A 128,311-nucleotide genomic window follows, 5' to 3' on the forward strand; every position below is an offset into this window, starting at 1 on the left:
TCAATGTTTTGCAAGAACACCTTCATTCAATCTCTTATAGCGTAACATGAAAAAGGAAGGAAAGAAGGAAAGCAGGAAAAGAGTGAAGGAGGAAAGAAGGAAGGAAGGAAGGAAGGAAGGAAGGAAGGAAGGAAGGAAGGAAGGAAGGAAGGAAGGAAGGAAGGAAGGAAGGAAGGAAGGAAGGGAGGGAGGGAGGGAGGGAGGGAGGGAGGGAGGGAGGGAGGGAGGGAGGGAGGGAGGGAGGGAGGGAGGAAGGGAGGGAGGGAGAGAAAGAGAGAAAGAAAGAAAGAGAGAGAAAGAGAGAAAGAAAGAGAGAGAGAGAAAGAGAAAAAGACCTTTCTCTCTGTTTCATATTTTGTTTCCTTGGATAACTTACTGAGGATACCTCCAGGATGTGTATGCAAAACGTATCTACCCGCAACAGATCAATGATCATGTATTTTTAAAATCAATTTTATGCATGTGCCTTTGTCTAAAGACTCCTTCTCCATGTTCTTTCCTCAGGCCCCTCTGACAGAACTAAAACTAGGGCAAAGCCTTAGTTAAACCCCATGAACTCATCATACACGGACACACAAGCTGAACACTTGACCTTAGAACATCCCGACTCTTTGTTAGCTGACTTCCTGGCAGATTTGACCTGTGCCAACTAGCACAGTTCAGGGATAGTGCATACCACGCACTGCTCCCAGTGGGCTCTGTGGTGAGCACTGCTCCAGTTCTGCTCCCTAAAGTCTACCTCAGCACTGTCTCAGAAGGCTTTGCACCTTCAAATACTACATACTTTCAGTAACTTGCCTTAATTTTATTTTTCTTGAAAAGCTGCAGAGAAGAAATCCCGTGTTGTGTTTTCATCATGTGTAGATGAAACTTTGAAACAAAAGCTAATAAACAGCCACATTCAAACACAATGAACTGAAAAGAAAAAAGAAAAAAACACTCAGACATAAGTAAGTGTTATATCTGAAGGCCACGGGATGTTTAACAACACAGAGCAGCTCCACAGCCAAGAGCTACGCAACATCAATTTGTCAGTCCGATCTGAAAGGAAATACAGCCTTAAATAATGTGGACATGAGCTAGGCTATGCCAGGAGGCTTCAGGGCCAAAGTGTGTGTCCTGGCCACCTACCAGTTAGTACAGGCATAGCCAAATGTGCTTCTGATTTTTGTGTGAAGGAGAATCAGAATCAGCTGTATTGAAGTGATACCGCCTGTCTCTTATCACTAAAGTAACCAGGTAACTCCAAAGATGGCAAAAGTGGTTCTGTTGATGGAAAACATGATATTTTGATAGAGTACATTTTAAAATATCATCTCATTTTAATATTAGTTTGCAAGGATGATGCTTTGAAGCTGTTTAGAAAGTGCCAAAATTCTTCTGATACCCTTCCAAGACAATTCAAGTCCAAGTTAGCACTGAACTATTAGACTCTCCATGAAGTCCCACCTTCTAATCAAAAACTGCTTTAGGAGCTAACTGCAACCACAGCAAATAATGCTTTATTTGAAATATGGAGAAACCTCCACCCTGCTGGGAATTCCCAGTTCCCAGAATGTCCCACGTGTGTTGCTATTTTATTTATTGTTACAGGCAAAGTTTAAATGATGGGAAATGGACAATATAAATTCTCACATCGCATTATAACCACGTCTGCTTTATTGAAACCTTTGTTTGACAGGATGAGCACACTTAGCCAGATCATATATGTGTGTTAATTATAGTAAGGAAGACAACAAAATGACAATAGTTACAGCAAATCCTACCAAGAGGAAATGGTTATCCAGCTGAGATACAATGTTTATCAGGAAACTTTGCTACACTATCCAAAACATTTCCTGTCTGTGACATTTTTTTTGTGGGAAAAAGAAAGTTGGTGGTGCTAGAAATAGAATTTTTGCAAGGAATTAAATAACAGTGCTATAGAAAATCATAGCAGTCACACTTCTGTTTTGCGTCCTGTTTTCTTCTTTGTATAAACTATGATGTAACATACAAAGAAACCCACCTTCAGAATTAACATGGGCATTCATTAAACATGAACAAGTTGATAGCCATGAACTTCAAACATCAAAAAATCATTTAAAGCAATTTTACCTATGTAATATCTAAGCATGGTAATCATGCAGGTAGCAAAGCCCTGTCCTTTCTCTCATTGACGCTGATGGTAATGTGTTATTTATGTTGGTATATTTGGAAAGGATGAAGTAAACTGAAAAACAGCACTGATGAAGATGCCAACAGAGCTATACTCAAAGTAAAGAGGAACCAGGGATTAAGTATTGAAATGTTTATTCAAAATGAAAATAATGAAGAATTATATTTCCCTAATCGTGATTTTTTTTTTTTTCCAAAACAAGGAAAACCTGATTTGTTTAAAACATAATAATCAACTGACTTTTCGACATGAGCAAAGATTTGCCAGGACAAACCTAGTAAGACATCACTGAACATGGAACTTCATGGAACTTCTTTCTAGACTTGTTGCTCTATCAGCTGTTGGAAGATTCACTGATAGTTTGTCATTCCATTTTTAAAAGATCCCAACCCCCCAAAAAAAGAATAGTGGATGGCAATGGATTTTTAAAGGGAATTCAGCTACCAAAAGTACTCAAGTATTGTGAATAATTGGGTTACTGTGAAGTAATCTTTTTATTACCTATATGAAAGAGATTTTGCTTTAATTAAAACCAGCTATTTGTTCGTATTTTAAATACAGGTTGTTTTCCAGTAAATGGAACTAATGACGGAGTCCTAGAAATGGAACAAAACTCAAAAGGTCATCTGTTTGACTATCAGTTTGACATCTGTTTGATTATCATCAGCTGAACTAGGATCAACAGAAATTATTTTATTCTGATATACAATCTCTAATGATAGAAACTGTACAACTTCACCAGGCAATCTATACCCAACTTCCTTATTAGTACTCAGAGTATTTTTCCCTACTGCCAAAGCAAAATCATCTCCTTTATTTCAAATTTTCTCCTGATCACACAGAACAAACAAATAAATCCCCTTCCTCTTTACAATAAAATTTCATTCTTAAAACTGTTACTTCATTTTCCCTCAGTCCTTCCTTCTTCAGTTTAAAAAGCCCTATTCATTCAGTTCTTCCCCAAGCCTGTTTTAAATGTTCACTGAGTTTAACTTGCATTGAACTAGTTAGTTGTTTCACAAATTTCTTGAAAAACAGCTTTCTGCAACTGTTCCACAACTTTCCTGAGCTCCCATAACAAGGAGCTGATAACAATTTTACTTTGAATCTTTCTCAATACCAAGAAAAGGGCAAGGTTTCTTTTCCGACAAAAACAAACAACAACAAAAGCAAACAAACAACAAAAAAGGCTAGCACTACTAATTTTTTACTATTAACATATTTGCTATTTTTATTTTAGTTTATGGCAGTAGAGTATTCAAAAAAACTACAGGGCAAGTAGCAGTGAACAAAGCAGGGCAGGACTCAGATAATGCAATTAGAGTTTTAAGGATTGCTAGGATCTTGGTCAATTTGAGAAGAGAAACATTAAAAAGCAAAACAGTCAAGATAAAGCTACTTAACCACAGTAAACCATTTTGTTACAGCAAAACGACTTGCTGTATTGATCTTCTGTGACTATAAGTAGTCTTTGGTCATTGGTGTCAACTTCTCCAATTAAAGGTATTATTGAGGCATAGGACAAATTCAGGCATAGGATAAATTTATTAGTCCAGAAACAGACAGAAACTAAATTGTCTTCTTCAAGATGTGAAATCCAAATCCGATCAATATCTCTGCTTCAAATAAACTGTTTGAGTTGCTCAAGTGGCCACATGTCTATATCCTGTGGGAGGAGTTCTGGAATGGCTTAAAGTATTTGCAAGTCCATAAAAAATCACGACAGGAGACTGATTGATTTTCTACTGTTACTGTAAAGTTATCTCCAGAAAACAGAATGAAAAAATCTGTTTTCCATCTACCTGCTGTCAGAAGCAAGAAAATTGACAGTGAGAACCAGCCTAACTACCAGACAGACAGTTAAGGGGAAATTGGCATTACATTTGAAGTGGATTTGATGACCTAACTTCTTGGTAATTAAGTGAAATTCCTAATACCTTTAGATAATACGAACATAAGAATATAGGGTTAGTATCTAATGTTTATTTGAAAATGAGCGAAATTTGGAGGAAAATTAACACAGCATTTTGCTACTGACTCCACCGACGCCAAGATTTCTTTCTACAATGATAAAAGAGTCGTTTAGGAGATGTCTGTCAGAGATAGCTGAGTCCAGTGGCTCAGCAAATGTGAGGGCACTGCAGCTCCATGCCCCGAGGTTCAGGCAGTAGCAAGGCTGAGTACGTGCTTACAAGGCACACCAAAACACACAACACACACACAGGGCCGACCACACAGATGAACAGAGAGCAGTGCCTTACCAGCTCCAGCACTCACACAAACGTGAATGGTATAAATTGCTCCATCCTGTTCCTCTCCTCTCTCAGATCAAGGTTGAAGACTGTGCAGATGTATACACACAGGTCTACATGGACATTCAGCCCATCCGTAGCTGGTTCCAGATCTGTTCTCCTCGGTTGCTGGTACCTGGGCATACAAGTCCCCAAGGTTCATGGTCTGCTGGTATTTAGATCTGTTCTTGCTGGTGGTTGGCTCAGACCAATGGGCCCTCAGTGAGGCAACTTGGGGATCTCCCATCCCTACATGGAGCCCTCAGACCTATGGTCCCTACGATAGGTAGCTCCCAGATCTCTTATCCTACTTGCAGGCTACTTGGGCTTGAAGAACTCTACCAAATTACACAGTCATGCACACACACAAAGGATTGAAGCTCCCTAGGGAAATGTAGCACAGTCCCAGTCTCTCCAATTGCTGACCCACGGACCTATGGTTTATGCAATATATATGGTTTATATGATAAATATGATTTATCACTTTCAACAAGTTTGCCTAACTTTTCTTGCAAGGGCCCCTTACCTTCCTGCCCTGATGCTCCTTACCACAGCAATGCCTTCTCCTTGCTTATGCGAGACCATGATGCCGACTTCTTGTGACTCTTGAGGAACACTGAGTTTGGCTGCTGCTACCATCATCCCTAAACTCTTCAGGTAGGATGATCTCAGTGACAGACAGGATGATGCAAGGTCTTTACCAAGATAGCAGCTACTCCTTTGCAGAAGTCCAGACAAAACAGGACGCTTTTGGGACACTTACCTCTTTTTTAACTTGCTGTGTCTTCAGGTCTAACAAGTTTATATGAAAGCAGTCATAAAAATCGTAAACGTCCTCTAATCTTGCATCTGCTGACAGAATTTACCGGCCTATGGTTGCCTTGTACTCACTTGATTTTGCTTCCACAAAGGCTGACGCAGGCCTCTTGTGGAAATAACTGAGGACACCAGTAGCTTCCCCAATGTATGCGACTGAAAAGTCATCCCCAAAACCACAAGGCAGGTAATGGGAACCCTGTCACTGAGGTGGGAAGCGGGTTTTATTTTGACCTGAAAAGACTCCTAGTTTTCTCACTTCCTGCTGACAGGCTGTCGAAGAAGAAATACAACAAAAGTTTTACTAAACTATTTTATTTGGCGACTGTTCAGCAAAACAAGTCTCTACTACTGCCACTCCTGCCCAGTAATGCAGTAATGAACTTGCATCCTGAACATCAACTGGTGTACCGAACTGGTGCTTAAATATTGAAAAAATAAACAACTTCAGGCAGAAAACATAGTACTGAAGAAAAGTAACTGAAGTCCTGTGGGTTTGGAGTATGTTGGTGCTGGGACCAGTAAGGCTGTTCACTGACTTACAGGTGTTTACAATCTCTGCTACATTCTCATTTAATGTCTAATTATACTTTTACACTGTGCAAAATAATACCATCAAATTAAAAGTAGAATAAATGCCAGTTAATCAGAAAAGAAAACCAGGTCATCTTCCAAGAAGTATTATTCCAAAGACCAAATGGAAATGCAGAAATTCAGCTGGAAAACACATTAAGAAAGACAGATATGCAAAGCTTAAATTGCAGTGGACAATACTTTGCTATTTGGTAAATAGAAAATACAGTCCTGGTACATATAAAAAGAGTGTCTGTAAGATGAAACAGGGATGTAATTCCTTCCATTCAGCACTGTTGAGTTCTAAATCTGGCACTACACTTCGCAAATAAGAAAACCAAATTGGAAATGGCCCAAATGAAAGAAAGAAATTGAGACAGGTGTAGAACAACTGGCTTGTAAAGAAAGGCAGAAGTGACTTGATCAGGTTTTGATCTGAAGTAATCAATAAATGCAGACCACTTTCAGCATCAGACCTTTGTCCTCCATTTCTGATTTAAATTACTGCGGCTCTAATTTCTCCCCGTTGCTTTTTGTTATGTCTTCTTCCATTAAATTAAAACACCACTCAATACTTAATGTTTTCTCATTATAAGGAACCTATAAACTGCAATACAAATAATAAACTGGTTTTCATCTTTTAAGGCATCTTTTCATCACCTTTTAAGGCATCTCCCATTTTCAAACCATTGATCATCTCCATGCAACCTATCCCATTTTCAACTTCTCTGTCAAAATTTATAGTAGCTTTATGTGCAGTTTCCCACTAGGTGGTTTCTAATAATTACTGGAGGCAAATTTCCTTTTAACTTCTGTTTGCTCCACTTCGTATACATTCAGAAATGACGTTAGCATTTCTTACTTTCACACTTTCGGTTATTGTACACTGACCTCAATCTGTTAGCAAAATGTTTCAAATGCAGACTCTTTGTTTGCAGATTTGCTTCCAGATTTAAGGGCTTCACTGTATTAAACCCAATTTTGTTTGAATGGGTCAAGCACACCATCTGTTCCGGTAAGCGTGACAATTGCTTCTCCTAAAAATGTTTGTCTTTCTGCCAATCTGAAAATGATTAGCTTGTTACCATTGTCTGTTAGACTGACGTTATCAGGTATATTTTTACATTTACACACGCATCTGAGATCCGGCAACCTTTTTCCCCTGAAATGGCTTCAAGAAAACAGGAAACTGAGAAATGAACTTGGCAACAGACAATAAATTGTAATGTGTTTTACTGTGATCATTGCATTTTGCATAAAAAGATTATGAATTGTGATTGTGGTTGTCGTGATTCCCTCAAAAAAAAAAAAAAAAAAAAAAAAAAGAAAAAAAGATGCCCTGAGACGCTCCCCAGGTGATAAAGGAGTTTCATTTTTGTCAGAGCGCTAGCTCCTAAGCCACAGGGCTTTCTTCTTCTGAATAAGGTTCCCACAAGTGGAACCTAAGAATATTGTTGAATAAAACAGCAAAGGTCTCTGAACACACAACATAGCGAGGAAGCAGGGTATATCAAACTGAAGGTAGGAGATATGACCAATAAAAACAGGCATGCTACCTTCAGAAAACATTTAGGCTATCCTGCTGAGGGGGAGCTAAACTTTAAAGACATATGGGAAGAGAGATGTAGAGCTTAGGGATATGGTTTAGTGGGGACTGTTAGTGTTAGGTCAGAGGTTGGACTCGATGATCTTGAGGTCTCTTTCAACCTAGAAATTCTGTGATTCTGGGATTCTGTGATTTCTCTTGGAAAAACAATTCAAAAATTTATTGCGCATACAAATAGTATACCACGATGCTTGGTGTTCCCATAGTAGTCATGGTTTTGAACACGTCTCTCACTATGTGGCGTTGTCACACCTATTTAAGCCCAGACAACAGCCACATCGAGCACCCAGCTCTTCCCCAAAACCCTTAGGGAAGAGCCGGGCTGCGTTTCCTCAGCTCGGCGGCAGCCGCACTCCCAGCCCCGAGGGGCCGCTCCGGCTGCGGGAGGAGGATCCCGGGGAGGCGCTACCTCCCTTCCCTCCCCCTCCTGCCGGCTGAGGAGGCGCCTGAGAGCGGCTGCACCCTCCCCGGCCCCTCTGCAGGGAGGAGGAGGAGGAGGAAGAGGAGGAGGAGCCGCTGCCTGCGGGGAAGGTAAGCTATACGCAGCGAGCAGCCCGCCGCCCTTCCCTCTCCTCCCCATCCCGTCCCGGCCCCCGGGCAGAGCCGCCCCGCTGAGGCGAGCGGCGGTTGGGACCGGTACGCGGCGCCCCAACGGCCGCCCAACCCCGCCCCGCCTCAGCCGCCGCCGGGCATGGCGGGCGGGCGAGGGTGGGACGGGAAGGGCGGGCGCTGCGCCTCCCGCCCCGCGCCGGCATCTTGGGGCTGCCCGCTGAGGGCTTTTCCCTGCGAAATTCCACCGTGTTTCCTTCCACAGATGGATTTTTTCCCGTTGTTGAATTGTATTGTGGTTGAGAACTGAATAAAGGATGTTTACGGGAGATGTTGTGCGTCCTTGTGAGCTGGGGGGGTGAGCTGGTGGCTGGGTTTGGGGTGAAGGAATGGTGGAGGGTGTGAAAGGAGGTACAGGTAAAGGAAAAAATGAGAAATAATGATCCTGCTGCATGTGGGGTAAGGGAGAAATAGACGTGACAGAAAGATATTTGGTGGTAATGATGCGATGGGAAGTAAAGCAACAGGAAAGGGATAAAAAAGAATCAAGCTTATCATTGCTTTGATGGGAAAACATTATAGGAGCTTTTGCTGGTGTGTGCTATAGACCAGAAGAGCTGGGTTTTGATGAGGGTAGTGCTTACTGAGAGACAATATTAGGAATTTCATCATAGGTGGGCTTTTTTGTTAACATCATTTGTTAACATCATCTTCTTACACAGAACTGCTCTAAACTTGCTGAACAGGCACTGAATTGCCCATTTCTCCGTGTAAAAATTTCTGAGAAGTGCTTTCAATCCAGGATCCCATTTGTAGTTTGTTTAGCTATGTACTGTATGTCAATAATCAAAGGTTGAAATTCATGATCTCAGGAGGGCCAACCTTGAAAAATCAAGAGGGTTAGTTCGTGATGTCAGTTGCACTGAGTCCTGAGTGCCCTGAAAATAAAGAAGGAATTAAATTGTTTTATGCCAAAGATAAAGTTTATTTGGAATTAATATCCAAAAAAAAAAAAAAGGAAAAAAAAAGGTCTGCCAAACTGTTACTTATCTCAAAAAGAATGTTGTGGAATAAAGAATAGGAAAAGGTTGGATAAACAAAGCTGTAGGAAAAAGTGTGGTGATGAAGTGAAAATTGTGCAATGTAAGTTTGAGTTAGTTATAGGCAAGTGCTTTTAAAGGTTCTTTAATCATCTAAGTAAAAACAAAAACAGAAGTAAAACTTCTAGGTGATAAAGTTGAGGTAAAATAACCTCGGCCTCCCATTGCATGTGATGTCTTGCAATTTGGAGACTATTGCTGCAAGTAGATTTAATATTAGATGCTTAAGCTTACACTTTAAGGAATAACATTCTGTTTCTGACTTAGTCTTTAAGAGCTGAGAAACGTCCATCTGCTACGTCTAATCCCATGCTCTTGCCATTTTTGTTGGTCACTTACAGTTTCAGAAGACTTAAAGAAATACCCAAATGGACAGTTAGAGTCATTTACTCACCAAGAAATACCACTAATTTTTTTTTTCATATGCACATTTTATTTACTATCGTATGTCTCCAAACTGCAAATTATATCTTTTTATGCAGACAGCTATAATTATCAAAGTTTAAACAACCTGAATTCTTAGATCCAGGTATAGAATATCAATTATTTGTATCTATATTTAGATGATACTTTTATATTTACATGCTAGATGCATATACCTAGGCAAATTCTGACTTTGTATCAGGGAAGGATTTGGGTCTGCACCATCCTTCAGCCCTGCCTGGCCTTCTGTGCTGGGTTCATGGGAAACACTCTTGCAAGTACCCAGTGTTACAGGGAGGTCTAAGTACAGCCACCAGTTCATGCTGTGGTCGTGTTAGACATAGTCTTGAAAAAAAATCCACTCTTGGTGACCCAATGTGCAGAAAGACTGTGCTAAATCTAAGTGATGAGTGTAGAAGAGACCCAGATGTGGTTTAATAATGCTTATGGGCTTGTTTATTTATTTTGTTGTTGTTTTAATTAAGGCATAGAATGTTTTTAGAAGGTAGCTTTTATAAATTACAGCTTTTAGCTTAAATGGGGCTAGAAGGCATAAAAGGCCCTTCCTTGGACACATAAGGAACTGGTTATAGGTTAGAACTATAGCAGCTTTCCTCTTCAACAGATTGAGCAGGATACATATTTACTGCATTATTTTGCATTAATTTGCTATGCTACGTGGTTGATATCTTTATTAAAGTTATTTTAAAACCAAATCTTCAGAATACTTTCATTTCCCTAAAGCTGGTTTCCTTTAACTCTCAAGAAGGAATGTCAAAATGAAAAATCAATATAGGTTTCAATTCTACCAAAACGGTTATATGGTAAATTAAATGCAGTGTTTTAAATGGACAAGACCTAATAATTGCATCCGTTGTTGATATTTTATTAGGTTTGTCTCTGTATGGATTACAGGAACTGAAGAGTGTTCAGAGTTTGTCTAGAAATTTGGCAAAGAGAAAGAGCTTTTCATGTTAGTTTTCTGAAAATCTGGAATAATTCACATTAAAAAAGCGAATATTTTTCTTTGACATCTCGGGTTAGATTTAGCTTATATTAGATTTAGATACAGGGATAACATCCTGTTCCCAAGAAACTGTGTAACAAATTGTTTGATTATTTTAATATACTTAAAAGATTTGGAGATAATGCTCATTATATATATTTTTTTCTTTTAATGCAGAAGTAAACCACTAATTACATGAAAATGGCTCCAGCATCCTCCTATAATGGTTTTCAGCATTAAAGGTAGTTTGTGCATTCATTTTCCATTATCTGAAACATTTGATTGCCTTCAAAAGGTATTTTTGCTCTTGTATAAAAGAGTGAAAGTACTTTAATTCAAAAATATTTTGTGATCAACACCTTTTAATCAGTTTTTTTTAGCTGCCGACCTTGAGATTTCAACATAGATTTGCTGAAGACTATTTTCTATTCTTTGTACTTCTTTTTGTTGGTTTGTTGTATATTTTCTGTTCCTTAATAGGTTTTAGTTGTTTCATTCAAATCTTTATTTTTTTTTCCAGTCAAGTAGATGGATACCCAAAGCTTTCAAATTATTTTTTTTTTCAGGGTGACTGCAGGGTTTGTGGCATGGAGAAAAGAATTTGAGATTTGTTTCTTCTGCTTTAAGCGTTTTCCCTCTGGTAGATGACGATGCATTTTTCCAGTCAGCTCCACTCTTGCTGCTCCCTGGTAAACAATACACCATTCTACAGCAATGACGATGAGGGACAACAGTTCTGAGGGGGGGGGAAAAACAGAATAGGGATGGGAGAAATAAAGATGCTTAATATGGGCAGTGTGTCTTACCATCTGTTTTTTATAGGACTTACAAAAGTCCTATTGAATTTATAAAAATCAAATTAATCGCATTTTCTTCCTAACCAAAAGTTCCAAGGTTTGGTGTTTTTTTTTTTTTTTTTTTTTTTTTTTTTTTTTTTTTTTATGGAGGTGAGGGGAAGGTGTCCCAGGAATCCTCATATGATTTTTCAGAGCAATTTTGTCACTTAGGGCAGAAATTTCGCACCAGATCCTGACACTTATTTTTAAACCATCGAAGAGTTGAAAGGTCATGTCGTTTGTTTTCTTTCCTACCTTCTCACTTGTTTCAAAACATTTTTCCCTGATCTATTTGTTCTTTACCACCATGGTAGTAAAGCTGAATTGATGGGTTATAAAATGGTATTCACAGTAACTTCTTTTGGTGTGTCCATGTTCCCTTGTTTTATGTTGTTTATATCTTATCCTACACTGCCTTCATTTATCTCAATTAATTTATTTTGGGGGATGATGAAATTACTGGGGGGGGGAGAAAAAAAGGCCTTTGCATACAGATTTCAACCATCTAGCTCCAGTACTCCAGTAAATCTTTCAGAATGTAAATGGGGCACCCAGCATAAGAAGGACATGGATCTATTTGAGTGAGTCCAGAGGAGGGCCACGAGGGTGATCAGAGGGCTGGAGCACCTCTCCTACAAAAACAGGCTGAGGGAGTTGGGGTTGTTCAGCCTGGAGAAGAGAAGGCTTCGGGAGACCTTACAGCAGCCTTCCAGTGCCTAAAGGGGCCTACAGGAAAGCTGGGGAGGGACTCTGTCAGGGGGTGTAGGGATAGGACAAGGGGGGAATGGCTTTAAACTAAAAGAGGGGAAGATTTAGATTAGATATTTAGAAGAAATCCTTTACTATGAGGGTGGTGAGGCCCTGGCACAGGCTGCCCAGAGAAGCTGTGGCTGCCCCATCCCTGGAGGTGCTCAAGGCCAGGCTGGATGGGGCTTTGGGCAACCTGGGCTGGTGGGAGGTGTCCCTGCCCATGGCAGGGGGCTGGGACTGGGTGGGCTTTGAGGTCCCTTCCAACCCAAACTATTCTGTCAGTCTCTGCTAATTTCAGTGGGGTCATGCTGGATCCAACAGGTAGAACTGATTATCATTCTAAAAGAGAGGTGGCATCTGACAAGATGGTTTTAGCTGAAGCTTTGGTTCTGCAGAGTGAGACAATAAGGCTGTCTTATTTTAATTAGATTTCTGTAGCAGTTTATTTTAATTAGAAATTTCTGAAGTAGTTACCTACTTCACAAGGTCAAGGATGTCAGTCTTTCCCGCTCTACTCTGCGCTGGTGCGGCCCTACCTCGAGTACTGTGTGCAGTTCTGGGCACCACAGTATAAAAAGGACATGAAACTGTTGGAGAGTGTCCAGAGGAGGGCTACGAAGATGGTGAAAGGCCTGGAGGGGAAGACGTACGAGGAACGGCTGAGGGCACTGGGCCTGTTCAGCCTGGAGAAGAGGAGGCTGAGGGGAGACCTCATCGCAGTCTACAACTTCCTCGTAAGGGGGTGTCGAGAGGCAGGAGACCTTTTCTCCATTAACACCAGTGACAGGACCCACGGGAACGGGGTTAAGCTGAGGCAGGGGAAGTTTAGGCTTGACGTCAGGAGGGAGTTCTTCACAGAGAGGGTGGTTGCACACTGGAACAGGCTCCCCAGGGAAGTGGTCACTGCACCGAGCCTGACTGAATTTAAGAAGAGATTGGACTGTGCACTTAGTCACATGGTCTGAACTTTTGGGTAGACCTGTGCGGTGTCAAGAGTTGGACTTGATGATCCTTAAGGGTCCCTTCCAACTCAGGATATTCTATGATTCTATGATGTCAGTCTTTCAGACTGTCAAGACTGCAGTCGTTCGGAGGTTCTTGGATTCAGCCTCTAAATTGCATGTACTTTACTCTTGAAATTAGTAGGCAGCCAGTGAAGCTTGCATCAGAAGCCAAGAAGTCACAGGATGGTGTCAAGAAGCAAGTAGGGAATGAGAAAAGAGCGTGCTTTCGTTGGAGATAGCAGCTCTTCAAACAACCACTTACTGTTTTCCAGGGTCTGCAGTTCTTTGGTAATGGAAAACGCTGCATCAGTGGAGGAGTAAATGAAGGTCTGAGTTCTGTCAGTTTATGGTCAGCACCAGACAGGGTAGTGACATTTCAGTGTTTGTACGTGAAGAAGGATGATAATTTTGAAAATAGTCTCACGTCTTCCTGGAAAGGGAATGTAACCTCTTCAGTGGCAATAGCTGTCAATAATATTACTGTTCTGTCCTCTTCTGCAAGATCACTCGAACAATTTAGCATCATTTCATGCCTTTTCCTGCATGTGGCTGCTGAGAAATCAACACGATCAGGCAAGGTTAGGTCCTTTTCCTAAAGGAAAGCAAGTCCTTTTTTTCTGTGACTTTTTCCTTCTACTCTTTCCAAGGCCTTTGGTTAGAGTTATTGAGGTAAGAAGCTCTAGACAGACCTTTGATTCAGCAGATGAGATTCAGAAATACTGAAGTTAAGAGTGAGGAAATGCGAAGTGGAGTTCTGGCAAGGAAAAAAAAAATGTTTGCTTGCCAAGTTCCTAGAGAGAGAATCTACAAGAATATTTACATTCAAATGAGTTAGGGAACCTGTATAAATATTTAGGATTAAATGGTCTGGTTAGACTCTTAATAGAGCTTAGCTAATAGAACCAGCATTTGTGTTCCTTAACTTCATCTTATCTATACCACAGAGGCATACGTAGTCTGCCCACATACCATGGCTGGAGTAAATCCAGAGTCAGAACTTACAAATTGCACAAGTTGACTCAGGCTGCCAGAGTACGCTGTCCAGATTCTCAAATTGGACTTGGATTCCAGATAAGAGATTTATCAAAGTTCAATGTGAATACTTTTAAAACACCGTGTACTTCCTCAGAAAATGGACACTTACTATGAGGTTTCTTCTTTAAGATTTTCGTGTTAGATTTTTTTTTTGAAAAAACAGTGAATATATATATATAAAGTTTTAATGCATGAGAAATAGTTCTTGCTTACCTGTTTACTTTTGAAAGTAACTTGCTTTTTTTTTAGTTAGTAATGACTAACTATTCTAAGATAAGGTTTTTCAGCAATTATATGCATATTTCAAGATTTTGTAGATTAACAGCCCTGAAAACTTGTCTCAAATAGCTCTGACTGTATTTTTCTTCTGTAAAGTGCATAAATATGAAGGTTTTGTTCTTCAAACATTTGATGCAAATACTTGTTTTCCTTTGCTTCACAGTACATCCAATGGTAATTTTTCTGAAGGAAAAATTCCTAAGAGTAAGCAAACATGAATCATTGCTAGTATGTTAGAGGTACTCAGATAAGAATGATTGTTATGTATGCATAACGATTTAATATATTTTCTTTGTCTTTCTTTGTTTTCAGGATCTAATAGTTAATATATACTCTTAAATGAATTACAGGTGTTTACAAAGAACACCTTTGCAGATGCAAACATTTGACAATCAATATGTACTTGTATTACAACAAATGAATTTGAATAAAAAAATAAATGGGTATCATCTGAAGCATCCTATGTACTGATACCCTATGTAGGACAGATCAGAAATAAAGTGCCTATGCTTGCAGAATGGTTTGAAGAATGGAGTTGCAGGGTAGTTTTCTCATGTTTAAGATAAAACATCACTTTTGAATTGTGAGGACGTGTAAGCGACCTCTATTCTTGCAAAAAGTTAGTTCAAAACTCTTGGTATGTTTCTGAGACTCTGACAAAGTAGCGGGCTGGAGATCCTTTCGTTAGGTTACTGAATGGTCCGTACTGATGTATCTTTGTTTATACTAGCAGGTAACCTGCTTTTAACATCAACCTATGTGCTTTTGCCTAAACAGAAGAAATGGAAGTAAAATATTAGAACTTGAAGAATGATGAGTATCAGTTGTGTATCAGATGGCTTGCAGAAGAGAGACAGAATCCTGCGTTCACTTACATTCAAAAATTCATAGTTAATAGTTAAGCTCTTGGAAAACCTGTCAGCCATGTAGGCTAAGGGTGGCGAAGAAGTGGATTACACATATCAGCGTTGACAGGCAGTGTTGAAAATTGAAGCTGCAAAATTTTGCATGGCCTTGATAGTCAGTTCCACTCTTAACACTGCTGCCGTGGTTGACATTAAGCATTTCAGAACTGCCGTTTGGGAACACAACCCTGCTCTGGTCATGCAAAAGGCCTTAATTCGGCAGGTTGTTTCTAGTTTCAGTAGAGATTTTTTCTTTATTCAGTGAATTAAATCATATTTGTTAAATCCTTAAAACCGATAATATTTAAATCCTATGAATTTCATATATTCTACATCTTTGGGCTTGGTCTTACAGCGTGAAGGCTTCCACAAGAGACATGTTTAGCAGTACATTACATAGTTTTATAAAGCTACATTTGGTACTTCTTTTAAAGTGCAGAAGTCTTCTGAAAAATAGCTAAATAAAGTGGTGGATTCTTGTTTATTGCGTGTTATTGTGTTTCTAATCAGAATTTTCCAGACATTTTGTTTTCAGTGAAATGTAAACAGATTTTTTAGCATTGGCTGAATCGCTGCCCCTCCGAGAAAATGACATTTACCACTTTCCAACTTGCTGAGCAAAAGAAGCCTGCACAGCTTCAAAGCTGCTTCGTGATTTGTGCAGTTTTACTGGAAATGGAGCTGCATGGCTTTATGTTAGGGAATTATTTAGGGATAGCAGGGGCATGCATATTCATGTGGGAAGAAACATCTGATCTGGAAATTGTTTCTACTGATGATGCACACCACAGAAAGCATGCAGCTCTTTTACAGAGCTGGCAGTATTTTCTGAAACAAAGTGGATATTCTAACAATGCTCAGTAAAACCTGAAAAGCCCCAAATGTTTATTTCTAACACTGCTTTTCAAAATGGGACTGGAATAAGAACATTTGAAGGCTTATGCCAGAAATGGAAAGCTTTGTCCAGTGTGCTTTTTCTATTTTTTTTTTTTTTGAAAGAAATGTCTTGAAAAATTACATCAGCAAGGTTCTAAATCTATTTTTACTACAATAAAAAAAATTTATTGTATTGTATATTGAGTATTGTGTTTATTAAAACCTTTTCCTTTCTCATAACTGACTAATTGTACTACTTATTTAAAAAAAAAAAAAAGTCCAAAAATTCCTATTTAGGTAAGAATACAAAATAATGTAGAAGAGTAGAGTCCATTTCACTGATCACTGTGCGGTTAAATATAAAAACAAAATTGTCTGAGCTTCATGATTTTTGTTTTCTCACCCAATACAGGCAAATAGTTCTGGCTTAATATGAAGTGTGTATAGTTCTATAAAGTATTTTTGCAGCAATGTGATATCCTGATTTTAACCACTATTCTCTCTCTGCAGGTGGACACAGGTGCAAATCCGTATGGAGGATGAAACTCCTCCTTCTCAAGAAGTCAGTGTCAAGGTCAGAGTGTGACTTTGTGTTACGAATTTCATACTGCTCTGCTCAAGAGGATTAAGCTGGCTTCATTTAGCACTAACTTAGTACATGCTGGTAGTTTTCAAGATAAACATAAAACCAAAACTCCAGGTATAAAATGATAGTTGGAAAAGAAACGCTACTTATGTGATCCACAAATTGTTAGAAGCACAATGTATTCATTTGATGTGGGTTGAATTGCTCCATTGTCTTGCAGCATTGGTATAATTTAGAATTAAGTTCTAAAGTTACTCATTTCAGCTTAATTTTTCAACAAGATGTACTCGTAAGAATTAACTTTTGTAGCATAATATGATGAAAAAACTCCATCCCGTTTTCCTCTTTCTTTTCCTTTGAAAACCCTGCATGTAAAATTTCATGAAACATATCATTTAGGTTTTGAGCTTAATGATAGCGCCTTGTTAAGGTGATCTGCATGACAGAACTGAATACCCAGCTTTTAGACTGATTGCTGAGGTCAAATGAAGTTTTAGGAGTCCTTGAGATATAGCTGATACACCTTTGTGATAGGTACCTGTGTAATATGAAATCTCAAATTCTTGTCTAGCTCTGTCTGTCATGAACCTGTGCAATATAATGAGGGAGCTAATCACTGATGGGACACAAATACTGCAGGCTGGTACTTCAAGGTGTCTTTTTTGGGGGGAAAAAAAATATGATGGAAAGTGAGGGAGGGGGGAAAATGTTAAAAAGTGAAAGAATGTCTCTTAGTAAATTGGATGAGATTAGTGATTTGAGAGACAGGATTTAGATTATGTTTTAGTCTGACAAAGTCTGTTAATAATTCTTCTGTTTAAGAAAAAAAAAAAAAGTACTGTAAGTATTTTTCCTGGGTGCTTTTTATAGTACGTTTTTCAGAGTATGATTTTAATGCTAAGAAATGCTACTTTTTTGTTTGTTTGTTTGTTTTGTGTTTTTTTTCGTTTGTTTTTGTAACCCATTAATTATGAGAGTAGGACAGGAGTTCTTTGTAGAAAGAGATTACACAAAAAAACTTTATAAGATGAATGGGTGCTCATTCATCTGCTGTGTGCTTGGAATTGATAGCCAACATTTTAAAGAAACCAGTATCTTATTTTGGTGGAGCATTGGTAAGGGCATCTACAATTGAAGGGCACCTTGAGCAAAAGTGGGATGCAGTTTTGTTAATGCAATTGACAGACTAGTCTGTGATGCTTTTGCTTCTCATCATCATACTTAATAAGTCCCTAAAATCTTCCATAAAATTCATGCTAACCTCTTGACATGAAACAAACTGTTCTGTGAAAAGCAGATTTATGAGTCCTGATTTTAGATGGATACATACCCTTCATCTCTTACAATTTTGCTACGTGTCATGGAAGACAGCGTTTCCTAAACTGGCTTGGCCCTACTTACTTGCTGACTTACTTCATCATGTACGGGTGTGATTCTCCAGTTGCCTACTGCCAAATGGATTGTGTAACAGCTGAATCTTACTTCCCTTTCACTTGCAAATTTGGCTGAAAATGGTCACTGAATCTAGTTATTTGGTGTGAGGGAATGGGGAAATAGCTACTGTCATCAAGACCACAGCTTTTTTTAATGGAACGTGACCAACCCTCCTCGTTCCTCAGAAGTATATTTGTTTAGAGATTGAAATTCACAATTTATTTAGGGATTTATCTCTAGTTTCAAGCGTTTTATCTGTGCTTCTGTGAACATTTTTTCATAGTAAGTGATATTAGTCAAAAAAGCAATATCCCTAAGACTGACATAGGTGACTCTAAACTGGAATTTATTCACATTGCTGCTTCAGTCAGAGGTTTAAAAAAAAAAAAAAAAGTATTCTGTGACAGTTCATTTTGTGGGTCTGCTGCTTCCTAGGTGTAAGCAAATCATGCAGTCGTTGCTGTTATGTGGTGAACTACATAATGCCATGATAGGCAAAATCTGTTCTTACTTAGCTTCAGAGCTGGCAATTAATAATGCTTTTCTTCACACCCAGAACTTATTCTAATTTTAGTAAAGAAACTTTGATGAGTGTTCTGTGCAAAAGTTGCAGCTAAATTTCGATCCTGTAACATTTTTTTGATTTATGCTATACTAAAGCAGGAGAAATGTAGAGTGAGACTCAGACATTAACTTGACTAATTTTAATGTCTGGAGAGAGCTTTTTTTTTTTCTTTTCCTTTGACAAGAAACTTGTTACTTCTCCTTGACCGTGCTAGGGAATGTTCAATTATCTTTTTTCTTTTATTATGCATTTACTTACAAATAAAAATATTCTTAGAAAGTTCCCAAAGATTCAATAATTGTTGAAAGAAGACTGTTTCAGAAGTGAAAAATAAAGGAAAGAGTTTCTCAAGTTTTCTCAGGTTTCCATTTTTAATACATGAAAATAAATGTGTATATTTATTAAATATAAGTATATTCTTGGGCAGTTCTTACATGTCTTTTTCTTTTTTCCTCTTAACAATAATTATAGCATCAGAGGAAAAAACACATTATTTTCAATTTTTGGATGTAAACTTCACACCTTGAAATTAAAATCCTGTATATTGAATCCTGTAACCTAGCAGTTATGTTGTATAAATACAATGAAAATGTGACTGCAGCATTTAACTTTTTATTTTGTACTTTTCTTCATGTGTATTGTTCCTTTCTTTCTGGATCATGATATCGTTTATTTGTTTATTTTAATGGCTTTGCTCCAATTACTGTTCTAGAATTAAAATATTTTGTGGTTGTGAAAGTTTGTAGTGGTGTATCTCTGAATTTATCCTTTTTACTATGCAAAGGCATATACATTTCTCTCTGTCTAGGTATTTGATGTCTTTTTTCTTTAACATCAGGTCTTGGAGGCAACATTGTTGTCAGCTCTAAAGATGCTGGATATTGGGAAATGGCCCATTTTTTCTCTTTGTTCACAAGAAGAGCTCAAGTTAATTCGTCAAGCCTGTGTGTTTGGTAACGCTGGTAATGAAGTGCTGTATGCGACTGAAAATGATGAGGTAATTGTTCAAGTGCATGAACATGACATACTTGGTCATTCATGTGTCAAGTTATTCAGAAATCTAGTACTGTGATTGTATACCTAGGACCAGTTGCATGCTGAATACCTGATCGTTTTGATTACTGCTAAGACATTTGCAATGCGAATTACTGGATTCCTACCATGATCAGAGAATAAAGAGAAGATGGGGCTAGACATTTCTTGGAGATGCATGGACACAAGTTGGAGCATGGGAAATTCCAATTAAATATTAGGGAAAAAAATACCATGAGACTTGTTAAATTCTAGAGAGCTTGTGAGATCTCTTCCTTGGTGTTGTTCAGGACTCACTGGGACATGGCCTTGAGTAAACTGATATATTCAGACTTCTGTTGAGAAGAGGTTTGGACTAGTTGACCTCTGGTGGTCTGTTCCAACTCAAATTATGATTCTGTGATTCTTTTATAACAGGTTTTTGTGCTTGGCATGAACTGCAGTGGGTGCTTGGGAACAGGAGACATCCAAAGCACTATTGAACCAAAGAGATTAGATTCTCTGTGTGGCAAAAAAATAGCCTGTCTGAGTTATGGAAGTGGTCCTCACGTTGTTCTTGCTACGGAAGGTAAAGTATGACACAAATACTGCTTTTTTGGATAGTTCTGCTTTAATTAGTCAAGCAGGAATGAAAGGTCTGTTTGGGGAGGATAAGAGAGAAAATTGGGATACACAGTCTGGGCTATCAAGTCTAACATGCTTTCATTAGCCAACATGATGTGCTACTTCTGTTCATAGCTAGTTCTTTTTTGTAAGTTTCTCAAGCTCTGCTTTGATCTTGTTACTACTTCTGTAAGATTTTTTAGTACACAAGTTAAATTTGGAACTTCTGGTTGGATTTAAAATGTGTTAGTGGCTACATAATGCTCCTGTTCTTGTGCCAACATTGTCCTTCAGCTAAAATGCATCTTTTCCCTCAAGTACTTACTTCCAGATGTGCTTTAGAACTTTTATGTTGCCTTGCAGCTTTTTGTTTTCTGTTGTCTCATTGGCACTCTCTTGAAACATATACCATGCTAGCAGCCCTTTTGCAGATCTGTTCGCTATTAAGTACATTATTTTTGAAGACAAATGACTAATGTTGTGTTCTCAGTGAGATTCTTTTAGAGCCTGCCTGATAATATTAGTATTTGTCTCTCTTCATTAATGAGAAGAAATCTTGTTGACTAGTTTAGATTAGATGACTAAAGGTAGGTGACCTGAATTATGTTCTCTGCGTGTAACTATTCTTTATATACCATTACATCCCATGATTTTCTTCAGGGCCACCCATTCTGGAAACTTTTTACATATGCACCCGCATTTTCTTTTGAGCTTTGTTGCTGGCAGATTTACTCATGCCCCATCATACTCCTTATCCAGATCATAAAGTGAAATATTACACGAGAACAGGTCCAGAACTGATCCTCGATGACTTTTACTCGTAACTTCATTCATGTGACTGCCTGCCATTCATCATAGTTTCTTTTAACCTGCCTGTCAGAAAGCCCTTAGGCATTAATGCAAGAGTTGTGAAATACATATCATTCTTTTAGTAATGAAATGGGGAGAAGGTTGTTTGTATTTGACAACGTAAAACCAGTAGATGCAACCTGTTATTATAGAGAAATATTGGTTTAGTGTAGCACATCTTCTCTGGTTAGTTTTGGGGAAACCAAAACTAACTTTATGTGAAAACATAAGGAGTCCTGGTGATCTCTTTAGAGATCTGAAGGAGTTCGATGTCAAATCTAGCTCTCCTGGACTAACAGTATAATTTAGATGTAGAAGATCGTGACAATGGTAGACGAGATGAAATTAGAATAACTATTCACTAAGTCTGGCACTATTGAAACAAGAGGATACCTGATACATGAAAAATGTGAGTACAAAAAGGTGTTAGCTTCATGAAAAACAGGCCAATACACATACTTGAAAGTAAATTGGAAGGGTTGTGCCTCATAATAGCTGTAATCTAGTGGTTCTAAATGAAGTATGAGGGGAGTGGGCTGCAGGTTCATTTTCCCCCTAAACAGTATCTTTTTTTTATTGCTAGTCAGAAACAGAATTCTGCACTAGATAGACTAGATGCCTAACCCAGTCAGACATTTCTTGCATTCTTAATTTTACTAGCATGTTTCTTAAAATACAAGACATGAATGGCATGTTTAAATAATAAATAGCAGCATTGCCTAATTGTTTTTCCTACAAGCCTCCTCATATATATTGCAGTGGGATGAAAAGCTTATTATTTGAACTTTTCAAAAGTGGGAAACACAGGGCCAGAACACAGAAATTTTGGCTGGCTCTCAGTGACAAAGACATAACCTGAAATGGGGACTCCTGTCATTTCATCCTTCTCTCTTCTATATCGCTTTGTCTCCTTTCTTTTAGCTATCTGATTTCTTTTATGAAGATTATGGTGATACTACCCTTTAGGATTTGTGGTAAACACTATGAGAAGATGGGATAGTCCATGGGATTAGGTGCCAAAAAGGGCACATGTATACTTAAATGTGTATAATATATTATTGAATTTGGCTTTTCAGTTTGTAATTTTATGTTATGTAGCCATTGGAAAAATAGATTTTGAAACTGCTTTTTACATTTTTATTGTAGAAGGAGAAGTGTATACATGGGGTCATAATGCTTATAGCCAGTTGGGCAATGGTACAACAAATCATGGTTTGGTTCCCTGTCAAGTCTCCACTAACTTGGTGAACAAGAAAGTCGTTGAAGTTGCTTGTGGCTCTCATCATTCTATGGTGTTAACATCTGATGGAGAGGTGAGAAAAGCTAGAATAAATCTCTTTTCTCCTAATGAAATTTTTGTACATGAGAAACTGGAAAACATACTGCACCTAGAGCATTGGTTGTGCTTTCTGTCCTCGGGGTGCTGATGCAACAAAAATGTTTATAAAAAATGGAAAATCTGTTAGTCTATCTACTTTGAAGTGCATGCAGGACATGGATCTCAGTGCCACATCTCCTTGTAATAAGAATATATCATTTCTTCCTATTCTATGCCTTACCATAGATGCTTAAAAGTATTAAAACTGACATCAATTTAAATTGTGTTCATGTCAGGAGTTTTACCCAGTGAAGTAAACAGTTTTATCATCATTTACTCTGAGATGCCATTTGTGTGCAGTTAGTCATTCTGCTCTGGGCTCTGGAAATCTAACAAATCTTCTGTACGATTGCAGCTGTCATGTTGCCTCGTAACTTTGGTTGGTGGAACATTAAAGAATGGAATATATAAATACTGTGAGTGGCATAGTTTTGATAGAAACAATTATATTGTAAACCTATGTATCTTCCTAAATCTTAAAAGAAAACGTGAACACAAACTCAAAACATATTTTTAATGCATGTAACTTCTTTCTTGAATGCATACTTAGAACTGCATGTTATAAAATCTTCTTTGATGACAATCCTTTTCTGACAGGTATACACATGGGGTTATAACAACTCAGGCCAGGTTGGGTCTGGCTCAACAGCTAATCAACCGATTCCTCGAAGAGTTACCAGCTGCCTACAAAATAAAATAGTAGTTAACATAGCCTGTGGACAGATGTGTTCCATGGCTGTGGTGGAAAATGGAGAGGTAGGAAATTTTAATTGAAATTTATGACTGAACTTTATTGTATGTAGTACCATAGGATTTGGGTCATTTTAAACCTTTCAGTAATGTACTATCACTGGGAAAAGCAGTATTTATTTCCAGAACCCCTCAAATCCACCTGCTTATACTGTTTGTAAAAATCTTTGTCATAAATTGTGTTGCGTATTCTCATATACTTAAGCACAATTTCCTATTCATGCTGGTTGTAGCTTCTTTTTTAGAAAGAAGTTGAACAGAAATTTGTTCACTAATATTTGGCTTCTTGGTTTATGAGGTTACTCATAACACTTATCAACTATTACTTTGTATCAACTACTGAAGTTGGCTTTCCTGAAGGAATTCAGGCATTAAATTTCAAATTTACTTGAAAATACAGTTCTGAGGAAAAAACAAAAATAAAAATTAGAAGGCCAGATTTTTACAAATGTAGTGATTAAATCATAAAAACTTTGTATATGTATTTAACATCTCATGTTAATGTTAACATTTCTTGTTAACTGATTTACTGATTTTTAGAGTGGTACTATATTCTAACAAAAAAAGAAAGTACTGATTAATGTTATCCCACTGCTGTCTTTATAGCAAAACAAAATATTTTGTCTAAACTAGAATCTTATATACCAAGAAGGTGAGAATAATCAGTCGATACTTTCTTAGTTTTCAGTGCCCATGTATACACATTATCTCAAGAAAAAAAGAAAAACAGAGAAAATAAAAGTATATTGCATATGTTTTTCCACCTCAATACACCTTGAATCCCTCTAATACTTTTTAATCTCCGTTGTGAGGATATCAAGGGGATATAGTGTTCTTTCTGCTGTAGTTCATTTGAGCTGAAGACTTAGGGCAGCCTAGTTCCTCTCCAGATTCATCACTTCAAGCATTTCAGTTTAGACCTTGGTAGCTACTGACTGCATTAGAGTAGTGTAATATGTCACTGAAATTACCAGTACTCAGTGTTTTCCTTCTTATATTCGTTGCAAAACCATTAATAGTCTACTCAAACTGCTGTGATATTTTCCAGTTTATACTTGTTTTAATACGTTTTCTTCTGTGTTAGAAGATTTTTGAATGAGAAATTAGCTCTTTTAAAAAGGGAAGTATTCATGCTGAATTTGCTCTGTGCTGGGGAATGGTCCTATGAATCACTTATTTTCCACTTTTATAACTTCTAAAAAAGATGAGTATGAAGGGTTAGAATTTTAGATGAGCATACACTTGGAAGTTTTAACTGATGAAGCATCCAAAATATGTTTTTCTGTACCAGAAATGACAAATACATGAAAGAAGTATGTAGTTATCTGTATATTTATGTAGGGTTCATGTATATATGTGTGTGTATGTGTATATATACACACATACTTACGTGTCTACATATACAGTGCAGATCCTAAGGTGTGGGAACTTGAAATATTGAAAGAAATTATGGGAACAATGAAGTAGTTGTATTGTTTTCAGAAGAATAACGTATAAGCAAACAACTGAAATCCCTGTTTTTGTTTTTAAGGTCTATGTCTGGGGTTACAATGGTAATGGGCAGCTTGGACTGGGCAGCAGTGGTAATCAGCCAACGCCATGCCGAATTGCAGCCTTGCAGGGCATTCGTGTACAGAGGGTAGGTGTGTGATGCTCCATGTCAAACCCTTTATGAACAACTGAGAAAATGCTAATATTCTGCATGTGAAGAATGTAGTCCTGGATCTTTTGTTTAAAGTGCATTTTATCAGAATGAAGACTTATATCTTAAAATGAACCTCTGAGAAACTGTGACCCTGTGGAGTTCAGTGGGAATTTCGCCATCGTTTTCAGTGAGGTCAGGATTTTACTTAAAGAGGACTAGGAATTTAGAAACATTTGGTCCTTTCTAATAAATATTTTTTCCCGACATTTGTAATAAATGCTATTTTTAATAAGATCTTCTTAGGCTATCCCGTTCTTCATTAGACTGTATTTCACTCTGGGAAAATGCTTCAGTTTAGTATTTTGTCCTTCTGGCAGACTTAATATCATTTTTATTAACTATAGTGAAGTACAATCAATAACATCAATGTATAACATAACACACATCTGTCTATGTTAACTTACTATTACATACAAACGAGATTTTTCATTTTATTATTTCTTACAGGTTGCCTGTGGCTGTGCACATACGTTAGTGCTAACGGATGAAGGTCACGTTTATGCCTGGGGAGCCAATTCATATGGCCAGTTAGGTACTGGGAATAAAAGTAACCAGTCTTACCCTACGACAGTTGTTGTGGATAAGGACAGGTAATACTTACATTCTATCAGTCAGACATCAGTTGGCATACGTTCAGAAGAGCTACGGAAAGTTATGTCGTTTTTAAACTTATTTTTTTAAGAAACAGACTATCATTTTTTACAATAGCTCTTTTGCTGAATGTGAACGGATTGGAAGCTTGTCTGACATACAAATTCAATGCATTGAAGTTTGATTTTCATAGAATGGCTTGGGTTGGAAGGGACCTTAAAGCCCACCCAGTTCCACCCCCCTGCCATGGCAGGGGCACCTCCCACCAGCCCAGGTTGCCCAAAGCCCCATCCAGCCTGGCCTTGAGCACCTCCAGGGATGGGGCAGCCACAGCTTCTCTGGGCAGCCTGTGCCAGGGCCTCACCACTCTCTGAGGGAAGAATTTCCTCCTAACATCTAGATTAAATCCCTCTTTTAATTTAAAACTGTTCTCCCTTGCCCTTTCACTACCTAACCACCTAAAAAGTTGCTCTCCATCTTCCTTATAAGCCCCCTTTAACTACTGAAAGACTGCAATGAGGTCTCCCAGAGCCTTCTCTTCCCCAGGCTGCACACCCCCAGCCCCCTCAGCCTTCCCAGGAGAGGTGCTCCAGCCCCTGCCCACCCTCATGGCCCTCCTCTGGCCCCGCTCTCCCAGCCCCACACCCTCCCTGGACGCAGCACTCCAGGTGGGGCCTCACGAGGGCAGAGCAGAGGGGCACAATCCCCTCCCTGCCCTGCTGCCCACCCCTCTGGGGGTGCAGCCCAGGACGCAGTTGGCCTGCTGGGCTGCAGGCACACACTGCTGGCTGCTGTCCAGCTTTTGGGCCACCACAGCCCCAAATCCCTCTCCTCAGGGCTGCTCCCTGTGAGCTCTTCTCCCAGGCTGTGCTCATGGCTGGGACTGCCCCAACCCAGGTGCAGCACCTGCACTTGGCCTTGTTGAGCCTCGTTGGGTTCATGTGGGGCCACTTCCCCAGCCTGCCCCTGTTCTGTGATCTTCCCAGGCGCAGAGGTGAGGCTCACTGCTCTGTATTTCCCTGCATCTTCCTTTCCAACCTTTTTAAAACTGAGAGTGATGTTTCCCTTTTTCCAGTCACCTGACTGCCAGAACTTTTCAAATAGGATGGAGAGAGGCTTGGCAGCTCCATCAGCCCGTTCCCTCAGGACCCTGGGATGCACAGCATCAGGCCCTACAGACTTGTACCTGTTCATTTCCATCAGGTGGTCTCAAACCTGCCCTTTGCTTGCACTTTGTTGCCCCAGCAAAACCTCACCCAGAGGTTCAGGGACTCGAGAGACATGGGAAGCCTGACAGCAAAGACTGAGGCCGAGAAGTTGCTGAGTACCTCAGCCTTCTCCATGTCTGCTGTAACCAGTTCTCCCCTGTCATTTATCAGAGGGGACACAACTCTCCTTGGCCTTTTTTTTCTGGACAGTGGACCAAGAGAATCCCTTGTCGTTCTTTGAATCCCTCACCAAGCTCAGTTCCAGCTGTGCCTTGGCTTTCCTGCCCCCATCCCTGCACACCCGGACACCATCCCTGTGCTCTTCCCAGGCCACGTGTCCCTGCTTCCCCTGCCTGTGCATCTCCCTCTTGCACCTCAGTCTGACCAGCAGGGCCTTGCTCAACCATAGTTTTCCTGCCTTCCCTGCTTGATTTCTTACATGGGGGATGAAGAGTTCTTGTCCTGTAAGAAGAGCATCCTTGAAGAGTTGACATCTCTGGTCAGTTCCTCTGTCCCTAAGGGCAGTGTTCCAGGGGATCCCATCCCTTAGGTCTTTAAAGAGCTGGAATTCTGCTCTTTGGAAGTTCGGGGTCCTGACTTTGCTCTTCACCAGGCCCAGGTTCCTCGAGATCACAAACTCAGCCAGGGCATGGTTACTGCAGCCCAGGCTGCCTCCGATCTCACCCTCTTTAATGATACATTTTCACTGAAATGCAGAAATCATCTGCATTTTCACTGAAAGTACATGAATCCACCCCATAACCACCCTTGAGAAAGAAACTGAATGTTCTGAGCTGGAATGTGCCATTTTCTGCTTCAGCTCGCACTGCACTTCGTAGGTCTTAATTGCAGTTTCTCTTTGCTGGTGTAGTTCCATTGTTTGAAGCCAACAATAAAAGCTTTAACGCCTCGGAATATAAATTGTGTTTTACCATGCTACATTTGACAAGGAATACACACAGAAAAGGTGAAGAGTGGACATCTGCAATTCGTGTTATAGCTGCTAATAAATCCAGCTCATCACCCAGGGGAGAGAGAAAGGGCTGTGTTCTTTCTCGGTATCATTGCCTGAAAATTAACCTTAGATTTTTACAAATTGAATACATCCCTGTAGTCCTTGATGGGTAGCGGTGCAGTTATTTCTAGTGCTAATTCAGAGCTGTGTATTTGTGTGGGCTGAGAGATGAATCTATTCCATGCTACTGAGTGGTGATTGTGGTCTCCTGTTGTGAATAATAAGAAAATCATCACATCTCTTCCTCCACGTGCCTGTGTCTGTTACTGCAAGGAAGATGGAACTCCTCCCTGGTGCTGAGACACAGCCTGCTTTTGAACATTGCTATTTCTTTGCATTTGTGTTAAAAAGTAACTTGATTTTTTTTTCCAGACACTTTGATTGCAGCTGAAATGTTAGCACATTTTAATACTGTGCGTTGCCTTTTCCCCTTTTGTTGGCCAGAATGTGCATTCCTGGTGTCAGTGAGAGTATTACCTCACTAAAGCCTGCAAGATTTGTACATGCAGCTTTAAACAAGTTGTTTCCCAGCTATTTTCCCCAGGCAGCTGGGAAAACAAGTAAATAAGCTGTAGTTCACGCTGCAAAACAGCAGATTGTGTAATGCTGTACACAGTGGGAGTGAGGAAATCCTAAATCAACTTTAGGATCACTGAGATAGCCTACCATAACTAGAACACATTTAGAAACAGCTTTTAGTGTGCTGTTTGGTTTGAATTTGTCATTTTCAGAATGAAAGTCTGTTATGTGTGAGTAATAATAATCGTATGAGTAATGACACTACAGTATTTTAATTAAAATAAATCTGTTTAGATTGTCAGCTTATGACCATTACCTATAAACAAGCAGAAAAGATTTGCAAGATTTGCTCTCATTAACTTGTTATGATGACTCAAAGTACAAAAATCTTACCTAGACCTACCTTTTTTTTTTTCCTTATTGGCAACACCTCATTTTCTCCTTCATCTTCTCCAGTACCTTATCTCCACAGCTTAATGCAGCAGCTCACCCCACTGTGCAGCACCACCGAAGGCACGCAGAGGCTGGGAACTCCTCATGGCTTTGTTTGAGGGAGCAGAGTGCGTGCTGCAGCCTGGTGCTCTGCCGTAACACCAGCTCTTTACACCCACGAGGCATTTTCACCAGGAAACTTTGAGTGCACACTATTTGAAGGAACATTGAGGGCTGTTTTAATTTTGCCACGTATGTTAGGAAAACGTTCTTGCAACCTGGAGTGCATGTGTGCTTGCAGAGAGGGTTTGTGCCAGGGCCATGCAGGAGGTGGGGAGCTTTTTCACTGCATTTTCTTCTTGTGACGGTGACTTTGCTTTTGTTCTTTTTCTGCCTGTGAATTCAGAATTATAGAGATCGCAGCCTGCCACTCTGCTCACACTTCGGCTGCCAAGACCCAGAGTGGCCAGGTGTACATGTGGGGCCAGTGCCGCGGCCAGTCTGTGGTCCTTCCCCACCTCACGCACTTTGCCTGCACTGACGATGTGTTTGCTTGCTTTGCTACCCCTGCCGTTATGTGGCGTCTCCTGTCAGTAGGTGAGCTTCAATATTTTTGTTTCAACGTTTTCTAAATAAAATCTTTCCTCCATAAAACAGGCTTGCACGTATTTGAAGCCTAAGCTTAGTTTATTGCAAAAAAATATACTGGGAATTACAAATTGATGGAATTATAAAAATGGGTAAAGCTTGATGGTAGTGCTAAATGATTGTCTGTTTTATCAATGTGATTTATTTCTATGGGAAATGCAATGTTTTTGTGTATTTTGTGTGCATTTGTTGTTGGGATGGCCGTCTGAATAGCTGGTACATGCTGAATTTCTTGTGCAACTATTCAGTGTTACTGTGCAATGGCCATGGGTGGAGAAGCTGAGTTTGAATTTGAAGAAATGAGGGAGCCATGCAGTCATTAGGAGCCATGAAACTTTCTTTGGTGTCTTTTAAGTAGACCACTAAGAAGGGGGGAGTCAAATTCCCACATTCAGAATTGGTCCCAGGCACTTAGAAACCCAGACACATCACAAGTGATCATTACCTGAGCTTCTGAAGAGGCAAGTTACTAGATCTCAGATATTTGATTAACTTGAAGATCACAGAATCATAGAATGGACATTCATCTTGGAAAGGACCTTAAAGACCACCTAGTTCCAAGCCCCTTTCCGTAGGCAGGGACACCTCCCACCAGCCCAGGTTGCCCAAAGCCCCATCCAGCCTGGCCTTGAGCACCTCCAGGGATGGGGCATCCACAGCTTCTCTGGGCAGCCTGTGCCAGGGCCTCACCACCCTCTGAGTGAAGAATTTCTTCATGAAAATTCTTCAAGTTCATTCTTCAGCTACAAATTCAATTCCAACGTTGGAGGAAACGTTGATACTAGCAGTCACGTTTCATCTTTGACAGACTAGGGGATTCAGTGGAGAATCCTGCCCTGAGGAGATGTCTTCCCCCAAATTCATGTTTTGGTGCATAGTCCAAAGACTATTTGCTCTAGGTTGAAGCAGTTGGGCTTGGGTGGCTTGATCAGAACTGTAATAAATATGCCCAATTCCTGTGGATATTATAAATATTCTTAGTATTGGTCTAATACTAATTAGATGTAAATCGTGTTACTGCACTAAAATCCCAGGTAATGAGGTGGCTGATTCATGTAAAGATGTTTATCAGTTTTAAGCTCTAAATAAAAGGATCTCTGGTGCATTTGGATTTGAAAATTGGCTTCACGTCTGCACACTGCAGAATCCTTCAAACTGTTACCGCAGAACTTCAGCTTTGCCTTGGTTGTTAAAATCCCTGTACTTGGTAGCAGAGGTCTGAAACCACGTCACACAAAAGAAGTCCTTTCATCTGTAATCCAAAGCACTTTTGTATTCGTTGTCCTTCCTGTGGAGACAGTTTTCAAGGCTGCCTGTTAACTTTATAATGCAAGTGTCATATGCACAGTGGGATGTACGTACACATGAGGCACACAGGAATATAGAGATAGGGATACAAAGAATGTTTCCTAATACCATAACTCAAGGGAGAACACTGAATAGGCTGGTAACTGCTGGTATTTACCTTTAAGGGTATTGTACTGGACAGTTTCATATCTGGTTCTCTTCTGCTTTTAGATAATGTCTCCTCATGTGACTATTTCAGATAATCTTACTCTGAGCTTTATTGACTTTTGGGGCATTTTATAATAAGCAGCACCCTTTATTTGGAATAATTTAGCCAGTAACAACTGATAGCATTTGCTATCAGACACAGTGTTAAACTTCTAAGACTATTAAATTATTTTTTTCTGGCCTTGTACAGATGAGGTTGAGGAGTGGGATGTCCTTTTTGTGTCTGAAGCATATTTGTTTGGAACAGGAAACCAGTAAGGACTGAAAGCTGCCCCTTATTTGCTTTCCTAGATGTTTATACTGAGCATGTTTTTATGTTTGGTTAGTTTTTACTAGCCTCACAGAAAAGTTGTATTAAGAATGTTAATTGCTGACAGATCCACAGGATGTTATCATGAGTGATATCAGTATTACCAGTCACTATCAATTACCCTTTTTATCATAGAGCCTGACGACCATCTAACGGTAGCCCAGTCACTGAAGAAGGAATTTGACAACCCTGAAACTGCAGACCTGAAGTTTCTAGTGGATGGAAAATACATCCATGTCCATAAAGTTCTTCTCAAAATTAGGTAAGGCACAAACTGTATACTTTACCACAAACTAAACAATGTAGTTACGTCCACTGTGCTGAGTAATTACTGCTTGAAAATCTTGACTTTGTACAAACTCCCTTTTGCTTTAAAAGAAAAGCATATTCTGATGTGTAACATTTGGAAATAAAGTGGCATATGGGATGAAAGAGTCATATCTAAAGTACTGACAACTTCTTTTCCCTCCTCACTAGATCATGTTGGAGAAGGCAGGTTGAAATGTGAGAATTGTCTAATGTAATTTAAACTTTACCTGTTACAAGCCAGGTAATCAAATTAATAGTTCATATACAACTTTTTAAAGAAAAGGACCTCAGAAACACATGGAACATCCCTAAAGATATTATAAGTAGAAAGGGAGCCTGCTATAAAATAACAACAACAAATAAAAAAAAATCCTGAATTATGTAGAAAGCTGTAAATAAATTAACATATTCAAACCAAGAAATGTAGCTAAAGTTTATGGTTGTGTACTTGGTCTGTTTTGACTGCTTTTTGTTTGTTTGTTTGTTTACCAACATTTTACTGCCATTCATCTTTCATGCTTAACTCTTTACAGTAACAATTGTTGTTCTTGTTTTGTAGGTGTGAACATTTTCGATCCATGCTGAATAATGATGATGAAATTATAGAAATGAGTGAATTTTCTTATCCCGTTTACCGAGCCTTCCTGGAATACCTGTATACAGACAGTATTAGGCTCCCTCCTGAAGATGCAATAGGTATTGGCCATAAATGGAACTCAGGGTTACTGTTTCTGAGAAGTTAATTTGTGCCTCCTAACAGGATGAGGAAAGCAGGGCTTGTTAATTTTTGTTTTTCTAGCATTTCCATCTTCAGTTAGACAAGTGACAGGAAGGAGCAGCTGGAGACATGCCCAAGGAGAATGAGTGGGGGGAAGGAATAAGATCCAAAGCTAACATTCAGAAAGAATTCATTGCTTCTGATCTGAAAAACTGTCTTGTTCTTACAAGTGTCCCTTTTAGATATGTCATTCAAAGACCTTTAAAAAGGCACATGATCACCAGGGGGGAAAATAGAGTAAGTCTGATCAATTGAGCTTAAAACTATGAAGTAATTGATTAATTTGAATAGAAATGTATATTTTTTGCACCATGATAGCTAAAGATGTATGACTTTTCACAGGACTGCTAGATTTGGCAACACTCTATAGAGAAAACCGATTGAAAAAGCTCTGCCAGCAAACAATCAAACAAGGCATTTGCGAAGAGAACGCGATTGCTCTTCTGTCTGCCGCTGTCAAGTATGAAGCTCAGGTAGGGGGAACTTCTCTTCAGGCAAACAGTTCCTTTCTCAGAAATGAAACTGTTACATTAAATGTAGTTAGGTTTATATTGTATGAGTCACGATTACTTGCAATTGCCCGTTCTGACTTCCCAGACATGTTTTGCTTTATTTAACCTATAAAAACTGCAGCTACCAGTGATACCTTCCTGACCTGTTGACTTGCACCTGTGAGTCAGGATCCTTAACCTGCTTGCTGCCTGGTCGTGCAGCACTGCATGGCGAGCACATTTTTCACTTCTCCACCTTTGCGTTCTCCACCTGCTCGTTTTGTCTGTTTGTAGCTGGTACAGTCATCCTGGCACCACCCTGTACAAACAGTGGGACAATTTACCTGTGAAGTCCTTCCCTATTTATGCTTGTGCTTGTATCAAAAACCCATTTTTCACTGCTTTACTTACAGAGAATTGTGCTGTCATGCCACAAATTACCCACTGTTAACTCCTCTCTCCGTATCCTGTCCTCTGGTCTGCCCTTGGCTCTGGAATGTTTCACTGGCACTCAACCTGTCATCAGCAGTACTGCCAGCACTTTATTTCCAAACAGACAAATATTTTGAAAGATGTTTTGCTTTTCTCAGCTTCTTAATGCTATGCTGACCGTGGGAATGATGATGTGGTGGGTTTTGTTAGTCAAGAAATCCACGTATCTATTTTAGACTTAAAGCAATTGTTAATACCTGAGCAGTTTAGTTGGCTATGGAGAAGTCCTGATCTTTCTGTTCAAGGTTTCTTCTGCTGTACAACAATAAACTAAGATAGCCAAACAGAGAATTTGACCTTTCAGAAGAGCCAAAATACATAGTTGGTAACATTTTTTTAATTATACATTTTCCTTTTGCTTTTACCTGGTTGTGAGATGCAGATGCTAAAAATAAGATGCATTGAGAGATGGTTCCAGGCATAGGAAGCAAGTAGAGAGAAGGAACTGAAACAAAAACTGAGTTAGAAATGTTGCAGTAACCTGTGCTGTATGGCATTAGTAAATGAGATAAATCCATGTCGGGCTTGCAAAGAGGAGGCTGGAAGTTTACAGTGAGTTTTGTAAACGAAGAGGGGATAACATCAGGTTAGTGGATGATGAGATTAACAGCTGCTGGTAGAGAGATGAAGTCAGACTTAACCAAAGCATCAAGACTAATAATCAGTACTGGAAGGCATGAACAACTGAGGCAAAAAGAGAGGAATTGTGGTTTCGACGTGTTGTGGAGGTAGAAGCCCTGAGTAACGGGAGAAGCTGGACAGGAGAGGAGGACTGAGTGATTTGATTCTCCTAAGAGCAGAAATTTTCAGTACAAGTTTATTCTGGAGTTTCTCTTCCTAGAATCTTCTCACCAGTTTAGAACATCTCAAAAATCGAAGCAGCTTTACTTGACCTGTGTCAGGTAGAGTAATTGCAAATGTATTTAGGTTTACTGGGAAGTAGTGAAACTAGCCTGGATAAAGTACTAGAGTTTTGTCAGAAAAACAATAAAAGATATTGGCTAGATGACTATCTATATGCTATCCTCCTCTTCCTCCTGTGATTCAGTGTTTTATTCTGCATACTGAATTGTTTTAAAACGTGTGTGATATTTTAACACAGTCATCAGCCAGTGAATTGGTTTACCCGCCCCTCGCGCAGCAGGTACAGGAGTAGGTGGCTGTCCTCCTCCCTACATCCACATCTCAGAAAGGGATAGAGAAGAACTGCTTTAGAAAAGTGCTGTAAAGACTTTTTTATAGGGGATAACCTCTCTCTAGGGTGTTGTGAAGTAAGTCAGGGGACTTATATAGTCAACATGGGTTTGAGAACTGTCTGCAGTGTGTTGGCACTTCAGTCACAAACTGTCCAAAGAAGGATTATGGAAAAGGGCCTGATAGCTTGGATGTTTGGAAAGGGAGAATTAGTCCTTTTTGTGGGCTTGGGGTTTTTGATTTTGGGTGTGGTTTTTTTTTTGGTCATCAATGTGAACACTGCAAGTGACAGATTACAGTGCTGTGCTTATCTGCCGTCAGCAAGAACATTAACTGAAGACTTGTTTGGCTATTGTACGCGTCTGGTAGGATTAAAAATTCTTGATAATATTTTATTCTATCCTCAGGAAGTACAAAGGTCATCTGCTACAAAATATTTTAGGTTTATTTCTGATGCACAATGTGGAAAATTTTAGGTTGATCATCTTCGATATAACAGAATTAGTTAGAAAGATAGCGTTTCTTGAAATTGAGAAATAATTCACTAGAATTCTCCGATATTGTGGTCACCTTCTTCAACCAGTACCAGAAATGCAGCTGCTGTTCACTTTATTTTAATGTGGAAGTTTGCACACTGACTGTAAAGCAACAGCTGATTACCCAGATAATGGCAGCAGCACTCCAGAGGTGTACTGAATTCGGAGCTGTTGGTGACTTTGGTCTTCGTTCTACACTTTTTCTTCTTTTCTCACTCTTTTTCTTGCTGTGTCCTCTGTCAAAGCTTTAGTTACGTCTTGGAAAAGGCCCAGACTTGAAGTTTCAGTCTAAGGAAAAGGTTTCCAAGGGAAATGCACCAGTGCTCTGCTACATTTCTTTGTACAAGCTGCAAAGTTTGTGTAGATTACATAGAATAAAATTGGCGTGGATTAAAAGCCCTCTTTTTGCTCTTAACTTCCACGAGTTTATAGCTCATGGATTATACTACCATTTAGGTTTGCCTTGCGGCTGTTCCCAGCTGTGCTTGCTGCAGGTGATTCATTTTCCTTCAGCAGCAAGTTGTTACCAGCTGACGTTTCCTCAGGTAACCAACTGCCCCAGTAGGTGGAGAGAAGGATTGCCGCTGTTGTGAGCAGTCTGAGTGGACAAAATTTGCTGAGTAAAACCACAGTCGTATGGCTTAATGGCTCGTACCCATCATGTCCTGAATATCTGAACGTCTTTCTACAGCAGGACCGTGGTAAGACAGAACATTTCTGCTGTCTGGGAATCCCAGTACCTGGAGAGGGACATAAAACTCCAAAGCTGACCACAAAAGACACACAGATCCTAACATTGTTTGTGTTCAGTGAGCAACAGCTAGCTAGGGATCTCAATTCCTAAACGCTTTCTCTGTTATATCACTTTTTTGCTTTTATTTTCAGAAAGACTAGAGTATCTGTTGGTTTTCACAGGACCACCACTGAATTCAGTGCAGGAAGGAGTCATTGATGCTCTAGTAGGTGTATGCAGGGAAAGCTGATGGTGTCAGTTACTAATAACCTTTTCTAATGAGCTCAGTAAATATGACGGAGTCCAAGAGTCAATTTAGGTGGCTGCTCTTGGTTTTTGTGTTTATTTTTTTCAGAGGGGGTTATTGAATAGTTTATATTGACAAATTTCATCCTATCGTTTATGACCTAATGAAGCTGATCAACAAAAGGGATCGGTAATGTGAGAAACCTGGTACATTGTCTGCTAATTAAATGATGGATTTGAAACAGGAAAATAATGATGATAATGTTGCTGTCGGTTGTTCAAATTACAAATGAACTCTATCTGTTCCTAGGACTTGGAAGAATTTTGCTTCAGATTTTGCATAAATCATTTGACTGTTGTTACACAAACGCAAGGCTTTGCAGAAATGGACCATGATCTCCTGAAGAACTTCATTAGCAAAGCAAGCAGAGTGGGAGCATTCCGAAACTGAGACCCGAGCACCACCGAGCTGAAGAGCACATCCTCTTCCCTCCTGGAAACACTTCTCCTTGGAGAACTTACCCATGGTCAGAACATGCAGAGGTGTGGAAACAAAGACTTGGTGTCCACCAGCTTTGGAAATGTCTCAAAGTCTGCTAACGTACAGCTTGTGGAAAGCTGCCTTCCAGCAGATACGTATGGGGAGAGTTCACTGGCAACAGCCAGAATTCGACAGCAAAATCTAATACAGTAACTTCCTTTGCCCACGTAAGCAAACTAAGCTGTCATTATCTCGCCTATTTTGATTATTTGCCTTTTGTTTTTTGTATCTGGATTTTAAGGGGCAGTGACATGTTTGCTGCTAAAACTTCTCTAGTGTACTTCTATCACCAAACTAAGTTATTATGCCATAGTGGGCTTCTTTGTGCCTGGTTTATCATCCAGTGAAGATACAAACTTGTTTTTCCAAATACGTGACAAAGTAACATGCATTTTGTTGAGAGGAGAGGCTTTAGAGTGGTAGGAGGCTTTGTCTTGTTACACATTCATTTAGAGTGTAAATACTTAAACCATGAAGAGCTTCAGCTGGATGTCACAGGACATAGTTCCTGGTAGTTATGCCCATTGTTCTAGACAATGACAAAACCCTTCCTCTCCTTTACACCAAGCACGTTCCCTGGCAGCCCAGTGGGGTAGTGAACATTCAGTAGTATCAGTCTGGACACAAATTATTGATTTCGGAGTGTTTCTGAGCACTCTGAAAAACATCTGCTTGCTCGTTACTAAGAAAAAGAAACCCGAATGAAATCTCCAGGAAAGGGAAGTTCCACTTGAGGTTTGTTTGTTTATTCTTGTCTTAGTGCCTGTCTCCAGACAGATCATTTTATGAAAAGTGGAGAAAGAAACAAGATTAATTTTAAAGTGAAAAAAAAAATCGGTCTTACGATGAAATCACGGAAGTGAGACTCAGGCTATTTTCTGTCTGGGACACTTTGTTCAAATACATTGTCGTAGGTTCTCCACTGGTCCCTCGGGGTGACCACGCTGCTGCATTACATGGTGTTTTAGGTGAGAGGAGTTGCCCTCTGGACGTACCTCTCGTATCACTGACCTGTGAGGGTGACGGGATGGCTCACATGGAGCAGGTACCTGATTCCTCGCTGCCTGCAGTGAGCAAAGATAAAATCTTGCTTTGTGTTACGCAGAGGGGGGCTGCCCCTTTACAGAAGATGCTGAGCTCATGAAGCAGTTACAATTGTTTAACAGGCAACTGTAAATTAACTCTTGAGAAATTATTTCTCTTAAAAGACCGCGTGAAGTGGCTTTAAGGGTCTTTTGTGGCATCTTACAAATGCAGCAGGCCAGAAGCTGGCTGTCTAGGCTCAGTGCACTGATAGATGTTGTGCAACCTTCACTCAGACCTTGCTCTCACACAGAAGCCTTTGCTGACTTACTCTTATCCTCATGTGTGGTTTCCAAGAACCACATTTAATTCCCTTAACTGAGCTCAGCTTCATTTCATCATTTCTGCTGTCCTTCATTATGTCAGGTTATTATTTCTCAAGCAATTGTATTCCTGGAGGAGGAGGAAGAGGAGCAGCAAGTCTGGAGAGAAGAGGCAGAGGAGCGAGTAGTTCCCCTTTTCACATCAGGCTCTGGGGATGTGATTGGACGTGTGAGGTGTGCAGTCAGCAAAATTTACATAGGAAGAGGGCTGTAAGCAAATTAATTTGGAAAAATGCTCTGGTTAACAAACAAAAACCACTTCCGTTTTCAAACCGTCACTAGAAAGATACTGGATTATCTACTGCTACCACTCTTTTTTTCCCTGTCCCTTGATCATACTGCTTTGTCCAGCAGCGTAACTGCATCCTTCAGCAGCTCTGTCACTATTTCATATTCAAACAGAACTGGGCAAAACTTTGCAGTACATAATGCAGTTTCATCAAAACCACAGCTTCCCTCTGGGGGGGGGGTAAGATCTGTTTCGATAATTGTGTGTTGAAGGGCACTTGATGCAGGCACACAGATAAAAGAACAGTCAGATCGGGGCACAAGTTTACTGCAAACCTCGTGGGTTTTGGTTAAAACATCTTTGCCCAGCATTAATGATATCAAGAGCACAGATGCAAGGCAATGCCACATGAGCTGAGGCTGGGGAATTCCAAACATTTTGGCTGAGTCAGGAATGGACGGGGTGAAGCCTTTGTCCCCCCTCACCCCAGGGCCCGAGACCCGCCTGGGTAGTTACGAAATGATGAGTTCAAAAAATGTATGATAAAAGTCTCTCCAAATAGTCCCGTTGTTTTACTTCATGAGCCCAAACGGGCAAAATGAACTCTCCATTTTATTTATTTATTATTCAACACCTGATCAAAGCCATTCTCTGCCCAATGAAGAGCCTGGATCCCTGGGGATCCCACTCCCCAGAGTTAATACCACCACTCTCAGGCTCATAACGCAGTGGTTCAACATCCTGAGAGCCCCAGACAGAAACTACTACAGTCAAAGTGGTGTTTCCTCAGCAATGCATTTTTTTAGCTTAATCGGACCAATCGTGCCTTTGGTTGTTCTCATGCATTGTGATTTTTTATCCCAATTCATTTTCCTCCTGCTCATCATTTCCCACCTCCCGTACACATTAAAGCTTAGCTGTACTTTCAGAACAGCTGCCAAAGCCTGTAATTTTGAGAGGAAGCATCTCCGGACTGAGAGAAGGTGATCCTAAAGATCTCCTATGTCCGTGTTGGCCTTTATTCAGGCAGTGTGTATCATTTGACCTGGATGTGACAGTACTTTATTCATAGAGACGTTTATTTATTTATTTGTTAACCCTCATTTGCATGCACTTTCCTTGGCACTTACAGGTCAGTGTTTAAAGAAACAAACTGGCTTAAGTGGTTAAATTTGGACGCTTGTGCATAAATGTGCTTGAAAGCCAATCATGGGATGCTTTAGAAGAAATTAAAGATGCATTTTACCATTGTACGATTGTCTGCAAAAGACATACATTGTGGATCTTGGAGGTTAAGTACTTAATAAAGGGGTGGGTCTAGGTCTTTTTATGGGACACCACAAACAAAAAAAGGTATTTGTTATGTGAAAATGTGGTCCTGCATAAAACGTGCCTGGGGTTGAAACTAAGAGAGATCTTCAACTGCTCAGAAAGGGAAACGCAGGTGGATCACTTTCTGAATCAAGTGGAATTGGGAAGAGAAGATAGGACAGGAATAGGATCGCTTAAAAGTTACATTACTGAAATTAAAGAGTTAGCACTGCGATGCCATTTAGTAGTTTTGTTATACCTGGTAACTCTGTAAAGTGCTGTTTTTATGTTATCTGAGTAATTTCCATGTGCTTTCCTTGTAAAACAAAGCATTTAATTACTCCGTAGAGACAGGACTCGCTGGGTACCACCTAATGATGTAGAAAGTTCACAGCCTGAACGTAAAAGTGATTTGATTACTTGTTTCTTAATAAACTTGCCTGGTTTTAACAGACCATTAATAAAAATGTCATAGTATTTAAAAAGTGCGAGTGGGATTTTTTTCTTTCTTTTCATCAGAAAAGAAAGTCTGACATAACGTTTGCTCAGATTTATAAGCTGAGGTGGCTACGTAGTTAGTAACATGGGAAAAGAAGAAATAAAACAAAGATGCTATTTCAGAGGGAGATTAAATTAGAAAACAATTCATGTTTTTAAGGAAAATAACTGCCACCAGATAAAGCATAGGCAAGCAGAATGCAAACTGAGCCTGCAGAGCAAGAGGGCTGGAGAATTTGCAGCAGTTTCCACCTTTCAAATTAATGCCCTAATGATTAAATGATTAATAAAACTGCTTCAGACCACCAAGAATTGCTTCTGAAGCAGATTTCAAAATCTGCTAAGAAGCTGCTAGTTGCAATATGCCTTTCTGCGTGTGTATCTGCACAAGAAGATGTTTTTAGAGACTGGCAAGTTTGCAAGTGCTCTCGGCATTATGTCATGCGTGTCAGTTCTGTAAATAGCCCCCCAGAGCTCTGACTCACCGGCACCCATCCACTCTGGTAAGGCAAAGACAGGAAGCGTGCACGGCTGAAGTGCCTGCAGCTGGACACCTGGCTGAGGAAGCGATGACAGCTCACGCTCCTGTTTTGACATCCTGGGCTATTTTCAGCAGTTCTGAGAAGAGAATCGGTGGTGAAAAGCAGGGCGGTGCAGCGGCGCGAAGGCTTCTCAGTGCAGACAGGAACTGCTCCAAGGACTGCCTCAGGCACCCCTGCAAGGGCTGTGCCATGCAAAGCCCTCTCCTCGTCTAATAAAATTACCAACTATACGTCTTTGAAAAGCTATTTTATTTATCTTGAAAGGAGAGAAACTGATTAGTTGTATAAAATATTATCATACATTTGATGTAAAGCCTTCAGTCTGTTTGAGCAAAAAAAATACATTGTCACAGTAAAGAAATACGAGATCTGTTTGGTACTGGGCTCTGTAATGTTACCCCGGGGGATTCGCCAAAGGAGCACCGAGGAGCTTCGACTGCTGTAACAGAGCTGAGGGATAGCGGCCCCAAAACAACACACGTTCTGCTTGCAAAACTGCAAAAAGTGGAAAAATAAACGTAGGGTACTCTTAACGCTTCTGTACATCTTTCAGGAAGAAAGTCGAAGCCGTATTGAGACTAAAAAAATAACTCCATTTTATTTCAAAATTCAGTGACAAATCAAGGGTGCTGTTTGCAGCATTTTTAGTAGCTCTAGGGTTAGCTTCTGATCAACACCAGAACTGATCTTTAAAATGTACTACTGTAAGGACTCTAGGTTCAGCTATGCAATCTCTAAATAAGCTACCCAGAGATGTTTTAAGTTATTACTGTGTAAGGAACAGCTTTTCTACTATAACTGTATTAGTTTAAGTAGCTGCAAAGGCTACATTTCATTAAAAAATGGGTAATTTAAAAGTGGGATCTCATTTACTTCTGTAAAAGTACCATTTCATATTTCTTCTTATTTCTACTAGGAAATGAAAGAGGCTTTCATTAACTGGCTATTTTGCAATCCCTTTATCATTGCAAGAAAAAATCCAGTATCCAAATCAGTAATTTACAAATACATTGTAAAAAACAATTTTCTTTTGGCTACTTGTAACTGTTCACAAGTTGCCTATTAAATTCTGCCTTTTTGAGGTCATGAAATCTGGGTTGGTGCAGATGCTGCCAACGGGAGACACGCTGCACTTTTAGCTAGCAGGTTATCTACTCTTACCGGGAACCCAACTTCTGACACAGCTTTCAGCTGTGGGAAATAGCTTTTGAGCCTGTTTTTCAACTTACTGGGTTTGGCTACAGTTAGACGAAAATCTGAAATCACTCCAAGAAAATCCCACATCACTGATAACTTAGGTGTACCAGGCGCGACGTAGGCCTGTAGTGCTTTTTGTTTTAATTGAGATTTTCCAAGATATGAAAGAGCAAATCAAGTACTTTGCATCTGGGAATAAGTCTTGGTTTCTGGGACTCATTTAATGTGAAATTCACATTCAGTAAAATTCAAACTGGACAGATGGGCAGTGCCCTCTGAAGGAGCGGAGCGAGGGCTGGGACAGGAAAAATGCAAAACATTCTGGATCTGAGGTATGGGTTACTGGTTTCAGTAGTACAGCTACATAATGAGTTCACTTTGCTTTCTGGTTCTACTTCTGCAGTGAGATCCTGACCCTGCAAGACTGCTGTGCAGCTTAAGTTAATGGGAATTTGATCTACTAATTATATACAGAGTCAAATCTTTGCAGTGTCTGGCCCCTAATTTTCAAAATTTGCAAATAATGCTTCGAGTTCCAATAATAAAAAGAAATCTAAGTAACAAAAATTAGTGCACTTCAAAACATTCTAGCTAACATTTCGCCTTTAGACAGAAAAATTCAATCCAAGGAGACTGAACTGGCTTAAATCAGTAATGTCGCAATAGGAAACTAAGACATTTTCCAAGTCTGTTTTTAAAATCCTCAAAAAAATATATATAAATTAAATTCAGTGGCTTACATCGGATACATGCTACATCATAAGGCAAAAGTATCATGAAAAATATTTAAAAAATAAAAAAGTCCAAATGTTTTCAACTAGCCATTTGGAATAAAAAGCGACTAAAAAAGCAACTCAATTAATGAAGGCTGTAAAACAGAAACAATCTAAGAGGGCCTGCAGCGCAGACCCTGGTCCTGAGAAGAATCTCACTTTTCTTCACTGGCTGAGGTATCGTTTCCATCGTTGAGTTTCTGCTTCTGCATTCTTGTTCGAGTGGATGCTACAAAAGAAGAAAGAATGAAATTGGCTCCTTCCTTCAGAATTATTTTGGATGGGATTATTTATTGTAAAAACTGGTAATGATGCAAGGAATAGAAGCACACTAAGTAACAAAACCCGCACTTTAAAAGAAATGCAAAATGTTATTTCAGCAATTCTTGCTCAGTTTATTTCACCGCCTTACAGAATTCCACCCTTTCAGGGAAGTTTTCATGGCTGTTGTATCCTCACTTTTGTCAGTCTTCATCCTTAGGACGAGGAAATGGACTGCTCCATGTAGGGCTCTGCCTTGTCACCAGACAGACGGAATGGGTTACACAACCCCCACATCCCAGCCCATGTAGCAAATTCCCTTTTCCCCCAGTGACATATGGACACAGCTGGCCATGGAACAGAGCACCCCCTCTTAACCTCTGCCACAGGTAAATACTGAAGCATTTCCCCTACCCTAAAATAAACGAGAGGTGCCTGGTTCTGCAGTCACCCCTGTCCTGAGGAGCAATACCACCTAGAGAAGAATTTTTAACAGGCAAATCCGCTCAGCTACTGAGCTCGGGGATTCTACCAGAGAGTCAGTGTCTGGCCAAACCAAGAGCGCTCCTTCTCAGGAGTGGAAAATACAAACTCAGGTGTGGAAATGGAGCTGCTTTGTATTTCATAAGCTAGATTTTGAATTTTATTTGAAAAACATTTAAAAAATTGAAAGAAAGGTTGATCTGCAGCAGAAGAAAAGCAGTCTTGGGCATTCAAGTATAAAAGCAAAACACAAAATTACGTACAATTTTCCTCGACTATACTGCAATGGCCTAAAAAGGTGTTCTGGTCAACTAATGCAGTTGCAATTACTACTGATTTCTACCTGCACGCTCTCAGTAAAGGATCTGTCATTATAACAAACAGGAAAGCCTTGGCAAACATTTAATTCCACTTCAAAAATTCTAATATTTAGGAAGACCAAGTCATGCTCCTTTTCTCATTCACATGCAATAGCATTTGATGATATTAAATAGCATAGTGCCATAGAAAAGAGCCTTTTTTCATTTAATCATCTCCATTTTTTAAGATTAGGTTTAGCAAATATAAAAAGAGCAAGCACAGAAATGCTATCAGTGTTGAACAATGTTTTTATCTGAGTTGACACAAACTATTTTATGCAAGGTAGTCACTGCTGACAAGTTACTGAAAAAATAATACTCACTCATTTCTGCAAGCTTTTGTTGGAACTTGGACTCCTGGGGTAGGTGTTTACTGCAGACAGAAAGCATTTGAGTAAAGAGACGTTAAAAATATATATATATATTTTATCCTGATAAACCTAACTGTAAATCAGTATTAATTAATTTCAGTGCTATTGCCTTATTTTACAAAGATATGCTATTTTTTCTTCCAAAATAAACTCAAGAGGTGATTGATTTCAACACTGAGGACAACAGCATGATTTAGATTTAGGACTCAGCAGAAATACCAGGATGCTGAACGTACAGGCACTGAATAAATCCTTGCTTTTGCCATGATGACACCAAGTGTCCTATTAAGTATTATGCTTCCAGCTCTCACTTAAAATTTTTGAACTTCCACAACTATATATAGACTTTGGGCTGCATTCTGAAGGTCCTGAGAACCAAACATCAATTGTTTCAGTTTACCAGAAGTCCAAGAACAATCTTACCTCCCATCTGCTTCATCTTGCCCTTCTATATCAAAGCGCAGCCTCTTTAGTGGCTTAGGAGCATCGCTCACTTCGGCACCGCGCTTCAGCTGTCTCTCACTGTTGCACACCATCTGGTTTATTTTCTGAAACTTTTCAGAAGTCTGAAATGACACAAAAATAGGGAAAGAATCACCAATAAATCCTGGAACTACTCAAACTTCCCTGATTATCCACTACAATATTACAAGTTCTAAAGCTGCAGCCTAAGAACTCTGCTTTTAAAATGTTTTGCATTTGATTTTAGTCATTGTGAAAGAAGGTAAAGTCTGAATATTTGAGAAAAGGTTAATAGTACACCCCGTGTAATCCTTGTGCTTACAAATTCCATGAATTACTACATTAAATTAGAAACACTGGCTGGTTCTACAGCTGTCAGGAGGCTCTTTCATTCCTCCCAAAGTTACACGCATTCCAGATCAGACAAAAATTGTAAAACTCACCCCAAACGACTCTCCGATGGACACCAGAATTCTGCCAAATGAAGAAAACAAGTGTTTCAGATTAAGTGACATTCCAGAATGAGACACAAAAAGAACCATTAATTTAAACAGCTTCGCATAAGACACTAACGAGCTCTCTTCCTCCCTGTGCCAAAAGTGCAAACCCATCCCGCGCTTTGCCGTGTTCAGATCATTCATGTTTCCATTAGGGCCAGTGAAAACTCAATCGCCAAACCAACCGTCCCATACAGATAATCAACTAGAAACTGTGGCCTGAAAGAATCTAAGGCCCAGCAGTCCATCCCCTAGGATGGACTACAGGAGGACACTTCAGTGCTGAGTACCTGATGATCATCCCTTAATTAGATAACCTTTAGATGTTTTCTAATCAAATTATCTTGATAAACTACACCGTGCAGTTCTCTGGAGTCCCAACAACTCCACTTGGCTCAAAGAAATAGTTGCAACCAACATACCGAGACCTCGGAGTCATCTTTGTGGGAGACTGAAACCCATCAGAGAATTTGTATGGGCTCTTCAAGGGCGAGATGTAGATGTTATTGCCAGCAGGGACACGCCGAGGAGAAGTGGAAAACTGGTAAGGGCTGCGAGGAGCGTGTGGGATAGGTGACAGAGTAGGAGGCTAAAAAATAATAAAATAATTATGTTTTAGTGTCTATATATGCCTATTCTGTTAAATAAGCAATACTGAACACAGCTAACGGCCTTACCCTGTTGGAGGCATACTGCAAAATGTTCGTTTTCAGCTTCTGCATAAACACCAAGTTGTAGAAGACTATAATGGAGTCGTACTGTTCTTCCCTGATAAGAACACGTTTGAAGGTCTGCGTAGGGTGAGAAAGCCATACATGACAAAAAGAAAAAAGGAAAAAAAATTACATTTGACAAACTTGTAACGCCATTCATAAACTTTGTGGCATGGGTCAGGCACCAGCCTTTGTAACTACTTTTTCGAACTGTTTTTTTCCAAATACAGATGAACATCAGTAGAGGTTCCTCCTTAATTAAGCAGCACATCCCTTTCTTTACTGTGAACATTGTTATAGTACTGATTAACTATGTTTTCCAAATTTAAGCTCCATTTACTTTCACACATCCATTGTCATTAAAAAACAAGGCTTTGCTACTTTTGCTACTAGGATCAAGGCTGAAAAACTCTTCATTTCTCACCTGACACGGATAAAACAGTTCTTCAGGTTTGGAGATAGAGCTCAGGGATTTAGCCAAGACACATTGAGAAATTCTGCTACTAATAGGATGCTTACAGTTCAAATAACTGTTTTTTTCCTACTGAAGCAACTTTTTACGTTAGAATTGAGCCTGTAACTTTAATGGGCCTCCCTACACTTACCTATTTGAAATATAACCACATTTTTATTGGATATATCTACAGAAAGTAATCTATCTCCCCTCAACAGTCAATGGAAGTTAGGTAAATCTAAAGCAACTTGGGTTGTTTTTGAAAAATCCTGTTAGTACTGCATCTGAATCTTCCATCTAGTCTCCAAATACAACCATAAACTGTTATTTAGTATCTTGAATTGAAAAGGCAGAATGAAGTTTGCCTTCTGAGGCAAACTAACCTATCTGTGCAAGATGTTTAAAGAAACATTTAGTATTAGAGCTAGTTTTCTCATCCCCCAAATTAAGACAAAATTAAGCATTTGGAGAGTTTGTACTGAACATGAACATTTGTATGCCTGGTTTTTCATTTTAGACAGAGAAAAACAAGTGAAAAATTTGTTTATCATATTGTATATCATATTAAAGAATTTCCATACCTCTTGGTTTGTATTGGGAAGCTCCTTGTATGCTGAAACTATTATCTTAAATCTAAGATCCACATTTTTTACTTTGCATATGCCATACATGGAACACATCATGATCTATTAAAGAAAAAAGAAAAAAAAAAACAACAACTCAAAATGCAGCATATTAATTTGGGCTTTTCATTTCAACTTTTTAAATCCTAATTTTTCTGTGATACTCTTCTGTGCTTTCATGTTTTTAAAACAGAAAGCAATTCTGGCTTCAGCAAGAGCCAAAGAAGCTTTGCTACTGAGTTTGAAACTTTCCTAATGGCTGTTCTCTAAATAAACAAAAGCAAAAGCTCAGTTTAGAAGCCTTCTGTTACTGACTGTGCTCTGAAAGTCACCGTGCTATTCACCTTCATAAGAACTTTCAGAAAACATCAACTACTGTTCCCTCCATTTCTGTAGGACAATTAACTAATTGCAGCTGGCAATACCTTTTCAAACCCATTTCACAGACTGGAATTTTAGGGTCCAATAGCAAAACAAGGATTAGTCAAATATTTTGTCTTCCCAAAGAAAACCAGTATTTTCTTACACAAATTAATAGTAAATTTGCTCTCTGTTCCTTATTTTGAAAATAGCCATAAATGGTATTTTAAGCATATCACAGTACTTAGAAACAAACATGAGAAGATCAAAAATAGACTTCACTAAGTGGGTAATTTCTGCTGTGAGTGATCAATAAGGAAATAAAAGCTCAGATCATAATTTTTAGCAGTTAAAGAATGCATAAGGAACATTTTATGCAGGAAAGCCTTTTGAAACTATTTTTTTTTTTAGTGTTACCTGGTCCAAGTGTCTGTCTCTCATAAGCTCATATTCATTTTGCAGCGTGTGCTGGAAGAGGGTCCAGATCAAGGGTTCCAGGTCAGGATGTTCAGAGAGAAGCCGAAAGAACAGGGTATGTAATCGATTATAGGCCAGTAGATACACTTGAGGGATAGAAAAGAAAAATAAACTGAAATGGTAATAATAGGGGTATACAAAATAAGAGGAACATGATGGAGGATGGACAGCAACTAAGTGTTTACCATCTCCCACTGTAAGAACTATGAGCTATCAAACCAACTAGTTCGGTTCAGAAGAAATGGAAGCGGACACATGGAAGTCCACACTGTACAATACTGCACATATGTCTGTGTCAATTCAAAAGGTCTGGACAAGCATTTGGAAAATGAATCTACTGAGAGCTATTAAGCAGATATATCACAGAAAGCTCAGGAAAACCCCCAAGCTGGAAAAAGTCAAAGCTCAGAAAAGCATTCAGGGGAAGCATCACATAAGCTTGCCCATTTCTTAAGCTTTCTGTGACACTTATTTATGGTCACTGCTGGAAGAGGGATATTATGATAGACAAACCCTTCATTGAAGACAATGTGGTCATTCTTACAAACAGTAGATAAGCTTTCAGCTGAAACTTAGTCTGTAGAGTGCACTCGTTAACCCGCTGGCACCATTTTTCTATTTCTTTCAATAGCAGTTCCGTTAAGGGTTTGTATGGCCTTTTGCTACATATTTCTATCATTACCTCTTAAGAATGTTGAGCTCCAAAACCAGAAAAGGATAAATGACCAGAGGTAACTTTGTAACTTCGGTAAGTACAGAAGCGACAAACCTTTTTTGTAGAACAGAGAGAGGGAGGTAGATTTTTGTGGTTTCTGTGATTGAGAGCTTGCAGCTGGCTGAGCATCTGGATTGGAAGTAGCACTGTGAGGGTGTCCAGATGCTTTCTTCTTAGGAGATCTCACAGGAGAAAGATACCTGGAGATTTAACTTCTATTAAGCACTTAACATCACATGATAAAGGAATAATTTAAAATGAATAATACTTGTACAGACTTTTCCCTCTCCCCCCATGAGACTAAATGAATTGGTACTATAACCAGTTATTCCCATATGAGAAATAAAAATTGAAATTATTGATTAAATACTGATCTGTATTCCTTCTTACTACAGCTCCAAGGAGCAAGAGAAATGTGTTAGTGATAGCACAAAGGACCTGCATCATCTTTCTCTCCTCCTTCCCCTCCTCTTACCAAACTTGTACTCATCCACTCACTCTGCTAACTAACCTCAAGCCAAAACCCAACTAACCTCAAGTCAAAACCATTTTACTGATAAGGGGACTTGTTTATTCCTAGACAAGTAAGGTAACAGTTTGCAATTACAAGTTCGATGGGGCTTGGATTTAAATATTAAGGGAGATATTAGCTGTACATTTCACTAGGCACCAAGCGTGCACGTCACTTACAGGTCTGCTGCAGTGTGGTTATGTTGGAGAGGCACGTTTAGAGTGGAGGCGGGCTCAGGCTGATCAGTCTGACCTTCTCGCTCTTTCGACTGCTTGATAAGATCAAACAGAGGTGAATCCTAGAAAAATCACAGTAGCAATACATTACACTGAGAAGAGTCATTGCATAGATTGTATTCCTTCCTAAAATGACCCCCAAAATATGCTCCTTTAATTAATGCTTTCAAATCCTTCAGAACACTCATGCTTTGTCCGCTAATACCAACCAATTTTAGCTATTAAAATACATCAAACATTTTGTTCTGTCCAATAGATACAAGTCAATTGCAGAGTTCAGACACTGCTGCTGTATTCTGAAGTCTCTTATTGATCCCTATTAAAAAGCCGTTCCTGAAGAGAAAAGTAAATGGCACATCAAGTATGAAGACAAAAGGTTGCGTTGTCAAAAAACACACGGGTGACTAGAAGATAACTGATGAAAGAAAGGGACTACTGCTGCTACAATGTCTGCCTAATATTTTACACATGATAGATAACATACAAAACACAGTCAGAACTCATCTCATTGCACCAGGGACTATGCAGATCTCTGCAATACCATTTTTGGATGTGATTTTCCTAGGGCGACTTTTGGCAAGGGCTGTATCACTCTGCAAGCATTAAATCTCTGCCCTTACACCCAGCTGGGATCTTAAAGGCAAGTACAGTGACCTGATCCTGCTTTGGTAGCTTATCTCCAACGTTACCCAGCTTTCAATAGGTAACCATGCTGATGGAGAGAAACTCCAAAACATCAATTTGACATTAAAGGACATATTTAACTTGAGGGAAAAAAAAAAAGAAAAAAAAAAAAAAGAAGTCCACACATTTGGATTTTAGGTCAGTTATCTGGACTTTAGGCAAGGCAGCTGGAATAAGCTCGAACCTACTAAGACCTTGAATTAAGGAAGCAATGAAGAGAGGATGTAAGTGAAATGTAGATGGTTCTGGTCAAAGTGACATTAGTACTACTGCTGACAACAGTAACAAACAGCACTCGTGCAGAAACAGAATCTCAGGCTTTTGCCATTTGCGTGTCATGTACAGGGCAGAATTCTGCTGATACAGCAAGTCTTCACGGGAAAATAATTTGGCATTGAATTTAAACCTAATTTTGAAAACACAAGGTTGCTGGCTTCTGTTTTTTACACTTTCTTTAAACAGGACTCTCATCCTTGAGCTCAACGTTGCCTGCCAAGAAAGTAGCATCTAAAGTCCACAAGCAACTGAACAACATCTTACAGAAAACCAGCTGCCTACTTAGAGCTGAAAGCAGTGTTAGTAAAGACAGGGTAGAAACAGAAACTCATTTTTTTCCTCCAAATGGTCTCCTAAAAGCCACAAAATCAGTCAGGTCAACACTTGGTACATAAAACATCATCTGATTGTCCAAGGTCTGTTTGATCCTACAAATGCATGTATTACTAACAAAATATCATGACAATGACAAACCTGTACAATAACAAATAGGAACACAGCATGCTGTTAAGCAAGCTGAAGGTGATTCTTATCGGTTTTAATAGTATTAAAACCAGCATTAAGACCTCCTTTTAGTCTTATTTCTAAAAGAGCACTTTCCTTCTGAAGTGTGACAACTACGAACTCAGAGCAACAAGATGAGAGAGGCTTGAGATTTACAATTCTTCGCATTGTGTAATTCTTAAATTAGGATTTTGGCAATACTGAAGCAGTTCCATCCATAACAGAAAAACATCAGTTACTGACTCATAACCACACAGTTATTTCTCCATCATTTCTCAACCAGATCTTGGACTGGCTTGCATCACCCTTCCTTGTATTTAGGAATGCACGTGCTTTCTCACTTGTCTCTTTTGGTGCTTCCCTTGATGAAAATGCAGACGTGACCTCCATTTCTTATTCTTCTGGCCACTTGGCCCTGCTCTTTTTTATTATTCCCAACAGCATCTCACTACGCTCTGAAGAATCCAGGTTTCTTTCCTAGAGCAATCACTAATTCATTCTGAAAACATTTCTCGATTCCTTGACTAAGAGTTAATCCCACTTCATTTGTTTAATGTTTTAACTACAATGACTGGAAAGCATTTTTTTAAATAAACATAAGTAGAAGAAAAGGGAATTGATATAGGGTGGGGAAAGAGGTCAAGAAATGGAAACAGAAGTCACAGTTTTTGAAGTTAGCACTTGAGACCAGAATTTCCGGGTCCTCTTCTCAACCCTGCTCCAGTTTTCACTAAACAGTGTGGTTTTATTAATCACATCATTTAATTGCAGAATCATAGAATATCCTGAGTTGGAAGGGACCCACAAGGGTCGTCAAGTCCAATCCTTGGCTCCACAAAGGAACACCCAAAAATCAGACCATGTGCCTGAGAGCACTGTCCAAACACTTCTGGAACTCTGGCAGGCTCGGTGCCATGACGACCACTGCCCTGGGGAGCCTGTCCCAGTGCCTGACCCCTCTCTGGGTGCAGTCCCTTTCCCTAACCCCCAGCCTGACCCTCCCCTGTCCCAGCTCCATGCCGTGCCCTCGGGTCCTGTCGCTGTCCCCAGAGAGCAGAGCTCAGCGCCTGCCCCTCCGCTCCCCTCGTGAGGGAGCTGCAGGCCGCCATGAGGCCTCCCCTCAGCCTGCTCTGCTCGGGGCTGAGCAAACCCAGGGACCTCAGCCGCTCCTTTGGGCACTGACAGCTTTGTGCCCTCCTTACCCTGTGGCACCCAGGGCTGTCCCATCCCAGCTGCAGAACCCAGTGCTTGTTAACCTTCATGTGGCTGGTGATTGCCAGCCCGCTGATTTGCCAAGATCTCTGCAAGGCCTCTCTACCCTCCACAGAGTCAGCAGCTCCTCCTAATTTAGTATCATCTGCAAACTTGCTTGCTATGCATTCCAGTCCTGCACCCGGGTCATTTATAAAAACACTGAAGAGAACTGGCCCCAGAATGAGCTCGGGAACCCAACCAGGGACTGGCTGCTGGCCTGGTGTAACCGCATATAGTACAACCCTTTGGGCCAGATCTGTCAGAGAACTGCTCCCCCATCGCATCACACACTTCTCTGGCTATGTGCTGGACATTTTGTGCAGAAGGATACTGCAAAAGACAGTATCAAAAGTTTTGCTGAAATCCACGAGGATTACATCTACTGGCTTCCCTTGGTCAAGTAGGTGGTCTAAAAGGACCATAAAAGGTCATCTTTGTTATAGAAGGAAATTAAGTTTGTTAAGCAGGACTTTCCCCTCATGAACCTGTGTTGGATGTGACCAGTGACTGCACTGTCTTCCAAGAGTTTTTCAGTAACTCCCAGAATAACCTTCTGCATAATCTCACCAGACACCGAAGTGAAATCGACAGGCCTGTAATTACCAGGGTCTTCCTTCTTACTCTTCTTGAAAACTGGGATGACATTTGGCAGCTTCAAGCCAACTGGGACCTCTCAACATTCCCAAGACTGCTGACACTAATTGAGAGAGGTCTCTTAGTGAGATCAGCCAGCTCTGAATACCCTGGGATAAATCCCATTGGGCCCCATAGACTTATATGCAGCAAATACCATAGAAATTCAGAGCTGGCTGAGTTTATCATTCCTACAGTCACAATCTTCCAACTCAGGGTATCCCAGGGCCAATCACCAGCGTTAGAGGTGAAGAAGTCATTAAACACCTCTGATAATGACAGAATGAGAGGAGACATGGCAGCTTGCTACCTATGAAAGAGATCTGCCAACTTTTAAATCATTTTCCCTCTCACTTTACTCCTATTTACTAGCATTAACATTCATTCAATCTCAATGCAAGTCAATCTGATGCACTAAAATAGCAGAAATTTAACATAAAGAAAAAAAAAATGGTTTGAGTTGAATCAGCTCAGAATCGAGCAAACAAAGCTAGAGCAAGAATTAAAAATAGTCAAGGCAGCAACTAAGGTTAGGAACAAAGTAGGAAAGAGCAGAAAACAGGGAGTACAAGATCTCCCACATTTACTGGAAACAACCTGTTGAATCAGCTGATTTGCACATGAAACTTTACCCCATGGGAATTTATATGAAAAGTGCTGCTTTCCATCAGGTAGATGAAGTTCAGTAAGCAAGAAGATATTCATTGCATTGAAACATCTACTTATAGAGACAGAGTAGTAGGATACAGCAAACCCAGTACATCTCCTGGCTTCCCAAAATTCTCATTGACCCAGTGGTAATAAATAAATAAAATGTGTGACCAGAAATGAGTGGTTGTCACATCCCAGCTGGCTTCCAGCAGCAGAGGCTGGCTGGCATGAGCAACGGTGGGATGTGTTAAAGCATTGACTCAATGGTTACCTTGGGCAAAGCACAGTCACCCGTGACCTGACTGCAGAAACTTGGTTAGTAATGGGGCTGCAGGAGGCAGGCCAAGGTTATTTGTTTTTTAGACCTGGTGAAAAGGAAGGTGAGCATCCCGATAGCTGTAATTTCCACTTTGTGGCTGAAAGCGCTTTAGGTTAAGCCATCTGTGCTCTTCTCCCAGGGCCATCTACCACTATTACCCGTGGCTTTCCACATGCACAGCCACACATGACAAATGAAAAGTAGGTACCAACTGCACCAACAAAACCAGTGCCTCACAAAAAACAGGGACAATGTTGAAATACACCGAGGTGAGTTTCTGCAAATGCATCTATCCTCCACCCTACAAAATAAATTGGCTATTAAGGGCTTAATTATAACCCAGCCTCTTTTATATATACATAAACATGAAAAATACTTGTATTTAGTGAATCTTGAGTGCATTCTGCAGCTTGCAGTCATTTTCCAAGGCCAGAAATTACCCAGAGCTTATCAGTGCTAACTCTGTTCAGCTTCAGCCACACTATTTGGTATTCAACAATCTACCTCTCACTTGAATGAACAAAATATGATGTCAATAACCAGACCATTACCAGTCCCCTAAGTAAGAGTCAAAAAAAAGAACTTTAACCCCCAGGTCCAGCTTTATCTAGCAGGACCGTTAATCAGTAACTCGTTTCTGAAGTGACATTATTCACACTATCTTTTACAAATTTTATATTGCTTTTCTAAGCTTTTAAGCAGCACTTCAGGTCAACAGGTCACCTCCAATGCATTCCTTTCACGTGAAAGGAGCTTTGCGCAATTTTTACCTTAATGCTAAATGCAGCCATGGAATAAATTTTACTAATAAAAATAACGGGATGCTACTTTTCCTTTGGGACTTCCATGCAGTAGCTAGCCAAGTCCTATTTTAGTGGTGCGAAAAGGGAGAAATCAAGTAAGAAGTCAGTCGTTTGACTCAGCTTCTCAGGGTCAAACGGCCATTGGCAGCAGAGCCAAGAACAAGACAGAAATTTGACTCAGTCCCCTCTCACATCAACTGTAACTGCAAAACCAAACTGCAATTAGGTGGGGGTTAGTTCAGGAAACCTCTGCAGGATGTTTCCCTGCAACAATACCTGCACTGCAAGCACTTACAGTCATTTTTCTCAAGTCTGCAAGCTCCTTTTCTGAACAAAGTAGGCTGAATCTCTTGCTGGCTAATCTTTATTTGGCTATGATGAAATACAGGACACAAGGGTGCTTCCCAGCTTCCTGGTCTTTATATCAGCTCTGTCCCAGCTCCATGTTTAACGGGACTTTGGTTTCCATGAGAAGATTAAATGAACGACTTAAAGCCTTAAATACAGACAATAGCTACCCTGGGGTTTGGGTGTAGCCCACTGATTATAAAGGAAGTCCCTGAGCAGCTTTCCTCTCAGGCAGTGTTAATTAGCACTTTACAGTATTTTAAGATCTGCTTTTCTCTTTATTTTCCACCGCTTCATGCTTCCTTTCTTTACAGTAATTTTCTAATTGGTTTTTAGTTATTTGCTGCCCATTATATATTTTAATACAACGTTTATCACTAAATTGTGCATCTCAATGCCTAGCAACATTGTGGAGTTGCTCTTTTTTTTTTGATAATTAACACCACCACAAATTACTGACTCAACCGATATGACACACAACATTAATAAATGTTTTTCTTCATAATATGCTAAAAGGTAGATGTGATTTTTGCACGGCAAAATAAAGCTAATTTAGAATTGACAACCTTGGAATGAAAGGACAAGGACCAGATGGGAGCTATCGACTTCCATGCCTCCTGTCCGGGACTGAATTACATGCTTAGAAAGCTGACTTTGGTTTGCAATTGTATGTTCAGAAACATTGCACAACAACTGGTATTCAGAATTTTGGAGTAATTTAGATCTGCCAAACCAAAATGTACTTCAGTCTACATTTCAAGAGTATTGCCATGGAAAAAATGCAAGATTAAGAACTGTTTTAATATCATTTATATGTACACATCTCCTACTACATAAGCTGTTTATATAAATTATGATCCTATTAGGGCTTGTTATTACAAAATTTATTAAGATAACATTAACAACTGCAGTGTTAATGGTGTAATTCATCTAAGAATATTGTCAGATCTGCTTTTAACTCCTTAGAACAGCTATGTTTAATACAACTCCTCCTTCTAACTTACGGCTAGTATAACACTGGCTTACAGAACAGAATGTTGTCATCAAGCTTTGTGATAATCTCCTTTTATCTAAATGCGACAGAGGAAAAAAGAGAGAAAAAACAATGTTAATTAGCCCTGGTCATTTGAGAGCTCTATTTTATCAGGCTTTTCCTCCTCACACAAAAGACTTGGAAAGTCATAAACTACAAAGAAGGTGACAAGCACACGCTGATAGCATTTGCAAATCAGCCAAACTCCAATTATTTGAAGTCCTTGACAGAAAGCACATGAACAGCTGATCTGAATGGGGGTGTCCTAGCCCAAACCCTACTAGGAACTTTCAAGTCCATTTCTCTCATGTTCCAGATTCTTACTAAATAAATAAATTAGGTACTGCACCACAGAAAGAGCAACTATTCTCTGGTCTGATACTTTGAACCGCTCATGGAAACATGGATCCTGCTGTAGATAGTCTCTAGTATACCTATATACGTATTAATATGAAATCAAGCATCTCTGAAGGGAGAAACTGTTATTTCATATAAAGAGCTAGTTGAAGGCCCAATGAAAAATAAGCTGAGATATCTTCAGTTAGGGAAGGAAAGCCAGGTCACCACAAGCCAGGATATGCGTCTTAAATTAGTGTTGCTTTAAATAAGGCAGTAAACCCATTATCTTTATAGTTCCTCTCCACTTTCAAAACTGTTCTTCATAAGATGGCTCTGTACGAACCAATTCTCTATGTATCACAAAGCTGATCTGTAAATGTCCACGGGGCCACCCCACTACAGGATGTAAGAGCATCACCAAGACATGATTCCCAGAAATGAAGAAGGATGCACGTGACATCTTCTGGGAGACCACCACATGTGCATCTTCCCTAGAAATTAGAAGGAAGATGCGAGAAAGATATAAAAAATTCAACAAGTGTACCACAGCAAGATGAACAATTGACAGGCAGGATTAGGTATCGGGGCTGACAGATGCTTTCAAAGTAGAAATAAAGTCAAGCTAAATTTAAAAAGTGAAACAGGACTCAAGCAATCTTCTAGCAATCTTTTTTTCCTTCAGTTTTTAAATGTTAACCGTAAAGATGACAGACCTGTTGTGCGAAGACTGACTAATGCTATTGGTATGTGTAAAAAATACTACACAGACAGATGATAATACTCTGCAAATATGAAAACCACTGACACAGCGATTGCTTTGTACCTCTGCAAACCAATCAGCAGTTGAATATTGAAGAAAAAAAAAATTAAACCATGGGCATCGAGACCGTTCCTGTTTGCCAAGGTGGTGAAACTAACTTTTGAAAGAATTACTTTGAAAGGAGTTTGGAAAAACAGCCTCCACACAGAACTATTTCTTTATTTGACTATTTGGTTCAAACCACTCAGAAAGACCCGGGGAAGACTGCTGCTAACATGGCTTGCTGTAGGCTCCTGCATGGCTTTCTTCAGCAGCTTTTCTGCTCAACACGCACCCAACTTGCACCCCTTTTTATTAAAAAAAATAAATAAATCATTAGTTACCTAGCAAGCCTTTCAATATTCAGCACATTAAAGCCTTATCTACACAAATGCTCTAAGCCATCATAAGCCAGTATTGCACCAAAATACAGTCCCAAACCCCTCCATCAACCTGCTCTGTCCTTCCAACTGTCCCTAACCTGTCTTGTGCAAGCAGAGTTGAGTGGCTGAATGGAGAAGTGGACCAGGAACTGTTGTGTTTTTTTCTGTTCTGCTGTTTTTTCTTAATTTTGGGCAGGGGATGCCTTAGTTGTACACTCTGAGGTACTCTCCTATTTATGGCACCACTGGTGTCTGCATCTGGTCAAATGAAGAGACAGAAACGAGCAGCTGTAGGATGACACGAGACAGCATCTTTCAGTGGCAGTACCAAGGCAGAGAAAGGGAAGTTATGCCTCACAAATCCCAGGATTTCTCCTCTAAAGTAGTGGAAGCCAGCCGTGAGCAGGGTGCTCCTGCAGCCAGAGGGGGTCCTGGTGCAGTGGATTTACTTGGGTGGGCATCCAAGCTCCACCACAGACACTCTCTCACTCCCCCTCCTCAAAAAGGAAAGGGAGAGAAAATACAATGCAAAGGGCTGTAAGGCTGAGATCAGGATGGGGAGATCGCTCAGCAATTACCATGACAGGCAAAACAGACTCAAAGTAGGTAGACAACAAAATATATTGCCTATTACTAATAAACTAGAAAAGTGAGAAACAAAGGAAAGAAACAAAAACACCTTCATCCCCATCCACTCTGTTCCACTCTGTTCTATGAGATATTCAGAGTTGGTGTGATTCTGAAAGCGCCAACTCAATGCTCAGAAGTCAAAGTGTAAAGAATTATTAGGAAAGTAGTAAAAGCTACCGTTGTGCTAGTACAGCAGTGGCCCATGGCAGGAAATGAGGAGACATTTCTGCTCAGAAAGAGCAGTCAGGCACTGGGACGGGTTGCCCAAGGAGGTGGTGGAGTCACCGTCCCTGGGGGTGTTCAAGGAGGGGTTGGACGTGGTGCTTGGGGACGTGGTTTGGTGGTGACACTGGTGGTAGGGGATGGTTGGACCAGGTGATCTTGGAGGGCTTTACCAACCTTAATGGTTCTGTGTCTTTATGGTTCTGCTAGACATCATCAATGAAAGTGACACCGTAGCCTAGTCCTGCACATACTTTTCCCCACAAGCCTCTTCCAGATGGATCTTTGGTCTGAACTGGCAGGGCTGCTACAGAAACAACCTTATCTGAAGTCATCTTCATGTTTATTGCCTAGCTCCCCATTGTAGCCAGGCTTCGGTGTGACTAATTCTTGGACACACCTTACCTGTCAAGGGTTTTTTTTAAGCAAAAGTCAAATGTCTCAAAGACAAACAGAGCTTCTACCAGTACCCCTCCAATACTCAGCACAAGAATTTATCTACAATTCATAAACTAAAACCCACCCAATGTGAGCCGTTGGGCTGTCGGAAATGGTGATGCATCATCAGTCAGCAACAAAACGTCCTGCCAAAAATCTTGAGGTTGAGAATTGTATCAACAACCTCAAGCAGTAAGAACACTGCAGGGTGTGAAGACATTTTTAGGAAAGGAAGTCGAGAAGAGATGCTTTAAAGGACCATTACACTAACCAACAGCAGGCCAAGTCCTAGGAACACAGTATTTCTACAATTATTATACATGAAAAATTATTACCCTCAGGAGCAAAACAGCACTCAAGCACTTCCTTTCTTCATTATTTTGGGGTCACAAAGTGCCCACTTCTGTAAGGAGAATGAAATTCTGTAATTACTCTAGTGATGACCAGATCGTTACAGTACCATACCCTGGTAAGTTTGCTCTTCCTGGCCGTTTCATTTCTGCCTGACTCGCACAGTCACTGTTCCCAGAACAATTAACCCCGAGCAGCAGTTCCAGGAATTACTTGTCTAAGTACAAGTGTAGACACGACCTTCCCCTCACTTCTCTGATCCTCTTCGATCCAGCAGAATACTCCGAGGTGATTACAAAGCAGCATTAAACGTGGATGAAAATAAGCCAGCATAATGGCATGCCGATGAAAACGTGCAACTTCAGCCTGAGAGTGAGCCTGTTACCTCCTTTTCCTCGCAGCCTGTGCTGGGACGCATATCACAGCGCATCAGCTCTGCCCTTGGATGAGGCATTCCCAAAAAATCATCGTACCGAAACCTCTAACTTTGACTAGCTGCTCAAAGCCCAACTGGCAACGCGCATCTTTTCCATGAAAAAACATTTAACACGAATTTCCTTCAGGTACCAACAACGTGGCATCTTTCAGATCTTTGCTTAAAGCCAGTAATTCAGTTTCAAGTCTCATTTTCTTTCCAGTTTCTCCTTAGCTGGACAGATTTAGGCACAACATATCACCAATAACTCCCTTAAGCCAGGTAAAGCAGTAAGCGTGCTGGGAAACTTTGTGGCCAGCAGCTTTTAAAAGCAGGACGGTATCTTTTAACAGAGACAAGGATTTGAGGAATTATGAATTGAACAAAACCGTAGACAACAAATAATCTGCTGAGAATGTGGATGTCTAGAGCTGCAAATACAGAAAGATTAATCCTGTAGAAAAAGGAGCATTAGCTGGGAAGTTACATCTTCTGAAACCTGTAGGAACAGACTTCCAAAAGCAACCTGATGTCGTGTTTCATGTCAAAATACAGCAACACAAGCACGAACACTGTTTTATGCAACAGATTTAATGACTGCTCCTAGAAAGTATCTCCATCTGCAAAAAATTACACATGAAAATGAGAAGAAAAAATTAAATTTGTAGTAAAACTATCTTACAGTAGAGAGTAACAACACTCTGTGCATAAACCCATCCCTTAGGATGGCTTTTGGTCTTACTTTGAACCTTTACTTCTGTGACTACCATTGCAGAATGGGCAAACGCTGCTGCCTTGCAAGCAGTTGGTTAACGATCAGATAAAATAGGGTAAAATGGAGGTAGGGAGTAGGGCACAGGAAATCAGATTAACATTTTACAAACTCCTTGGGTTGGACTAGATGACCTTCAGAGGTCTCTTCCAACCCAAACTGCTCTATGATGCTATTATTAGTCAGTCTTCTTTGAGGACACATTCCTCCCAGTCTGAAAATAAGAAATTCCGTTTTCTTAATACAATACAGAACAGTGTCAAAATCATCAAAACATCCCCAAACTTCTCAATAACTTATCTGAACAGATCTGAAACAAAACCTCGGAAGACACACTGGTATCTGTACTCTTTGAGGTTGCACCCATTTCACACTTTTTAGCGATTCTACAAATTTCTTATTTTGACATTTGCTCGGTATTTTTCCTGCGGCTCTCTTTGAAAGTTTTACAGCTAATTCTGAAGTGGATATTACAGAGTTTGCCACCCAGATTTCTATCTGGTTATTGCTTCACTCTCCCCACCTCCTCTTGAGGGTAATTTCACTGATCTACAGCATCAGTTGGCTTCCTCTGTTACATATACATGCAGATACCCATAACAGAAATTCTAACATTAGTACATCTACACTAGCTTTTCATACATGTGAGACAGAAAAATATAACCAATATTGTCAAACACATGAGTATTGCCAAGAAATGATGGAATCCAAAGTGTCTTATGCTAAAATATGCAGAGAATCATAGAATATCATGGGTTGGAAGGGACCTTACAGACCACCCAGTTCCAACCCCCCTGCCATGGGCAGGGACACCTCCCACCAGCCCAGGTTGCCCAAAGCCCCATCCAGCCTGGCCTTGAGCACCTCCAGGGATGGGGCAGCCACAGCTTCTCTGGGCAGCCTGTGCCAGGGCCTCACCAGCCTCTGGGTGAAGAATTTCCTCCTAACATCTAATCTAAATCTTCCCTCATTTAGTTTAAAGTCATTACCCCTTGTCCTATCCCTATACCCCCTGACAAAGTCCCTCCCCAGCCTTCCTGCAGACCCCCCTTAGGCACTGGAAGGCCACTGCAAGGTCTCCCCAGAACCTCCTCTTCTCCAGGCTGAACAACCCCAGCTCCCTCAGCCTGTCTTCTTTGTAGGAGAAAATCTAGAGCTACTCCACGATCCTCAGAAACATGAAAGAAAACTTAATAAAATGCAAAATATACCTCCTTTAATATTTTTGTAACAGCATAAGATGCAGCTGAACTAGCAAAAGAGCATAGAAATCCTAAAAAGAGGCTACAAATCTTTATAAAGTTGTATAAGATTTCAGAGAATATGTCTCTGTAATAATCTACAAATACAGGTGTGATCACTTGGACCTCAGCAACATTTATAAAAAGCTTGAATTAACACTTTCCAAAATTAAACCATAACATTATTTGCTGAAAAATAATAAAGACATGATATTTAGAACCTTCCCTCATGGCCACAGACAAAAATCTATTTTTGAAGACTCAAAGGCTAGCTCAGGCTCTGGAAAACCAGGCTGGCTGATGGCTGAGCATTTCCCCTTCAGGTATTCAGAGAGAAGTGATGCAGCAAATGACAGATTTATACTGCTTTAAAACACTCGGTTTCCAGTTTGCACCACAAAGCCCAGCATAAATGCTTCTCCATGTAAATACAACAGCCAACTATACAATGCTTGATGGCTCGATGGCATAGGAGATGACTGTTAATTATTACTTAATATAAAAGAAGCTGCTTTCATTCACCTTGGCAGTTTGGGGGGGAGTGGAAAGAGTGGTTGGATGCTGCCATTGGGAATTATTTGACTAGCAAATAACAGATATGCAGAGAGCTGCAGCGTATAGTACCATAAAAATTGTTGCAAACTCAACACCTCTTTTTTTAAGCTTCCTTGAGGCTGTTAAAAATAAATTGCTCAGTCTATTTTTTTCTTAGCTATTTGAATTACTTGAAACTAACAAAGTACTGTGTAAAGATAAGTGACTCGAGCAAAAAACGTGTTTGTAGACAACAGTGTCTGAGCACCGACATACCGAGACAAAAGTGAGTCAGATCACAAGATAAGCCCTGCAGATGAACAAGCCTGCGTTTAGAGCACTCTGAGCACTTGTGTGACTTCGCAGGGACTTGGGGCAGCAGTATTCATCGTATTCAAGTTTTAAAATCACAACTACAAGAGGGCAAAAACACCATATTTTTTCTCTGATATGTGATTACCAACCAGATTCCCCACTTCACATCTGAACCCAGTTTTCCTATGTGTAGCCCCGTTGCCCACCTGTTCTGAAACCCAAAACCAGACCTGGACTTCAAGGCTCCTTGCGAGAAAGGTGAGGACAACCACGTGCCTCAGAAGGATGGCTTGAGGAGGGCTCACCAGCACTCACCTAACCGGGGACCCAGAAGCAAGGCCACCAGCTGAGAGATGGGAGTGGGGGTCTTGGGTTTTAACCATGGTACTGAGGAAACAACCCTTTTTTTACATTAAAATGAGGACAAACATTAACATATACTAAAAAAATTACAAATTTCCTGAACAAATTTGATGCCTATTTTTTTTTCTGACAATCAGGTACTCCTGAGTGTTTGGAGATGTATTTATAGAAATCAAGAAACTTGCATGGCATCTGCTCTCTCCTTCCTCTGTGCAACATTCGTTCCTTGACCATTTTTCTTCGGGTTGTGTTTCTGTTGGCATCTAATTAAAAACTACAGCATACACGAAAGAGAATGCTGTGACTTTTCCTGAAATAATAGAGCAGTAATGTTATATTACACATGAAGTCCGTGTATCAGCAAAGCAGTAAAACTGACTTAGGTGACAAGGTATATGAAATTATCAAATGATCAAAACTTACGTTTCCCCTGATCTCATTAAATTACAAACATCTTGCTGTTTCCACAAGAAATATGTCAAATTATTCAGTAACAACATGCTTTTTATATTCAAGCCCTCTGGATTTTTCCTTGTGAGAAATTCTCAGCCATTTCTGAACAGAACAAAACCCAAGGCTTCAATGTTTCTGATGAAACCGCTGCGTTTTACAGGTCCTGTTCGGAGAAAATTGAAGTGTTCTGATCCCAGTTTCACTTCCTAAAGTTTCAGGAAAATGAAATTAGCTTCTAAAGATACTTCTTTGTTCGTCCTTCTTGCAAGAAACCTCACTGAAACACATTCCCACAGAAAGCTTAGATTGTGGGAACGTGTTTTCCACCAAAGAGCATCTCCAACTCTTCCTGTGAGTCTTACAGTCAAGTTCCAGTGTCTCTTTTAGCAACTTCAATATAGGAGCATACTGATCAGGTTTTTAAAGACATCATAGTAATTTTAAACCCTGATCATGTTGTGAATTAACACTGTGTATGACTCAATTAAAATACCTGAGTACTGTTACTGAAGTTGCATACAACCACGTAGAACTTGGTGCTGACTACTTTCTGTGGGCTTGGCAAGTTTGGCTGACTTACGAGCATCCTCTCACCGTAATTAATTTTTAACCACCAGGCATACAGAGGATTCCCAAAATATTTCCCTTCAGCTCTCCAACTCCAGAATGTGTAAAGGTCACACATGATGTAGAGAGCAACGCAATCTGAAGCCTGTTGAATTTTACAGCTTCTCTTATTATTTGCACTTGAAAAAACAAATCCGAACTGCAGCTTAGCCATTTCTTCCAAACCTACCTTCCACACACTTCCTATTTTGCTTTTTCCTAGCAAAATAAGCGTGCTGTTCAATACTGAAGCTCTGCATGTTCAAGCTGTACAGACATGGAATAAAACTCACCTCTCCTAGGCACGAAGACTTCAGCAACACCTATAACCTTTGGCACAGCAACAGCAACTAAAAATGAATTCTGACTGACAGGTCTATGCAAGAAGAACCATGCAGAGGCACTGTTTGAGCACAGCATGCTCAAATGCATTAAAGGAGCTGTTTCAGCCCCAGTTACACAGATCTCCCACATTTTTTTTCCCTCCCAACAGAAGCTGAAAGCCATTCTTAAGAAAGGGTAAAGGGCAGAAATGGTTCACCTTTTTTTAAAAAAATAATTATCAACTTTACTATGAATGCGAGCTCTGAGAGGATTACTTAAAAGAAGCAAAATTTTCACAAAATTAGCAGGTCATGGCCACCACAGATTTTTATTGCATTTAAATAAGGAAAAGCTTCCTGCCTCAGAAAATTTAAAGAATAAAAAGAACAAGCTAAAACACAAGTTGACCTTGACGTTTCAACACTTTGCTTCTGGTAAGGAAACAGAGCGTTTTCACATCAACTCACTCTAGATACAAATGTTTAAATTGTTCTGTGCATTCCAGTGTTTATTCCCTCAAAGGAAGACGGGCAAAGAACACATGGAAATAGCTGTCAAATGTAAAGGAATGACTTTGTTTTGGATGAAATTTTACTCGCTGCCTTCACTTTCACTGTAAAGAAAACGCCTATTTCTGCTTTTGGCTAGTGTGGTATCTGTTCCAGGCAGCTTCACTGACATCAGTGCAAACATATAAAACATAAAATACAAAATTTGTAGGGAAACCAAAGCAATTACATAACATTTTACAGCCCAACATGCACCCACAAGTGCCCCAAAGCAGCAGACAGAAGCCTTATGTATAAATGTCTATTTATGAAAATTTCATGTAAGGGACCTCAAGTCAAATGCAACAATCAATCAGTACTTCTTCTGCAATGTAGACTTCTGTATTTTCTTTTTATAGACTTCTGTATTTTCTTTTTAACTTAAGTATCTAATAAGCTCCTCTTTTGTCCCTCAATCTGCATTTTCTACAGCTATTCTGAGCCAAACGTATCACTAAGCCACAGCAAAAGCAGCAGCTGAGTTCTACCATAACCTTCCAATGAAATGAGTGTGTGTAAATCAAGGTATTCCTCAAGTCAGACACACAACTGTCAGACTCAGCTTGAATTTCTCTACCTGACTTTCTAGTCTAGATGCTAGAAAACTTCCAGCATCTTCAATGGAGCAGATCAGGCGCTTGGCTGTTGCCCTGCATCACACCTCCATCTACCTCAACCAGCAAAGCATGATGATGGGCAGCATGTCCGTGTTACTGTGCATTTTTATTTTCCTTCGTTAAAAAATCAGGTATACTTTGTTCTTTACTATGCTATAAACATCACTATTTTGAGCCATTTACATTAAAAAAAATTATAGGGTGCCACACCAGAAACACGGATCTCACTCTGGAGCTTAGCAGAGGCTTCTAAGCATCGCATGGCCAATAGTAAGTTAACGTCAGGCCAAGAGTGAAAACAAAAGGAATTTGAAAGCCTTAAAGCTGAGCACCCCACAACACTCATTGCAAAGTTGGTTTCACAGTTGGTTTAAATCAGTTTAAGTGCACTGGTACTTCCCTAAACTGAATCTGAGCATCTGCACTTTCTGCTCTCTCCTTTCACATTAGCACAGCTACGACTATGGCAATTACGTGATTGTAAGGATTAGCTTAAAACCAAATCATTTTCCTCATTCAATGGACCTCGTGTACACGTACAGCTCAGGGGAAGAAACAGGACTGAATGGAGGGCAGTCTGATTACTTTGAGCAACAGCCCACATTTAAGCTCAGTTAATCATGAAAACCATATCCTCAGTTGCCTGGTGATACGAGAAATACGAGAACCTAATGGATTTAAGAAGTACACAGTTAAGATAACGTTTGTAAGCAGATGTAGGACCTTTGTGGTCTTTCCTAAATCATGGGTACTTAATCTGCTCACTCTTACCCCCATCCTCGTATCAAACATTTGATTTTTTCTTTAAAAGAGGCTACACCTGGTGACTACTGAAACCTGGAGCTAATAGCTTTCAAAACTACTGTGTCTACTGCAGATGTGAAGGACCTGCGTAGCCACATTTTCTTTTTTTTTTTCACCTCTATCAGTACACCACTAAACCATCACAGATAGCAGCTGAGAAAGTTTGACAAAACCCAGAAACATGAGCAACTGGTACACACGACAGCGTACACTGCCCGCCGCCACCCAGACCTCACTCTGACCTCTGTGGTCTCCAACATTAGCAGATATGACTGTGGAAGTTAAATATTTGCTCGGATTAGTTTTAAACCAAGTCATTTTCCTCACTCAGCAGACCACTTCTGTGGTCTGAAAGTACCTGGGGGAACCTACACCCCACTACAGGGATGGCTCTCTGGAAATTGCCAAGGAAAGCTTCTGCTCTCAATGCAGATCGCTGAGTTCAAGGGAGAGGTCCCAGTCACACCAACACCTCCCAGAATGGCTTAACTCTTCCAGGAGGTTTATTAAGAAAGTCTATTAAGAAAGACTCACATGACAAAATCAGTTCTGTCATGACAAATGTCTTTTCAACCAAGCTTAAGACTTTGAAGATGCTTATCTGATGGAAAAAAATGTCTTCTTCAATTTACATTATTTTGTAATGGTTTTGATTGTCCAACACCATTATTTCCAAGATATCAGCAGAAAAAAAATGATGTGAGAAGCACATCCTTTGTCCCTCCTCCAAAGTGTTGACATGTATTCTTACCTTGTGGATCTCCCCTCACTGTCACACTGAAAACGTAACCACCAAGTGTGCAATGTAACAAAATTCATAAAGCGCAGAGTTTGTGTTTCAGCAAACTTTAGAAAAATATGCTGGGAGGAAAAGAGCAGTTTTGGGGGTGAAGTCAGCTGAAGCACCTCTAATACTGTTTACCCGTACTAATGACATGCTACATAATCATTTAAGTGATCTTATGATGCAGAATTTAAGGAGGTTATTTGCTGACTTATGCTTTTCTTTTTTTAAGAAAGTAATCATTCCTCGTGTTGATCAAGTCCGAGCTGTGCTTTTTGGCAGCAGTTCTCCCCAGACAAGCATTTTCATGTCAGTATTTATCTATACTAATTAGCTTACCAGCTTGAACAACTCTTACGAAACGTTTTTCCCCCCCCCTAACTTCTTACATTCCAGTTTTGCGAAGGAAAGCAAACTAATTTTATGGTTTTTAAAGCTATATAAATTCACATAAATCTTACAGAACGAGTATGACAGATTCTTTCAATAGCTTTATAACGCTGCCCTTTACTGAAAAGGGAACAGGAATGTGACTGCGAACTTTGAGCCACTTTTGACAAGCAGAGGTTAAAATCCTCTCGTATAAAGGCAGAGGCCTCCCTTCTGTCAAAACTGCAAGAGGCTGCAAGCACTCGATCCGGTGGCTGCAAGTAATTTGGCATGGAAGTGAAATATGTCTTTAAGACCTACATGGATAAACACCAGTTATCCTGACACGGAACCCAGTCCTGGCAAGAGAAGAAGAGAGGTTGGGCAAAAGCTTAAACTAAAGACCTGAAAAATAACAAGCAATTACCTTCGAAACTAAACAAATTATAATCTTCTTTCTACAAGTTCTGCCCGACCCCATTTCATCCCGTACGTTTGGAACAGCTTCCAAAATAATTTCTGAAGCGTCTTCCATTTCCTTCCCGTCACTCCTAGGATTTGCTTACTATGGCAGCTGAATTTTTTTATTTCTTTCAAAGTCATGTTTCTGCACTTGCAAAGTATTCTGAATGCAACTTTTGTCATTAAACATTTTACAAATTTCAGCCAATTCCAGTTAAACTCTGAATTTTCTAAACTATGGTTTAGAAAGTATAAATTTGAGTAGAGCCAGAATGTTATAGTCTTAGGGAAAGCCATTTTACTTCTTTCTCGTATATGAAATGGGGACAAATCTCAACTACTGACAATATTTGAGCTGTACTTGCAGAATGGTTGGATAAATGTTCATCCCTTTAAAGCCAGTCAATCAAATGCTTCAAGGTTGAGAAGATTTAGTGTTGTTTAACCACCTACTAACATACTGTACTATCAACTGCAGTTACAGTATACCTGAAGATGTTTCCTTGAATTAATTTATTTACAACTGCTCTGAACATCTCCTTGTGATGTATCTGGATACCTGTTTTAAACCACCAGCTCACGTCACCATCCCTAACAAACCAATAGCTAAGTGGACTCAAACTACTCTATAAACGCAACAGAAATGGCAGTTTTGTTCTTCATGCAAAGTAATTTCTCCCTTAAAGTGAAAAAAGGGTAAAAGCTTAAACTGGCAGTCCCTAACACACACTGCTCCTAACTAAAAAAAACTGAAAAATTAAGAATTGAGCCTGCCAGGGAGGGCTAAGTAGATGTTTCATTTCTTACCTGCTATTGCTGCACGTATCAGATAAAAAATGGAAGGCACAATTTTAAATCTATCAGATAACAAACGACATGTTATCAACACATCACCAATATTTTACCAAATTACTGCTTACTCCTTCCAGATATCTTTATAATCAAGTTCTCAGAAAAAAAGTTTACTTTGCACATCAGAATATTTTGGAACATAAGCAAAAACTTCTGCTAAGATTTTCATGAGTTGCACAAAAAAAAAACGCAACTCAAAACCCCTAATGCAAATATTTATCAGTCATCTGTTAGTGGCCTAAAACATTGCTGTAACTGCTTCTGTGTATTTACAATGCAAACAGCCAATCTGCATATCCCACTACACCATTTGCATAATTCTAGGTAAGCCTTACGTGTTCATTAGTGTAACTGGAACTGAGATAAAAGCTTTTTTCACTGTTAGACACCGCGTGTTTCTATCAATGCTATAGAAACCAAAATTTCCAAATTTCCAAAATTTCCAAATTTGAGATAACGTTCTTTAAAAAACTGACCCATAAATTCAGTTACCATCACAATAGCTGTGCTCAACAGAAACCAAATAACGTCAAGATTAAGCTCTAAAACGTAAGCAGAGGATGCATACAGCATTTTCTGAAATAAAATATTCTAAAAATATCTTCAGAGCTTGTATAACGTACTCCAGGGTACAGTTCCACACTTTCCTCCATCAAAGAGCACAGGAAACTTTCCGCCAACCCTGTTCCTAAAACCTTTTATGCAAAATCAAAATGAAACAAGGGGGGGAAAAAAAGTCAAATTAGTAGCATTTGAAAGATTCTCCAATTTTCTCATTAAGCCTCTTAAGAATTTCCCCTTTAAATCAGAGCATCTATAAAGCCTCGAGTAGTCTTATGAAGGATTATATTATGCTAATAGGTACTGCAATGCCTGAACGCAGCCCCAACAGCAGCACTTGAAATTTGAAGCTCTACTTCAAAGGAGAAGGGGTCCCAGCTAGGAGAGAAAAGCAATATTATGTATTTGTTTGCCTCAGTTACTTAGAAGTGATTAACCACCTTGTGTTGGTTTTGCTTTCCACTTATGTCAGCTTTTACATAGCATTCTGTAATAAGGATACGTTCTCGGTAGACGGCTTCTCTTTATGATACCAGGTATAAAGGACAGTACAGGAAACAGCAAGAGATTGTATATAACTAGTGGTTCAAAGAAAACACTTATTCATACATGGGCGTACCAAAATTATTGTGAAGAAGTGTTTCAAACTGAAATACAGTGCCCCACACTCCTAGAATTTCACTAATTTGACTAAAATTGGTATTTTTAAATTATGATTGGTGTACACTGCACGTATTTTTAAGAACAAAGAACCACAACAATGCTTGAGTTGTCCAAAGACACTGCAACAAACTACCTTTGCTATACTGTTATTTGGGTCTAAAAAGCCCTCCCTCCATGAATCCAAAGGGTGGAGGCAAACACGAAAAGGACTCCAGCAGCCTGAAATTAAACAAAAGGAGAGAAACCGTTTCCTCTTTTTGTAAGCAGGAAAGGAAGAGCTGTGCTTCCCATAAAGGAAACACAAATAGAAGAGAGAAGCATTTCAGCTATACAGGAATGAAGAACTCTTACTTTATTCTGAGCTTCCCTTTTCCTTTTTAAGCCATTACACACAAATTATTTTAACCTGGAGAACCTAAGAATCTCACAGCCCAAACACTTCAGCTTCTGTTGCCTTTTTTTTTTTTTTTTTTTTTAAAGATAGTTCAAAGACTTTTTGCATCTGTGTATCAGAACATAGCTAGTAGCAGAAAAAGTAATCCAGAAAACTGGTTATAATCAGTCAGTTTCTTTCAGCAGAAAATGTTTACAGTTTTCTTTTAACTTTTATGTGTAATTGGTATGTGCAGTTTCATTTGCATCAAGCTAACCAGTTTCCTGACATGAAGGGCTCTTTTGCTGGCTATACAACAGTCATCCAGTATTGGTCTGACTACATAAAAATTATCTGTTCACCATAAAAACATATAATGTTCATTTTAAAACTTGTCTACTACACTGGTGATTGGTTTTGGTGGTCTTATTTTTTTTTTTATAAAAACAAAACAAAACAAAGGAAAATAATGCAATTTTCAGTGTGCTAGCTGCTTTACACTGCCTCCATAGAAATGGAGGAACAGGCAGCTACTGAAAGGTGGCTGAGAAGGTCCAAGTTCAGAGAGTGACAGCACAGCCGAGGCTATAAGGGAGCTCTAGAGGTCCCCCATCCATATGCCCTGCTCCAGCAGGGCCCCCAGACTCCCAGGAGGAGCCCCCCCAGCCTCTCTGGGCAGCCTGGGCCAGTGCTCAGCCGCCCGCCCAGCACAGAAGTGCTGCCTGGTGCTCAGAGGGAGCCTCCTGCCTGCCCCTTGGTGCCCACTGCCCCTGGCCTGGCGCTGGGCACCCCTGAACAGAGCCTGGCTGCGGCCTCTTTGCCCCCTCCCTGCGGGGATTCCCAGCCCTGGGGGAGATCCCCCTGAGCCTCCTCTTCTCCAGGCTGAGCAGTCCCAGCTCTCCCGGCCTCTGCTCAAGGCAGCAAGACCCCGCTGCTGGCTCACGTTGAGCTTGGTGTCTACCAGGACCCCCAGGTCCTTTCCCGCAGAGCTGCTTCCCAGCTGGGTGCCCCCAGTCTGTCCTGGTGCCTGGGGTCACTCCCCCACCCCAGGCGCAGGGCTCTACACTTCATGGTGGGCTTCACAAGATGGCTGCCGCCTCCCCTCACCTCTCCCGCCTGCTGAGGGCCCTCCAGATGGCAGCGCACCCCTCTGGTGAACCAACCCCACAGCCCAGTTTCATTGCCTTCGCTGTAGCCATATAATTATGCAGTTGAATCAAGTGAAATCCTTGAATAGATCCTTTTACTTGGCAGGGATCTAATCTACAACTACAGACAGTTTATCTTCCTACATTTTTACCCTTTTGGCTAGCCATTGTAATTATCTCAATACCGTATTTCATAAAGTGTTCTCCATCCAAGGACTTGTAACTGTTTTTAACAATTAAGATAGCCTCAAAACCCATTAAGGAAGTGAACAATCTCTTACACAGAGGGTAGCTAAAGCACAAATTCAGAGAAAACTTTACCAAGATTGGAAAAGAACAAATATCTGTCACACAGCCGGCTACAGACTTCCTGGCTCCCGGTCTCAACTGTTAAATTCCTTCCTGTACATGCACACACACACTCAAACTCCAGTAAATAGACTAAAAATGCTTCAGAAATCATCACTACCCCATGAAAATGAATAGACAAGTAACAAGGAATGCTTAGGGCAAGTGAAATACTATCCTGCCTGGGTTAGTGATGTTACTGTGTTACTGATAATGCCCTTGCTTTTTCTCTAAAATAAGTCTGAAGATGTATTGCTAGCATCAGTGCAATACAGAAGTTCAAAATTCATTTCACTGCTATGATTTCTGCATGATTCCAGCAGTGAAGAGTTGAACAACACTAGAGGAACAAGCAACACTGGTCAGAAGAACTCCAGAAGTTTAGAAAGCCTTCAAATATTTGTTTTATTTCAGTGAAATATTTCTTTGCCATTCAACTTGGACTCCTGAATTTAAGGGGTCCTCATGCAGCGCTAGCAACAAAGGGTAGGACCTAACTCCTTCTTGTCTCTACTTTGGAAAAGCAGACAGACTTAAATACACATCTCCCTTCGGTGGCAGCATCATTTCCCTTGGGGGAAAAAAAAAAAAAGCCCTAAGTATACAGGGCCCTCCCTGCAGCTGTTTCCTCCTGCCTACCCCCACCTGCCCATGCCAAAGGGAAGCTTGCCGGCAGCAAAGGTGGGTAAGGAAGGTCATTACTATGTGAATTCTTCCTCCATAATAACTAAAACTGTTTTTTTTTTCCCCCTCCCAATGTTGGAGCTTGCTTTAGGGTTTTCCAAAGCTGACAGCATGGAGCACAACAGCTTGAAACTTGAGAGCGTGCGATGAGTTTTCCTCCCAGCCAGCACTGGCTCTCAGCCAGATGAGGGCTCCTGCAGACTCCAACGCAGGCTGTCCTAGCAGAGGTTCTTCCGCACAGAGAAGCATACAAGCAGGCTGGAATGCAAATTCAAACAGCATTTGATAACCATCACTCACATTTAATTTCAGGAAAGGGGGGATGCAGTCCCCTTCTGCCATACAAATTCTGACAATAAAGAGAAAATGAGACAGACTGCCTGCTCAGTCACATACCCATTCACTGCAACACGATACGAAGTCAAAACCTGTCAACTTGGGTTTTTCAAGTTTTCTTCTGCAGGTGGGGAAGCCCTGCAGCTGAATGCTATTTTTGGAAGAACACAAGTATCACTTATTTCTTCAGTTTGTGTGAGGGGTGCATATTGCTCTAGCAAAGCAACCAAATAGGTACAAGGGGAAGTCCCAAGCTTACCTAAGGACAGCAGAAGCACTACCTGATTCCCTAAAATACAGCTCTGAGCAGTTCCTGTGTTCACGATACAAACACAAGCATGGCCACCAGGCTGGGGCTCTGACCGACGAGCTGCAGGCTGAAGATGCACCTTCACAATTTCTCCAAAAAATATTTAATGTGGCAAAATTTACAGCATCTCTGGTTAGACATCCCCATCCTTTCTCTTTGCACCCACATCTCAGCTCAAATGGAGAATTAAGAACTGATGAATAAAGAGACTTATTCATTTCCATTTGTTTCTACTTCTAAAGATGAGTTTTCACTTGAGGTTTTGACATATGTCAAATTTCCATACTGCGGGGATTTTAGTAACTGAAACTGCCCCACAGCTTTCCTGAGAAAAAAAAGACAAGTCAGAGTAGGAAAACTGAGTACAGAGCTCCTATGGCTTGATACAGGACACTGGAAAAAAACAAAACCACCTTTTATTCACACAAGGCTGCCAGGAATGGAAACAACATTCAACCATGTGTTACAACTGCTTTTGTGAGGAAAGCCAGGAAAGGTAACTTCATGTTAAACTGTGAATTGAGTTAGACACACAAGAGACTCTGCCAGGCTCACCTTTTCATTTCTTGCCAACTTGGAAGTGGAAAACATACTTTGCTTTACAGTTATGAATTTCAAAAATATTTTTAAAATACATTTCTAGTGGTTATTGTCTACTGAAGCAAAACTGCTTGACTTCACCTCCAAATCAAGGTGAAAGGGTTTCACTGAAGCTAACCTGAAACAAAATACATGAGACCAATTTTAACACTGTTCTGATTTTTGTTTGAGGTATCTTGCATTAAGAAACTAAGCCAAAACCCTGTGGAGGGTATTATTTTTCTCTCCTTTACAACAGACTAGACAATTTCTGCCTAGCAGAGCTTTGCTTATGTACAGCTGATTAAAATCTCATTCAGAAGAGCCACACCACCCAGCCAGATATGAAGAGGTTTGTTTTTCAAAGACTTTGAAACATACTGGTTTTGATGCCAGAAGTCAGAGAGTCTCTCCAAGCTGATGTTAAATAAATGAGTCTGTCTAAACTGGGATTTATCTCTTATCTGCCCCTAAAGGCAGTAAGAGCTACTTTTTTAAAAAAAATTTACTTAACAATTTAATTAGTTACAACATGTTTTCATTTCATTACTCAGCGACTAACGTGAATGTTTTGTGCATGTGTGATAACTGGCCCCATTAATTTATCAAAACCAACTGAATAGTGCAGTATTTATTTCGGTAAAGTGTATTAGTTCTGTGCTTAGGTACTGGAGAAAATGCTTTTTCCACAAAAAAATAAATGCTTGTAATATATTCTGTAAAAAGTGCTTATTAGAAATAAGTTTGAGATATATTTCCTAGCCCAGATTAAAAATGTCTCCTGCCACTGCAACACATCTCAGCTGTGGGAATGTCCTGGAGCAACCCCCAGGGCATCACCCCCTGCCACTCCCTCTGAGTAAATCATGAGGTGAAATTATTTAATTACCTACTGGTATTACTCTGTCCCTCATGAGGAACGTACTGGTATATTGAGGGAAATACACACAGGGCTACTCAGCTGATTTTTGGTGGTTAACATGCAGTCTCTTACAAGGAAAGACACCCTTCCAAAAACATAAGCTTAGTTCAATTCCACGTGAAACAGAAAACCCCTTTTTTATTACCACCTCTGTCAAAGAGAGAAACCAACTTTTAGGCGTGAGAGCTATTCTGACGCAGAAAAGCCTCATCATAACCAAAAAGGTTTTTACAGTGAGATTTCCCAGCTTCCCCACAGCACGCAGAGCACCCCTGGGCGGGCGCAGGAGGAGTTAGGGACCCGGCAGCAGCTCTGAGAGACGCAGGGCAGGCAAGCAGCCCCAAGCGAAACCCTTCCCCGGCGAGGCTGGCCTCTCCTCCCCATGATGTGACGCTACAAAGGGGGCCAGCTCTCCCTGCCCTCCACACCCAGAGGCTGGGCCAGGCGGAGCGAGGAGAGGCCGGGCGCTGAGGCGAGCCAAGAGCCGCCCAAGCACCCAACTTGCCGCTGCCGTCCTGCTCTCGCTTCCCGCCCGTGGCACGGCGAGCCCTCAGCCAAGCTGAGAAGCACCTTCAGCAGAAAGAAGGCTGAGAGGGGAGACATGGCAGTGACTACGCTCCACCGAGCCTGGGAAATCGTCCTCTGAAGCCTACATTGCTGCTGGTTACTTCAGTTTGGAAGAACAAGGCTGGGAGGACAGAAGCTGCAACAGAATGAGGCAGAAAGTCCTTCAGCAGATGGAGAGGGGGGAAGAAGGGAGCTAAAAGCAAGCCTGGGGACAGCCACCTCTGCTCCAAATACGAGGTTTTATGTTGAAAAGCTGGCTGCCTACAATAGCTGTGGGAAGAGAAGAGCGATGTCCCGGGGGTTACTGCGGGAGATGCGCCCCGCCACGCTCACGTCACTTCGCTGAAGCTCTGAGGAGAAACCGAAGCTGATCAGAGCACCCTGTCACACATCTGCAATCTCGCTGCAAGTTTGAAAAGTCACAAAAAAAATACCAGAGAAAGCTCCCTCCGAACCGCAGGAAGCCAGGCTTGTATTTTAAATATACCATTATAATGGTAAGCTCTAATTGTTCCACTGAGGACTCCTTTAAATATACTCTATATGGATGTATCTTTAGCATGGTATTTGTTCTTGGCCTCATAGCAAACTGCGTTGCTATCTACATTTTCACTTTTACATTAAAAGTGCGAAATGAGACCACCACATACATGCTTAACTTAGCAATATCTGATCTGCTGTTTGTGTTTACATTGCCCTTCAGGATTTATTACTTTACGGAAAGGAACTGGCCCTTTGGAGACATTCTTTGCAAGATTTCTGTCACACTGTTTTACACAAACATGTACGGGAGCATTTTATTTTTGACCTGCATAAGCGTGGATCGCTTTCTAGCTATAGTTTACCCGTTTCAATCAAAGACCATTCGAACCAAAAGAAATGCAAAAATCGTCTGCGCCGCAGTATGGATAACAGTGTTAGCAGGGAGCACACCGGCGAGCTTCTTTCAGTCTACAAACCTCCGGAATGACACTGAACAAAGAACATGCTTCGAAAACTTTTCGGAGGACACCTGGAAAACCTACCTATCCAGGATTGTTATCTTCATTGAAATAGTGGGATTTTTCATTCCACTCATCGTGAACGTGACCTGTTCTACTATGGTCCTACGAACGCTGAACAAACCCCTGACGTTAAGTCGGAATAAACTAAGCAAGAAAAAGGTACTCAAAATGATTTTTGTCCACTTGGTGATATTCTGCTCCTGTTTTGTGCCTTATAACATTACCTTAATACTTTACTCTCTCATGAGAACACAGACATGGATTAATTGCTCGGTGGTAACCGCGGTCAGGACTATGTACCCTATCACCCTGTGCATCGCCGTCTCAAACTGTTGTTTTGACCCAATCGTGTATTATTTCACTTCGGATACAATTCAAAATTCGATAAAAAGTAAAAGGCTCACTAGAACACGTGATAGCAGGGTCTCTGAGATGCCAGTTTCAGAAAACTTTATTCAACACAGCCTTCAGACCATAAAAATGAAAATATTTGACAGTGACTCTTCAAAATAAACTGCATTAAGAGACTGCTGGGACTAAACTGGAATTAGAAGCCTGCACATTTCTTCAGCTGTGAAAATATATTCTGATCTGTAAATGTTACTCCTTTACATCAGAAAAAAGTTTATGGCATGAAAAAGTGTTAAAAGTATTTTCTCTATGTACTATTATGCTTCAGAATTCACATCAGACATCTGTTTTTACTGTATTTATGTTAAAGACAAGCTTCTGTTTTCAGCCTATGCTACCAAAGTCCAAAGACTAGTTTGTCAAGTCAGAAAATGAATAAGAAACTAGGTCTCTTCTAAAATTAACCTAACCACTTGTTTTAAAATAATTGTATTGGTTTCCAAGTTACTGAGGACAAGGGGTGAAACTAGTTCAATGCAGAATCCACTTACCGATCATATTGGTCGTGTAATTACAGCTAGCATGCCTGCTTTCAAATTTCCTCTTCACTCTCCCTTGGCTCCTAACCCCTTTTTTTCCTCCTAGCAACTTCCTTCATCGTAAAAGGCTTCGATCACTGTGCTAGCAAGATCTTCATTTGCCCTGTAACCTGCCCTTCCCCAGTTAACCACCTTCCATAAGCAATAAATTACCTGTCTGCTGCCTGTTCCCCAAAACCAACAGATTAGTTATCTCCCCTTCCACTAACATCCCTTTTTTCTCCACAGGCCCAAACTATGTTTTTCCCAGATTATCTACACAATTCACGTGCTTACTTTAACCTCAAAAACAATTATTCTCAACATGTTCAGCTTTAAAGACTGCTGTTTCTGTTTCAGATCTGAAAAAAAAAAAGACTACTGTTTCTCCACTTATCTGATAGAATATATTCCTTCTTCACAAGCCTTACCTCCATAAAGAAATTAAATCTTTGAGTAGTTTAGGGCATCTGGAAACAACTCAGAAAAACTGGTTTTTCTTCTCACCTCTGTCTCAGATGTCTGTGTAATTATAACAAAAATAACCTGATGACTGAAGCTGGTGCTTTAAAGTACAGTACCACTTTATTAAACTCTTTTCCGAGAAGCTCTTCAACTCAACACAAATTTTAAGCAAAATAACGTCCTCCAAGTAAGGTAACTCAAACCCAAAATACCATTTTGTTATTAAAAAGACACGACCCTTGATGACTAGGAATGAGCATGCATGTTAACCAAAATATTTCTTTCAGGAAACTTTTTGGTGTCCCTTATAGAAATTCAAGACACAGTAATGTTCAGAATGAGCCTTCCGCTCAAGCTTGGTGCCCAAGAAATATTTTGGCTTTTTAACATTAGCATTTAAAATTTCTAATGTTATTTTGTTGTGAACTTTATAAAATTAGTTGAGGCTATGTGCTGGCAAAATTGAGACACTGTAAAATCAAAGCCAATGTATGTAAAAGGAGAAGTTTATGTATATTACTGTTACAAACAGGAATAGAAATACAAAAGAGTATTTTTAAATGTCCTGCTATGTATGTTTCTCAGTTATCAGAACACTGTACATTTTCCTCAACATTAATTTAACACTAAAATTAAATAAGTACTTAAGAGGTAGAAAAAAGAAGTGTTGTTTTTTCCCTCCCCAAGGACGATGAAGTGAAGAACTGAATTAAAATGAAGTTTTATTTTAGATTTATGGCAGTCAATTGCACCACAGATATAGTACTCTAACTGAAGCACTTTTACTTCAGGGCACTACATGGAAGAATGACTCAATGGTGGAGAAAACGCATATTGGGCTATCAGAGTATATGATGTATTGTCTGATCACATTTACTTCTGCAATACTTCTGCCTAACTGTTACAAGTCAATTTTACATTGAATACTACTACTGGAAAACTTGAGTTACCCAGGCCACTAGAAATTGATAGATTTAAAATGCTATTAAATTAGAAATTCATTCTCTGTACAATTGGTGGAAGGAAAATTCAAACAGTGTAAGCTAAACTACAAGGATGGGCAGACATTTAAGTTTATGCTAATATCTGAAAACAGGCAATGCTCTTAGTTGGGAATCTGGTGTTTTTCTGATTCATATCTGACTTCAGAAAAATGCATGAGAAGAACCACTGAGTAGAAATCCAGTATGATTCCTATACAAGAAGTCACTGAGAAATTCAAAGTTCAGAAGTCGGATACACATCTGTTTTGAAGAGCCTGTTTAGTATTTGGAATGGTAAAAAAAAAAAAAAAAAAAAAAAAAAAAAGCTTTTTGTTGTCAGTATCTGCAGTCAGTTCTATCCTTCACATACGCTCTTGATAAACTTCAGGGTTTCCTTTCTTAATTGCTCTGAGAAGAGATGCTGCGTTTCAACAACCACGTGGAAGCATCCACCATCAGTGACAGGGATGACTGCCCAGGTGCCAACGCTGACACTCATGGTAAAGAGAAAGGAGTATGATGAGGAGGTGAATTTTGTACACAGCTGGTTTGTTTTGAGGGTGAATGGCATTTAATCATCTCCTTCCTGATCCCCTCCAAAGATTTTAAAGCTCTTGGGCTCCATGTCTAGACTATAGCTCGTGCCACGCATGGCACCAGCACCCTGTCCAGTAGCATCCTGGCACTGCAGCCACGAGCACTGCTGGAGCCTCACCCTGGTAGAAGGAAGCTGCTCCTGCTGAGATTACAAAACTACCCCAAAAAAAATCACTGGACTTATAAAAGCAGAACAAGATGATGAAAGTTATGTGTTTGGGTGCTGCCCTTTGAACCAGACTTTCCTCTTCGTTCAGAAAGCCTAGGGAAGCATCAAGAGTGGTTTTTTCCTGCCTCGCACTCGCTCTCTGGGGCAGCAGCTTCTGCTTTTTGCCCTAGCACAGCACAGCAGCTTTCCCACCAGCTAACAGCCTTCTACCTCAAAACTGTGTGAAAAGGCTTTGAGTTTTTAATTACCAAACATACTTCACTCTTGCCACAGGAAAAGAAAAAGACAGAAGAGGAACATCAGGAATTTCTCAAGTCAGAGATTCTCTGAATTACAGATCTGAGCAGTTCAGAAGAGGGGAAGCAAATGTGTACCTCCCAGAAAAAGCTGATAGAAAACCAAACTGCCAGCTCATCAGGACCAGAGGAGGTTTTCTCCTCCTTTTACAGCTCTACAAGGAGGTTAACCTGGAGAGCCATGGATGGAGCAACATTTCCACTTTCCTGAACAGCTGCACTCCTTCAGTCTAATCCTGCTTTTGATACCAAATCTGCTGTCTCTCTGGCAACAGCTAATGCCAAAACTTAACTCTAGATGAGGAGAAAGTGATGCCTAGGCATCTTAAATAAAAATGTCTTAGATGTCCAAGCTCCTGAGCATCTGACAATGCACTGCATCCAGTACCTGCTAAAAGTGCATTATTTTTACTCGTGACTATGCAGAGATTTAGGAGTCCATTTTTCAGGACTGTAACTTGCAGATTCCTTCTTTGTATTTAGTTACTTTGTCTACAGAGAGCAGATACTACTTACTTACCCGGATAATAAAAGCAGTGAAAATTTAGTTAACTTCAAGTCTTTGTGGATCACAAACAAGGCAGGCAGCGGCTGCTAACTAGGTAACGAACAATCTGCTCCAAAAGACAGGGGAAAAAAATCTATCAAAAATCTGATTTACTTCAACTTATTACTTAAATATAAGATTTCCCATTTGAAACTTAATATTCAGCTTGAAATCTCAATTTCTGGCTTTCTGAGGAACAGAATAGGAGTAAAAATACATCTCCTTTGGTATACCCATCTTTGACATCCAAAGAAATGTAGAACTAATACCAAGTCAGGCTTATATTTTTCATCAAGAAGTGCTTAAAAACGTAGAAGATTCCTTAGGGAAGTGAGAAATCCTAAACTGGAATCAACATCCAACCTTTTATTTCTTAAGTAACTTTGGTCTTAGCAGTGCAGCTGGAGAAAGAGCTCGTTAGAGCAAGCAGAAGATAGGAATGGCTGTACTGGGTCAAAGCCCAGACAGGCACCTAATCTACAATTGTGCTCCTCCAACAGTGGCCAAAGCTGAATGTCTGGGGAAGAAGATAACAGCAGGAGGGGCATGCACGGCTTCCCCTCTCCATCACTTGTATCTCAGACTTTCTAGGTCAGATGTGTTTGTGTTCAGTAAGACGAACATTTTTTATTCTCTGAGCTTGTCCTGCCTCCCTTTGAACTCGTGTCAGCTTTTACCATCCACAAGACTCTGTAGCAGAATGTTCACCTTCTGTGTATGTGGTAGGAAACAAACCAAACCAAAAACCCTTTTGTTTTAAATCCACTGGCTTCATTCCTGCCTCCTTTGGAAGAGGCAAGACCGTTTGATTGCCATGCTGCCTTTCTGTATCAGTCCTCCATCACATCTAGCAAGTAGGTGATTTTCATTTGCAACTTCAACCAGCTTCATAGCCAAAACTAAGATCTTCAGAATTACATAAAGACGTCCTGTAAAATCACAGTGAAACCAGTGAGGGCCACTTCGAGACTGGTCATTTTAAAAACCTCACTTGAGCATGGTAAAGCCTGGCATTATGCATTCTTCCAAGCTAGTTTTCAGGAGTTTTATCAATGAAAAGCAATTCATTCATACTTTTCCAGCAGTAATATATTATAGGGTCCTTGCACCCTACCAGAGTATCGTGATTCATACCTCGGTAAAATTTAACATTTAAGCATCACTGACCAAATGCAACAGGATGCATTTGAAAGCTAAAGCAAAATGTAAATTAAAAATAAATCTGAGTTATAAATACCCGGGCTGCATTTAATTATCAGAGTGTTGATAGAAACTTCAGCATAAATACAATTGACAATCCCTGAATTAGCACATTTTCAGAACACACTCAAGAGAACTCATTAAAGAAAGGTACAAAGTTAGAAAGCCATGCTCAGTCTAGTGCTTCTGCAAGAAGTTGGAATTAGAGGGCTAGAACAAACCTCTCTGCTTTGACAGCAAAGCACTGCCTAGCCTTTCACATTTATCATCTCTCTCCCACCCCCAGTTCCTGTTACACAATTGTTTATAAAACAAGCTCTGTTTTTCCTGAAAGCTGAACTTATCGCAAAATTAAAACCAAGAAAATACACCCTGTAAACATCTTTTTTCTATAAAGCCTGCTATTTTGTTGGAAGAGAAAAATTCCAGAACTGAGAATTGAGATTTCACGTTTTTGCTATTTAACAAGAACTCATTTTAAACACAAAAATCAAAGCACAAAGAATAACAAAGGAAGGCCTTCAGCGGTAACTTCCCGGCTTTTTATCAAGAAGCAATTCTTTTAAAGGATAACTTCCCCCACACACAGCTTTAAGACGTGCCCTACCTTCATCCTTCATAAATAGCAGTCGCTGCCCTGAAGAAATAAAGTCTTAAATAACAACGCTAGCAACAGGAGGTACCAGAAATTAATGCTGTTATCTTGGGAACAGAATCAAGTGTACTTCATGGGAAAACAGTGCCAGCCCCACTCTTCTGCTTTTCAGTGAAATTCTGCAAAAATTTCTTTGCAAAAGGAAGTCAGTTGTCCACGTTAATTGTAAGTTTTCACCCACCCATAAAATTATGTGACGTTAGATCTATTGATTTTTGGAAGTTTGTCCTTGCAAACTCTTTGTAAGAAGAAATATTACTGTAATAAAAATTGGGAAAAAAAATCCAGGCTGCTAAGGAGTGATGGTGGAATAGTTTACCATTTATCACAGCATCAAGAACTATGCTTAAGTTATAACTACCTATAATAGAAGCTCTGATGTTTTCATTAAGTAATGAATGAAGCGTACACATCACTGAAGATCTCCTAATAGAGAAATTAATTAAATTTATAGCAAAACATGACAATAAATTGAGAATAGAGATAAAGATAGGAATATCTGCATTTTTAGCCTGAACAATAGTATCTTCCCTTAATGAAATCAAATTCCAAAAAACTGCATTTGCTCATTTACACAAGTTAATGTTTCTTTAACATTTCCATTGTGCTCTCTACTGCACGCTCATGCTGTTTCACATGTTCCTGTACACGGTTAAGTGTAAAAAACCAAAACATTCATGTATACATGCAATAACTTAGCGAAAATGCATGCAACAGGTGGAAAGAAAACCCACTTCTAATGGCATGTAATTTGGTGGTTGGGGTTGGACAGGGTACTGTTAGCCCCTTGAGAGCTTAAAAACCAAGCACAGAACTAAAAAACACATTTGAATGTTTCTTCAACACCCAACTTTGCTTACTAATGGAAACAATTCTATCTCCCATAGAAAAGCTAACTACAGAATGGCTCAAATAATAATCAGGAAAGGAGGAGCAATGTAAGCTGCTGACAACTGTTGAGGACCATAGGTCACATAAAACGTGCAAGCCAAGTGTTGTTTCACTATAAAGATTTACACAACTACGAAGTTCGAGAGCATAATCCTATCCAAGACGGGAGCAGCAGGGATACAGCTGCTGAATTTAACCCATGGATTATTTCCTTTTGCATTTAAGGTGACAGCTCCACTGAATTTGCCCCCCAATTTAGACAGATTTCACAAACAAACAACTATAAAGCTCCCTGAATGTATATATATGTATGAATATATGTATCTCCTTGAATTTTAATGTATTTTTCCTCATGTGCAACCTTTAGAAATCCCTACAAAGTGCTTGTAGTACAGATACTGCAGTGCTGCAGAACAACAGGCTTTTAGTGCATCCTACCTAGTAGGACTGAAGTAGAAGTCCTACAGCCACAGGATGGCCACTAAAAATACAGAACACCACAAATCAAAAAGCAGGAATTCGCAGAAAATCATTTCACTATTGTTTGATAAAAATGTTACTGATCAGCAAAGCAACCTTAAGGGAAGAAACACTAAGAACTACGGGATCGTGTTAACCAAGATCCATTTCTGTGCCTAAACCCACACTGGGACCAGAGAAGACACAGTGAGGTATTTTTATATTGCAACCAGTGTAGCTTGCAAAGGTCAGAGGCTACAAACAGCTCACTATTAGAGCTGCAAACCTAGAGCTGCAGAGACCATGCTGCTTCTGTAACCACAGGGGTACACAGCTTGTTCAAGTACCTAAGCCAGAGGCCTCTATGCAAACAGAAACCACAAGTGTCCCTAAGTGAGAAACACAGCCCCAAACACTACCTACAGCAAAGCCAGGCGTCATAACAAACCACGTTTTATTAACATACCCTTCGTGCTGAACAGAAAGGGAAACAGTTATGAAGACTGAGCGGTTGATTCACTTCTACTAACCTTAATGGGCTAATGTTTAGGGTGGTCATTGAGACCAATGTTCTCCTCTTTATAGTCAGTGTGAAGAGATACCTTCAGAAAATTAATGATCCCATCATACGACACCTGCTTAAGATAAACAGAATGAAAAGCTTTCTCCAAGTGCAGCTCTCTCTCAAGAGCAATCCTGAACACTGAAACTTTGAAGGCTAACAAGGAAGGATTCACATGCACCCAGTAAGAGAACTTCTACACATTAGAGCAGTAAATGAAGTGCAGAACAAACCCTTACTGAAGAATGGCATCCAATTTTCTCAAACTGAAAATGCTGCCGAGCTGCTGTGTCTTAGGTAATCCCTTTGGTCATGTCTGCACTTGAATCGCAACAGCATCTTAAGGGTTGGGCTGCCCTGGCATAACTGAAACGGATAAATCTTAATACATAACCAATACCTTACAACCCTAGCGAGTGTTTTTGTACCCTTTATCAGTGCCTATCAAGAGGTGAGCACATCACCAATAGAGACAAAAGCAGAAAACACAGGACCTCTGCTTTACATGGTTTGTTTTCTCTTCTAGTAGCCTAGAGGATTTGGGTGGATGGTAACACCCAAGCACAGGTAACAGCTTGAGTCGGCCTGATGACAAATAGGAGTGGCAGGGAAGATTTTCAAAGTGCAGATGCTGGAGGAAAGACTTCAGTAGTCTTCCTGGTTCATCAGTGCTTTCAGTTGTTAAGGCAGGTAAAGGTTTTGGAGCTCAAAAAAGAGTACAATTCCTACTAAAGGCCACTCAGACTACTAGAAAGTTGAGAGAATCACTTTTAAATATGTTTATGTAAATATATTTTATTTATACATCTATTTAAAAGATTTTTATGCATATGCCCAAGCTATCAAAGTATGTATCTTTATGTGTGTATACCATATAATAGCAGAAACACAAAGCAATCATCTTACAGACTTCTAAGAACGTGCTCGGTATCATAAAGGCAGGAATTTAAAAGCTGCCTTTTGGTTTAAAACCTGTAATTTAGAAGGCTTTCCAGGCACAGTTGTGACAAATGAAGGGTCAGGGCTCATTCTTAACCCTGACAAAAAAAGCACACGCAGCATAACCGGTGTGGTTCTTCAGCATTGTCACGCAAACCAGCAGCAATGGCAGTGACCCGATCACACACACTCATGATGCAAGAGAAATATATTTAGTATGTACAGACAGAAAACCTCAAATCAACTCTCAGTTCCTCCTTTCAGGTTAAAGCTGCACCCTCCTAACATTTGAAAAGGGAGCGTAAGCGTGCGGAATGGCATGATTTGGTGATGCTTAGCACATGGTGTGACCTTTAGGAAAGGCAATTCAGAGTTAGAAGTCACTGACCACTGTAATGCCCACATTGAAACTGGGTCTGAGGCACCTAAAATCCAAAAGGTGGCAGCAGATCAGGGATGTCTGCAAGATTTCACGAGGTGCCAACCTTTACACAAGTCAAACTCCCTTAAACCAGCCCTCTCCTGCCAGTCAGCATGCCTGCAGTGCTGCCACTGTGGGTAAGCCAAGCGTTTCTTGTGCCTACAGCACAATTTCAGGATTCCCATATCTAAAGCCTTTGAAAGGCAAAATTTAGTAGACATGAAAAGAGTCCTGAAGAGAGCGTGTCTGCCCTATGCTGGATTTGTCGAGAGAAACCGGCTGCTGTGCAGCCACACGTTGTGACTCCTGGAGCCTGGAGGAGAGAGAGAAAGTAAGAGGAGGGCTGACTCACTTGCCAGCGCTGAAGTCACTCCCGTGGCTGAGCCCACGATTACATCCGTAGCCGTTCACACGACGAGCCACGGCCTGTCCTAAGGCCTTGGGGGCAAGCAGCAAAGCACGGCTTGCACTCACAGGGCCAGAGCTTCCTCACCTACTAATCCACAGCAGCAGCTGGAAATAGTCCATGACCTGCATCACGCCCCACGCCTTGCCCAGGCGCTGTCCCAAAGAGCTCAAAAAAAGGCCTGAACGAGCCAGGGAACACGTTATGAGCAAAAAAGAGACATTTGTTGGGCAGTACTCAAGCCTGCACCGCTGTCCCTTTTAGGCTGGTAGCATACACACAGCCCCCTAACTCTAGTCCTTGGCACCTGGCCTTGCTTGGCTGCCTATCACCCAAGTTTTAGGGTCATTCTTCTAATACAGCAGTACAAAACCTACCCAGTAACTTTTTTTTTTTTAAATCTGTTGATGGTAGGACCATTCCTTCCTCTCCTTCTAGTTTTAAAGGCAACGTCTTCAGACAACCAAGTCAAAGAGCGGGCTTCTTAACTACACGTAGACACCTACCTCCAGAAGAGATGCAGGACTTCAGACAAACCTAACAGAAAACACTCCCAAGAAGGTCACACACCACCAGACAACACTCACCTGCATCCCTAGGTGCTTAATTCCTCCTCACAGGGAGCACAGAAACCTAACCTGAAATTGTACGCTGCATCCAAGGGAGCAGGCAGCAAGCACTTGAGCATTGGGAGCTCCACAATAACCACGTCCCTGTACAATCAAAGACCAGGGGGCTACATATTGAGCTTGTGCTTTCCCAAATACTAAGGAGTACCTGACCTGCAACTCTGCACAGCTTCTCGAAGTGTTTAAACAAATCTCAGGCATGCTTATTTAATGTTTTCCTCCTTACTGCATGATCAAAGAAGGTCTGCTGTTATTCCGGCTCAGGGAGTCTGTCATATTTGTGCAGTAAATATATTCTTTGGGAACGCATTGTTTTCTTCTGGAAGGTATTTCTGCCACAACGAGCTGCATACATTAAAACCAACAGTAGTCTCTGCCGTGGGATGAGCACAAACATGAGCTACACGTTTAGTTGACGAAGATACACTGCAAACACTGAGTTATATTCAGTGATACGTGACAAAAGAGCACTGCAGATCTCATCACAAATGTTTAGTTGACAACGTAAAGTACAGAGGAGGAGTTGATGAAGGAGAAGCGTTGCAGAGCACAGTTTAGACAACACTACATGGATGAAGTCACAGATCGAACTGTGGGTTAGGACAAAGCAAAATACACTTGCCTCCTTCAGACAGCGCTTTAGCCACTAAGAGAAATAACCTTGAGGAGACCTTTATCTTGCATCAGTCATTACAACATCGTAATGCCTGTCAATATTGGCTCTCCTCCTTCCTTTAAGAAATATAAACACCAATTAGGACAGGAAGTGCTAAAGAGCAACGCAGCGAGTGAGGGCTGCGGTGTCAACACCTGCAGTGCAGTCATCGGTGTCACACAAACACACCCACACAAAAACCTAGCAGACCAGATCACCGCAAATTTGCAGACTTCAGACTGAACCAACTCCATTCAGCCCAGCGCACAGGGGTAGAGCCACTGTACTGCCCCACTCCCTTCTGGGTGCTGCGGGGTTGCTGCTGCTCCCACTCCTGTGAACTGCCAAGCTACCAGGTAGCCTTTTAAAACCCCAGTCCTGTGTGGATTACCCTTTGGACTCCTCTTACTCATGAGGACGCACTTAAGTATGACTTCAAGGATGTCAAATGTGATGTAAAATGGGAACGGTCTGTACTCTTTACCTACTGTACGTGTGAGAAGGCATTTATAGGAATCACAGTCCCCAAGCAGGGGACTAAAAGGAACCTAATGCCTTGCCTTGTCCTCCTCCACCGTGGCTGTGAGGCAGGGAAACAACTGGATCAATTTGCAGGTATGGATAACAGGACGGACACTGCACAGGTATTTTCTTGATATTTTCTTCAATGACTCAGGAAAAAAAAATTGTAAATTCAGGTAGTACAGAGGTTTTGCTCCTGAAATAGATTGTGAAAACTGACAGACTTTGGTTTACTGGCACCGAAAGTCTGCTCTTCCCTGGTTCTTCCCAACACACAGCAGCGAGCAGCAACACTTCAGCCAAACACGTGGCACAGCATTTGACAAGGTAAACTCAAAGATTTGCAAATGTGTTCACGTAACCTTCATCTAAGATACTCAAAAGAATTCCTTTTTTGACTGCCTATTAGAGATCAATTTGACAAAAAAGGCTGAGTATTGAACTTCTGGGCTGGCAGACAGCGGGCTATCCCTTTTTCATAGGAAATGGAATTTATCATCTGTTCCAAGGTTTAAGTTATATTAATATAGATATGATATAAATTAATCAATGACTTCAGATACCTTTATTTTTAAAGTAATTTTAGTCCCTTTAATTGAAGTTATCAAATTAAAATGGTGCCTTAAGTACTTTGAGATGAAGCACAAATGCTCTGCAGTTGAATATAGATGTATAGGTAGTGTGGTATGTACAGATAGTATGGTATTCTTTTACTTTATGAATAAAAATATGCAGTGTTAATGTTATGTATTCCAAATTCACCTTCACATAATCTGCAACATCGCTTATTGATGGAAAGTCGAGAATATTTCTTTTCTGTGCTGCTGCACAGCCTTTCTTTGTTTTATCCCCTCTTCCTTTTCCCTCTAATTAAATTATCCTTATCTAAACACATGAGTTTTGTTTTGCTTTTTCCTTTCTTTCCAGCATATTTTCTTCGCCCACTCTTCTGAGGAGGGGGAGTGAGAGAGCAGTTGTGGCGGAGTTCAGCTGCCCAGCAGGGCAAAACCACCACAGTTAAAGGCAAGGATGACCTAGAAAAGTTTCATCTGTCTCCTAAAGTACAAATGACTAAATCAGCTAGCAATGCAAAAAGCAATAAACATACTCAATGACTAGCAAAGGAGTGATGTATTATCTTCGAACACCAGTAAGAAACAATCTTTCACATTCATTCGATACAGCCTCCAAAGTCAGATAAAGGTCAGATGGGCTCTTAAGATTTTTTCTTCAGAGAAATTATGCAAGGCGTTTTTCCTCATAAAAGCTCTGTGACAAGTAAAGCTACAATAAATTCAGCTATTCCGTTCAATTTCTCCGTCCCTTCGAATTTCACATGGCAGTCCTGCTTCCAAAAAGCAATCAGGACAATGAGGAAAGCTCGGAGAAAGACAAGACAATCCACCTGACTTTCCAAAGAGCAGACAAACCTTGTAATGGATTGTTTCACCTCTGCGGAAAAGTAAGAACTAGATGAAAATACATAATTTGTTTTTTGTTTGATTTTTTTTTTTGCATGATACATACTTTTCTTCAGAGTATAACACTTCTTTAAAAAGTACATTCAGCATATTAGAGGAACTTCAACCTAAAGAGGTTACACTTAGGCTAAAGAGTTGCACTTTTCATACTAGAATCACAGGACATTCCAAGGTAAAAGGGACCCACAAGGATCAAATCCAATCCCTTGGCTCCACAGAGGACCACCCAAAATCAGACCATGGGTCTGAAAGCATTGTCCAAACACTTCTTGAACTCCAGCAGGCTCGGTGCCGTGACCACTGCCCTGGGGAGCCTGTCCCAGTGCCCGACCACCCTCTGGTGGAAGAGCCTTTTGTCAACACTGCTGACATTTCACTACTTCTGATCCCCTGAGCCACCACTCTCCTGGTTACAGAATCACAGAATGGTTTGGGTTGGGACCTTCAAATCTAGTTCCAACCCCTGCCATACCTTCCACTACACCAGGCTGCTCAAAAGGTTGCTTATATGTGTGTGTAGGATGTGTAGGCTGGTTAAAACTTGCAGCCTTTCCCCTTAGGGGCAGCTGTAGCACCAGACAGGGTTCAGGTACTTTTTTTTTTTTTTTTTGCACTCTTTATAGCACTATCAAATGCTAAAGCAGAGGGCATTCTTTGAACCATATTGAAAATCTTTGTTCCCTTTAAGCTACGAAATACCTGCAAGAATTAAACTCTTTATTCAAATCACAATGGATGAGGAAGACGGGGATGGACAGCAATGCTGGGAAAAGAGGCAACTGTTACAAGTCCTACAAGGAGGCAACGGAGACCAATTCAAAGTCACAAGATACCTGCACACTCCTCTTGCAACTAGCCCTTCGCTGGTTGCCAACACCGGCTTCCCTCAGCTTTTGAGAGCCTCGCTGTGCCCTCTAGTGATGAGCCTGCCAGCAACAAAAAAGAGGGACAACAGGAGACTGAACTGAGCATCCTGAGCTCCTGGAGATCCAGAGGAGATTATCTGGATGTTGTTCTTGGGTAGAAATTGGTAGGTAACGGCTTGTTGCTGATCAGTAAGTTGACAAAGTGGTTTGCATTAGGTAGCAGAAGCCAATTTCTGCTCTTTGTCCTCCAAAGGATAAAAATTCTGAAACAAACACTCTTTAAACATTTCAAAAATGGTACAAGTAATGTGCTTCATCTTCCCTGTTGCTATAAGCTCTGGTACAAGACTCTCAGGCCTTCAAGTGCTTTCAGGCAATCTTTTTCCAAGAAAAGCAAAACCACAAAGAAATTCATACAGCAGTGGAGACATCATACCAAGACGTCATACAAACATGCCAAAGCATTACAGAGGAAAAAATATTACACTCTGGTACATCAGCTATAGCACTGCACCAGCAATGCTGGGGTGATGAGCATGAATCTCAAGACACAAATTGTGGTTTGCTAATGCAACAGGTCACCTTCCTAACAGGACACATTCAGAGAGCTGCCTGACTCATGCCCATTGACTCTGTTGGCAATGGGAATCAAGCAAAATGGGCTGGTTGGCATTAAGAGGTCAACCAGACTCAGCTTGAAGCATGGTAATTATTTCCCTATAATGCTGAGGCCAGCGTGCTTCTCCTGAGCTAAGAACCTGATCCCAAAATGCAGCTCCAGTGGTTCTGACACAACGCTACAGGCTCTTTATGGGAGCACGACCCCACAGCCTGGTAAAATATCACCAGTATGAGAAAATTCAAGAAAATTGTTAGCTTTTCAAGCTTAAGTCATACACAGAAGACCATACACAGACTTGCTTCACAATTGCAGTATCATATTGGCTAAGGCATATTGTGTTTTTAGATTTCCCAGAACTACAAGGTACCAAGCAGATTCTTACACGGTCACTGTGCTTCCTGGTCAAAATTAGCAGTCTTTATATATAACAGTCCTCTTTTGTCACATTAAGAGCATATTTTTGGTTTAAAAGTAACACGGAATATAAAGAGACAGCGGTCAGGTTACTGAGATCCAGCCTCAGAAGCATAACCCAACCTGCCAGCCTGGTTTTTATGGCCTTCAAAAATACCCAAGGAATTGAAGTGCCGAGTACAACATGAATCAGAATTGTAAGTACTATTAGCAATCACATCAGAGGCACAGAACTAAGGCCACCATGTCAAGTAGGAATTAAAACTGGATAAAACAATAGCATACATATAAAAGCACAGAATGCATTGCCTATTGCCACCAAGATAGTGTTTATTACCCTTCATATCCATGGTAGGCTGGTAAAAGATGTTGGATTACCATCACCTAAATGAGAAAAACTATCAGAAAAGCTGTCACTTTCTCTGATATAACCTTTTTTTTCCAAAGCCTGCAGACATGCTAAGACTAAACTTGTTTAGATCTTGTATTACTAGCAAAATCAACTACCTCTCAGCAAGACAACTTATTTTATAGAGTTGAGTGTGATCCTTTTTTCTAAATACACATTATACAAGGATAAATACTACTTGAAAGCATTACTTACAGATTGCCAAGCAAGAGATTCCATAATGCGATGTTCGCAGCGTTCTAGATGCTTTATCATGTCCCTTGTTAGGCTTGGCTCCACTTTAATAAAACTTTCAATCACCTTGTAGAAGTCAAAAGCTTTTAAATCAAATACATTGAGAATCCACGGGAAAGACAAGTCTGTTTCAGCACTGCTACCATCACTTTGTGAAGCAGTTCCTACAAGGAAGACAGATTAGTATTACCAAGAGTGCTACGTTCTTTCACTTCTGTTGCATCTCTTTTTGTGTTTATTGAATCATTGCCAGTTTGGAAATTTCAGCAGCCTCTGTTTTCTTGCTATTTACTGTATTTTATGTATTAGAACAAATAGCCAAAACTATTGATACGTAAAAATGCTCTTTGGCACTTTCGATTCAACTTACTGACATACGTAGACATGACAACTTCAAGAGCACATGCCAGAAGAGATGTGTGGAAGATGTTATCGTTCAGCAGTTTGCTAAGGGAAAAAAGAAGTCGTTATTACTTGCCTTAACGCTAAAATAGTGGATAAAAGTAGTGAATTATGAGCACATACCTGAAATTGTGCACTGAAAGGCGCTGTTCTTCCTGAAATGCATAAATCAAGCTTGTGATTCTTTCTGGAATTCAGACACGCAATACCGAGTTACAAGTACTAAACTTACCGACTTCAGCATAGACTCCATCACTCTGTAATACAGCCGTACCCCAAGTATGTATCTCTATGAAAAGAGAAAAAAATATTACAATTAGTTCTTAACAAAACTACATCAGGCAGACTCATGTTTTATTGATTTAGAACATTTTTTTTTCCTTTCTGTTTTGCAGTTTTGATTTTTTTTTTTTTTGGAAGTGATAATAAAAAGATCTCATTTTCCTCAGCTCCAATTGCCAATAGTACTGGAAAAGCCTCAAAGGCTACTAGTGTTTGTGACCACCTCAACCACACTAATACCAATGTTTATGTCAAGTCATGGCTAATAAGATAAACAGCAGTGCTGACAGAAAATAGAGAGTACAAACTCGGTTGTATTTGCTTTCCAAAAAATCCTTGTAAAAAGCAGAGCTTGCCTACTGATTTTATAAGGAAGCAAGTCACTTTGCATAGTTTTAGGCTCAGTTACCTTAATGAATGCAAGTATACCTTTCACTAAATGCATTCTGCCCAGCAATTTTCTTATTTTCCATTAAAGTGCTTCTAGCATTCTCGCCCACCCAGCTCCTATTGTTCCTTAAATAAGAAAAATCACTTGTTAAATATTATCTTTACAGAGCATTAGAAAAAAACATGTCCTTTCCTCAAGTTGAACCGAGTATTATTGCTTCCTGACATTATTAATCTTCACTGAAGGAGGACAGTCGTTAAATCAGGTCTCACATTAGCTAGTACCAACAGAGTTCAGATGAGAAATACTCAAACAAAACATTAGTTACCTGTGAGCCAATCTCAGCACATCCCTGTCCAACTGCTTCAGCAAATTTCTTTTTGAAGATGTGGCCAAGACTTTCCACTCTTTTCAGGATACTATCTTTAGGGTTCACTGTGCAATTCTAGTAGAGGACAGGAAAGAGGGTAGGGGAAGAAAAGACAAGGAAAGGGTATTTTACTTCAAAAACATTTTAACGGTATAATCAAATGAGTCCTGCATCGCTTTGTAGCATCTCTTAATCATGTCATCAGCATAAATCAGAGTGGACTATTTAAAAATATTTTATATTAAAAATATAAAATATTAAATAGTGGACTATTTAAAAAGATAGAATATACAATATACACAGTGTTCAACAATTCCCAGTAACTACAACTCCATTTCTCACATGCATCTAACTGCAACTAATACTAGTAACATGACAAATACCAACTATTTTAGTGTCTTTCAAGCATAAAGTATGTTTAAACTGCTGAATATGGACACAAGAGACCCTCTGAACACATCCTTCTTCTCTTCCTATGTCTCTTTATACCCTTTTATTTTTCTGATACATAAACTTTTAGTGTAGTAACAGAAAGATTTAAGTACTTACTGTCTCCTAGTACATATCAGATAAATAGAAATGGTTTCTAAATTAGGAGTTCAAGAGTAATTACATTTAAACCATCCCAATCAAAATGTACATCTTCCAAAATATTTGTTAATAAAAGAGTTACCAGAACATGTGTGTCAGATCTCTATGAATAAGTTTTAATTGTGTGATAATTCTAACAGTCTTCCACAACTGTTTCATCAAGTCACTTCACTTACATTGAAATATGCGATAAGGGTATCAGATGGTTTATCAGCTGCTGAATTTAGAATCATTATCAATTGCTGAATTGTATTCATTGCAGCTCTGGAAAAAAAAAAAAAAAGCATTGAGGTTGACTCAACAGTTTCCAGAAACTGAACAGCACTTCTACTAACAAAAAATGTACAATTTTAGTTTTCAACTCCGTTATCAAACAACCTGCTGGGAAAAAAACTGTTGTACTGTGTTAATCATTGTGAATTCTAATAACCTGATTTATCTAATCATCTCATTATTAGAATTATTGCAATCCATAAGTAAGCAACCAGAAGATAAATAATAAATAATGAGCACTTCTAAAAGCAGTAAAATGGTAGAATTGCAATCCCTATATATGAAAATATTCAGTTAAATTAAGCGCAAACCTAACAAATCATTTGGCTTTTGTAAAAAAGAGACTGGTGAACAAAAACAGCTTTTGTTTCAAGTCTTGCAATCACAAGTACAGTAAGAAAAATGTACTGAAATGGGGTATTTGATATCCATTCACAAAGATGATACAGCCTTTCTAACATAAATGCTTAAAAGAAAAGCCACGCTTTTCAAAAGTAGAGCTGCCAATGATCCCGTTATTAACAGCATGAGAGCGTCTTCTCCCACCCTGTGTCTAAATCAAGAAGTCACATGAAAGCTTCATTTAACAGATTTTTAAGATTTTTTTTTATTAAGTGTCTTCCATTTCCAATAGGAAGGTTGTAATTTGCTGAAATCCTAATTCTACCGTTTGCATCTGCAGCTAGGTTGGAAGATTTCTGCATTTAAGATCCTTAATTTTTAAACTGTTATGGATGAAGAAGAGGATGTGGACATTAATTTTTCAGTGTTCCTGATAATTATACGTAGTATAGAAAGTAGAACACTGATTCTTTATTGCCTAAATGAGAAGATCAAAAATCTATCTATTACATTTTGTGAAGTGAGATGTATTGAAGTATTGAACTATGACTCCATGTATGATCTTACTGGCTCTTTTTTTTTTTTTAACAGTCAAATAGTAGAGAAAAAACAAAAAAGCATCAAAATCATCTGCATATATACATAATGCCTAGAACCTTCTTGCTGAAAAGAAATTTAAAAACAATCAATAAATCAATATCCATTGATTTATATCCAGTGTCTTCTTAAAAAAAGTTAAGTGTAGAAGCTAACTTACTGAAGTCAACCCAAGTAATAACAGTATCTCAGAAGAGCTATAATTTAAAGAACTAAAAATATTCTTAAGACAAATGCATAGGATCTTGTTTATTCAACAGGTTAAGTATCTTGTTAGGGTAAGTATTTCTCTGAAGATAACAGTTCTCATTTCATCTTCTAAAACTGAAATCGTGATGACAAACATTTTTCATGACTTTCAGAAGGATCATTATTCTAAGATAATAGGACACAGCTTTTTCTCAAATTGCACATATTATCCAGGAGGTGACTGAAATACCTGTATTTGGGGAAATAAATATCTTGTCATACAGGACAAGAAGATGTGTAGCACCTAACAGTCCCCATTTCCAACTTCTGGGGACATGATGTAGTGTTCTGCCTTTGTTTGCACAGAACTATGGTGTCCATTACGATCCGTTAATATTTGCATGGACCGGTTTATTTTAAATTCTGTATTAAGCAATACCATTAAGTTTCTATTCTTTTAGAAAGCTTATTGTAATGCTTTTTCACTTCACATCTAAAAAAAAAGTTTGATTGTCCAGTGGTATAGCTATTTTCTGAGTTTATTTTATTGGTTTTCTGCACTGTTTAACCTCAGTTTGGTTTGTATCACTCAAAAAATAAGTTGACAAAAAACATTTGGTCATAACTGTATAGTCCAAAGACTCATTCTTTATTTTTCAGAAGGCTTGGGAAAATCACTTCTAATTGAAATTCTACTAACGATAATGAAAGGCTTGAAGACAATTGAAAAAATGAAATGAAAACACACAACCTATAATTACAGTGCTCTGAACTACCTGAAATTACACCTATTTTATTTACTGGTTTTATCTGATTTTTACATAATGGACCAGATATAAAACCGCTGATGAAAATGATTATACTCTCACCAATTTCAGGGGGCTTAAGAGCAGGTCCTAAACATCTAGCTACAGAAAGAAAACACAAGAAAACTCGAAGTACTAAGTCTAGTGCTTTCATCACAACCTGTAAGGGGTTCTACTTAATGCAAGGTGAGTTAACAGTGCACTTAATACTCTGCACTGGTGATCAAAGGCTTACTGCCATCTAGTGACAGATCTGTGCTTTACCAAAAACAGTTGCTACAGCCAAAATCATTGCTAGTGAATAAAACCACTTGAACTGTCTCAAATGGCAGCAGATTTGGAAAACTCAGAGAAGCCCCCAAGGCTGGATGGAGAGTCTGAATCTCTCACTAGTACTTCTCAGAGTTATTTTAGCACATCTCAAATTTTTAGCAGTGTGGTAGCTTGCTACTCCAGGACTTCATTAATAAGACTTCCATGTCAAGAGTTTTAATCAAGCATCTTTCAGTGTTAGAGTTGTTTTCTTAATACCAGTATAACCAAGAAGTAGCAGCAACAAGCTGACAATTTGTGGAGAAAACAGGCTTTGTTGTCAATGACCTTCTCGTTAAATACATTTCAAGTTATAGATGGTCTAGATCCTGATATCACACATTTAGTCAGGGAACCACCAGTCAAGCTGTTGCCTTTATGGCTAAAAAAAGCATCACTGACAGCTGAAGACTAGAAGTGTAAAATTAAAAGGCACCATTAAGGCAATCAAAGACTTCCACAGTCACAGGCAATTAAAAGTTCTTCTGTGCACTGATCAGTATCTAATCTCAGCTGAACGTCCCCATTCAGTATTTTTATTAAGCTTTTCAGAACCTTACTGCTTAGTTGGTGCTTTGTTGGCTAAAAACCAATTTCTACACACACTATTTAACAGATTTTGTAGTGGATGCACAATCCCAGAGTCCAATTCATTCTTTCACAAGCATATAGACACGATAGAGATGTTTTTTAACAAAAATTAAAATAATTTTTACTCATTTGAGAAAACTGAAGTAGTAATTCAGTATAGTTTAAATTTTTCACTTTTACAAAATGCTGAAACAAAAGGCATTTATATAGCAAGCATGGAAAACAAACTTCACTGTCCAGTTTTATTAAACCTGACACCTTCAGAACAACTGCCTGTGCAAACAGTTGTTTGTCCACGTAGCACATGACACTGTGGTGACACAACTGACTGGTTCTTGAACATCCTGGAATTTCTAACACCATTAAGTAAAATCATTCTGCTTTTGCTAAGGAACTCTGTGGCACAAGGGAAGAATAGTACACACAGATCTCCTTTCCTTTGTTAACCAAAATAAAGCTTGGAGTTTTTTCCTGCACTGGATTGCAGATCAAACAATCTGCAATTAATACCACATTTCTACCATCTCTCCCAATTCTCCCAAATAGACCAGAGTATGTTGGCACTCTGAAACACTTATTTTGACGTTATATAAAGAAAAAAGGTTGGTACTACAAAATACTCATCTTTGATTACAGAAAGAGGACGATACTAGGAAGAAAGTATCATGGGAGAAGAAATGTGTATATAAGCAGTTTTGTATCAGGGAAGGAAGCCGCAAAGATCTAGACTTCGACTAATGATGGGAATACGGCAGACAAAAGTATAGTGTGAAAGTATAAAGTTGTATAAAGAACACAGTTTAAGTGAAAAATTCATACCGAACAGGTGTCTGTGGAAGTATTACATTAATCTCCTCATCTGGATTGTTTTTTCGTGGTGTTCTCTCCAACTGTGAACTACAGAAATAGAAAACAGACTTATGAAGCACACAAGTAATTCAGAAAAGTACATTCTCTATTAAAACTTAAAATGAACCTGCAGAAAAAAATACGGAACGGATTTCTAAGGTGTAGATTTCCAATCATTCCTCCTGTTAGAACAACAAAATTTATATCGCTAAGGAGATCTGTGAGTAGGTTGTTGGACTAGATGACCCTCAAAGTTCCCTTCCAACTTGATTTTTTTTTTCTAGAATTCTATTTATAACAACTTAGTTTATACATACACCTAGAATAGGGACTGCAGCACCCCTCCTGTGAGCAGAGGCCGGGAGAGCTGGGACTGCTCAGCCTGGAGAAGAGGAGGCTCAGGGGGATCTCCCCCAGGGCTGGGAATCCCCGCAGGGAGGGGGCAAAGAGGCCGCAGCCAGGCTCTGTTCAGGGGTGCCCAGCGCCAGGCCAGGGGCAGTGGGCACCAAGGGGCAGGCAGGAGGCTCCCTCTGAGCACCAGGCAGCACTTCTGTGCTGGGCGGGCGGCTGAGCACTGGCCCAGGCTGCCCAGAGAGGCGGGGGGGGCTCCTCCTGGCAGAGCGGCACAAGGCGCCTGCACGGGGCCCTGGGCACCCTGCGCTGGGGGCCTGCTGGAGGAGGGAAGTCAAAGCAGATGCTCTCCAGAGGTCCTTCCAACCTCAACCATTCTGTGATTCTGTACGATGTACAGCTCCATTTTAATCCAATTCAAAACGGATGTGTTTTGTAGTATAGGTAAAGTCAGTCTCATACCATGAGCGCACATCAGGTGAAGGTGAATTGTCCATAATCACTGCTAATTTAGAGTATGACTAAAAAAAATCCGACATCTGCATTATTGAGCAGCACCAGGGAATGTGCCATGGCACTGGTACTCAACTGTTTATTCCGTTGAACTGTCAGTGGGGTTATTTCTGTCCCATGCAAACTACTATTCGCCCTGTGTAATGGGTTTACGTGGCAAGGTTTTGGTAGCAGGGGGCCATAGGGGTGGTTTCTGTGAGAAAGATCTAGAAGCCGCCCCATGTTTGGGAAGGGCCCCATTGTTTTCCAGATCTGAGCCAATAAGCGATGTTGTTTTGCACCTCTGTGAGAGCATATTTAAGACAGGGAAAAAAACGCTGCGCCACACAGCAGCCGGGAGAGTGAAGGGAGTGAGGAACGGCACCAAGGTCAGTGTAGAAGGAGGGGGAGAGGTGCTCCAGGCGCCGGAGCAGAAGTCCCCTGCGGCCTGTGGTGAGGACCATGGTGAAGCAGGATGTCCCCCTGCAGCCCATGGAGTACCACGGTGGAGCAGGGTTCCACGCTGCAGCCCGTGGAGGAGACCACGGTGGAGCAGGTGGCCCTGCACCGACGGAGGCTGCCGCCTGTGGAAGACCCCTGCCGGAGAAGATTCCGGGCCGGACCTGTAGCCCGTGGAGAGGAGCCCACGCAGGAGCAGCTGATCTGGCAGGAGCTGCTGCCCATGGGGGAGCCAGGTTGGAGCAGTTTTCTCCTGAGGGATGGACCCCGTGGTATGAACCCATATCTAGAGCAGTTCTGCAAGAGCTGCTGCCTGTGGGAAGCCCACACCAGATCAGTTCATCAAGGACTGCATCCCGTGGGTGGGACCCCACAGCACAGGGGACGAGAGTGACCGAGAAGGAGCGGCAGAGAAGTGCTGTAGACTGACCATAACCCCCATTCCCCTGCACCGCTTGGGGAGAGGAGGTGGAAGAGGGTGGTTGGGGGTGGGGGGGGTGGGAAAAAGGTGCTTTTGGTTTCTTTGCTTTGTTTCTCACTTCTCTAGCTTGTTAGTAATGAGCAATAAATCTTACTATCTTCTTATGCTGAGTCTGTTTTGCCCATTACAATAATTATTGCGTGATTTTCTCATCCTTATCTCAACCCTTGAGCCCTTTTCACATATTTTCTCCCCATTCCTCTTTGAGGAGGGGAAGTGAGAGAGCGGCTGTGGTGGAGCTCGGCTGCTCACTCGAGCGGAACCACGACACCCTGATAATTTCTGGGTACAGGCCAGAGGTCAGAATGGGCTCAGGAGTACTCCCAGCAGGCAGCTTATTCATACCACCAGCTGGTTTGAGGAAGAAGTTTGACAGCAAGGACCCAGCTGGCCCCAGAGCCATAACACATTCTCAGGCACACGTAATAAACTAGCGTGCAACCTCCTCTTCGCAATTCCTCAGCTGCCACTGGACTAGAGGGACTTGCACAGAGTAAGAATTGGGTTACAAAGTCCATATCATTTTATCTAGATATGTAGCAACTTGTTTTATGATTACTTAAGCTGCAATATAAGGCAAGGTTGGTGACACCAGAAATATCTTAGCTGAATGACAAGCCGAAGAGGTCAACAGGATGCAGAGATCTCCACTTAAAACAGAGGGCAGGGCGGGGTGGGGGGAACAAGCTCACGTTTTCTATTGTAGTACGACAGCAGTAAGAGGAAACATTACCACGCTATGACATCGGGCTGAAGGGTTTCATCATGATCCAGAAACAATCTTGCGTCTATGTCTTTGTTTTTGAGATACAGCTCATTGTATTCTTTTGAGAGAACCTCAACCTCGAAAAAAAACATTGAGAAGTTTTATTTTACAGCTACAAAATTGACAATTTGCTCAATAACATAGGCTAGCACTACCTCATGAATACAACCGAATACAATGCTGAAAAACTAAGAAAATGACCTTGGAACTCATAATGTCACTTCTTATACAAACAGCTGAAACATACCCAGAGGAAATTTACTGTTCCCATGTGCAAACAAAGATAATACTTTATAAAGGGAAAACAATTGAAGATCATGAGACACTTCTGAAGAAATATAGGTCTTGATACTGTGAAAGAGCTAAAAATAGTGGAGTGAAAGATGTAGACCTGCAAATCAAACTAGTGTTTCCAGGCTTTTAAATCTTTCCTTCCAGAAAAAAAATAGAAAAATGTGTTTTTATGGGCAAGAAACAAAATGTGTGCCTTTCAAACAGCTACTGGACAATCCACAAGGTCCCTATCTCTGCTTGTTTGGAGATGGAAGCTTAAAGATGCAAAGCTTAAACTTTGTTCTAAGTTTTATTATTCATTAATGTTTGTGTTGAAGTAGTTTTTAAGAGACATGCCTAGTTCTACAAAAACAAACCATTATTACATAGCCCACGTTCTTCTTTTTAAAATTATTTCTTTTAAAAGTTTCTTGGTTGATTAGATCCCACAGTGATACAACTTCATTTTGCATGAAAAGTTCGGGAGTTTGAGTGACTAACACTAACTGAAACTCGAAAACTGTTCTTCAGGGCCAGATACCAGCCTCCACATCAACTCTGGCACTGTGCTCCTACAGCAGCAGCCAGTCAGCTCTATTATCTCTTCCCTGAGCCCTCAATCATGCTAAATAATGCTGTGCTCCAGCACATTCCAACAAGAAAAAAACAGACACCAGTGCATACAAAAACAAACTAACCCCGTACCTGTCTCAAGCAAAAGCCGCATGCATCTCTTACACAGCTTTGCTCTTCATCCTCTTTTTATCTTTGCCAAATTTGCACCAAACTGATTTTATGGTTAGAACTTTGAGATTAGGACTATTAAATCCATAGATTATCTTTAGACTTCAATCATTCCTTCATTTTTTTTTTTTGTTAACAAAGCTCATTATCTTTTCATTTTTCATTACCTTCCTAACAGTTTACACATTCTTTTGTCTGAAGTATTTCAGTATTTTATTAACATTTCTAAGCTTCAGGTTCTTTCAAAGAAAGCAGCTCCTAGACCAAATGGCTGCACTGTGCTATTTGGGAAGAAATCTTCAGCCAAAAATAAAAGTTCCGAATCAGTCTATTCATTAGTACATAAAGCTTGACCATCAAGCATGCAGGTGAAGACTAATGAAACAGCAACAGTAAGTCTCAAAAGTTTTTCTTGTTTTGGAAACAACATTACAGTTCATTGAAAGCTCAGCATTGTTTTGTGTTGGTGTTTTTGTTGTTTTTTATTATTTTAACGGAAATGAAAGACAATTCAGATGTCCCATATCATTAGCAATTGTATAAATGAACTTCATTATAATTGACAGTTAGTTCATTTATATATAAGGATTAACTACCTCTGAAATATACCTGTAAATTATTACTGTTTTTACCACACATCTCATGCAGGTTTCAGTAGAAAGACTCATGTGATAGGTCTTTTCTTCAAATATATTTTACAGGTTTTTCTTCAGCAGTATTAGACTATTGCTCTGATACTATGCTTAAATCATGCAGTTGGTTGAGAACCCTTGTTAACTTGAGAATAAGCTGTATAATGACCATTGCCTCCAAGTTCATAGAGGGTTTCTGAACTGTACACCCCCAAACTTAAAATCTAGAGAGATTGCTGATACAGAACATGTTGCACTGACCCTGAAATTCAAACTGAAAGGGATTAGAGATTTAACGGGTCTTGTATTTTATTCCCCACCCAAGATACTTATGAAATTGAACAGAACGTATACTTGGCATACCTGCAGACATTCAGTCTGACAAACTGCTCGTTTTCACAGTGCTCTAACAGAGACACACAGCTAAACCTAGTCTCTGAAGAATGATGGATATAACTTCTTTGAAAGAAGTTCTCTTGCATGCAATTCTACAGACGGACTCTGCTGCATCCAGGCTACAATGAAGGAAGATGAAAGTAATTCTACAAGGACACAGCAGTGCAAACTCTGCCACCTGTGAGACTAAGCCCGACCTTGTGGAAATTTCTCATACATGACTACATACATGTCCCAATTATATTAAGGGATGTAACTGAAGGTTGTATGCAACCACAGATTGACTTTAGAGTTTTGATATTCTAAATTGTAACTTAAATTAATGGCTTTACCAAGACTATGGATATTCAACTCCGTCATGTTTTGCTTTGAGCGAAACCACTAGCTCAAACCTCAGGAAAATGATTTATAAGATTCAAATGTAAATGCTACAGACACCCAATGAATCCTTGAATCCCTGCTAAGTCACATTCCTGAAACATGCTGCATTTAGCTAGATTATTTCACAACAGCCTATCAGAACCTGATCGATGTGTAAAGAGAACCTTAAGTAATCTGGCATGAAGTAAAGCACTGCTGTTGATCTTAAATTATTCCAATTACCTCTGGCAGTCCATTTGAAGCTACAATACCCATGGAATTCAAGAAAGGAATAAAGCTTGTGAAATACACGTTTTTGACCTAAAAAAAAGGAAAAGCATAACATTAGTGATGTATACAGGCAGCCACGCATACACTGCTTTCAGATCTTTAAGTCAAGAAACTAAATGAGACGCTGTTGTAATGCACCGTAGTGTTGTTGTTGTTTTTTTTTTAAATAACGCACTGTGTTTTGTTTTCAATAAAGCAAAAATAAAGTTACCTACATATCCAAAACTTAGTTACCTGTACGCATGCAGCATATAATCCTCAGCTAGAATATTACGTGACTAAACTAGGAAAGAATAACACTCCCCCCAACCCTCTTCTGTTTAATCATCTGCTTGGATATTCAAAAAAAAAAAAAAAGGTCCTTTTTACACAGGAATAGATTTACCAGGAGAAATAAAGGGGAAGTGGGCTTTTACAATCCCACAAAGAACAGTGCACTAGTTGCGTGCATTTTTTCACTGTGGGAAACTTTGAACCCCAGCCCATCAGAGTAGCCCTGCAACCACGTGCTGATCAGAGCATGTAGCATGAAACTTGCTTCAGCACATAACTGTATTCTTCACAGTTAAATATTCCCAGTAAAGTTATCACAAATACCATGGGATTATTTTTTTTTAAACTACCTACAAAAGAAACTGCAGAACAGTATAGTACCCTCGCTACTGAACTTAAGAGAATCAAATAAGCAGAATTATAGGGATTTTACAGGACTGCTTAAGCAAACACACATTCCAGATGGGGTTTAGCAGAAGATCTAACATACATTAAAACAGACCTTACCTCATCTAAATTACAATCGTGCTCTTTACAAAGGATTTCAATAACTTTTGTGTCAGTATCAACTTGTTTTGAAGTGCGTGTACTCCTGTTCTGACCTCTTCTTGGAGTTCGAGTTGAACCATTCACAGTCACTGCTGTCACAGCAGACTCTGGAAAGACAGGCAGAACCATCACAAAGTTAGAGTCACCTTAAATCTCCGAAGTTTTTTTTTCTTAATTATTTATATGACTTTTCAGGCACTTAATTATCTTCCCTTTTCATCTGTTCAGCTGGGTAAGAAACTTTCATTACGAAAAATCTATAGAAAAAAAAAACAATTTCTAAAATCCTGTATCAGTATTTAGACATTGTTTTTAAAACACTATTCAACGCAAAATTTAATAGCACTTTTGGTAAGCAGCATAGAATAAGTAGTAAAGCTAGGAGAGCCTTGCCTTGTAAAGATGAGTACTATTTTTTCTATTTTTATAGAAGTGTGAAATGATGAGCTGAAAGAGTGACTTGACACTTCTGAAGGTTAATGAAGTCACATAGGATGTACGTGTTGGTGGGAACCTGGAGTATGGTTCTACAGAGAATTCTTCCTTTCCCCAAATATCCCAGTCAATCAATCATGAAAAAACAAGTTCACCTTACAGATATCAAAAACCTGAGCTAAAATGAGGTTAAAACATCTTGCTTTGTTAAGTTCAAAGCAGATAGCCTCAATAGTGTCAGCTTGAAATATCTGAATTATATTAAGGACGTGTTAATACAGTTAAATGTTTTAAAACTAATACTCCAATCAGTTGGATGTTCTCATTTGTACCTCCATTCGCATTTGATAACTGTTCTATGAGAAAATGCAATAAATGACACTGCTCTGGTGGCTGCATCAATCCCCTTAACTCCTAGCCAATATCATAAAGCTCAGATGAATGGCCTGATTTTTGGGCAGTCCTGTGCAGACCCAGGAGTTGGACTTGATGATCCTTGTGGGTCCCTTCTGTCTCAGGATATTCTATGATGACATTGTTCAAGCACAGTGCGAAGCCTCTTGGTCACAAGGACTTGAATAGCGTGTTGTTATTTGATAAAGGAATGAAGCACCGAGTGGCAGCTTGAACAGCACCTCTAACTATCACACAGCCCAAGTCAGAATAACACTTTACACTTAACAGCTGATACCCATATTTGCAATTTAGACAGAAGTAGTTCTTTTTCAGTGTTTCTTTTTCAAGATGGAACACAAATCCTGTCTTTAATAATGAGTTTTTTAATAATGAGTTGCTGGTCTTCATAGTTTCACTATAGATATTTAGTTGTAAAACAACAGAAGCATGAGTAGATTCAGGCTATGAATCCCACTACTTCACCCAAATCCAACACGGGACATACCTATGTAGTATCAAAGACTTTTCTATATACTGAAGCTCCAAATACTTTAGCGTAGCAATTCCATAGCTTGTGGAAGAAAAATATTCAGAGAGAAATAGAAATCTATCATTTAAAGTTACAAGCAAATGCTTCCTTTCTCTGACTTTGGAGTGGTTTCCCAGGCTTTATATATAAAAATTGAATGTACAAAAAATGTTTGCTGAACATGAGTTTGTTGGTAAGACCATTATATTTCTTGCTTAAAGTAAGGAAGAACCACTTGCTAATATAGAACAGATGTAATAAAAATATCTACGTTTTTCCTCTCCCATTTTATTTTGAGCTACCACTGCAATCATTTTATCCACCAACTTTTTATTGTTTGTTTAGTCCTGTATCTTGCACACTTCAGTTGTCATCATACTGCTATAAATCAGTGAACTGAGAGTCATAGCACCATCTTCTTTTGTAATTCAGAGCAAACCTAGATAATACTACTTAATCGTCATCTACCCAGAATTATTTTACCAAACCAAGACTACTCTTCTTGCAGGCTTCTAAACAACTGGAATGGGCAGAGGGAACAGCAAATGGACAGCAAGAATAGAAAAAAATCAAAATATTAAATACACTGCTAGATTCAAATAATTTAATTCAATTTCAATAGCATCTAAATTGAACTAAACTATTAAAAAATCCATTTTCATAAGGTTAAGAAGTTTCATTGTATTAATTGTGAACGTTATAAAGACTAGTGGAAATTTAACAAATTTACTTTCTACTTAGTTAACAAAAACATTAAATCCTTACTGTATGGTTCCTTGAGCATAGCAGGAGGTGACAGTTTGATAAAATAATCTAAGACACACAGCAACAACTGGAAAGAAATCACCAGGTCATCTTCCATTTGCAACACTTTACCTGCAAACATTTAAAAAGGTGAAGACAAATTTAAAGAGTCATTTTTGGAAAAATAAAGATGTTGAAGTTTATTAAATAAAATACACTACATTTAATAGTGAAAGCATTTCGCAAGATGGCCATGTTCTTTAAAGCTCATAGTTCTTAAGAGGTTTGTTGTTCTGGAGAAAGCATGCATAAAAATACTTATAATTCACGCACAAATTCATTTTTAGCACAGTGGAGTAATTGTGACTATTTTACCTTCACGTACTTCTTATTTCTAAATAACTCTTCTTCACTTTTTTGTGGTCTCAATAAAACTTTGCGAAAGCTGCTAAGCATTCAAAAAGCATAAAGAATTCCCAATACATAGTGAAGAGAAATTCAAAACATTCTTACCATATGCCTGGCCTGCCCATTGTACACCGAGTGACTTGCAAGTTAGAAAATATTAGCATGAAGAGCACTTTAAAAACTACATTATCCCAGCTGTTCCCAACTTCTGATTCACATGCTGGAAGAAATCTACGGAGCCATTCCAAGACTTCAAGTGTCTCCACAAAGTGTTTGGAGAGCCGATAGCAATTCAGAACAGCTACAGGCACTATGTGTGCTATTTACATGTACAGATTTTATATTTATATTCTAACCAATTTCAATAGCAGAGGTATGTACACTTTGCTGAAAAACAGATCCAGAGGAGGCAGCTGCTAAGACACACAACGCATTCCTTTTCGTAGGAGCAGTACAATGAGACAGGACTTCTTGTACTACCGTAATTGTTTTGTTACTCAGCTTTAACTGGGATTTCAGCCTTTTCTAGGAAGAACTGTAGCATTCAAAGGACTTAACTTCAGGGACTTAGTTTAGTTTAAAAAGATCTGCCAGTCTTTTCAAGTAGTCAGCCATTACTAAGATACTGGCAGATGATAATAAAGCATCTCAGAATGGATTCAAATATAGAATATTGACATTCAAATTAAAAAATCTTTTTAAAAGCTTTACAAAAATATTATTTATAAACTGGAAGCAATACCAGCTAAAATAGTCCAACTGCATAGGAAGAAATGTTACTGAGCAGTTAGTTACAAAGCCATGCAGTCAGAACACTCTGGAACTGCGCTACAGCTATTTGTAAAAAGGGTGCTGTTCTCATATTGGAGGTGTAAAAACAAACCCATAAACTCACTTTAACAGTTATTCTGATGCATATTGTTGATCAAAACTCACCTTTTGCCAGCAAAAAAGTAATCCAGTAATTTTTTAGGACTAATACAGAACTGAGTTCAGCAGAAATCCTGTAAATAGACACAAAAGTAAAGACTCCACATTAACACTTCTGTAAAACTCTGATTTCTGAAAACATGCTCCAGTCTATGGAACAATATAAACAGCATGCAACATTTCCCATATATTTAAGCTTATTAATTATTTCATTCCCTATGTAATTAATACTACACACAAAAAAATAAGTCTTCTGTAAAGCCATTCAAGAATCAGGAAACATCTGTACCATCCTTGGAAAAGAAAGTGAATATGGATAATTCACTTAACTGTTACGAGCTGTTTTCTCTCTTGTGCCTTTGACTAATGCCCTATTCTCCAGTCACAGCATGAACTCAATCTCATTTGGGAGTTGCTAAGGCATCTTTTCATCCATTCATTTGTTGCTATGATTAGGAAGCTCACTCTCCAAATGTTCGTTTCCACCAGGCCGAGACACCCGCCATTGGGTGGAGATCCTTCATGGAGGAAGTGATCAAAATTTACACATATATCACTTCTGCAGCTTTCATCATCTCTCACTGAAATTCAAAGCCCCCACTAAATCTAAATTAAACACATGACATACTATGAACTTAGGTCAATCTTAGCAGGTTAAAAGAAAACACAAACATCTTATTTTGACAAACACAATTTGGAAAGTCAAACTTACTCACTACTGGGTTGTTCCAGATAAATAAGGCCACAAGTCCTAGAAAATAAAAATACATATTTTTAACATCTCCCTGAAACTATGCAATATCTTTGACTACAAGATAGTAGAAAATATGCTAGTTCTCTTAACATTATTGTAATTTTTCATAATTCTGACTCTCGAAAAGAATATTACCAGACCAACTCAAGCCCTGCCAGAGCTGAAATAACACTATTTCTGACATGCTTATGTTAAAGTTTAAATAGCAAACAATTTTAATTTGGAACAAAAAATTTGTTACTATTTCTTTCCAGAAAAACATTTTTATGTATATTGTTACTCAGTACCTTGTAAACACAACAAAGCAGGTGCCACAGCTGTACAGACCACTCCATAAGAGATATTTTTAAACCTTTACTTCTGAAGTGTCATTGCAAACCTTGTAATACAAGATGTTTGTTCCCAATTACTTCAGATACATGCCATCAAGAAAAAATCGGTTTATAGAAAAACAAAACAAGAAAAAAAACAAATTGCAAATCCTTCTGGCTGAAAAAAAGTTATTGCAATTCAACTGTAGCAGTGTAAAAACAGGAAAAAAAAGGTATTTTTTTAAAAACAAAGGTTTTTAAACTTAAGTTTAAATTCTGCATATATACATTTGGCTATATTTTAATATGTGTGCCCAATTTGCCTCTTAATCCCTTTCCTCAGTGATACACTGGACAAAAAGTCTTGAAAAAATAAGTGAAGAACGAACTAGGGGAGGGACACAAAAACAAGATGTGCCTGTGTAAATACGCAATGATGATTTTACAGCTCAGGAAAGACTTGCAGAAAGTAAAAACCTAAATATTAACAACCCACACAGAACTCCATAGCTTTAAGGCAACTATAAACCTCATAAAAATATTACAATATATACATTACTCAAGTTAATGTTAACAGACTTTGAAAAGAAAAAAAATTAAATCACATTTGTGTCTTGATCCCATGATCTGTCTTCAGGTTAAAGCAGAGTGGTAACTTACCAACTTGGAAAAACTGCACCAAAAAAAAAAAAAAAAGCATCCACCTGAGAATCTCCTGAGTTTTAAGTGACACGCAGGAAGCTCCCTGCATGCTGCCATAACCAAATTCTACTTTATCACATACGAAGATGAGAGCTTTCCTTGATTTTGAGTGTATGGTCAGCTAAACCACTTGGGAAGGTTTATCTTGATCGCAGATGAGAACTGCTGTTACAGCCGTCTCTGCAACTCCTTGAGACTCTGGAACAAACTGCCTTCAGTTCCAGATCCGGGACACAGAAACTATCTTATTTGCGCTTTTTCTTTCCAGAGCTCCTCAGAAAGCAACTCTTGGATCAGGAATCAGGGGTAGGGCAGTATGAAAATGAAAACTCCATTAAATAAAAATTATTAGATCATAAAACAATCTGCCTTACATTTGTAAAAGTCTTAACAAAGGGACTAGCGATCATTTGTCATGCTATTCTTACTGTTGTTTATACTGCAACAATGGGAACGTTCAACAGAGCACTGGAATAGTTATGGAGTAGAATATAAGATGTTTATTCAATGCATGTAAACAGCTCCATTTAACTCATCTGTAAATATTAGCACAGAGTTTAAACGAGCACTTCTAATACACAAATTGAAAAAATACAAATACCTAAATGTTGAGTGCCGTAAAGAATTGATTATTTCAAAAAGGAAAACGTACACTACCTTTCAAACTTGTGATATAGTGCAAGTAAGACATCATATTTCTTTTTCAGCCTTGATACAGTGCTATCAACTTTAGTGCTTACAGTATCCATGTTAACATCCACTTCTTTGAGAAACTGAAAAAATGTGCACACGCTGAAAAAAAAAGATGACAGATTACTATAACTCTGAGAAGGACTATTCTGAAACAGCTCTTAAAAAAAAAACACTAAAAATCATTGCCTTGCTTCACTAGACTTCAACATATTCTTACTAAAACTAGCAGTGACTGAAAGCCTTGCTTTGGGAAAGACTATTGGTTTACCTGGAGCTCCATATACCACCTTGACACTTTCTAGATTTTGAAATACTTTTCAACTAAGCACCACAGGTCTCTACTAACACAGTCTCTACTATAGAAAGAATTTTCTTGGCTAATACAGATATATTTGGTAGTCCAAAGTTGCTAACTAGATACATCTTTCTTCCTCACTCTGCCAGTAAAACCACAAATACCCAACACATCTGGACTGTTCTACCTTAATGTTCTACTTTAAAAATCTTCTTACTACTCTAAGAACATTAACACCATGGCTCCATTCTTCCTGAAGAAAGACCTAGAAATTAAACCGTAGATGAATACACTGAATTATATGGAACTTCAGGTCTTCCAGAAAGCATTTGGCAGCGAGAACAGCCTTACCCTTTGGAAACAGTATTGCACAGGGGACCAAAGTCATCCATGTAATACTATGGCCATCAAGAACATGTGGGTTTTGTTTGATGTTTTTTAAACCAAGAAATAGCAAAAAATTAAGGTGGAGGAAGCTATCAAACGTTTCGATTCTTTATCAAAACATTGTATTTTGAGAGTTTTGTTTGCCTTGTAATAACAGTCAGAAGTTCATTTAGGAATTCTTTTACCATGTAATGAAGGAAAAAAACCTTTCAAATATATTTGTGTGGCTCCAGAGGGCAAGATGACTGGTAGAAATCTCTGCCAGACTGACCTTATAGCTGCTGAAAAGCTCAGAACTTGGAAGCAATTGAGTATTGCTAAAAGCAAATTGAGTAATAGCTTATTCTTTGAAGCCCAAAGGGAAAAAGTTTGCAGTGTGAGTTAGTCAGGTGAATGCATTCTGTACTTGGGTAGAACATACAGAACATCACTACACAAATGTGATTAGATTTCATCTGAGTAGCTTCAAGTCAGTCAAAACTGAACCGATTAAGTTGAAACATCAGACCTGATCACTGTTCTGTAAGATCATATGAAAAAACCTTGTATATTCACTCCCTTGGCTATCACAAAGACAAGAATGGGATGCAATTATAACTGGTACGAAATCTTACCAAATGCCCATCTCCCACACACTTTTGGTGATGCTTCAGCCATGACAAGACCACAACAATGCGTTAAGCTGCTGACAAGCACCAGGGGATGAGGCAGTGCCTGGGAACCTCAGAAGGCTCTGCTCACCCATACATGCAGGGTTATCGGGCAGAAAGCACTGGAATTCTGCTCCTTCAATAGACCTAACACAAGGGTACACCTACTGCTGTTGCCACTTAAATTTACCTTAAGAACAGATATACTGCAACCTTTATTTCTCTAATATGAGCTTAGTGAATGTAAAAATATAATGGTAACATTTTCCAGTGAAAAGCAGGTAGAAAGGTAAAAAGTTTAAAATGGCATTAAAGCATTTGAAAGTCAGCAGCATACTGGCAAACGATTTGAACACTTTTTTCTACCTTTTGACTTTGCCTAACGTTAATGGAAATGTTTTACAGAAAATTTTGATATAGAGAAAGAAAGGAAAATATCAAGCATGATTGATACCAAGTTAAATCAATTAAAACTTCAATTTATCAAGGGCAAGAGTCAAAATTGTGATACAATCATATGCCAACCTCAGTTGCAGCAAACAAATGCCTTTGTTCCCTTAAATAAAACAAGATATCAAGACTCCTAGTTTATTGAGATACACAATAACTGCCATAAGTAACCTTCATTTTTAAATCAACAAGCCTGATATATAAAGATTCCTACTGAGTGAAATCTAACTTCACAAAAAACTTACCTTATGCTTATACTTTTCAGAAGCTCTGTGAAAGTGAACGTCACTTCATCCAGATCAATTGCTACAATAAAGATACAGACTCCCCACGTTTCCTTTTTCTTTTTGTCATAAGCCTTTCAGAAAAAGAGAAAACGGGTTTTATGCGTATTATGTAATACAAGTGGGGACTATATAGAGAACATTAATTTCTTCACAGTAGGCTAGAAAAAGTAAAACAAGAGACCATCAAGCAGACATTTGTGTATGATAGCCAGTTATTTGGTAAGTGAAAAACAGTAAAAGTTTTATATTGCAGATGACAGACCAAGTACTCCAATTCCTACTGCACAGTACAAGATGAATTTTACCTGTATCTGTAATTCAGCTAAGCTTCAAAATAAAGGCTGTGGTTCCACTGAAAGTTTATATAAAGCAGAAACTTTATTTTTAATGTACATTAAAATTACAATTTGAAAACAGGAACTATTTCCTATTCAGGATTACCTGAGTGGAGCTAACATCCCTTTCCCTACCCACACCTCATCATTCAGTTGTACTTGCATTATTATAGACACAAACTACATTTTACCATAAAAAGACACAGGAGGTTAAGGAATAAGGAGAGAAGGACTTGTTCCTTCCTAGACAGGCAGCCATGAGAAGCAAAATAATTAGACAGGGAAATAAATACTCAGGAGCTTTATCCTACAGCTAGGTCTCAATAGTACAGCCGGACCACAAACACATCTCTAGCAAGTCATGGTAGTAACAACCACCTTTAACCTTAAAGCAGAGCCAGGAGGGAGGTGAAATACCAAGTTCATGCTCTTCTGCACTGCTTAGTTTTTAGCCCACTCCCTTCCCTATTATTTTTCCTTCTTTTTTCTTCCCCATCTCTCCAGCTAGCTGTCTCCCAGACCTCTGGGAGCCACTGGGACCAATTCAATCCAACAAATACTTTCAAAAAGGCAGCAAGGATAGGATCGCACCAGACCTGGCTCCCTCCATCCTACATGGTCTTTCAGACCTACCCCAAAAGGCTCTGTACCCTTGATGTCCCTCCACATCCTCACTGGAGGTAGCACCTACCCCTGGTTTCTTCTAGCAGACTGCAAAGTGGCTCTCGTCCTCTCAGCCACTTTTAACAGACCTCTCCCTCACTCAGTGGTTGCACACTGAGGTGACAAGAGCACCGTATGGCAGCCAGAGGAAAACCCAAGCAAGGCTCTAACATGGCTGCCCAGCTGGTTTCTCCTAAAGGGGGCTAACCCCAAACAGTCCCAACACGAGTCAGTTCACAAAACTCAGTCTGGAAGTGAGGAAACCACCTCTGGCCTTCTTCTTTATCACTTGAACTATCCCCTCGTGAGGGAGCTGCAGGCCGCCATGAGGCCTCCCCTCAGCCTGCTCTGCTCGGGGCTGAGCAAACCCAGGGACCTCAGCCTCTCCTCATGCACCTTGCCCTCCAGACCCTTCACCATTTTTGTAGCCCTCCCTCAGACACTCTCTAACAGAGTTATGTCCTCCTTATACTGCGATGCCCAAAACTGCAGAGTGCTCAAGGTAGTTTAGATCTGAATGCTAACCAACCAGACCCCTTCAACAAGGTGTTAGGTGTCAGTTATTTAAGTTACTTTCTTCCTACATTCCTATTTGAGCTTTCCTATGAGTTGTGACACCTTGTACAACAGGTAATTATTTTGGAATATATAAATATTAAAAATATATAAAGCTCTATAAATACAATGTCTTGTAGGTCAGGAAGACTGAATATTAGGAAGCAGTGCCCTTTTTCCTAATTTGTTGCCTACACAAACAAGCCTAGCTCTTTTAGAAGGCTTAGCTCTATGCAGAGAAGATGAAAGCTTGAAGGCTACAGCAGTGGTTTAGTTAGTAAGAGCAAGGTCTGGTTGTGCAAGAACAATCTTTAAACTCACCCTAAACCATACTGCTTTGATGAGAACTCATTTATTTCTCCCATTAAACAAGATGGCAGCTTTTCAATCCACTAGATTAAAACTACTACAGCAAGTCGAATTCTAATTATCTGGACTATCCCCATATCCACTGGGGATATTAGATTGTTTTGGACATCATCTCCTCAACCAGACACAAGATGTTGCACAAAAACTCCACGGAACCCAGAATAAACTAATAGATTATGAGCATTTTTCTACTAGCAAAGAAAGGTGAGCAGTACCTGAGCACGTTGACCTCTTTAACATCATCCGAGTGATGAAGAAAAGGAAAAGAAGCCAGACTACAAGAAGCTACATATACACATCACAGGAGCAGAAGAGGGGAAGACAAGGTAAGACGAGGTATTCCCATTACACCCGACTGCTGAGCGATCTCTTTTCCATATTCCTTCCCTCCCAAAGCACACAAGTGTTTTTCAAGTGATTTCCTATACAAACGAAATAAAACCACGGAGCAAACTGCAGCAGCACCGCTCAGTTCAAATACTTTACCAATAACCTACCTTTAGAGGAGCCATTCCCATGACACAGATAAATGGTTTGTTTACAGTTAAAGCCAGACAATTCATCCCAGATAGACTTACTTGAAGGCATAGGAACATATAAAAGACAAATTCACAGCCAGAAATTCATTTCTGAGGGTTTTCTTATTGACCAGTCTGACTTAAGCTCTTTGTTGATACAGCACGGCTCCAGAAAACGGGCAGGACAATGACTCAATGTTTGCTCTCGAGTGCCAGTCGGTTCAAATAAGGTAACTTCTAGTAACCTCATTTCAACTCACCATAAATCTAAACCCATTAATCCCTAACTCAAAGATTATTTAGCAGCCAACAGTTCATATAGGAATTGTTTGCTTTTAAGTATTCTGGGGAAATCAATCCTGTAATATTCAGGCAATACAGGTCAGTTGCATTAAATCAATCTAGTTTTCTGTAGGAAAAAAATCTAAAGCTTTTCAAGAAGTCTTTCAATATTTCTTATTCTGCAGTTACTGTTATTTTTTTTATTTTTTTTTTTTTAGCAAATCACCAGTTTGCCTAAATTTAGCAAAAATAAATCTGAAAGATTGGCTTAAAATGCTCAACTTGAATTACTGTGCAATGGGATCATTGGCTCTCTGCTTTCTCTGATGGTCTCCAGTGCTGCTGCAACAGATGAGAGGAGGAGATGGTAACAGGAAGCCTCAGTTCTAGTCTGCACAGTTCGAGATGTTTAGTATTCTGCCAACACTGATAACAGTTTTCATGATTGCCTACGGCAGTGGCCCAGGAATAGAGACTTGCATAAAAGAAGGTCAGGAGAAACATAGATGAGACATGTACAAATAGAGACAGGTACTTTAATTAAATGGGATATCGCACTAAAGCCTTGTTTTATTAACACACGGAACCAAAATCTCAGGCACCACATTTTAATACACAAAACTACCCAGATGGTATGAGAAAGACTCTCAGGTATGCTTATGATTACAGGTAGAAGATGGCAGGTAAAAAGATCAAGAAGCATTCACAATAAGAAACTTAACAGATTTAAGACCTGTAGGAACAAATTTATAGGAAATAAACCTGCAAATGTGTTAAGCATCCCCTATCTACATATAAGAAGTTCTGTCTTTTTCAGCAGTAATGGTTTTTATTTTTCCATTGAAAACTGTCTTGGACAATGACTACTCGTTCTTAACAGATTAAACATACCGTCTAAAAGTAATGCTCTGTGGAAATCATTGACCCGGCAAAAATTGTTCTTCTGATCTGAGAACTTCCCACTGTATTTCTCTTGCACATAGCCAGACTGGAGGCAAAATTAGTCCTTCTCCCAAACGAGCAGAAGGCAAGTAAAAAAAAAAAAAAAATTATATGCCACCTAATTATGCATTTCAAGTGCAAGAGCAAAACACTGACATGTACTGGATCTGCTGTTAAGATGCTGAGTATCACCAGCTAGAGGCCACGTTGATTTATGTTTGTTATGGGACTTCTCAGCAGTTTTTTATGTCTTATTTTAAGAATAAAGGATATTACAAGATCTGTGACTCTGCTCATCCAGCTGAAGCAGCAGATTCAGATTCAGTTTTGCTGAAGTTCTCTAAGAGACAAAAGCTCCAGCCAGAAAATACTTTATTAGCTTGTACATTTCATGCTTTTCCTTTAAGTAAGAAACCTCTCTGTGTCTTTCAAGATGGGGAATAAGAGGTTTACCAACTGTAAGGTTTTCTTTTTCATGAGAAACTAAAACCAAAAATATTTAATATACACATGAAACTTTAAACATTTGGAACATACGACCAGATAAGCTTACTCTAGACAGACAGAAAAGCTTAAATATACAAATATAGAACCAGAAACAAGAAATGATGATGAGGGCCAGGTCTCTGAAGCAGTTCCATAAACAGCAAACAAAACACAAAGCTTTTACCCAGGCATCACAACCTGCAGCAAGCTGGGCAGCTGAAACACACCAGACCCTATTTCTCAAGGTCCTTTGCAGACTCCTGTTTCTATCAGCTTCCTAAACCACCGATTTTCTTTGTCGAAGTTTGGTTCCAATTTAGTCAAGATGCCCATCTGTTCCTCATATTGATTCTTTCCAATACATTAAGCAATAACTCACTTCATTTTTCCTGATAACCTACTTCAGATTCACAGGTTGTTCTCTGCCCGAACAGTAGCAGAACATAACAAATGCCCCAAATCTTCTCCTAGCAGTAAAAATATGGCTCTCAGGACCTCTCCTAGGCTTTCTCACACCAAAAACCACATATTGCTGAAAGTATATCAGTAGTTCCACTAAATCTATTCACTCCATCTAGAGTTTACAGGCACTACTGATTCCTAACACAGATTGCAGGTGAGTTACACATAACTGGAGTAGAAGGGTCCCCGTACAGGAAGCCAATTTGCTAAGTCAACAACTGCCAATGTGTAGGAGTTTTGAAACAACGATTGTGAAGACAACTCTAAAGCAAACATCTAATTTACCTAAGTAACTTGGTTTGGTAAACAGATTAATGACAGAACGAACAAAAGGCTTTGTGTGACATTAATGCAAAAGCCTTATTTATATATGCGCTACCATGTTTGCAGTCAACTTGCACTGGAGTTCAGCAGATGCAAACAGAATTTAAAGCAAAAACATCTTTCTGGTCATGCATCAGGTAACTTGTTTCATACCATACAGGTTCCAGAGATGCAGCACTGTCGGTGTGTTACAGATTTTGTCTCAGAGGTCTCAAGTTACAATTTTATCATAGCAGAGTGCAATTTAACTCTGGTTGTCAGACAAAATCCTTAACGTTCTCCACTTAGGAAAGACTCATCACATCTGCAATGTTTTGAACAGTTTCTCCCTGCAGATTTAGCATGTCAAACTACACGCTGGTCTCACTTTCCAGAGAGACAGGTTACAGGAGAGCCATGGCTGCGCTTTCCCCTCCTACACACCCCCCAGGAGGGTTCAGCTGTTTCAAGGATTCAAGGTCCAGCTGCATAACCTTGAGTCAAACCAACGAGGAAACAGGGAAGCCGAGAGCTGTATGAAAAGCTACAGCGTGGACCACACAAGATAAAAAAGGTAAAGTTACAGACAGAAACAGGATCGTTAGTAGCTCAGATTCAAAAGGAAAAAAATCAGTACAGAAAGGTGTAATATCCTAAAGGGGAGAAAAAAATAAAAAGCAGTCAGTTCTGGTGGTGCTGGTGGATGATGGCACGGGGGAGTTATTTCAGGGCGCAGCACATTCCAGCCTTTTTCCTCCCAGCTGATGCCAGCCTGTGCAGCAAAAACACCTTAAGTGTCTTATCGAAGTGCAAGTACGCTCAGGCTCATAGGTCTTTACATCCTAGCTATCTTTGGTGTGCTTGCCAAAATAGTGACAGTAATAATAATAAACTGTGTTTGCAGAGTCTCTTTACACGTGGTTATGTGTACCCTAAGTAACCCAGAAGGGGCAGTTAATAATAGATAATTTTTACTTGAAATTACTAAACATTAAGGATGTATCAGGTGTTCAGACCACATACGGGCCCTGAATCTCTGTCCTTCAGGCAGCATTTTGTGTCTGGGCCACACAGCCTCCTCACTAGCACTGCAGGTCCCCTCCCTACCCTCAGAGGAGGGCAAAACTCTGAGATCAACAATTAAAAAAAAAAAAAAAAAGCTGATGTGCCAGTGAAAGTGATGTTTTATGCTGTGTAACAGGTTAAGAGTCAGGATCATGAGATGCTAGCGCTGTTTCCATCAGCAGTCTGATGATTTGACCTGCCTCAAGTCAAACCAGCTACAAGGTGAAAGAGAAGCCCTCCGGAAGGCATTTGTCTCAATTCGTGTCCTGCTATTTCCCTTTTTGCTAGAGAACAGAAAGCAGCTCGATAAGCAGCTTCTTCTGCTCCTGTTCATGGTTGAAAGGTTAGTACCAATTAAAACATGCACAGCTGATGCTTGTGGGACAAACACTGGGACAGCTTCTAACACTGAACCCCTTACCACTGGGCAAAAAGGAGGGCACTTAAATACCGCCTCCTCCCAAGCACTCACAACCTAAAGCAGAAAGTCACACTGCAAAGCCTCACTCCCCATGATAACAGCTTGGCTTGAAAAGAGAAGCAACAATTAACCAGGCTGTTAATTTGCTTGATTTCAGTCCCAGATGAAGCCTGCTGCTCCAGCACCTGCCAGTTTCCTTGTTTCAACACCTTGCTGATATGTCAGGAACTCTGGGGAAAACACCCAGAACTGCACCTGTTCTGAACAGAGAAACGGAGTCACAGAATCATAGAACCATTAGGGTTGGAATAGCCCTTCAAGATCACCTGGTCCCACCATCCCCCTACCACCAGTGTCACCACTAAACCTCGTCCCCAAGCACCACGTCCAGCCTTTCCCTAAACACCCCCAGGGACGGTGACTCCACCACCTCCCTGGGCAACCCGTCCCAGTGCCTGACTGCTCTTTCTGAGCAGAAATGTCTCCTCATTGCCAACCTGAACCTCCCCTGGCACAACTTGAGGCCATTCCCTCTGGTCCTGTCACTGGTTACCTGTGAGCAGAGGCCGACCCCCAGCTCCCCACCCCTTCCTTTCAGGCAGCTGCAGAGAGCAATGAGGTCTCCCCTGAGCCTCCTCTTCTCCAGACCAAACCCCCCCAGCTCCCTCAGCCGCTCCTCACAGGACTTGTGCTCCGGGCCCTTCACCAGCTTCGTAGCCCTGCTCTGGACACACCCTCTGATGCTGAAAGGGAGGGTTTCCAAAGCTCTTTATCTTATCCAGCCACTTTTCGATAATCAGTGAAATGACAATTTCACTTGAAAGTGAAATTCGCAGAATTATACCGAAACCTGCCTTGGTTTTTTTCACTTGACAGCACTGACTACTCCTGTTTCGGTTCATACCGAGAAGCCTGACTTTGCTTTGAACTAAATGCTCCCTGGGGACCTCCACAACCAGAAAACATACCTGATACAGCAAGAGCCACACACGGCCTTTCCCCCACACTGCTTCTGCTCTGCAGCAACAAACTCACAACTGCACCGAGAGCCGCTCTGAAACCGCAGGCAGCGAGGTATCGGCAGCACACGGCTCCCGCTGCAGGAAAACAAGCGGCGGCCACAACAAACACACACAGATGCTAGAGCCCAGACAGGGGGGGATAATAACCAAGCTGGGCATTTTAGATCTAAGTCAGGTCAGTATCAAAAGTTTTTGATTGGGATTTAATTGTGTCATAGCCATGCTCTGAGTCAGCAATAATTAGGGAAGGGGGAAAGGGGGGGGGGGGGGGGGGAGAAGTGTTTTAATCTATTTGCACAGCCAATGACTAGTGTTGAATAGGAGCACCACAGCCACAAGCACATACCGACTACAAGTACGGAATGGGAAAAAATAAAGAGTTTGACAGCAAACCTCGCGTTTTTCTGCAGTCCCTTTCGGCTCCTCCTGAAGAGGGGCACAGCGGGCAAAGCACACAGGGGAACAGGTGGGGACAGCCCGTCCAAAACTGCCTTTGGGAAGCCCAAAATACCCCGCAGAGGGGGCTGCCCACGGGTCGGGGACTCCTGCCGTGACTCAGGGTCGGTGTGGAGCGGGGCTGCCCGGCCCCACGGACTCACCGGAGCTCCCTCGGCGGCGGCCAAGCCCTCGTACGTCTTCCACGCCTTCTCCCTGACGCTGCCCGGCACCTTCAGGGCATCGCAGAGCGCCACGAAGCCGGCTTCCCCGACGCCGAGCCTGGCGAAAAGAAGATAGCAGAGCCTCAGCTGCGCCCCGCCGGGCTAACGGGGGGCTCCCAGCCCGAGCCGGGCCCGTCACCCAGCCGCTTACCGGGGGCTGCGGGGCGGCGGGGCGCTGCCGGAGCCGCCGTCGGGGCTGCAGCGCTGGCTGCGGGCGGCGCCCGGCCTGCGGGGGGGCTTGGGCGGCATGGCGCGCCCGGCCGCGCTCCTCTCCCGCCACCAGAACCGCGGGAAAACTGCGTCACCGCCAGCCGCTCGTGACGTCACGCCCGCGCCGGTCGGTCGGTCCGTGCCCCGCGCCGCTCCCGCACCGGGGCTCGAAAACCGTAGGCGCGGAACCCGGAAGGAGAAGCCGCCCGCCGGCCGGCCAATCGCGGCGCGCCGTGGCTCGGCGCTGGCCAATGGGAGGCGGGCTCGGCTTCGCGCCACTGGAGCCCTGTGGTAACGGGCGGGGTGCCTCGCTCCACCCCCTCCTCAGCCCCTCAGTGGGGAAACCGCCCCCCCCCCCGTCATATATACACATATATACACGGATATACCCATATAGACACATAAACGTATGGACACATGTATACATGTATATAAACGTAGATACACATAAATACCCATATATACACATAAATACACATATATACCCATATATACCCATATATACACGTATATACCCATATATACACATAAATACACATATATACATGTATACATATATACACATATATATATGTATATACACGTGTATACCCATATACACGTACACATATATACACATATATATACATATCACAGAATCACAGAATCTCAGAATTTCTAGGTTGGAAGAGACCTCAAGATCATCGAGTCCAACCTCTGACCTAACACGAACAGTCCCCACTAAACCATATCCCTAAGCTCTACATCTAAACGTCTTTTGAAGACTTCCAGGGATGGTGACTTCACCACCTCCCTGGGCAGCCTGTTCCAGTGCCTCACAACCCTTTCAGTAAAGAAGTTCTTCCTAACATCTAACCTAAAACTCCCCTGGCGCAACTTTAGCCCATTCCCCCTCGTCCTGTCACCAGGCACATGGGAGAACAGGCCAACCCCCACCTCGCTACAGCCTCCTTTAATGTACTTATACAGAGCAATAAGGTCACCCCTGAGCCTCCTCTTCTCCAGGCTGAACAAGCCCAGCTCCTTCAGCCGCTCCTCGTAGGACTTGTTCTCCAGGCCCCTCACCAGCTTCGTCGCCCTTCTTTGGACCCGCTCAAGCACCTCGATGTCCTTCTTGTAGCGAGGGGCCCAAAACTGAACACAGTACTCGAGGTGCGGCCTCACCAGAGCCGAGTACAGGGGGACGATCACCTCCCTAGCCCTGCTGGTCACAGTGTTTCTGATACAAGCCAGGATGCCGTTGGCCTTCTTGGCCACCTGAGCACACTGCTGGCTCATATTCAGCCGACTGTCCACCATCACTCCCAGGTCCTTCTCTGCCTGGCAGCTCTCCAACCACTCATCTCCCAGCCTGTAGCTCTGCACATATATACACATATATACACATATACACACATATATACACATATATACACATATATACACATATATACACATATATACACATACACGTATATACACCTATATACAATGGTGTGGGTATAGGGGACAGGAATTGAAGTCCTCCATGGCCACCTCAAAACCTGACGTTCACCCAACTCCCTTCCACAGTCCTGTTTGTCACACAGCACCCTACACTTACATCTAATAAAGGGAGTTCTCTACGCTTATATTTAATAAGGGAAGTTTATCCAGCCTGTGGGATTTTTTTGGGGTCGTGAGGAACCTCATGAGGTTCAACAAGGGTCCTGCACCTGGGGAGGAACAACCCCAGGCAACCTGGGGGTCCTGGTGGCCAAGAAGGCCAATGGTGTCCTGAGGTGCATTGGGACGAGTGCTGCCAGCAGGGCAAGGGAGGCAAGGATCCTGCCCCTCTGCTCAGCCCTGGTGAGGCACACCTGGAGTGCCGTGTCCAGTTCTGGGCTCCCCGGGACAGGAGGGACATGGAGCTACTGGAGCGAGTCAGAGGAGGGCTGCCATGATGAGGAGGGGACTGGAGCACCTGTCTGTCCTACAGACAGGCTGAGAGAGCTGGGCATGTTTACATCAGACTGAGGGGAGACCTCATCAATGTGTATAAATATCTGAGGCGGGGGTGTCAAGAGGATGGAGCCGGTCTCTTTTCAGTTGTGCCCAGTGACAGGAGGAGAGGCACCGGGCACAAACTGAAGCACAGGAGGTTCCAGCTCAATATGAGAGGACATTTCTTTACTGTGAGGGTGACAGAGCACTGGGACAGGTTGCCCAAAGAGTCTGTGGGGTCTCCTTCTCTGGAGATACTCAAACCCCGCCTGGATGCCATCCTGTGCAACGTGCTCTAGGTGATCCTGATCATCAGGGGGGTTGGACTGGGTGATCTTCAGAGGTCCCCTCCAACCTCAACCACTCTGTGACTCTGTGGATGTTAAGCTAATGATATTCAAGACTTTTTTACATTTTTACTTTTTATAACTGTTTAAGATTCACACACTTCATTTGCTTTTTTTTTCATTAATTTTTCATTTAAAAACAGGAGAAGAGGCCATTTTTCTGGTCCATAATTAGAATTAAACCAATTCCAGTAAAGTAAATGCAGAACAAATGGGATTTCTGAGGTAAATCCACGTACGTAAACTCCAGGTGAAGTGTTTGAGTTGCAGACTGTAGGATTTAGACATTCCTTGCTGTAATTCTCGCAAGCCGTAACAGCAACTTTACCCTGCTTCTAAGCATGTTTAAAATACTTCTTGTATTTAATATTAATATATTTAATATTTTACTTCTTGGCGATGCCAGATGGCGTGGAAGGTTCAGAGTCTAGGTCTGCGCGTGATCTACAGCTGAACCACAGACAATTGGGCAGACCCACCAGCTTGGAAAAAGAAGCAAAAACCCTAAAACACAGCGGAGCCCATTGCCCTCTCCTCATCAGCAGCTCTCAGAGCACAGAGGAATTCAAGACGAGAGCAAAGCATCCCGAAAAACTCGGTGGCAGCCAGTGGAGACCCTCCCAGCTGTCAGCAAGGAGGAAGCACGCCCTCCTGGGTAGCTGCCCTCGCAGCTGCCTTAGCGTGCTTTCAGAGCCAGGCCCCAGATCACCCGAACGATAGGCAAGGAATTTAAGCTGCTCTCATCACTCCCTGGCTGTTACTGCTTAGGGAACGGCACATCCTATTAAAGGGCTGACAACCGGTGCCGGCGTAAATATTGATTTTCTGAAATTGTTAGCGCGCCGAGCCTCTTCTCGAGTCAAATTTTATGCAGCTTTTCATCAAGCAAGGTGCTCAGGGCTCCCCTCCGTAAGCAGGTACCACCGAAAAATAATCCCAGTGCTTCGTGTTGCAGCTTACTGAGAAGCAGAGGCAGCAGACGAACCAAGCTGCAGTGGCCTTTAATCCACCCCACAGCCTCAGATACAGCAACTACACCTAAACTGTGTGAGGAAGATCTGACGTGTATGCAATAAGAAAGGCGCATGCATATGTAAAGCTGTATGCAAATTGCTGCCTTTTCTTCCTTGCTAGACATTTGAATTTTAATCCCGTATTTTAAAACATTTCCTTTTAAATGGAGCCTTTCGGCTTTGGGGATAAAGTGGCAAAAGTAAGAAGAAAAGTAGCTCTTAGTGGGAAAAAAAAAATGAAACACTGCAAAGTCAAATTAGGTATTAATGATCTTTTCTCATCAAACCTGGCAATATATTTGTTCTAAACATCTTGGCACAACAGCTTTTGAAGTGTAGGCCATACACAAATGGCAGTCTGCGAAACCCTGCCCAGTCAGGCAGTCCTGATTCATTGTTTCCAGCTGCTAAACAATCTCAAGTAATTTCATTATCTTAATTCTTTCACTTAAAAGTGTTGCTATAGCTTCAGAGTAATTGCCAGTGGAAACAGAAATCATTTTTTCATTACAAATGAAGCCAAGCCTTTTTACTTTGATTCTTACTGCTCAGATCAGGTAGAAGTTTGCTACGTTTTTAGTTGCCATAAAAGTGAAATATTTGTGATGGGGAAACTATTTTAGTGCACCTCATGGTCTACCAAGTCTAGGTGCTTATTTCCACATTAGCCAAGACCTTTGCCACCTAAGGTACAGCCCTAATAAAACCACTTCTTCTGCAGGTACCTGAAAGAAACGTATTTTCTGCAGCCACTGAACTGTGAGCCTCTGGATATTAGTCCAAATACCACATATTGACTGAATTTTTGCTGGAATAAAGCTCATAGGCTCTAAAACTCAGAGGTTATTAAAATGCCTTTAAGGAACCGTAGAGGGCAAAAAACAAGGGCAAGCTAGAGCTGAATGATTTCTTTTGTATGACCTTTTGATAAATATTCTATTATTTTCCCTAAGAAACCATGGGGAGCTTTGTGAGAACACAAAACCTGGCCAGGCAGCAGAGGTATAATTTTCTCCAGCAAACCTTTTCTGTGCAGGGACATCCCTTGCAGCATGCAGCAGCCACCAGCCTGTGCCACCAGTGTCACCGGGAGCCCACCAATCCCTCCCAAAGCCCCAGCACAAGTGCTGGCACAGGCAAGGAGCAGGTATACCTTAAGAAACGGGCCTTAAGAAGTGCTTTCATGGAACAGCCCGAAGCAACAGACACACTTAAATGACAGTCCCATTTCAGGAGTGCCTCAGGGAGGCAAAGGCCATGCTTTGAAACAGCCCTAGCCAGGCCTTTTCCACTCCCCAGCATGACTTTCACTGGTAACTTGGCATCATCTCTTCCTCTGAAGTCTGAAATGGTGCAAAACTGTCTGATTTGTACCCACTTTTGGTGATCTGTTTGAAATACCCTCTCACAGTACCAATGATGCTGTGTGTAGGTTAAGCTCTTATCCCAAGATACAATGGCAGGGGTATGGGGAGAAATTAATGTTTTTGAGACTCAGAATATGCTTGTTGGTACTGTACCTAGACTGGCCCCAATATCATTGTATCCTATATAAAGACTCAGTTCGAAATATGAAGGATAGAAACAGTTTCTGAAAGATAATATTTCTACAGTGACATAAAATCCATAGGGACCACAAACGAACTTCAATCCATTTCTCTCTAAACGGAGAAATATTTCTTAGCCATTGGCTTGTCTAGAAGTTCAATGCTTCTCCCCATACACGTTACTAATAATATTTCCACTCCACACTTACACACATCTACGAGTGCAGCACGTAGAGTGCTGGAGTCTGGTTACTGTGATGAGCCCGCGGCAGGAAATCTATACCAACAGAGCAGTAAAGCCCATTGTTAGTGGGGTATTTCAGGCAAAGAGCATGCACACACTCTTCTCACGTGTACTGACCATGACAGCTTCAGAGATCAGAAAGGAGATGATTATTGGTGCTGGATGGAGGGATGTCTGCACAGGCATCACACCTAGATGCAAACCCGCAAGCCAAGCCTTGCACAGGTACTTCTAAGCTCCCTCCCTGTGACATTAGTTAATAAAAGTTTTGTGCTGGTTAAGCATTTTGACCTGAGATTGACTTTTCCCCTCTTTTTTACTCAGATAACTTCATTTATCTGTTTATATAAAATCATTTATAACTATATTAGGACCCAACGCTTTGCATGTCCTGAGTGAAAACAGCTGCCCGAGTCACCTCCATTTTACAGATGTGTGCGAGCATTGACAAAAAGAAAAATCCCTGAGTGGTGCAATTTATCAAAAGAAGCCCTGGTGCAAGTGCAATTACAGCAGAAAAACTAATTGTTCCTGATAGAGCTTTCCTTGCTTCTGGAAGATTTCAGGACGTAAATGCAAAAGGTTTCGCCACACGGGTACAGTCCTGTGTGCCCCCATACAGGTAAAGCACTGCTAACCCCAGGCACGTCCTGTCCTGGGGGTTTGTAGGGCTTCCTGCGATCCCTCTGGGGTACAGTTTGTCTTGATTGGTACTGATATTTAAACAGAAATAAAGGTCAACAAGCAAACAAGCCCCAACCCTATTGTTGTTTGCGGCTACGGAGCCGTGTGAATGACCCCAACCCGATCCCTCCCTTCCCGTCCTGCTCAGTCCCAGCTTCTGCTTCCTCTCTGCGTGAGACAGAGTGCTCCAGCACGGGCAACACCCTGTCCTGCCAGGGATGGTCCCAGCAGCAAGGATGTTTCCTCGTGTCTCTTCTTCCCAAGACCAGGAGAAGGGGAATACACTCCACTAGAAGTAGTGCTCAGGAGTTGACCTGAACCAGCAACCTGCAGACCAATGGAAAATGAGTGACCAGAGCCCATAGTCAGCAGATGTAGGTGTTTCTCTGAATTAAGTCTACCTGTGACCTCGTCTGTTTGCTGAAAAGTGAGCCCAAGGTGATTAAATTCTTTATTAAGGCTTGGCAGTCAAACACCCCGGCTCGGTGAAGGCGTTTTGCACTCCAGCAACGCTCTGAGCGTGACAACAGCTCTACAGACTCTTCAGAGTTTTTTTCCCTCTAACAGCAAAACACCCTCCTACGACCTGAGCAAACAATGCCAGTGAAAGCACAGCTCTGCTGGTATTTCTAACCACAGGCGTCTGCTAACACAGCCACGGGAGGGAGGCTTGCGTCCTCCCACCCAACTCACGGCAACAAAAGCAGACACTCATCTTCCGACTCTCAGGTAGGCACTTCCCTAAAGCCTCCCTTGGCTCCCACGGGACTGATTCAGCTGGAAAACATCTGCAGAGGAATGAATCCTGCCCTTGCTTTGTCTCTGCAAGCGCAGCACATCTGTGCTTCTTGCTGCAGCTTCTCCTGCCGCCAGGTAACCAACCTCTGGCGTTTCCCGTCATTCACACCTTTGGTGCTGTCTTCGTGCCAAAACCTGCCCCTTGGTTCTTCCCACTGCAAGACTTCAAGCAGAGGATGAGGAAGGACTGGGAGCTTTTAGCACGCTTGGCAAGCCCAGATCATGCACATCAGCTGGGGACCAACACCTTGCACGGGCTGAGGCACACGGAGACCAACACAGCCCCCTGCACAAAATAACCACGGTGGCAGACGAGTGGCACTGCTCTGATTCTGCTCCTTTGGTGACAAGCTGCGTCCCAGCACTAGGATTCACTAGTTTGCAATGTTTGCAAAGATTTTTGTCCAAAAAAGTAATTTTTACCCTATCACTTTCCTGGAATCCATCGGGCTTGAAATGTAGTTTCCTTCAGTATAGCACAAGCTATGTTTGTTTATCATCCCCTTTTTCAATTAAAAAAAAAAAAAAAAAAAAAAAAAAAGAGAGAGAGAGAGAGAAGAAAGCCCATGCAGTTCAAAGAGTTATTTTTTTCCACCTTTTCCAAGAGGATAGAAGTTCCATCACAATCTTTTTCTGTTCTCAGGGTGTTTTCGGTCTTCTTCTCATACAAACTGCCTGGCATCTAATAAGATGTGAACACCTGCCGGGAGCTTTCCTTCATTCAGCATTAGTTTCTCTCTTCTTCTCCAATGCTTATTTTCACACTGCTGATAGAAATAAATTTCCCTCCACTGGACAGCAGACTCAAAAGCTATTAGGGACACAGGCACGTTCATGGAAACCTTCAGTCGATAAGAACCAATCTATTTCTGCCCACCACCTCCTGGCTGGTGTCTCCATCAAAGGATGCTCCTCGGGTCACAAAGTTTCTTACTGAGTTTTATTTGGAAAACAAGGTAGAGAGAGCGAGAGGCTTGCTAAATATATATATATACACATAAATAAAATAAGTTCCATGTTTAATTTATGGAAAAAACTGGGGGTTGGACCCAATGATCTCTTGAGGTCCCTTCCAACCCCTACGAATCTGTGAAAATAGGAATGGCACACCCATGAAAAGGTAGGAAACGTGCTTTGAAGTTCTTCAGTACAAATCTCAGAGATTGAATGAATAACCATTTCCTGACATACATTTGACCTTTATGCAAGCACACGATTTCAACATCCCGATTGTCTGTAGCCGAAGTTTTCCCAGTGGATTTTCCAGCTTGCTTAGACCTATACCAACACGTAGCTATGTAAATGTAATTTATACATAAACGTCTAACCTACATCTACACGAAGTTTTAGTTGACGTTGTTCATGACTGACATCCACCACCAAGAATGGATTAAATAACTTTTGGAAAGTAACAATTACATTTTTCATTTTTTATGCACTGCACCTATACTGAACAGCAAATGAAGCCAAGTGCAGAAGAAGGAAAAAATGTGTTATTTAAGAAACTTCCTTTAAAACAAATTATTTTATCTCAATCCAGACATTCACAATAGCAGGAAGCGGGATGATAGCATGTTTACAATTATATAATAGCTGCAAAACCACTGAAGCATCCTCCCACTGTATTAATAAAGGGTGAAAAATAAGATCAGTCTAAAGCCTCTTGACTGAATCCACTTAAGACAAAAGATTTGGACACCTATAGTGCATGTTATTTAAAAAATTGGTTTAAGCAGCAATATTTTATTGAACATTCCTACTTTGCTGATAAATCAATGCTCAAAATTTGGTTGGAAGGACAAACAGGTCAATTCCCATATCGTGAAAGCTCAGAAGTGGATTTTGAGGGAGATTTTCCAGCCTTAGTTTTGGGTGTTACTCCCTTTTTTCCTCCTCCGTAATTTTTCTCACAGCCAGCTGCAACACCACAGGTAATAGGATACATCCTGTCCTGTACTCTCTCCCCCATAAAAGTTGCCATACAAAGATCCCAATCACATAAAAATTTCAAAATCGCTTTAAGAACAACAATTTAAGTGCAAATGGCACAATACAGACTGGTATTAGCAACACCTGAGCTAGCTCAAAACGAACTGGCAAAGCTCAGTGGTGCAGTCCAGCATCATGCAGTGTCCCAGTTCATGTCCCCAAACTGGTAGTGATCAGCCCCACTTATGGTGCCTACACGAATTCTGGATTCAAGGTTGGCTTGGAGCAGCCCAAGAGGGATGGTTGACTTTCAAGGGTCAACACCTCCAAGTTTGAGCATGGACC

At 40.5% G+C, this 128,311-nt stretch overlaps 3 protein-coding genes across 9 annotated transcripts; 2 read left to right on the plus strand and 1 right to left on the minus strand.

Moving 5' to 3' along the window:
- The first annotated feature begins 7,752 nt into the window (after positions 1-7,752).
- LOC137852726 (RCC1 and BTB domain-containing protein 2) lies at positions 7,753-40,098 on the plus strand. 4 transcript variants are annotated; one of them, XM_068674766.1, is made up of 15 exons: positions 7,753-7,975; positions 10,700-10,764; positions 11,089-11,211; positions 16,718-16,781; positions 19,631-19,789; positions 20,242-20,392; positions 22,423-22,589; positions 23,252-23,410; positions 24,936-25,043; positions 25,557-25,699; positions 29,281-29,471; positions 31,483-31,609; positions 32,216-32,352; positions 32,777-32,907; positions 36,437-40,098. In XM_068674766.1, exons 4-15 carry the CDS (start codon positions 16,740-16,742, stop codon positions 36,575-36,577), a joined length of 1,656 nt encoding a protein of 551 aa, XP_068530867.1. In that variant the 5' UTR covers positions 7,753-7,975; positions 10,700-10,764; positions 11,089-11,211; positions 16,718-16,739; the 3' UTR covers positions 36,578-40,098. The 4 variants fall into 4 exon arrangements, with proteins under 4 accessions (XP_068530867.1, XP_068530858.1, XP_068530874.1 ...); XM_068674757.1 differs by lacking the exon at positions 11,089-11,211; XM_068674773.1 differs by lacking the exons at positions 10,700-10,764; positions 11,089-11,211.
- Positions 40,099-40,885: 787 nt separating this feature from the next.
- RB1 (RB transcriptional corepressor 1) lies at positions 40,886-119,747 on the minus strand. Of its 4 annotated transcripts, XM_068674686.1 has the most exons (27): positions 119,384-119,747; positions 119,173-119,290; positions 111,109-111,221; positions 109,046-109,180; positions 107,334-107,372; positions 106,628-106,695; positions 105,305-105,415; positions 103,138-103,286; positions 102,310-102,387; positions 99,629-99,738; positions 97,083-97,160; positions 93,330-93,417; positions 92,521-92,637; positions 91,752-91,808; positions 91,643-91,674; positions 91,488-91,564; positions 91,079-91,281; positions 49,089-49,207; positions 48,453-48,598; positions 47,624-47,769; positions 46,805-46,909; positions 45,734-45,847; positions 45,479-45,645; positions 45,003-45,033; positions 44,521-44,663; positions 44,050-44,099; positions 40,886-42,852 (listed from the first exon to the last, which is right to left on the minus strand). In XM_068674686.1, exons 1-27 carry the CDS (start codon positions 119,479-119,481, stop codon positions 42,779-42,781), a joined length of 2,766 nt encoding a protein of 921 aa, XP_068530787.1. In that variant the 5' UTR covers positions 119,482-119,747; the 3' UTR covers positions 40,886-42,778. The 4 variants fall into 4 exon arrangements, with proteins under 4 accessions (XP_068530787.1, XP_068530796.1, XP_068530816.1 ...); XM_068674695.1 differs by lacking the exons at positions 107,334-107,372; positions 109,046-109,180; positions 111,109-111,221; positions 119,173-119,290; positions 119,384-119,747 and adding an exon at positions 106,952-107,105; XM_068674704.1 differs by lacking the exons at positions 40,886-42,852; positions 44,050-44,099; positions 44,521-44,663; ... (5 more) ...; positions 48,453-48,598; positions 49,089-49,207 and adding an exon at positions 71,976-72,306.
- Positions 74,486-77,890, plus strand: LPAR6 (lysophosphatidic acid receptor 6). Its single transcript, XM_068674835.1, is given in 2 exon segments — positions 74,486-76,133; positions 76,136-77,890. Coding segments are annotated over 2 exon segments (903 nt in total). The 5' UTR covers positions 74,486-75,256; the 3' UTR covers positions 76,162-77,890.
- Positions 119,748-128,311: the final 8,564 nt, after the last annotated feature.

Source organism: Anas acuta, chromosome 1 (assembly GCF_963932015.1).
Source record: "Anas acuta chromosome 1, bAnaAcu1.1, whole genome shotgun sequence".
Taxonomy (NCBI): Eukaryota; Metazoa; Chordata; class Aves; order Anseriformes; family Anatidae; genus Anas; species Anas acuta.

What these genes read in the sequence shown, in the direction of transcription:
- LOC137852726 (XM_068674766.1), top strand. Translation starts at nt 16,740, where the DNA reads ATGGAGGATGAAACTCCTCCTTCTCAAGAAGTCAGTGTCAAG. An exon ending in CGTTGTTCTTGCTACGGAAG is followed by an intron (nt 20,393 to 22,422) that starts GTAAAGTATGAC and finishes TTTTTATTGTAG; the next exon opens with AAGGAGAAGTGTATACATGG. An exon ending in AAAGTTCTTCTCAAAATTAG is followed by an intron (nt 31,610 to 32,215) that starts GTAAGGCACAAA and finishes CTTGTTTTGTAG; the next exon opens with GTGTGAACATTTTCGATCCA.
- RB1 (XM_068674686.1), bottom strand. Translation starts at nt 119,481, where the DNA reads ATGCCGCCCAAGCCCCCCCGCAGGCCGGGCGCCGCCCGCAGCCAGCGC. An exon ending in GTGCTGAGATTGGCTCACAG is followed by an intron (nt 91,809 to 92,520) that starts GTAACTAATGTT and finishes CTCTTTTCATAG; the next exon opens with AGATACATACTTGGGGTACG. An exon ending in AACCACACTGCAGCAGACCT is followed by an intron (nt 48,599 to 49,088) that starts GTAAGTGACGTG and finishes TTAAATCTCCAG; the next exon opens with GTATCTTTCTCCTGTGAGAT.